Raw genomic sequence first — 126,261 nt, 5'->3', positions numbered from 1 at the left:
AATTAGGTAACAGCTATGTTACACACTTTTTATTTTTATTTTTTTTTTGTTAAAAAATGGGTTGGAGTTATTTGAACTTCCGACCTCAAAAAAAATGAGTACATGTCACGAGATATACTCATGTAGGTTAGGGTCATTTCTGTTCTCGTTTTCTCAACAACTTATTAGTCATCAAAAGACTATTTAGATAATAGTATTGTTCACTCTTTTTTTTTTAAATTTTTTTTTTATTTTGTTAAAAAATGGGTTGACCTCAAAAAAAAAAAAAAATGAGTACATGTCACGAGATATACTCATGTAGGCTAGATGTATTTCTCTTCTAGTGTTCTCACCAACTCATTAGTCATCAACACAAAAGATTAGCTACCTAATTAGCAAACAAATATGGCTTGTTACGTACTCCTTTCTTTTTTTGGTTAAAACTTTTCAAAAAGACCGTCACAATGTGGTTAATAATTCTATCCGGTTGAATATACGAGAGAGAAAAACGGTAAAAATACCTCAAATTTATACTCTTCCGTTCCAAAAGAGCATGCAAATTCATGTTGGGTAGCAATATTTTAGAGTTATTTAAAATGGGTTAGAGTTATTTGAACAATTAAGAGATGGTCTCATGATTTGAACTTGAAAGTAAAATTCTAAAATTTTTGCCTTACGGTACGTAAAAAGTTATATGGTAAAATTTGATCGATGATGCAGGTGGGAGGGATGATAAAGGAGAGAGTGAGGCATCCAAAGAAATGGTTGATGAGAATGAGCCTATGGATGTTATCAACATGGTATGGTACATACATTTTATGTGGGAATGGAAGCCTTTCAAATCATTTCCCATACTTTCAAAGGTTTTCAAAGGTTTCTCAGAAGAAAAGGGAACAAGTTGTGGTCTCATGGTCTCTCAGCTATTTCTTGCTACTCAGAATGTTCTTCAGAACTATTAAGATCCTTAGCCACCTTGCTTTCTTCACGCAGGTCAGTTTATTTATTTATTTATTTATTTATTTTTATGTTAACATTAATTGTTATTAACTAAGGTCAGTCCACTTGTACCCTCCCTTTCTACACGTTTTAAAAATATATATTATTATAAATGTGGGTTAGGAGTGTTGGATTCAAACCTTCCTCTTAAATTCAATTCAGAAGGTTGTTTATGTCTTTTTAACTCCAAAATAGTTAAGGATTTTTTAATAACATAATAATAGGAAGATTTGAATTTATGAATTTATGATTTTTTTTTTTTTTTTTTTATGATATGGTACCCGAGTAAAGGAGGGATATGAATGAGCTAAGATCATGTTCAAATGAGAGCGATTTTAAGAATAAGATGGCTAAGAAAGAATTATAGGAAATTAACATTACTAAAGTATATTCATTTTCAGTAGCTCAATGTTAGATGAACTTCTAAAAAAAATTTTAAGATACATGTGAGTGTGAATAAACATACTACAACACAAGTTATAAGTAACGTGGAAATGATGAGACCTACACTTTTTTTAAATAAAAACAAATAAATTATAATAGACCTTAATTGCATCGCTATTAAAATATAATAGAGTATAAGGTGTACCTGAGATTTAAATAATATTGCTATGAATTTCTATAAAATGAACGTTATGTCCATTTTTTACCTACGAGACCTATCCGGAATGAAGATTCTGTTTAGAGGGGAAATAAATGAGAGTGAAGTGTTGGATGATGAAAGTCCCACATCGGCTAATTTAGGGAATGATCATGAGTTTATAAGTGAAGAATACTAACTCCATTGGTATGAGACATTTTGGGAAGCCCAAAGCAAAGTCATGAGAGCTTATGCTCAAAGTGGACAATATCATACTATTGTGGAGAGTCGTATTCATCTAACATGAAGAAAACTTTTGACTCGGAAGAAAAATCAAGAACATAGATAGATAAATAATAAATTTTAAATAGGTAGGGATGATGGTGACCGAAAAACAGTCGGCTCCGTGGACAATGTACATGCAAGTTTTTGCATATAATGGTCTGCTTTTCTTTATCACTGACAATCTGACACAAATAAATGCTCCAATACTCTCAGACCGAGTATTTAAGGTTTCTCACCAAGATTTGTCACTTTCAACTCTCTTCCTTTAATTATATTAAACTCACATCCACTAGGTTGACTTTTTATAATAAATTCTTTCTTTTCTTAAAAAAAAAAAATATATAAAAAAATACTAACGATTTTTTTATATTATTTTTTCCAAACTAAAGTTATCATTTTTGCATGCTCTTTAAATTTTCAATTAAGTAAATGAATTCAAAAAAAAAATTTCATTTCCTGATGTTTCTAAAAATCATATTTGAAGATTGTAACTCATGAAAAACCTATCATACATATTTTCTTTTCTTACTTAGGGTGCTTCAAGTGGGTCTTTTTATGGGATAACTCCGTCCTCCAGCTCAAGATTTTGGGACCCTATTCATCTCTTTGATCTTCTATTGAATCGAGAAATAAGTTTGATTGTCAATTCATCCTTTCTCCCTAAACAGAGATTTTAGCAAATAACCAAATATAACACTTGAGCTAAGGGTAAGTTGATAATTTTACTTACATCTCTCCCCGGAGCCTTGAGTATATATACGCCCCCAAAATAAAGGTTACTATAAGAAAAGCACCTATACCTAACAAAATTATATATATATTAAACTAGCATGTAAACAAATTACCTGCTAAGAAAAATTCTTGCTCTGTTGCTGGGTTAGGTTGATGAGGAGATGAACAACATATCATGGAAAGCAATTGACTACCCGGGAAGCGACCCCCAATTCAAAGCTAAAGCCAGGCAGTCAGAAGAGTGGAACCTGAAAGAAAAAGTCAGATCAAGAGAAATTGAGGAAGAAGAAGAGGAGCTTTACGGACCTCTTTTCAAAGGCATTGTCAATCTAGAACACCAAGTAGTAGCTGTAGGAGCACTTAGAAAGTTTGGATTTCCAGTCACTCTTCTTTCCCCAAGCACCAAATCTCCCAGCCCTTCAATGATTATCAAGTGCGACGCGGTGGTGGTCGGGTCTGGGTCCGGCGGCGGAGTGGTGGGTGGTGTGCTAGCTAGTGCAGGGTACAAAGTGGTTGTATTAGAGAAAGGAAGCTATTGTGCTAGAACAAACCTGTCACTCCTTGAAGGACCAGCCATGGAAGAAATGTACCTATCAAGTGGGTTAGTGGCAACTGATAACATGAATGTGCTTATACTTGCAGGCTCTACTGTTGGTGGAGGTTCAACAGTCAATTGGTCAGCTTCAATTCAGACACCAAGCCATGTAACCAGAGAATGGTCAGATGAGTATGAATTGGAGCTGTTCAGAAGCAATTTGTATAAAGAAGCATTGGAAGTAGTCTGTAAGAGAATGGGAGTTCAGTCAGAAATTGATAATGAAGGCTTTAACAATGCAATTTTAAGAAAAGGGTGTGAGGAATTGGGTTGTAAAGCTATCAATATTCCTAGGAATTCAGCTTCTGATCATTACTGTGGATGGTGCTGTCTAGGCTGCAAGAATGGGAGAAAGAAGGGCACTGCAGAGACATGGCTTGTGGACTTGGTAAGGTCGGGAAATGGCGCTATTCTACCGGGCTGCGAAGCCATTAGAATAACGCAGGAGAAGGACGGGCGCGAACGCAACAGAGCAAAAGGCGTTGCCTTTGAATTTGAGTGTGGATCAGAAGCCAAACAGATGTGCTTGGTTGAGTCCAAGGTGACTATTGTAGCATGTGGGGCGCTCTGTACTCCTCCATTGTTGAAAAGAAGCGGCTTGAGAAACCCCAATATTGGTAAAAACTTGCATCTTCATCCTGTAGCAATGGCGTGGGGTTATTTCCCTGCAGAAACAGGTATGTGATAACTGATAATATCATATTTCTACCAGAAAGGTAACATAGCACAAGTATTGCAGTATCATGTTACACTTATCAGATGCTTCCTCCAAAAGCACTTTTAAGTAGTTTTTAACTATTTTTAGCATTCTTCGACGCTTTTAGTCATCCTTACCATATGCATTTAGAAGGCAAGCAAAAGCTAAACACTCGAATTCTGTAAAATACATCTGTTAGGGAGAGATTTTCACACCCTTAAAATGAATGTTTCGTTTCCCTCTCCAATCGATGTGGGATCTTACAATCCACCCCTTGAGAGCCAGTGTCTTTGCTGGCATATCGCTCAGTGTCTGACTCGCTCTGATACCATTTGTTACAGCCCAAGTCCACCGTTAGCAGATATTGTCCTCTTTGGGCTTTTCCTTCCGAGCTTTCCCTCAAGGTTTTAAAACGCGTATATTAGGGAGAGGTTTCCACACCCTTAAAAGAAATGTTTCGTTCCTCTCTCCAACTGATGTGGGATCTCACAATCCACCCCCTTTGGTGGGCCCAGCGTCTTCACTGGCCTAGCACCTGATGTCTGGTTCTGAAATCATTTGTAACCACCCAACCCCACCACTAGCATATTGTCTTATTTGAGTTTTTCCTTTCGAGTTTTCCCTCAAGGTTTTAAAACGCGTCTATTAAGAAGAGATTTCCACACCCTTAAAAGTAATGATTCGTTCCCTTCTCCAACCGATGTGGGATCTCACAATCCACCCCCCTTCGGGGCCTAGCTTTCTCGCTGGCACATTGCCCGGTGCCTGACTCTGATACCATTTGTAGCAGCCTAAGCTCACCGCTAGTAAATATTGTTCTCTTTTGGCTTTCCGGCCTTTCCCTCGTGTGTCAGTTAGGGAAAGGTTTCCACACCCTTAAAAGAAATGCTTCGTTCCTCTCTCCAACTGACGTGGGATCTCACAAATTCATTAACATTCTTCCTTTACAGATGAATCATGGCCAGAGAAAGACAAGAAAAGCTATGAAGGAGGAATAATGACAGCCATGTGTAACATAGGGTCATCGCCTGATCAAGAACCTGGATATGGAGGAGCTGTAATCCAGACACCAGCATTGCACCCAGGTCTCTTCTCAATCTTAATGCCATGGGTATCTGGAACAAACATCAAACAAAGAATGTGCAAATTTTCCAGGACAGCTCATGTATTTGCATTGGCAAGAGACAAAGGTTCAGGAACAGTAGAATCTTCAAGCTCATTAAGCTACATAATGGATGATGGTGACGAAAAGAATCTACAGAAAGGACTGGAGAAGGCTTTAAAGATTTTGGGAGCAGCTGGGGCAGAGGAAATAGGAACACACCATAACAAGGGAAGAAGCATAAATGTGAAGAAAGTGAGTTACAGAGAGTACGAAAGGTTTGTGAAAGAGGAAAGTTCAAGGCCATTGAAGGATTTGTTGACGCCAATCTGTTCAGCTCATCAAATGGGAAGCTGCAGAATGGGAATTGGAGCAAAGGATTCTGTGGTGAATCAGAGAGGGGAGACATGGGAGGTGGAAGGGCTCTTCGTTGCTGATTCCAGTGTCTTTCCAACTGCTTTGGGAGTGAATCCTATGGTTACTGTTCAGGCTATTGCTTATTGCACTGCACAATCTGTCCTTGAAACTCTTAAAAGGAAGAGAAATTGATGGAAACTTCAGGATAACGTAACAAAGTTTGGTGCTCATTTCTTTTCTGAAAATAACATAAAGAGTTCTGTACTTCATAAAACAAATCATCAAAGAAATCAAAAGACTAACTAATTGTACAGATCACCGTTTCAAAATATAATCTACTTTATATTTTATAAATATTTCACATACTTTTTTGAGAATCAGAACAAAATGAAAATTGAAATCACACTTATCAGGATATGAAGGAATAGAATCACAAATCACTCTCATTTATTTTATTTTATTTTATTTATTTATTGGATAAGAAACCAAATACTGAGAAAAAAAAGGCTTCAATGATAAAAAGAACACAAAAAGATAACATTTTTTCTAATAAGAAAACCAATTTTCTTCAGAAAAAGATGAAAGAGAACTGAATGCAAAGGGGATTAACAAAATGCAGTCAGTCATTCCATGTTCTTAATGGAAGTGGAAAGAGAGGAGGGTGAGGCTTCTTTCAAGAACTTTCTAAAAAGAGACATTTGAAGTTGAAGCTTTGAGCATCTGATGTTAAAGGCGTTCATTTATTCCATTAGCCAAAGAAAACCCATTTATTTGAAGTCGTCAATTAGCAAAGGTCAACTCTCTCTCTCTCTCTATCCCACCTACTTTTCTATTGGCTTTCCATATGGTGGGACTTCAATCCTTTTCCAGTGTTTGATAAGTTTCGGATAAACCGGTATATGGGGAAGGGTGCACCTTCAAAGTCAGAAAAAAAAAAAAGAATAAATTACTGCAAAATATTCGGAGTCCAACATACAATTTGTGAACCTAAACATTGTTTAATTGGTTGAGGAAAAGATATTCAAATTTTCGTCCAATTGAGATTTTATTATCTTCTTCAAATTTTTTGTTGGAAAATTCTCTCTTTCTCTCTCTCTCCCCCTTCCCTCGTATTTGACCAGTGATGAAGATGAAAAACGAGAGATTTGATTCGAGAAAAGTCTCGACTTTCATAAGTCAAGAGAGAAAATGATGAATTTTCCACCACTAACCTCCAAGGGTCTTTTCCCGTGATTTAAACTCCCACTGCTTCTTCGATCTTCTGGCCGCCATGGAAAATCCTCCTTCCAGTTTCGTGATAAGCTTTTCCATTGTCGCCGTCCTCACCCTCGCCTCCTTCGCATCATGTATGGCTGCTGAATTCAACAGAACAAAAGTAAGTTTCTTTCAATTTCTTTCCCATTTACAATATTAATTCTTCGTACAAATTAAAGCTTCCTCGAACATCATAATCGAAATCTATTGTAGAAAAAGGACCTGAAGTTGAACGGCAGATTCTGCTTCCTGCCTGAAAGTGAAGCATTCAAATTGGGAGTCGCAGGTATAGTCTGTTTAATAATGGCTCATATCATCGGAAACACCATAATCTGCCACACCTATTGGCCAAAAGAGCACAGAAAGAGTTGCAGTGTCAAAAGGCCTCTGCTTACCACCCTTCTCATTTCTTGGTAAGTAATTGTTTCTTCATAATAATCTTCTTCTTTCTTTCCTTTTTTTTTTTTTCTGTATTTCTCAGTTCATTTGGGGAAATTTTGGTAGTAAAAGTAACCCTTTTTGGTATTTATTGTTACTGTGCTTAAATTTTTAGACAACTTTCAGAAAAAAAAAAAGTTAGAGAAATTCAATTAATGAATTATAAAAGGAATAGCAGAGCTGGTCACCGGAGGGAGAGAGGAAACTAAAAAGATAATATGCTAAAGGAACGTGGCCAGCTTTGAGGTGTTTCGGATTCCTATACATGGGATCCATGATCTAATTAATTACTAGACAACAATATTATTATCAATAAAGCAATTATAGTACGAGAGAATTATTTCAAGAATTAAGTAATATTTTCAAAAAGGAAAGACAGAGTAATTTTAAAACTTATCTTACAACCATAACTATTCTTTAAACGGCGATAAAAGTAAAACAAAATTAATTAATGATAAGTTTATACGAAAAAGATTCTTAGCAAGTTGCATAGATATGAATTAAAGCACTTAAGAATCTTAGAAAAAGGGATTATAAATTTTCTTCTCTTAGCTAGTATAATTTTTCTATTTTTCTAATAATTCTTTCAAACTCAATCAATCTTATATAAGTTTATAATCAACCAATTTCAACTATCTAACTGAAAACTGAAAAATGCAACGAACATTGAAGAATAAATTAAAAAACGTTTTAATAATGGAATAAATTGAAAACGCCCTTCAATATTAAAGCATATATTTAGGTAAAAAAATTAATAAACAGAGGCTAAAATGGTAAATAAAATGAAATACCAGGGTTAGCTTCGGAATTGCGGTGGCGATGATTATGGGAGCAACCAGCATGAGCAGGAGACAAGAGTATGGGAAGGGGTGGGTAGAAGGAGAATGCTATTTGGTCAAAGACGGGGTATTTGTTGGCGCGGCCCTCTTGGTTCTCATTAATGGAGGGTCCACCATAGGCTCGGCTGCCATTGGAAGGAGGCGGCGCGCTAAAGGGCCCAATCAAGTACATGCACAAATTAGATAACAAGACTGGTTATACATCATCAAAATATTTCCCTTCTTTTTTCTTTCTGCATTTATTATGATGAATAATGAAAATGCCTCATATTCCCACTTATAGTTCTAAATTTATTTTTCTTGTCCTAATTTGTATAGTACCCCCAGAAACAAATAATTCATGGCTTGCAATCTCCATGTACCATTATCTATGTATTAATATCCTTTCATAATAGTTTCAGTGTTAGTACTAATATAAGCAAAACAAATAAAATAATATAAATTTAGTTCCTTTCATTTAAGCCTAGCTTTAATTTGATCTCTAAACTTTACTATTCATCTTCCCTAAACGTTTTTATTTGCTTGAAAAACCTACCTATTTTCCTTCTCCCTTTTACTCGAGCTTTAATACAATGCTATCAGCTAGCACAACTAAAAAAAAAAAAAAAAAACTCAAATTATAAATAACCATCGTTCACTGGAACCAAATTACACGGACAAAATTGACATTGAAGCAAAGTCCAAATTAAAAGTTTTAAAACCATAAAAAAAAAATAGAATTATATCCAAATTGTGAGGCCAAACCAATTTCAAAACACATCACCAAAAACAAACACAACAATCAATTTTTATATTTAAGATGATAATATTGTGGAATAAAACATTTTTGTCCTTGATGAAAGAGAAGAGAGTGATTGATAAAGTATAGGCTGCACCAGTTGAAAATTCTCTCGAGAGTTACTGGCAAGTTGGACGTAGATATTAAGGAATGATCCCAAACTTGCTGGCCTGCCATTACCAGTATCATATTCAAACACACAAAGATAAAATACAATTTCTGTATTTTAATAAGCAGGCATGCTCACACCACAGGAAAGAAAAGAAAGTGGATTCAACCTGGAAAGTTATCTAGTCAGAAAATTTGGTCACACCAGGAGTCATAAACAATTGGTAAGAAAAAGGTTTGTTGTTCATAAACTCTACTTAAAAAATTAAACTATGTCCATTTTAGGTCACTTTTTAAAAAATGCATTTTTAAAATCTTGATCAAATTTAAAAAATAAAAACACAACTATGAATTCTTGAAAACTTAACATTTGAAGATAAATTATAAAAACAAATATCAGAGGCCAGACCCCAAATTATGAAAATTTAGTAAAGAGTTAACCAAACCTTCAAAAAGAAATTAAAAAAAAAAAAAAAAAAAAAAAAAAAAAAAAAAAAAAAAAAAAAAAAAAAAAAAAAAAAAAAAAAAAAAAAAAAAAAAAAAAAAAAAAAAAAAAACAAACAAACAAACACAAACGAACAAAGAAAACGCAAGCATTATTTTTTCAAAATAGAAATCCGGAAGCAATTTTTCATCAAATCGGATACCAATAATTTTTCTTCAGTCTCAAGAACTTCGAAATAAAAAGGTTGTGTTCATGACAGAAGGTTGTTCATGGATTAACCACGCAAACAGAAAAATATTCAGACAAATCATGCATGCAACAGGTGAAGGTGGTGAAAGAAAATAATTACAAGGAGATACGTGCATATGTAAATCATATCCTTAGAGCCACACACAAATGACTAGAAAGAGTAATACTTACCTACTACCGAGGTCCAGCAATTTGTTTAGCCCAATCTAGTACAACAGGAAAAAAAACTTGTGAGTCCAGCTAGCAGTGAAGTATTATTACTCGGCTAAGAGCCTTCTCCCACCATAATTGTATCCCCGTCCCAAGTTATTTGAGACCCAGAAAATTCTCACCACTTCTAATGCCATAGCCAACGTTGCCGCGCATTTGTGGAATGTCGCCGCTTGTCTGCATAAAGCCGTTTTATTCTAAAGAATCACTTTAAGTTACCTGCCATCAGAGCAGAAATATACCAGATAAACAAAATAAGACAAAACCTCAGCGCCAAATTTCATTGGCCTAGATAACCGGTTGTGTCTATTCCTTGATCCGCGTTCAAGAGAATTGGAAATTGCATCGAAGAATACATTCTTGTTATATGCAGGCAGCACAGAGAAACCCAACAGAAGAGGAACGCAAACCATGAAATGTATGATATTATTCCAAGCCATACCTTAGCACCAGGTAGCGTCCAATGTCTTTCTCCCCCATGATAAAAATAATCGCATTGTTCACTGTAAACTCTGAAAGTTCCCTTTGCTTTGCTTTGCTTTTCCAAGACAATCCCACGTCCTTCTTGAACTCCTCATTGGTGGCTTGAAAATCAAATTATTCAGTGAACTACAATTTGAAGATCATGGAGACCATGTCAATAAACTACTGGTGATGGTGAGCACAACAATTTAGAATTTACAGTGTTTTCAAAACGTAAATGATGTTGAGGATTATTTGGGAGTGAGTGTCACATTGGTTAATTTAGTGGAAGATCATGGGTTTATAAGTGAGGAATACTAACTCTATTGGTTGAGGCCTTTTGGGCTTTTTAGTGGAAGATCATGGGTTTATAAGTGTAGAATACTAACTCTATTGGTTGAGGCCTTTTGGTAAAGCCCAAAGCAAAATCATGAGAGCTTATACTCAAAGTGGACAATATGGAGAGTCGTGTTCGTCTAACAAATGATACATAAATTAACGTACTCGGTGGCAAACAATAGTCTATATTAAAAGATACAAGATACAAGGATTTTCAGTTATATCCATGGAACAACATTGTATCAGTTCCACATTATATATGTGTGTGTGTGAAGTAGCTTTTAGGTTATAACAAAAAATACCACCAACTGCTGTTTAAATAAGGTGTAGACTTCAAATCTACTTGTTCGAGAAGAATAAAAAAATATCAATATTTAGCTCAAATAGACCAAATGATGTGGTTTAACTATAAGAAACTAGAAAGTCGTTATATGAAAATAATTTTGAAAACTGTATAAAGCACCAAACCTGTTGAGCAGGTGTCTCTCTCGGAGATAGTAACGAGGGTGCTTAATGTTCTAAAGCAGCAATTGATACCAAAGAATTACAAGGAAAATGTGTGGAAGCACCCAAGTTTCTTGCACCAACACAGTCTTTTTGTGGAGGAAAGTACGTCTGCCACAGACTGATAATTGAAAAGGAGTTAATGAGGATGCTGACAATGCAAGCAATGGACCTGAACCCGAAAAAGAAGGTTATTCAGAACAGACTGCCAGGAAAGAGTTGATGGTGAGTAGAATATAGGTTTATCCGAAATTTAAGCTTTGGATTTGCCAATCTCTTGCCAAATTGGAGGAAAGGAACAAGTAGATGTCATTGCTGTTGAATGGGATGGTGAACAAACATCATGAAAAGCAAAGCATGGTTGTTAACTATCAATTAGCTGATAAAAAAAAACTAGACATGATACAGGATCAACACATGCACAATCTGAGTTTTTGGCAAATCCTAAGTCAATATTTAAATGATTTTGAAGAGCCTGTTACTTCTGTTGCCAGTTAAAATGATAAAGTACTTCGAAGACTGAAATATAAAGTGATTTTCCGTTGTTTTCCTTTTTTCTCCGATGCAGAAAATGACAGAAACCAGTGTTTTCCAAGGACAATGAATAAACTATGTATATTGTTACAGCATACCTGCAGCTACAGATATGCAGACAATCTGCTAGGATGCTGTCCATTATTAAAAGCCAGAGTATTCTGGCACTGTTTTGAGACCATCAATGTTTCACGTCCAACTGAAGCAGACAGAGGTGAAGTCGAGACCCCAGCATGATTTGACTGCATTGGAAAAGCTGAATGAGATTTCCTTTTTCATGTTATACTGTGCTAATTCTTTACGTAATAGACAAACAAGAGTATCTGGACCACAGCAGAACCATCATGAATCTGCTGGTCTGTGTTAGCAAATGAGGGGGACCAGAATTGCAGATTCTTGTATAATAGTAACACTTTCTAAAATATATTCAGACTATATCAAATAGTATTAGTTTAAACAATGTCCATCGAAAACTGGCGCAATAGTGTGCGCATACCCTATAAAAATGCAGTTCTAACGTTGATTTCTTGTTTTTGCAACAGCATAGCCTTATATCTAATCATCCTATTAGACGTATAAGGCATTGAAGGATGGAAAGGTAATCTATGCCGGAACAAGGCAACCTTATATTTCATATTTTAAAGCTCTAAGCCAATCTGATCGTACATTGACCTGACGATAAGTGACGAGAAGGAAATATGATTTAATACATCTCTGTTACCTTGATGTCACTGCTCCGAAACAGAATACATTCATACACCTTATCACTTGGAAGGATCTGCGGGAGATCGATCTTTCATCCTTCTTAATATTTAAGACGTATTGATTACTGTTCAAACATTGGTACTAGTGCATGATACTGACCATACAAATCAATGACCTACAATTGTCAATTGCGACATATTATTTATATGAATTCGAACATGATAACGCCAGCGTTCATATTACGATGAGACGAAACAGAGCGATAACACAGAGAAACAGCGCTGACAGAGAGCACGACTGTTGGATGATGAAAGTCCCACATCGGTTAATTTAGGAAATGGTCATGGGTTTATAATCTAAGAATACACTCTTCATTGGTATGAGGCCTTTTGGGAAGCCCAAAGCAAAGCCATGAGAGTTTATGCTCAAAGTGGACAATATCATACCATTGTGGAGAGTCGTGTTCGTCTAACATGGTATCAGAGCCATGCCCTAAACTTAGCCGTGTCAATAGATTGAAAAATCCTTAAATGTCGAACAAAGGATTCCAAAAGGAGTCAAGCCTCCTCGAAGGTACGAAGGCAGTCAAAAATGACTAAAACTCCAAAGGAGTCGAGCCTCGATTAAGGGGAGGCGTGCTTTGTTCGAGGGGAGGTGTTGGATGATGAAAGTCCCACATCCATTAATTTAGGAAATGGTCATGGGTTTATAATCTAAGAATACACTCTCCATTGGTATGAGGCCTTTTGGGAAAGCCCAAAGCAAAGCCATGAGAGTTTATGCACTATCATACGGAGAGTCGTGTTCGTCTAACAACGACTTCATACGTACCATTCTTCAGGCCGATGGTAGACTCGTGGATGCTGAGGTGGTAGAGAATTCCTTCATAACGAATCTCACATTTGGGAATAAAACTCATCGAGCTCCCATTGTATGATCCCACGGAATAGGAAGAAGCTTCAAAGCCAGATTCGGTCGCCATCGATCAAGAAAACTCCAAAACCTCGAAATGGATATTAAATAACAGATTGAAATGTGAAGCTGAAGTTTGAAGAAACGAACTGGTAGCTTGCTGCGATCCGGACGATTAGGGCTTTCTCCTCCGGCCAAGCTTGGTTTGATGCAACGTCTTTCTCCCCATTCATCAAACAGCAGTAAGCGAATTTGGTTGACACTGGCGTGAACTTGCAATTTACGGTATTTATATGATCGCTTGACCGGGCGCCAAAACTTTTGGGACGTAAATTATTTTTTTTTATAGAGTTTTTTAAATATCTTGAATTTTTTAAATAACGAATTTGTTTATTTTTATTAACCACAAATATACTTTTATTAATTACAATACATTTTAATAAATTTTGATTAATCATTTAAACTAATTTTTAGATAATTCATCTAGTATTCTTACAAAATTCACTAATTCATATTTTTAATTTGTTAAATTTTAAAAATATTTATCGTAAATTGATTTTGTTTAAAAATATACTTTCTCCGATTATTTCTTCTTGTTATGAGTTATTTTTTACTTCGTAAAAATTATTTTTGTCGTGTTTCATGTATTTATCATTCAAAATTAACTTTGATGATATATAAATATAAAATCAATAACTAAATTAATTTAAAATGATTGCTTAATTATCGAGTTAGCCAAAAAAATTTAATTTATTTACTCATAGATTTTAAATTTATACAATTAATTATTAAATATAAATTTTTTTCCATAAAAATTATATAATATATTGTTAGTTTTCAATTTTATATTTTATAAATTAAAAAAAAAATTGTAAAAGTATTTATAATCTTTAATAATTTTTTTTAATACCCACATCAAAAAATTATGTAATATTATATAAGTTTCAATTACGTAGCTTTTATGGTGATTATAATAATTACATTAATTAAACTTTAATTATAAGTTTCAATTATGTAACTTTAATTATCACTTCTAAAAGGAAATTAATTTTTTTTAAAATATTTATATTTATCAGTTAATTTCTTATGTAATTGGAACATTAAAAAAATATGGATTGGAAATTAAAAAAATAGTTAAATAAGAATTTAGTTGTTTTTAAAGATTAAAAGTATAATTTAAAAGTTAATTATACAAATATTTTTTAAGAAATTATACATATTTATGTTTATGATCGGTAATTCCTTTATTTTTCTTAAAAGTTAAGATTAAATCTGTTCTTCGACGAAAAACTTTCACGGAGCTGTGAAGAATTTCGATCTCAATCGACGAAAAACTCGAGCAACCGTAGAAGAAGACGAATTAGGAAGAAGAAATCTGTCTTTCACGGAGCTGTGAAGAACCACCTCCCTCTACTTCTCCGACATTCGGCGACCGCCGGCGAATGTATGTGTTAATTCATACCGAAAATTTCAATTTCAGGTTGAACTGCTCATTTCAGAAGTATTGATAAGTTTGGTATTCTGCGGATTTCTCTGGATCATAAACCCTAGAAGTTTTATGTTAATTTCTGTGGATTTCTGTGAAACGGAGGCTGTTGATTGAAATTAGAAAGTTTGAAGATGGAACAGTTGAAGACGATCGGCAGAGAGCTAGCCATGGGTTCTCAGGGAGGGTTTGGGCAGTCGAAGGAGTTTCTGGATCTGATTAAATCGATCGGCGAAGCGAGATCCAAGGCTGAAGAGGAGCGAATTATCATCCAGGAGATGGAAAATTTGAAACGCCGTCTCACCGATCCCGACATTTCCAAGCGCAAGATGAAGGAGTATATTATTCGTCTCGTTTATGTCGAGATGCTCGGTCACGATGCCTCATTCGGCTACATTCATGCCGTCAAGATGACTCATGACGATAATCTTCTGCTGAAGCGCACTGGCTATTTGGCCGTCACCCTCTTTCTCAACGAGGACCACGACCTCATAATCCTCATTGTTAATACCATCCAGAAAGACCTCAAGTCTGACAATTATCTCATCGTCTGTGCGGCTCTCAATGCGGTGTGTAGGCTTATTAACGAGGAGACTATACCTGCAGTGTTACCGCAGGTTGTCGAGTTGTTGGGACACTCAAAGGAGGCCGTTAGAAAGAAGGCCATCATGGCTCTACATCGCTTCCATCAGAAATCGCCCTCTTCCATATCGCATCTTCTCTCCAATTTCCGTAAGGTGGGTTTCAGATTTCGATACTTGGTTGTTGCTTTTTTTTCCCTTCAGTGCCGTGAGAAGTTCGCTTGTTTGTTTATTTTTTTGGTTGTAGAGGTTGTGTGACAACGATCCTGGAGTCATGGGAGCTACACTTTGCCCTCTTTTTGATCTCATTACCACGGATGTACATTCCTATAATGATTTAGTTGTAAGTTTTGTAAGCATTCTTAAACAAGTAGCTGAGCGCAGATTGCCGAAGAGTTATGATTACCACCAGATGCCGGCTCCATTCATACAGGTCCGATAATCTCTGCAACATAGGTTTCTATATGCATTCTGATTGATAAGGTTACTTAGCTGCTAATGTGCCTTCTGCAATGACCTTTTTCGTTTCCTTTCAATTGAAGCGAACTTAATTGTACAGATCAAATTATTGAAAATTCTTGCATTACTGGGTGCTGGCGACAGGCAAGCAAGCGAACACATGTATACTGTTGTTGGGGATTTATTTAAGAAGTATGATCCTTTGAGTAATATAGGAAATGCTGTACTTTACCAAAGTATATGTTGCGTTGCTTCTATTTTCCCGAATCCTAAGTTGCTGGAAGCTGCTGCTGACGCAATCTCTAGATTTTTGAAGGTTTGGTTGTACTGCCCCGTGTACGGTGTGCTATGTTAGTGACATTAATCTATTTTGGCTTTGACCTATATTTACTTTACACACTTTTGTGGCCAGAGTGATAGTCATAATCTAAAATACATGGGCATTGATGCACTTGGTCGACTTATAAAGCTAAGTCCAGATATTGCAGAACAACATCAGCTAGCTGTGATTGATTGTATGGAGGTGAGTGATATTTTTCTCTCTGCCAGGCAGCTAGCCTTGATAAAAATGTGTTTTACATGTATGCAGATAGGGCCGTTGCGTTTATATTTTTTTGTTCTTTTTTGTTTCTGTGGATGTAAATAGACTAAGCTGCATTCCAATTTTATTTTATCCTTGGATTTATAAAAATGCAAGTTGTGAGAGGACAAGCATTATTGTCTCCTTGAGCAACTAATTATATACTTATTTAAGTGGCAGTGGCTTACAATTGTATTATTTAGAATAATATATAATTTATCCCATTTCAATTACAAATATGTTGACTACAACTCTATATTCAAGGTTGATTTATATGCATGCTACTATGAGTTATATTTGATCCATGTTTTGGTGTTTGTTCCTCAGGATCCTGATGATACCTTAAAGAGAAAAACATTTGAATTATTGTATACTATGACCAGGCCCACCAATGTGGAAGTGATTGTCAATCGCATGATTGAATATATGATAAGCATTACTGACCATCATTATAAGACCTATATTGCATCGAGATGTGTTAAACTAGCCGAGGAATTTGCACCTAATAACCATTGGTTCATTCAGGTATTTGGACCTTATCTCCTTCTTGTTTGTTTGTTGAGTGATTATTATTACTGTTCGAGTATCAGCCAGATCCTTTAATCCTCTTCAGACCATTAATAAAGTTTTTGAACACGCTGGAGATTTGGTGAATATTAAAGTTGCACATGATTTGATGCGGTTGATTGCGGAAGGATTCAGAGAGGATGGTGATACAGTAGATAACCAGCTGAGATCATCTGCTGTATGTAACTTCATTAGCACTCTATTATTGTGTTTGCTAAAATTTTATCATAGGCACGATGTAATAGTATTATGATGCACTTTTGGATATCATATGATAGCCTCATGCTTCATAGTACTGCGTATCTTTTAAAAAAGTCATAGCGTGTGCCTATTGGAAGTTTTTCAACGTACACCCAAGATTCGAAAATCTGTTGTGCCTCAGTGCTCTTCACGCTGTTAAAAATCTGTGACTTTATTAATTGTGTTTAAGTTACAACTATTTTTTAGCACCTCTTAGCATCAGTTTAGGAGCCTTTATGATACCAGAAGTTTCTTTGTTGCCTCTCATTGATGTCCAAACTTATATTTATATCTATTGACTATTGATTTTGTTTCCCATGACAACACACTTATATTTGTTTTAAAAGTGTTTATAAAATTGTATCATTATGTATTAGCAACTATGGGCTGACCCAGTGTTACCAAGGGTCAATGGAAATAGTAAAGGACATTAGAGGAAATGGTAGAAGTCAGGGTGGTCAGCTACCTTATATTTAAAATTTTACTAGTTATCTTGCCAACCAATTATAGTAGGGTCTAAGATTGTCTCATAAGAACAGCGGAGGTGTGCGTAAGTTGGCATTTTATCCTCCATGTTTTATTTGGAATGTGTTGACCATAGGCGAAACCCCAAAGATCGTATTTTTGGGATTGAATGTCAATGAATTATTTCTTAAAACTTCCGTCCTTTTTCTGCAGTAGTTTCCTTATTAAATTAAACTATTTCATGCATAGGTGGAGTCATATTTGCGCATTATTGGGAACCCGAAGCTTCCATCTGCATTTCTTCAGGTACAATTCTCCAATCTCTAACAAACTGCAAAAATTACACTCCTTTTTAATATCTTGAGTTAGTTCTAATTTCAGGTCATCTGTTGGGTTCTGGGAGAGTATGGGACTGCTGATGGAAAGTACTCTGCTTCATACATTGCTGGAAAGCTTTGTGACATAGCTGAAGCATATTCAAACGATGCAAGTGTCAAGGTATGTCTATAATCTTGAATACCTTGATGGTCTAGGGAGGTTAAGGTGTTTAACCTTCCTGTTCGTTCTCTCTGTGTTGCCTGATTCTATTTTCTTCCTCTAGACATGTTGAATATAATGGTTGGTGTTTTAATTTGTTTACAGAACTTTGGAAATTACTCTGGTACAATTTATTTTTTTTTCACGATAAAATACACAGCAATTTCAATGATTTAGGACTTAGAAGAAATATATTTAATTTTTCATACAACGCTTTAAAAATGTGGATGACCAAAAAAAAAAAAAAAGAAAAAAAAGAACTGTGGTTGCCAACATCGTTAGTTAACAGTTAATGTCAAATTGCAATGAAATTACATGAACATTCGCTGAATGTACAATGAACAGCTTACTAAAAAAGACCACCAGTTTAGATTTTTTATTTTTTTTTGTATCTAAATTGGTTACCAGCTGACTACCGTTCCGAGTTCAGAATGTTCTTTAAAAAGTAGTGCTATAGATTTAATAAGGGAATGCAATTCTTATCTTTCTGACAACGTATAAGTACAAGAGCGGGATTTATTATTTTTTTCAATAACAACCTGGACTTGCATAGGCAAATGAGAAATTACTGTAGCTGTAGTCTGTAGTCTGTAGACTATCATCACCACTTGTTTAATTTGTAAAGAGAACCCTTGTTAAACGGAAGATGTTGGGAGTGTGCTACATTGTGACAAATGTTGTTCTTTGGAGGTTAAGCAGTTACCGCCTTGTTTCCGATTTACCAGTTATCTAATTTTCGAACATAGAGCTTTGCCATGATTTTTTAGGAGTTAATGTATATTGCCGACTCTCAAGTGATGTGTGGTTCACTGGTTCTCTTTGAAGGCTTATGCAGTGACAGCTCTCATGAAAGTCTATGCATTTGAGAAGATGTCCGGGAGAACAGTGGATATGCTACCTGAGGTAAATTTAAGACGTTTATGCTTGCTGTTCTTTATTTTTTCTGAAAAGAATGGTTACATTGGAAAAATTACAACTTCGTCTGGTTGTTGAATTCAGCTTGTGGAACATGGAAGGGTTAATTGGTTTGCTGATTAATAGCATCGTTGCTTCTCCCCTTCCACTTTCTCGACTTCCTTTTTTCTTTTAAATTCAAATCTTGTGGTACCAAGCATCTGATGTGTATCTCTAGTATTTCACTGAACTTCCCTGTCTTCTCTATGTTTGATATAGTATTGGGTGTTCATTCTTTTCTTACTGCGTTCATCTCCTTGTTTCTTTTTTCCTCTTCTTCTTTTTTTTTTTTTTTTTTTTTTTTTTTTTTTTTTTTTTTTTTTTTTTTTTTTTTTTTTTTTTTTTTTTTTTTTTTTTTACTTATTCTCGTAATAAAATCATCATTTGTCGAGAGTGACCCAAAGAACCAAGAAAAAGATGAAGGTCAGGGAATATGAAATACCGGTCTCTCCCTATGCCTAAGAAGCTAGACCCAATAATCAGCCCTTAGATGCATCTCTTTCTTTGTAGATGTAGATTTCCTTAGTTGACCTATCTCTTTCTTTGTAGATGTAGATTTCCTTAGTTGACCTATCTCTTTCTTTGTAGATGTAGATTTCCTTAGTTGACCTACCACTCTACGCTTCTTTCACTTGGTCTAACATGAGGAAAGGGAAGGAAATGGAAATCCGATGCAGACTGGATCTTTTCCTAATCGACTCGGATTGGGAAGACCTTCTGCAGGACACTATTCAAAAAGTGGGGACCACATTCGCTTACGTTCATGACCTCATTCTTCTTTTCTATTTCGAACAAACTTTCTTATAGTTGTTCATCTCTTTATCAGACTATCAAAATTTGTCATTTTTTTTTTACAAAAAGTAGAAGTATCTTCTACGAATTGATGGATCTCAAACTTCATCTTCTTTTGTTGCAGTGTCAATCTTTGATTGAAGAATTATCAGCATCCCACTCAACAGATTTGCAGCAACGTGCGTATGAATTGCAGGCCACCATAGGTTTAGATGCTCAAGCTATTGAGAATATAATGCCAGCTGATGCAAGCTGTGAAGATATTGAGGTGACATTTTTCACTGCAAGACTATTTTTTAAGTAAAGTTCGTAGGCCAACTTCTCTTTTTAGTGTACATATGCTATTCTTTTCTATATGATTTCCATTTGTAAGGTCATAATCAAATGAAATATAGACTTAAGAGTGTGTTTGATATAACATTTTAAAATGCTTAGGAAGGACTAGAAGTGTTTTATATAAAAAAAAATGATTGCGTTTGGTTATAATTCTAAAGAGCCCTAAAAAGTGAATACTTCATAAAATTTCTGATGATGAAAAGTAGTAGAAGATTTCTAAAAACAAATAAAAATTACTTAAAATACTTCTAATGAAACATTTAATTGATTTTCTTCAAAAAAAAAAAAAGCATTTATAAGAGAAGTGTTTCACATAAAAATACTTCTGAAATAGGCACCCCAAACTTACCTTTAATCACAAATTTTCGACACTATGCTTTGTTGGTAACATATTTCAATTTTTCTTGCAGATTGATAACGATCTTTCATTCCTCAACAATTATGTGCAAGAATCACTAGAAAATGGTGCACAGCCTTATGTTCCTGAGAGTCAGCGATCTAGGATGTTTGACGTTAGCGCCACCAAAAGTCTTGACCAACGTGAAACTGTGTTACACAGCCTGAGGTTCGAGGCTTACGAGCTTCCGAGGCCTCCAGTGCCATCAAGTATTCCTCCTATGTCACCTGCAATCTCAGCTGAACTGGTTCCTGTTTCCGAACCGTATCATCCTAGGGAGATGCACCAATCTACATCAGATCCCTCTGTATCAGATGATGGTTCATCTCAAGTCAAGTTACGACTTGACGGTGTTCAGAAAAAATGGGGCAGGCCGACGTATTCTTCTCCTGGTTCATCTGTGTCAACTTCTAGTCCTCCTCAGAAAGCAGTAAATGGGGTTTCGCAAGTAGATGGTACCAGTACTGTAAGCTCAAAACCCACGACTTATACCCCAAGGACTGCAGAACCTGAGATTCCTGCAGAGAAACAAAAGCTTGCTGCTTCCTTATTTGGAGGTTCATCCAAAATTGAAACAAGGGCACCTTCTGCTGCCCATAAAGTTACAAAGACACACCATGGTGCCAATAAGGTTCAGGCAGCTAAGACGACCGTTGTGCCTGCAGAAGTCCCTCCTCCTGACCTCCTCGACTTTGGTGAACCGACTGTCACCAGTAGTGCACCATCTATTGATCCATTTAAGCAGTTGGAAGGGCTTATTGATGAAAGCCAGGCTTCTTCTACCGAGAATCCTAAAGCTGTTGGAATCAATAAACAACCAGAACTTATGGCATTATATTCCGGGACAACCATGAGTGGACAAGGAAGCAACTTTGTGAATCTCATTTCCTCCAACAAGGATGGTTCAGATTTGACTTCTGGATTGTCGAAAGTGACCGCAAAGACGGTTCACGGACAAACTATCGTTTCAAATATGGCACAATTTAGCAAGGGTCCCAATGTGAAGGCATCATTGGAAAAGGATGCAGTCGTTAGGCAGATGGGTGTGACCCCTACCAGTCAGAATCCAAACTTGTTTAAAGACTTACTTGGCTAAGAAATTTCAATGGATACCCAAGCGAGACATATTTATGATTTGTGCACATTATCATCCTCTAGCAGATTGACTATGTGATCATAAGCTACAATTATCTGAATGACAGACGCAATTGACACAACACACGCACGTGGAACGAACTGCAAAAAAACCTTGAAGGCTGTTAAAAAAATTCTGGTGCAGGTATGTACTCATTGCCAAATTAGTTTACTTTTTGCACTAGTAGAGACTATGTTGAGTTTTTGTAGAGTAGAAACTTTTCGGATTTCGATACTTACACGAATTTACGACGAGTGAGAAACGTGGCAAAAAAAATTTCCAGCATGCATGAGGTTTTGGAAAACTGGAGAGGCAACCAGAAAATGCTGTGATGTTTGATTTGTTTTGTTCTTTGTTTTCTCTGCCCTCCCCAGAAGTGAGAGTACATTCTGTTATATATTTGATTACAGTGCTGAATAAGGGAAGATTCTTTATCTTCTGTCTTCTTTTTCATTGTCTCTTGCTGAGTCATTCCTCGTTCAAGTTTTAGCTTTTGGTGGACCATGAGAAGCCTCTCTTCATGTCAAAATTGGCTTCAATTTTTCCCCTTCTTTCTTCCTTTGTTTTCAAGTTCAACCCCGGGGGTAGGATGAACGGATTTCGAACCTCTAATCTCTTGCTCGAGGATATATACTTTAATGAAATTGAACTGTGCTCATGTTGGTCTAAGCGGATGAACGGATTTTGAACCTCTAACTTTTTGGTCAAGAGGATATATACGTTAATGAAGTTGAATTGTGTTTACGTTGGTCTAAGCGATGAATGAATTTTGAACTTCTAACCTTTTAGTTGAGGATATATACCTTCATGAAGTTGAAGTGTGCTTACGTTGGCCTAAGCGGATGAACGAATTTTGAACCTCTAACCTTTTGGTCGAGGATATATACCTTAATAACTATGTGGGGAAGTTGGCCCAAGTCGTCTGTTAGTCGGACCACAAACATTAGTTTCTAGTATTTCTACCCATTCGATGATTTTATTTATTTATTCGATGATTTTATTTATTTATTGAGTATTGTGTGCGATAATTAAAACAAAATATATTGATTTTATGTTTAATTTTTGTTTATTGATAATAGAAGAAAATATATTTTATGACATGAATAAAAGATCAAAAAGTCATATGGAAAAAGAAAATAATTGATAGAAGATATGCATGTCACGTTTTAGAAGACTAAACAAATAAATTTCTTTTTAGATTAATTAAACAAAGAAAATATTACATTTTTTATATAAAATTTAAGATTGCATTATCTATAGATATCTAAAATTTATAATATATAAAAAATAAATTTTTATTTTTATTTGTTTTTTCTTCATATAAAATTTTCGTAATCACACCTTTTAAATTTTAATTCGATAAATCAGTTATTTAAATTTATAAAATTATCATTCTAGGAGAAAAATACATATTAATTTGACTTAATTATAAATTTTTTGTAATTAAACTTTTTAATATTATAAAATATATAAACCAATTTTAAACTATAAAATCAAACTCAATTTTTTTTTTTCAAGAAAAATCGATTTTTTTTATAGTTAATGTTACCTGGTTCAAAATTTTAGTAGTTAAAAATATTTATAGTTTATGAATTATTTATATATATATATATATATATTGTGGATTTAGGGAGTAAATCAAATTAAAAGTTTGAAGCATTTATTTTTAATTTTAATTCGGGTTTGGCCCAGTTTAAATATGGGTGGATCCGACTTGTTATTTATTTATTTATTTTTATTTCTGTTTACATTCGGGTTTTTGGATTCTCGTCTATCTGGAACTCCTTTGGAAGAGCGAAAAAGAAAAGAAAAAGACCCGAAATAACCGCCATTCGGATCTTTATGCATAAGAAAAAACCCTAGGAAGCTTACTTGGACCCCTGCGTGTGCCATACGCTTGATCGTATCTCTCCGTGGTGTTCTTCGATTACCTCCTTGTTTTCCTATCTGTTAATCTTCCGCCACTGTGATTTCCTCATTTCTGGTGAGTTTTTATTTTGGTTTTTTTAATGTTTGCTCCATCCCAGTAATTTTGGATACTTTGGTTTTGATTTGCGCCTCTGCTCCTCTTGCTTTTGGAATATTGTTGTTGGATTGTATGCATCTTAATTGTTCTGTAATTCTCGTCAGTGATTAGATGGCGGATCGATTGACGCGTATAGCTATAGTGAGTTCGGATAGGTGTAAACCTAAAAAGTGCCGTCAAGAATGCAAGAAGAGCTGTCCCGTTGTTAAGACTGGTATTTTATGTTCTTTTTCTGCTTATTCGTTTGGAATTGAGAATTAAATTGTGATGGATTGTAGATTTTGATGTCGTTGATCTGATCTTTTGTCGGATACGAATAGGAAATAGTATTTCAGCTCGACGGATACCGGTTTTGTTGTTCTTGTGGGGTTGATGATTTTTAAGGTTTTCACCGAGGTAGAGAGTTCTAATCAACTAGTTTGTTATCTGGAGTCATCCGGATGATATAAATTTATTCTGGAACCTATTTTCGTTTGTCAAAAGATGTAGAATTACGTTTCAAGACAGTCGCCAACCATCCAGCGATTTAGACTTGAAATTTTTATTCATTTCGATTGTAATTCTACATCCACAAGAGTTTGATTGCGAAAAATTTCATATAACTATCTTCGTGCATGATTTGCAGATTTGTTTGCTACAGTAATTGACTTTCAAATGGCTCACAATGCGTCTCTATTTTTATAAGTATTTAATAATTTGGCGGCACTGTCATTATTGGTTTGTTGCTCACCCTTTTTTTTCATGGGCGGATTATAATGTTTATCGGGTTGATTTTCTTAGTCTTTTTGGAAGATTTCAATTTTTTTTTAATGTCACGATAAATAAAGTTTGTCATTTGGATGTTTTTCTTTATTTGAATTACGAACAACTCTGTATATTACGATTATTATTATTTTATCTTTTTTCTCAGCTTGTAAACATTGACTCGAGCAAAATTTTTCTTGATTAGGAGTGTTATTGCTACTTCATTAATTTTAATCTCTCTGCAGGTAAACTATGTATTGAGGTTACCCCAGCCGCTAAGATTGCTTTTATCTCAGAAGAACTATGTATTGGATGTGGTATATGTGTCAAGGTTTGTGCAAGTTGTGGTTTATGTGTGTCTGTATGAATAAACTGTTTTAGAATTATTGTGATGTGTAAATGGGTAATTATAATTGACTAATGATCCAAATTGTTCTGGCCAATGATACAGAAATGCCCATTTGAAGCAATTCAAATCATCAATCTGCCAAAGGATTTGGATAAAGATACAACACATCGATATGGCCCCAACACCTTCAAATTGCACAGGTTCATTCTTTACCAACTTGTAAATTTATGAATTTGTTTCATCTGGTTTGAAATTGAAGGATAATGTGGCTGCAGGTTGCCAGTTCCTCGGCCTGGGCAAGTTCTTGGTTTGGTTGGAACCAATGGTATTGGGAAGTCCACTGCACTGAAAGTCTTGGCTGGAAAGCTGAAACCAAATCTTGGCCGTTTCAATGTAACATTCTCAATTACTTTTTCTTCTTTACTTTGTCGTGTAATATAGCTCACCTTTTTCATGGACATTTGCAGAACCCACCAGATTGGCAGGAGATATTGACTTACTTTCGAGGATCTGAGTTGCAGAATTATTTTACACGTATCCTTGAAGATAATCTAAAGGTAATGTTAAATGCTCTACTACCGTATAGTTTCCCTCCATCTTTTCCATGCTTTCAAAATATATTGAATTTCTTGTTGTAGACTTAGTATTATGGTATATTGTTACTTTTAAACATTAATAAGGAATAGACATGCCTGGAGAGCTACTTCGTGAAGTTTTGGTGATTTTTTCCTCGTGCCAATGAAGATTTGGTATGCAGTTTAGCATCTCTTTAGTCCGTGATTACCTCAGTTACTTTGGATCCCCTACAGTTTCTGAATTAATTGCAGACAAGTAGTAACATGCTTGACCAAACTAGGACTGGAGTGGTTTCATGTTCTAGGTCTTGACATCAAAGTCACTCATTTTGGTACAGATAAAACTTTTCTGAACTGATGCAAATGTACTAGACAAGGGTGACAAAATCCTAAGGGGGTTACAAGACCTTCCCCAATCTTTGCAGCGTGTGTTAGCCTATGCATGGAATGGGCGGCCTAGTTTGTTTTACCCTTGAATCTACTATGTTAAGTTTATTGTTAACTTATACTGGCCATTAATAATGACCCATTTTTTACTTCTATGTCAGGCGATCATAAAGCCCCAGTATGTTGATCACATTCCGAAAGCAGTTCAAGGGAATGTTGGTCAGGTGCTAGAGCAAAAAGATGAGAGGGATATGAAGCAAGAATTATGTCGTGATCTTGAACTTAATCAGGTTATAGATAGGAATGTTGGTGACCTGTCTGGTGGAGAACTTCAAAGATTTGCCATTGCTGTTGTTGCCATACAGAATGCAGAGATTTATATGTTTGATGAACCCTCAAGTTACCTTGATGTGAAACAGAGACTTAAAGCTGCTCAAGTGGTTCGATCTTTGCTCAGGCCCAATAGGTACGTTTTGTCTCTTTTTATTATATTCCTAGCATTTTCATCTCTCCTATGTTAGTTTGACGTGGTTCATGCATCCTTTTGCAGCTATGTAATTGTTGTGGAGCATGATCTTAGTGTCTTGGATTATTTGTCTGATTTCATTTGTTGTCTTTATGGGAAACCGGGTGCATATGGAGTCGTTACCCTTCCTTTTTCGGTTAGAGAAGGAATCAACATCTTCTTGGCTGGGTTTGTTCCCACAGAAAATCTACGATTTAGAGATGAATCTCTTACATTCAAGGTGGTGTATCTGCTGACTTTTTACACCAGAATGGAACATTTATATCATCACAATATGTTCTTACTTTTTTATTCTTCTAGGTTGCTGAGACTCCTCAAGAAAGTGCGGAGGAAATAGAAACATATGCACGGTATAAATACCCAACCATGAGTAAAACTCAGGGAAATTTCAAGCTTCGTGTGGTAGAGGGTGAATTTACTGATTCACAGATTATTGTGATGCTCGGTGAAAATGGTACAGGGAAGACAACATTTATTCGTATGCTGGTATTTTGACTTTCCATTTCTTATTTACTAGTTTTTTTCTTTTTTATTTTTAATAGTAGTAAATAGTGAATGTCAAAGGATTAAGTCTCTCTCTCTTCCTAAGCATATACCACCATTGACTACATTTGCAGGCGGGTTTGTTGAAACCTGATTCTGTCGAAAACTCTGATGTTGAGATTCCTGAGTTTAACGTTTCCTACAAGCCCCAGAAGATTAGTCCTAAGTTTCAATCCACTGTCAGGCATTTGTTACATCAGAAAATAAGGGAGTCCTACATGCATCCGCAATTTGTTTCAGATGTAATGAAACCCTTGCTTATCGAACAATTAATGGACCAAGAAGTTGTGAATCTTTCTGGAGGAGAGTTGCAAAGGGTTGCGTTGTGCCTCTGCCTTGGAAAGGTACAATTACTTTAGTATTCCTGTCAAATATCATCGGCAAGTTGTATTAGCAGTTAAGTTGCACCTATGCTTTTGTGGTTAGGGTCCAAAAAAATCTGTTTGCCTGGACACGTTTATATTGGTAGTAATATATGCATGAGACTTGAGAGTAAATATTATTCTCTGTGCCAATTTTTTTTTTTTTTTTTTTTTAATATGATAGTCAGGAATACTTACAGGGAAATGATAGTTATTTGTTTTATTGTAATGCTTGCAGCCTGCGGATATCTATCTGATAGATGAACCGAGTGCTTACCTTGACTCTGAGCAGCGTATTGTTGCATCCAAAGTCATCAAGAGATTTATTCTTCATGCAAAAAAGACGGCTTTTGTGGTTGAACACGATTTTATTATGGCAACTTATCTAGCAGATCGAGTTATTGTTTACGAGGGTCAGCCATCAGTTGATTGTACTGCTAATTGTCCTCAGTCATTGTTGACTGGAATGAATCTCTTCTTATCTGTAAGACACGCTTCTTCTAATCCCCGAATCACATTCGTTCCTTTTTTAGTATTATACCATATCTAGGGATGGCCATTGACGTGTCTTCTTTTGATTGATCGCAGCATCTCGATATTACATTTAGAAGAGATCCAACAAATTTCAGGCCAAGAATTAACAAGGTCGACTCCGCAAAGGATCGGGAGCAAAAGTCAGCAGGCTCATATTATTATTTGGATGATTAAGAGTTTTCTTGATGTAATTCTTCATACCTCCTCCACAAAATCTCTCAACTTACCTTACCTTCTTACTTCTTTCCATACTAAAATGTAGTTTTCTTATGTTTACTTGCAGATATAGATGCTGGTTTTTTAACCTATAGAGGGCACTTCTGGAGCCAAATCATGGAATCTTAATCTTTGGAAGAGGTGCAGAAGGGGAGAGGATGCTTTCATTTTGTAGAATCTGTGCTTTTGGCTTATTTTGCTTTAATTCAAAGCACAGGGTATGCACCTTCTTGATTCTTGCCGTGCAGTATATTTCTTTTACAATTCTACGGTTTTCTTAGTCATCATCATAAGGCAAGTCTGAATGTCATTCACTTGTTTGTCCTCCTGCTCCTGAAATTGTGTATTTGATTAGATTTGCTAACATTTTGAGGAACAAATTGTATTTTCCACATTTTAGATTTTGTAATCTGCCAATTTCTTTCACTCAATGTTTTAGAGGAATGAGTGGATTTTATTGTGTGTTCTTTTTTTTGTTTCTCCATCTCAATCTTCTTTTTCATATCATCTGAGTTTGTGATGTTCTACAAAATTAGTGCAAAAACATTTTATCTGTAATAAGACATGTTTTTTCTAGCTACTCGAGCATTACCTCAACTGATTAGGATATTATAATATTGATTTAAAAGTTAGAACTCCGAGAAATATACCTCTTTATTTAAGTGTATAAAGTCTAAACTTCCCCTCATTCAGAGAGCACAGATCGTTCTTCTTTGTGAGTTAACAAATGGAAAAAGTGGGGAACTAAATTAAACCTTTCTGTATTCTTTTAACTCTATGGCTATCCACGAGAACATGAGGTAAAAATGTAGCCTCAAGTTCGACCTCCAATAATACCTGTACTTGATTTCGACTCTCATTAAAATCCCAAGTAAGCCTCTGCGTTGAATCCTCACAGGGTAATAAACAAAATATCCTTGAGAATTTGTCTTCTTTGCCTCTAGATTCAAGTAAAATCTCACAGTTGCCCTTATAAAGGAGGTCGATCTTCCTCGGGCGTTCGAGGCGGGTGCGGTTTCCAATCAGGTTTCTCATCCCAGTACATGTCATAAAATACGTGGCCTGGTGCAGCATTCTCCACACAACACCATATGCCAACGTAACGCTTGACACGGTTCCTGAACTTCTCTTCTCTTTTCTGATGATCAAATTAGTTTGTGTGTATTAAGACTTGATAGTTAGTCAAAGGAATCAAAGAGGTAAGGTATTGTTACCTTATCAGAGAAACCAGGGAAGGCATCTTGCATTGTGGAAAACTGGATGACTTTGACATCCTTGAATTTGGAAAATATTGCCTTGAACTATACAAGAAAAACATCAAATATAAAGTCCAATGGAGAGATGGAATTCTTATTACAGGTTTATAACTAACTTACAAGTAAAAGGGGATTCCTAGAACGCATAAACAGATGTCTAAAGCAAAACGAGAACCTCGATTTTAACAGCCAAACGTTCCATAAAATAGCACGTCGATTAGACCTCACAACAATGTTAACAAACAAGTTCTTGTTTTCTTTTGGTTATTGTCTCCAAAAAAATTTCAAAAGATATTCTTTTGGTCACAAACAAACGGTAAAGTTCACTACTAGCAGATATTGTTCTCTTTGGGCTTCCCCTCAAGGTTTTTAAAATGTGTCTGCTAATGAGAGGTTTTCACATCCTTATAAAGAATGTTTCGTTCTCCTCCCCAACTGATGTGGGATTTCACAATCCACCCCCCTTTGGGGCCCAGCGTTCTCGCCAACACTCGTTCCTTTCTCCAACTCCCCCCCCCCCCCCCCCCCCCCCCCCCCNCCCCCCCCCCCCCCTCCCCAATCCACCCCTTTTAGGGCCCAGCGTCCTTGCTGGCACACTGCCTCATGTCACTCCCTTCGGTGCTTAGCCTTCTCGCTGGCACATCGCTCGGTGCCTGACTCTGATATTAGACTTTCCTTTCGAGCTTCCCCTCAGGGGTTTTAAAATACGTATGCTTGGGAAAGGTTTCTAAAGAATGTTTCGTTCTCCTCTCCAACCAATGTGGGATCTCACACAAACTATTCTAAGGCTGCAGCAGTAAAAATTGTACCTATTATATTCCTCTAGAACTACAAACCAGTCAAAAGTTATAGCAATCTAACTTTGAGCATTAAAAAAGTTATATTTATCCAAGTTACGTACTACATCTTCATGTTACGACCACAGAAATTTTTTTGACTAGGGTAAACTTTGAGCAGTAAAAAAGTTCATATTGTCAAAACTGCCACTTACCGTGTCTTCATTGCTGTCCTTAGGAAATTTAAGCACACCTGGTAGTACCGTATCATTTGATGCATGACAACCTTCACTTTCTTGTTTACAAAGCTGAACATCAAGCCATGATTCTTTCACCTAAACACATATTAACAGTTCCTCACCAAATGCTATCAATCAGTTCCTATGACAAGCACAGATGATACTAACCTGTTTGGGGAGCAACGGATTGTCCAAGAAAGAATACTCTCTAAAGTTAATTCCTGGGCCAAACTCCTCCATTGATAATTCTTTTAACATCACATTGATCTGCTTGGCATAAACAAAAAACGAGCAAGAACATCAGTGCATCGGTTTTTAAATTATCACGTCTTTAATCCATACGTTATAGAATACGTAGGCCTCGACATTATAAATGAATCCCTCCCCACTTCAGTTCGAAGATTTTTTTTTTAGCACATACTAGACACATTGGTCATGTTTATGCATGAATTGTTATGACACCGAGTGCGACCCGGGACACATCTAGGTAGAGTTTCGTTCTGGTCAGCGCCTTATGGTGAAAAGCTCATCAAGACAATATTAACTGTTATTCAAAATTTTGGAGGTTACCTCAAAAACGTGGTCCAACGGGCAAATAAAAGGCTGTCGAGTCACAGAACCCTGAAGAACTCCAGGATGTCCATACCATAGCTTGTCTAACCGGCACCACAGTGGAGGCATTATCTATAGTTCACAAGTGAGAAACAATGAACAAATTATAGACCGAAATTTCTTAAGTAGCTGCTAAGGACAAGAACATCCAGAAATGTGATTTTTAAATGTCGGCTAGGGAGAGGTTTCCTCACCCTATAAGGAATGCTTCATTATGCTCTCCAACCGATGTGGGATCTCACAATCCACTAGTCCGGTGTCTGGCACACCGCTCGGTGTCTAGTTGTATACCATTTGTAACAACCTAAGCCTACCGCGAGCAAACATTGTCCACTTAAGCTCGTTACATATCGTCGTTAGCATCACGATTTTAAAGCACGTCTAATAGGGAGAAGTTTCCACACCCTTATAAGGAATGCTTCGTTCTCCTCTCCAACCGATATGGAATCTCACAATCCACCCCCCTTGAGAGCCCAACGTCCTCGCTGGTACACCGCTCAATGTCTAGCTCTAATATCATTTACAACAACTCAAGCCCACCGCTAACAAATATAGCCCGCTTTAACCCGTTACATATCGCCGTCATCCTCAAGATTTTAAAATACGTCTAATAGGGAGAAGTTTCCACACCCTTATAAGAAATGTTTCGTTCCCCTCTCCAACTGATATGAGATCTCACAAAAAGAGATACTCAATCTCTTTTCTTCTTTTCTATCAGTTTCCCTCAAACGTGTTACCCTTTTCTCTATCCGACATAATACAATATTTTCTCTCGAGCATGAATGTGTGACCTCAGATTCGAGCGTTCTTACCAGGACACGATTCAATAGTGAAGCAATAGCAAGTGCAGTCCTGATTTGTTTCAACTAAACAAAAAAAAAAAACAACTAAAAACTCAGAACTGGAACATTTCATGATATCATATGAGAAAAAAACTTAGTTTTATTGTTAGAACACACAACCTGGTAGTTCATAAGCCTAAAATGTGTATCAAGGTCATGCTCTCCGTCAAGTAATAGAGACTTCGGAATCGATGGCTTAAACGATAGGTAACCTCCTGCAGAATTCCCGAAAAAACGAAGCATTAAACATGAACAATCACAAAAGCGTGATTTAAATTCTTCAATCTCATAAAAAATTTACCTGGTGCATCAAAGTACTCCGGAGGATCATCGAAAGCCATGGCCTCACGCAGTCTATGGCGCTTTCCTTTGGTACCCGCGTACTGGAATGTAGTATGAACAGCATATGGCTCCAATCTAAATTGTTGATACATTGCCTGCCATTGTAGTTCAATCAATGGGATACATTTACATGGCTCGTATTATGATTAATACGACGTCGAGATCTAAGCAGGCTACACAAAATAGTACCTGAACAAAGAAGGTGTGTCCACTACAGAAAATACTTGCAGGTAAAATTCCTAGCTTGAGATTACCATCATAAGCATATACGAGTCCACTGTCTTCATCGACCGATGGTCCATATTTCTTACGAACAAGTTCGTTGAAACCATTTTGGTCCCAAATCTTGTCATCAGCTAGGAGCATTTCCTTCCACTCCTTAGCCAGTTTTTTTGATGCTCGTGTAGGCCGCCAGTGGAAGATTCCAATATTCAAGGCACCCGTAACTGTTCGAAAGCATTAACACCTTTAATCTTGATATTCATGGAAGAATTGAGAATATTTAATACTTTACCTTCGTTCCAAATATCCAACTTGTCATCGACCACGGTTGGTATAACCTGATCACTTGAAGATAAGACATCTGCTTCGGGGTAACGAGCGAGATATGGGAGCGGATTCTGTCACATAAAACAACTTATGTGGTTACTATGTTTCAAATAGTAGCATTAAAAGAATTCTGAAACGAACGAACGATAGATTTTGATGAATAAACCGAAGAATCCAAGATTCTCGATAATTTTTCTTGTGACTGTCATGGGGCTTAAAACGTTCATAGCTGGGTGAATATCATAAAATTCTTGAACTCATGAAAAGACTAAAGAAAATGTCCCTCCTTCCCTAAGATCTCCCAACCCACCTTATAATAATAAAACGACATAAGATGGTTCGATATGAAGGAATATGATACTAATAGAACATTCTTTAATAAGAGATCCTACATCGGTTGGAGAGGGAAACGAGATATTCTTTATAAGGGTGTGGAAACCTCTTCCTAGCAGACGCGTTTTAAAAACCTTGAGGGGAAGCTCAAAAGGGAAAGCCCAAAGAGGACAATATCTACTAGCGGTAGGCTTGAGTCATTACAAATGATATCAGGGTTAGACACTGGGCAATGTGCCAACAAGGAGGCTGAGCCCTGAAGAGGAGTGGACACGAGGCGGTGTGCCAACAAGGACGCTAGGCTCCGAAGGGGGGGTTGGATTGGGTGGGGGGTCCCACATAGATTGGAGAAGGGAACAAGTGGACTCCGAAGGAGGGTGGATTGTGAGATACCACCTCAGTTGGAGAAGAGAACGAAACATTCTTTATAAGAGTGTGGAAATCTCTCCCAAACAGACACATTTTAAAAACCTTGAGCGAAATCCCGAAAGGGAAAGCTCAAAAAGAACAATATCTGCTAGTGGTAGACTTGACCAGTTACATAAACAAAATCCAAAAGGTTTTAACACATCGAATATGTCGTTATCGTTATAGTATTGAAATATGAAAGTTTCTATCGGTAAGTGACATCTAGGCACATCCAAATAACAATTCAAAAATGTACCTTTAACCACACCATGTCGGTATCACACATCAACAACTCGAACCCATAAGGGAGGATCGAATCGATGAGTATCACTTTTTCTCTTCCCATCTTATGAAACGTCGACGATCCCCAACCAACATCCACCGTGCTCATATGACTTCCCATGTCAAAAACAGGAATACCTTTCCAATACAAAGCTTCCAACAATTTGGTGTCCATTGCACCTGAAATAATCACCCAAAGGAAGGAAAACTAAGTAGTTGTATAGCAGGTTGTGACTAAAAATGATATCAACAAACATTCAGTAGCTTACCAACAAGAAGATTAGAAAGATCAAGATCTGTCAAATGCTTAACCCAATTGAGAATGAAGTCTAAAAATGCATAGTTACCAAACGTAACTACTATTACGTTATCTTTTACGTGTCGTTGAACTAGCTCCTTGCTTAGCCGAAAGGTCGATGGAGATGGCATGTTTTTGGTGTCTGGAGCTTCCCAAATTGGTCTTTCCCCTTTGTTGTGAACATCTGGTTGTGATACATTTGGTGTTTGATCCTTGATGAGAGTTGAATTGGAATCTAGAAAGAGAGGGATAAGTCACAAATTAACGCAGACAATGCTAGTTTATGATGAACATTAAGAACATGATATGAACAGCCAAGAAAAAAAACTTGCATTAAGACCCTATACCATGTTTGCTGCTTTGTTATGAACAGCCAACAGCTAGGTTTGGTGTGAGATCCCTCGAGGAGATCGAAGCATTCTTTATAAGGGTGTGGAAACCTCTCCCTAGCAGATACGTTTTAAAAACCTTAAGGGGAAGTCTGAAAAGGAAAGTCAAAAGAGAACAATATTTGCTAGCGGTGGATTTGGACTATTACAAATGGTATCAGAGCCATACACCGGTGATGTGCCAGTAAGGAGGCTAAGTCCCAAAGGGGGTGGACACGAGACAGTATGCCAACAAGGACGTTGGGCTCCAAAGGGGTGGATTGGAGGGATCTCACATCGATTGGAGAAGGGAACAAGTAGACCCCAAAGGGGGGCGGATTGTGAGATCCCATATCGGTTGGGGAAGAGAACGAAACCCTTTAAGGGTGTGGAAATATTTCCCTAACAGACACGTTTTTAAAACTTTGAGGGGAAGTTTGAAAGGGAAGGTTTGAAGAGAACAATATCTACTAGAGGTGGGCTTGGACCGTTACAAATGGTATTAGAACCAGACACGAGGAAGCTGGACAGTGTGTTAGCAAGAACGCTAGGCTCCGCACATTGATTAGAGAAGGGAATGAGTGTGCGCGAGGACGCTGGACCCTGAGGGGGGTGGATTGTGAGATCCCCATCGGTTGGGGAAAAGAACGAAGCATTTTTTATAAGGGCATGAAAACCTCTCCCTAGCCGACGTGTTTTAAAAGTCTTGAGGAGAAGCCCAGAAGGGAAAACCAAAAAGGACAATATCTTCTAGTGGTAGGCTTGGGCCGTTACAAATGGTATCAGAGCCAGACACCGGGAGATGTGCCAATGAGGAGGCTAAGCCCCCGGACACGAGACATTGTGCCAACAAAGACGCTGGGCTCCAAAGGGAGGTGGATTGTGAGATTCCACATCGGTTGGGGAAGAGAACGAAGCATTCTTTACAAGGGTGTGAAAACTTCTCCCTAGCAGACACGTTTTAAAAACCTTGACTGGGAGCTCGAAAGGAAAAACCCAAAGAGGACAATATCTGCTAGGGGTGGACTTGAGCCGTTACACTCAGGCCAATCTAAAACCGAACTTCAGCTCATACACTATGGGATGCAACTAACCAGCCAATGCCATAATTCAATGAGGAACAAATGAAGCATTCAAGGGTCAAAGAACAGATCACAAACAAAAACTGAACAAAATCATCACTGAATCAAGAGTAATAAGAACAGAATAAGAACACGTACTGTTAAATTCACCAGAAGTAGACGAAAACCAGGAGGAGCTGAAACCAGAGACAAAATTGGAAGAGGAGTAAACAGCCGAAAAAACATAGAGCGACGAGAACACGATGCCGGCAGCGACGGTCGCATAGAACACCAAGAACAGAGGCCTTGTGTAGACTCCATCTTGGCACCCATTTCCCCACACCATTTTTTCCAGAGCTTTCAAATCTTCGATTTCTGTAACTCTTCAATCCCCGACAAGAAATTGGTCAACCCATTTCGCCTAAATCTAGGAAAAGTCAACTCTCCCTGTTTATCCCTTACAGAGCAGAGGTTGCCGTTGAATAAGCCCACGACGGGGACAGCTGATCCACGCCTTTCCGATCCCGGCGAGAGAAAGAAAGCGGGCAGATCGTCGGAAAATCGATGAATTCTACTAACGAGCTGCCACCCTTGACTGAACACTCTCGACTTAGCCACCATTTTAATCTCTGCTTACATTTTATTATTCATTTGGAAAATCATAGTTAAGTTGTGCTGTGTTATTAAAAAATAATAATAATAAATAATAATTTATAAAATGAATTATTGTGTAAATGTAAGTGTCTTGGTAGCAGATATTGTTCTTTTATGCTTTCTGTTTTTGGCTTCTCCTAAAGTCTTTCTTAGGGAAGGTTTACACATTTTTATAAATTGTGGTTCGTTCTCCTCCCTAACCAATGTGAAACATCACAATTCACCCCCTTCGAGGTTCAGCGTCTTCGCTGGCACTCTTTCGTTCCTCTAATCGATGTGGGACCACCTCCAAATTCACCCCCTATGGGGCAAGTATCCTTACTGGCACACCAACTCGTGTCTATCCCCTTCGGAGAACAGCGAGAAGGTTGGCACATCGTTCAGTGTCTGGCTTTAATACCATTTGTAACGCCCCAAATCCACCGTTATTAGATATTGTGCTCTTTGAGCTTTCCCTTTCCAGCTCCCTCTCAATGATTTCTAAAACGCTTATGCTAGAGGAAGATTTCTACACCCCTGAGTTTGTTATTCTCCCCAATAAATATGGGACATCACAGTAAATTATATTTTTATTAAAATAAATACAAATTTTATATGTTAAATTAAGTGAATTTATCGATATGCTAGAGATAAAATCAAATCAAGTCAAATTTATTATTAATTATAAAAAATATATTTTTACTTACTATATATTTTATATATAATTATCGGATTGTTTTGTTATATTTATTTTGCAACTACTTTTAAAAATTTTTAAAATTGGAGATAAATATTAATTTTAGGCTTGAAAACAAATATATTAATATATTTTTTTATTAAAAATAATAATTTAAATGAATAATCCGAATAAAACGAACCAATAGGTTGTTGAATTAAAAAAAAAAATTCGACCCAGCCTCTCCCATATATATATATAATTATTAATTTTTTTAATAATAATTAGTACCTTGAATTAAATTTTTTTATTATATTATTCAATTCAAAGCAATATTTAATTAAAATATATTTAAAGCAATATTTTCTTTTTAGACAAAAAGCTTTCTAAAGTCTGGGCCGATGTCTGGGCCATCGGCCCAATTAAAAGAGTCTGGCCGCAGGATGCATGTGTGTGTGCAGTTGTGGTGAGTCCTCACCTACCATGGTTCCTGTGATTTCGGGCGAGTTACTGGGGGTCGATCGTCATTCTAAAGGCCGGGACTGCCGGCTGCCAGCTCCGGTCACTGGCCGACAGAGGTTATTCATCGGTCTATTCACAGTCCGATCGCTGCAGGAGTTCGAATTTCCCATCGCTTAATGTGAAATGGCAATTTCAGATGAAGAAGACGAGTTGTTGGCACAATTTCTTGAAACGGAGGTTCTCTCGGAGGTCTCCGACAAGGTTTCTACCTCTTTCCTTTCTCTATTTCTCCGATATTCTTTGTGGAGTTGGAGCGGTTGGTATTTAGGAGAATTAAGGCGTATCGTTAAAACATGTTCGTTTGTTTCTTCAAATCTTATCATGTTCATGCCGATTTAGGGTGAACTACGTCGGATGGTGATGAATTTGACTGCGGATATTTGTAGGATTAGGGGAACGCACAGGAGGAACCACAACCTAAGAGAGCTCGATTCGAACAGATTAACCCTAACGAACAAAGAGAGGTAGCTTCCGTTACTACTTCGTCCTCTCAATTCAGTGGCATCGTTCCCGGGAGAATTGATACCGGAATTTTCAGTCAAATTCCTTCGGAGATCTTCCGCCATATCCTCAAGTTTTTCTCATCAGAGGTATTGTCAAGAGGAGCTGTTTTTTTCCTACTTCGTATTCTCCTCCCCATTTTTGTTCTCACTTTAACTGTTTGTTTCGATGCAGGATCTGATTTCTTGTTCACTGGTTTGTCGGTTTTTAAATTCTGTAGCGTCTGATGAATCATTATGGCGAAGATTGTAAGTAATTGCTTCTGATATTTCTCTATCTATTTGTGTTTGATCTGTACGCTACTCTATGACGAGCGTTAATTGGTTTTCCATTTTCTACGAACACTTAAGCCTGCAATTCGTGTACAGATATTGTCTGGGTTGGGGTCTGGTTCCCAAGACCAAGAAATTGCGCCAGTGTCCTTGGAAAAACCTATATATTCAGGTTCTTCTTTTACCCTTTGTTAAGAAATGATCTTAAATCCTGTTATCTGAAATAGAAGAAATGGTTCTAAATTCATTATCCTGTTTGAAACGGAATTTTTTTGAAGAAATGAGAGTAATTACATTCTTTTTGTTAGGAAAACAAAATAAGAACTTCACTACTTCACTAATATAGGCTTCTAAACTAGCTCTATTGAAAGAAAATAAAATTAGCACCACCGAAAACATTGTTAAAATACTTTTACGAGAAGGTTTTATTGAAAACATAAGGAAACTTAGGGAAAACAACAAGGATTTTTGGGTTTTAACCCTACGACATAGAAGAAATAGGAAAGGACCATATAAAACGATTTTAAATTTAAAACCGACCAGACCTAGTCTCCGAATCTTTTTTAACTATAAACAAATTCCTCGAATTTTAGGCGGAATGGGCATTCTAATTCTTTCTACTTCTCAGGGTATAATGATAGATCGAGAAGCTCAACTTTAGGCAATCGGTGGAGAAATTTTCTGTCTGTTGAAAGAAAATTACGATATGATAAGTTTAAATGAATGATTTACTCAAAATTATATGAAATCGAACACACAACAAAATTTGTTAATATTTAAGAGCTTTATACATCATTCTATGGATCTGACAGTACTCTGGGGGGTTCCTGCCTGCGGCTGTATATTCATTTTTTGTTAAGGGCTATGCCTGTTTTGTTAGTTGAATCTATACCCATCTTAGTGATGAACACTCATCACCCATTTTGCTATCATCTCAGCGTGACGAAGAGGATATGACTCAACTGGTTCGAGATTGTTCTTCCGAGTTTAAAGAGTACTACATCCAAATGCAAGCAGCAAAAAGAAGTCAAGCTCCTCTTCCTTCTCAGGTGTCTGATTTTCTCACAAGCTTTTAACGCTGCAAAAGAATTGCCCATATAGTTTCGGTTTTTATATTCTCGTGTTTAGAGATAGGGTTGAATGATGGTTCATGCAAGGTTTTCTTGGAACCCAACATATAGTTTCTTGTATAGTTTTGTTTTCTGGTTTTGCCCTAGGCTATCTCCCTCCTTAGTCTTTACTAATTCTATTTTTCTGGTAACTAAAGAAAAAAAACTATTGAGCGTTTGCAGGTGTAGGACGACCAAATAATTCTCGGCAGGACTGTGGCCGATCAAGTATCTACATGGAAAAGCAGCAGGGGGTTGACTGACAAGATAGTCATAGATCATACTTGTTCTGGAGAAACATGTACATATTACCAAGTTGGTGATGCATTTGTATGTGAAAAGACTGGACTTGTTCATGGTAAGATATTCTTCTATCTTTTATATCCATTTTTTTTGTTGTAGATTGCCCTGTGACTTCAGTACCTGTGTAATTGATGAGTTGCACGTTTTTTTCCCCTAGTATGTGATGACACTTGCCGAGAAGTCGTTATGGATCCGAACGATGAACAACTTGTCTGCAGAATATCTGGACACTGCTTTGATACTCTACTTTTTCCAGACTCTATGGAACTGGATACTGTGAGTACAACCCTTGACTAGTCTGCGCTTCCTTCTGCTATCTAACACTCTTAACTTCCTACCCGATGGCTCCCAACCCACTACTGAAAATAGAGCGAGACTAGAAATGGGCTCTTTTAATATCAATACTAATACTAATACTGTAACAGCCCAAGTCCACCGCTAGCTGATATTGTCCGCTTTGGCCCGTTACATATCCCTGTTAGCCTCACGATTTTAAAATGCGTCTACTATGGAGAGAATCTAGCTCTACTCCAACCAGTGTCTTGCACTGTTCGGTGACTGACTTTGATACCATTTATAACAGTCCAAGCTCATCGTTAGTAAATATTGTCCGCTTTGGCCTGTTGTGTGTCACCGTTAGCTTTACGGTTTTAAAACGCGTCAACTAGGGAGAGGTTTTCAGATCCTTATAAAGAAGTTTTGTTTCCCTCTCCAACCGATGCGGGATCTCACGATCCACTCTTTTTTGGGCCTAGCGTCCTTGTTGGCACATCGCTTGATGTCTGGCTCTGATACCATTTGTAACAGCCCAAGCTCACCGTTAGTAGATATTGTTTGCTTTGGCCCGTTAAGTGTCGCCGTCAGCTTCACAGTTTTAAAACGCGTTAACTTGGGAGAGGTTTTCACACCCTTATAAAGAAGTTTTGTTTCACTCTCCAACCGATGTGGTATCTCACAAATTATGTAATAAATGGAGTTTTTATTTTTACAAATGGTACTTCTATACGGTCTATTGTACAAAGGTTCTTATCTGACACCTTCATGCATTTTTATGTCTTAATAGATTTTTGTTCACCTCATTTGATGCACATCGAACTTGTAGGAACTGCAACAAGCGGGTGTAATCGACGAGGCGGAGGCGGAACCATTCATGGGTTCGGGTCGTTTTGGTATAAAATCACGATCTATCCTTTGTTTATATTTTAGTGAACACATGTTTTTTTGTTTTCCAGTAGAACAATTGAACTATGTTCATGTCGTCGGAGAAGGCATGTTTTTAACTCATCTTAATATACGACAGCTCGAGCTTACTTGCAGGGGTACAATTGTGCCGACGAGGCCGAGCTAGAAGCTACTTTGAGGTTCTGCTGATTCAAAACTCGAACAATTCGGTCAGGCCTATGCTTGATCGAACACTCCTGTGGCATCCAATTTTTGAGACAAGACTGCTGTGGATTATATTCGTGAATTTCATCATGTGCAGAAGTTTTTTAATTAGGTAATATATTTCTTATATATATATATATCTTTTTGTCAGCTTTCTTCCCTTCCAAAGCTCTCTTTCTCTCTCTCTTATCATTCGAAAGAGTTATGTTAGTGATGAAAATAGATAACATGGCTATGTTTAGTGAATAAAGACACAAATTATAGTCTCGAACTCGAACGCCTTACATAAGTAATTTTCATCGTCACGACTATTTTCTTGTTTTTTTTTTTTTTTTTTGTTGTTTGTGTCGGGCGTTAATTAAAAGAAGAGCGATTATTTAGAGGTTGTTGTTCATAGGGATCCAGTTCCTCTTCTTTATTGTCTTCCTAATCTCACATCAATATCAACTCCTGAGATCTTCCTCGGGTTTCAAAAAATTGGTAAGGTTACCCTTAATTCACCTTTTGAGATAAAAGATGAGTATGTTTTGGATTTTCATTTATTATTATAATAATAATTCGCGGAATTAAAATTAACTTGAACATAAAGAAATAAATCATTTTATACGAATATTAATTTTTTTTTAGTTCCACATTTTCTAAAATATAAAATATAAAATTTAATTAATTAAATTATATTTAAGTTGGAATATTAACTTGTAATTCCAAATACCTAAAAAAAAACATAGAAAAAGACATTATTTAATTAAATATTTCTTTTTAAAATGGAAAGTAATTTTCTAGTTTTGGCAACGTCAACACAAAAAACGCCATTCTCCATTGCCAAGAAAGAGGAACTTCTAAATTCCAATAAATAAATAAATAATTTACACATAATTAATTAATTAAATCAAGGAGATTAATTTGCCTTAAACTCCAAGAGATGATGTTCTTCAGATTTGATGCACAGCCAAACACCATCGACCAAACAATGACAGTCAACAACTGAACGCTACCGCCTCTTCCTCCAGCCCCCTTTCTTTTTTTTTTTTTTCTTTCTGTTTCACAGCTCGATCCCATCTGTCTCTATACGGATTTGGCAGGGATTTGAGCCTATCGACGGCCGGCGGCGAGAGGTATGGCGGCAGCGCTCGGTGGAGGTAGTGGTACCGGAGGCGGATTGATATTCGGCAGTGGGGATGTGTCGAAGGCGCACGCGGCTATGGCTTTGGTGCAATTAATCAATGGAGGTTATCATGTTATCACCAAAGTCGCCCTTAATGTTGGGATGAATCAACTCGTCTTTTGTTTGTTCCGCGACTTGTTGGCTCTCACGATTCTTGCCCCTGTTGCTTATGTTCGGGAGAAGTATAGTTAACATTTCTCTCTATTTCTTCTCTTGTTTGTTTCTTGTTTTTGTTCTTTGTTGAAATTGGTTGTTTTGGGTTTTTCTGATCATCGTTTTGATCCCATTTAGTTTGTTGTATAGCGTTTTTATGGCGTCCTTTGATTCTCAGGGCCATGCCTGTTTGTGTGCTTGTTGAATGTGATCATTGATTTCCTCTGCTTCTTCTGACATTTGATGGAAGATGAAATTTAGGGATCGTGCAAGTTTGATTATGTTGATCAAACTATTGAATAGGCCTATTCCTGGAATAGTTTACTGCTTCTGGTTGTATTTAGGACTTCTTTTTAATTGCTTCTGGCCACGATTGGTTTTGTTCTTCAATTTCATGTTGACTCTTGAGTTAGCATCTTCTTTTCCTGTAAAGTATAAGAATCAGGTTCTTTATCTTCTGTCTGACATAAACAGAGCGGTCAATTCAAATCTTTAGAACTTGTAGAATTGCCATAGATTCGGATCTTTATGATTCAAGTATTGGTGGATAACAAATGATTGTAGATCATTGTCCAAGCCCACCGCTTGTAGATATTGTCCGCTTTGGCCCGTCATGTATCGCTGTTATCCTCACAGTTTTAAAACGCGTCTATAGGAAAAGGTTTCCACACCCTTGTAACGAATGTTTTGTTCCCATCTCCAACCGATGTGAGATCTCACAGATTAATATGCAAGATTGCAATGTTTGATATATGGATATTTGGCAATCATGGATTGCTTCTTAAAAGCATGTATTTAACAATTTTAACTAATTATGACTTAGCAATTAGGACACTTATTCATAGTTCAAATCTTCATCTCACATTTGTTTTATAAAAATCCCAACCATTTGTCTTCGCATAGCTTACGATCACTCATATATTTCATTAATGTTTGCCTTCTAGTATCGTGAAGGTATGGACCTTTTAACATCCTAAGTTTAATTTTGTTTTCCTTCTGTCTACAGGCGAGTTCGTTTGCCCATGACTCGAGAACTCTTCATATCGTTTTTCATTCTTGGTTTAACTGGGTGAGGCCATATACCGTTTATCGTATTCTGATTTTGTTCTGTTCATTATCATCGATGAAGTAGTAATTGCTACTGGTAAAAGAAAAAGAAGTTTCTATGGATCTGGTGAAACATTCTATTTATTACACCTATCTTCCTGTGGTTAGGATTTTTGGTAACCAGCTTCTCTTTCTTGTTGGACTTGGCTACACTAATCCAACTTATGCTGCTGCCATACAGCCTTCCATTCCAGTTTTTACATTCCTTTTGGCTGTTATGATGGGGTTAGTTTGACCTATTATCGTTCAATTTCATCATTTTACTGAAAGTTTTAGTTTGTGTTTTAAGAAGTGAGATGGATGTAAGTTCCTTGTTGTATATTGTATCTTGACTTATTATGCAGCACAGAGTCTGTGAACTTACTCAAAGTGGAAGGACAGGCAAAGGTTGGTGGTACACTCGTTTGTGTCTGTGGTGCCATATTGATGGTTTTATTCCGTGGTCCAGCTTTGTTTGGAAACCCTGAATCTGATTTCATGTCGCATAACGAAATAAGTGCAAGGGGTCAACCAGAGCCTGCCGGATGGCTATTGTCTAACCTTCTGGAGTATGGATTGGATCATTTTCATATTGGGGTATTATGCTTGATAGGGAACTGTATGTGCATGGCTTGTTTCTTGGCTATCCAGGTATTTCACTGATATTACACCTTTTCTGATTGTTACTACAGCATTTGATGAAAATATCCAGGTTTCTTTTGTTTGATTCTTGCAAAAAAATGTTTGATTTGGATTGTTGGAAGCTCATTAAAAATGGGCTTTTGGAAGTAGAATCTAGGAGTGGAAGGAGAGATGGATTCCGGGTAGATTTTGCCGAACTGTAACAGAAGAATCAGTTAATGATGGATGTGCAGTGTGCAACAAATCTTGAGCGAAGGTATATAGAAGCAGTACACGAAAACAATAAAAGACAAGGGATTAAAATGTTATATGGCGAGGAAAAAGTAGTTTCATGCCGGAAAATAGCAATTGAAATTCAGTACTATCGTAGATATAAATTCTGAAGCTATTAAATGAATATATATATATATATATATATATATTGATGTAGAGGTTGCTTCCTTGATGGTTTCAGAGATCTATGGTATCCTATTGTCTCATCGTAGGTGGGCGGGGAAGATGCATAGTGTCGTATTCTGAAATTTTTCGAGCATTGTATGATACTGCTATATAATTTTCTTCATTTTATAGTCAGCAACGTTTAAGAGATCTCTTGTGCATTTTAGGCACGGGTGTTAAAGAAGTATCCTGCCAACTTATCGGTCACGGCATATTCTTATTTATTTGGTGCTACATTGATGGTGATCACATCTTTCTTCATGACCAATGAATCCACAGACTGGAATTTGACGCAATCAGAGTTTTTCGCTGTCCTTTATGCTGTAAGTTTGATCACACTTTATACTGCACCCCTCCTTTGGAACATTGTTGATTATGTATAGTTTACGGGATTGAATTCCTTTGAAAATTTTGAAAGCCTCTTCTCCTCTCCCATCAGTTCACTTTTGAATGATGACATCAGTATGCTTGTACTTGTGTGAGATCCTACCTCGGTTGAAGAAGGGAACAAAACACTCTTTATAAGGGTGTGGAAACCTCTCCCTAGTATACGCGTTTTAAAACCTTGAAGGGAAGCTCAGAAGGGAAAGCCCAAAGAGGACAATATCTGCTAACAATGGGCTTGAATTGTTATAAATGGTATCAGAACCAGGCTACCGGGAGATGTGCCAGTGAGGAGGCTGACACCAAAGGGGGGTAGACACTATGCGGTGTGCCAGCGAGGACGCTGGGCCTCAAAGGGGGTGAATTTTGAGATCCCACATTGGATGGAGAGGGGAACAAAACACTCTTTATAAGGGTGTGGAAACCTCTTCCTAGTAGACATGTTTTAAAACCTTGAGTGGAAGGCCGGAAGGAAAAGTCCAAAGAGGATAATATTTTTTTTGCTAGTAGTGGGCGTTGAATGTTACCACTTCTCACCTTCACACTTCAAGATAACACATTATATTCCTATGATCCATCTCCATAAACTATTTGAAGTTTTACTTGGCTTAGAAATTTTATCAAGATAATATAGAGAAAGCGTTACGAAAATCAATTTTCATTTATAGGGAATTTTTGCATCTGCCATCAATTATGGACTCTTGACATGGTGCAATAAGATATTGGGGCCTGCATTGGTCGCTCTTTACAACCCACTTCAACCTGCAGCATCTGCGCTGCTATCAAGAGTTTTCATAGGAAGCCCTATTTATCTTGGAAGGTATTCCTCAATCTTAGTTACATTTTATGCCTTTTTCTTAACAAGATTGATATCAATGTGTTCCACGCTATCTCCTTTTACCTCAACTAAAAGGCAATTGGTATTATTTTCTGCTTGTTGACAGTGTTTTGGGGGGCTCTCTTATAATTGCTGGTCTTTATTTGGTTACTTGGGCGTCACATAGGGAACGACAAACAACTCCAATTTTGCTTCCACATTCAACCAGGTCCTCTGAACCACTTATTCATAAAGATGCATTGACTAACAAGATTGCATATCAGATAGGACAGATTTTCTCAGGCTCTACATCTTCACCCAAATCTGTAGATTAGACCAAACTCTCTGATGGGATTTTTGATTGAAAGTTCTCACAGTTCAACCTTTTCAAAAGGGTGATTTTGATTGAAAACCTTCATCATATTGTAATGTTTTCAATGGGATTAGATGATTCATTATTCTGCCTGCTCCATGTATTGCTTGTATATTTTTGCTGAATAAGCTGTCTATCTCAGAGCTCCAAATGGATCCATTAGCTGCCCTACGTTCCTTTTTCAAGCTTTTTCCTATAGTTGAAAGACTGCACTGGCCATCTTGTGATGGGATTTTTGTCAAATTTAATACGCTATAAGATATTGTGAGTGGTTAGATTGGTTTTGTTGCTATGATCTACCCCCTCCAATTTGTATTATAAATAAAGGTTGAAAGTTAGAACAGGGAAAGGAAGATTACTCTGGAGTAGTTTAGACCAAAAGTTATAAGTCTTGTCTAGAGATATCTACGGGGTTGTGAAAGGTATAGGTCTCGTCTAGAGATGTTCATAAGAGAAGAAGAGATGAAAGGTTTATGTGAGATTCTACATCGGTTGAGGAGAGAACGAAACACCTTTTATAAGAGTGTGGAAACCTCTCCCAAACATACGTGTTTTAAAAACCTTGAGGGGAATCTCGGAAGGGAAAGCCTAAAGAGGACAATATCTACTAGCGGTGGGTTTGAAACGTTAGGGGTTGTAAAAGGTCTCGTCTAGGGATGTCCATGGGGTTGTGAAAGGTATATGTCTTATCTAGAGATGTCCACGGGGGAAGAGATGAAAGGTATATGTCTTGTCTATAAATGTCTAAGGGGCTGAGAAAGGTATAGGTCTCGTCTAGAAATGTCCACGAGGCTAAGAAAGGTATAGGTCTCGTCTAGAGATGTACTCAGGAGAAGAAGAGATGAAAGATATAGGTCTTATCTAGAGATGTCCACGAGGTTGTGAAAAGTATATATCTCGTCTTGAAATGTCCATAGGGTTGTGGATGGGGAAGGCCTCCGATCTCTATCTCTATCATTTATTTCAATATTTATTCCTATGAAAGTTTTAATTAATTTTTGTAGGGTTCGAGTTTTCCTCTCTACGAGGTTGTGAAAGGTATAGATCTTGTCAAGAGAAGATGTCCACGGGGTTGTGGAAGAAGGCTTCCTATCTCTATCTCTATCATTTATTTCAATCCTTATTCCTATGAAACTTTTAAATAATTTTGTAGGGATCGAGATTCCGTCCGAGAATTTTTTTCCTTTTTTCTTTTTTTACTTTTATTGTCAACCATAATTACTCTGAATAAACAAACGCCACTATTTTATTCTTCAGGCTCGTGTTTCTAGCATATACTTTAAGATGGTTAAACAAACACATTTTGAATGGTTAAATCTCATAGTTAAAGGATTAATACTATTTTATAACATTTATTATTTTTAAGTATAAAATTAAAGTGTGGTTGTTTGTCTAATGGAAATTCAAAATATTAAATTACTAACTTATTTAAATTCATAATTTTTTTGTTTTTATTTAAAATATTTTTTAAATTATTAAATCCTTGTCTCTAGAACAAATATGAAAGATCGGATATTAAAATATATGAATATTCACAATTCTTTTTCAATTAATTATGTTCTTGGAATTATTTTACAACAATCAATAAGTATATCATTACCTGGCTGTCACCTAGCTTCCAGCTTATTAGAATAATGATATGAACAATGAGTATCCACTCGAGAGCGGCGGTTCCAAAAGACATCATCGATGCCTTTCGACCCTTTTCTGTGCTTTATCCATCCGCTGAGCAGTAACCCATTTGCCAATTTGCGAGCCCTTCAATGGTAACTATCTGTTTCTTTCCCTCTTTTTTTTCCCTTTTGGATTCACCCTTTAATGGGGTTTTGAGCTCTTTCTGTATTGTAACCTTGATTAAAGTGTTCATGGGGTTTTCTTTTCAGCCCACGAATCTATAAAGCCCTGTGTGTCTTTATTGCCTTTTGTTCTTCTTGTTCTTCAGGATTGTGAAGAACTGGATGGTTTCTGGGTCTCTGGCTTGAGGGTATGTGCTAATTGTTCTCGTTCTGGTTCGTTGTTTCTGATAGATTCATAGTGTTTTTATGATTGTTATAGAATAGGTGTTGGAATCTGATTATGGAGATGTTCTTATCTGGGTCTTGATTTGGTTGATTTTGGAGTGTTTTCTGAAATTTGTTTGTGATGTTCTTCTGTAACTTTTCGTTTTGGCATGCGTTTTGGAGCTTTTGTTGTTGAAAATTGTGTACAATTCTGTGATGGCTTGAAATGCTATGTAATGGAAGCTTAGCTTGGTGCTTATGACGTGCTACGGAACCTCCACAGTGTTGGGGGACCAAGTAGCTAGCGGCATAGGAGCCGACTCGGCGTCAGCGGCTTCGTGCCGCACTGGAGTAATCCAATACCACTTCTCTGTTCATTTCCAATACTCTTCCTCGTTTTGAGACATTATCACTTTGGAGTGGTTTATCCGTGGATACCCCTAGGCTCTGCTTTCGCTTGCTGACATACTCTGCTTTCTATGTCATGCTTCCTCCAATACTAGAATAGGGTCTTTCCTTTACTTTAAGTTTAGGCTGACCTTAGCGAGAAAATCCGGCATCGCCAAATGAGTGGCAGATTTTCACCTATGTGAATGAATAAAATGTGACCCAATTCCATTTGACCGGTTGTTTTTTGAGCAGTATGTTTAGTCAAAATTAGAGGAGTGAGTCACAAAGGAGTGACACGTCGGTTGGGGAGGAGAACGAAGCATTCTTTATAAGGGTGTGGAAACCTCTCGTGGCAGATGCGTTTTAAAAAATCTTTATTTAGGAGAACCCCAAAAGGGAAAGCTCAAAGAAGATAATATTTGTTAACGGTTTGAGTTTTCATACTTGCTTTGGCAAAGTAAGGCAAAAGTAAGTAGGATTCTATTTTGATAGGAACTCGGCCTTCCACAAGATAGTTTTGACTATAAAATGGTTGTTTATGTTCACCTTATGCAATTAAAACTAGAAGAATATGATGTTATTCTTATTGAAGAGTTTTGGTTTTGTATATTTTTAAAATTTGACATCTCGGGACATGTCGAGTCGCTTCCCTTTTGGCCTTTTGCTTAGACATTGTGGAGGTTAAGCTGGATTGGCTCGGGTTTTTCTTGCTTCTCAGTGTATCAGTGTGAGATCTCACATCAGCTGGAGAGGAGAATGAAACATTCCTTATAAGGGTGTGGAAATCTTTCCCTAGTAGACGCGTTTTATATTCGTGAGGCTGATAACGATACGTAACGGGCCAAAACGGACGATGTCTACGAGCGGTGGGCTTGGGTTGTTACAAATAGTATTAGAGCCAGACACCCGGCGGTGTGCTATTGAGGATGTTGGGCTCCCAAAAGGGGTGGATTATGAGATTCCACATCGGTTGGAGAGGGGAACTAAACTGTAACAACTCAAGCCCACCGCTAACAGATATTGTCCGCTTTTGTCCATTACGTATCGTCGTCAGCCTCACAATTTTAAAACGTGTCTACTAGGAAGAGATTTTCACACTCTTATAAGAAATGTTTCGTTCCCCTCTCCAATCGATGAGGGATCTCACAGAAACATTTCTTATAAGGGTATGGAAACTCTCCCTAGTAGACATGTTTTAAACCCGTGAGGCTGACGGCGATGCGTAAAGGGCCAAAACAGACAATATCTGCTAGCGATGGGTTTTGGCTGTTACAATCAGTTTCCTTTTTGCATATGGATTGAAGCTTCATTGATCTATGACTCCATGAATTCCTCGTCTGATATTCATCGTTTGTCTTTTTTCGAGAAATCGAGTTGTGTTTTGGAAAAAACACGAGTAATCGTGGTTGATACCGCTCGTTTTCTGTTACGGTCATTGCAGGCTTATCGCTTAATCGTTTCCTGCAGATCCGACGTGATTTCATAAGTGATAAACCAAGAGGCAATACCGAAGTACACTCGATATTCACAACTAAAGCTGATGTTAGTAACTAAGCAATGCAGCTATATCATCATCCGTTCTCTTTGAACAGCCAGAAGGTGAGACTCGCCTTGGAAGAGCAAGGCATCGATTACACGTCGTTTCATGTCAATCCTATCACGGCGAAGAACATGGACGCCTCGTTCTTCAAGATGAACTCAAATGCAAAACTTCCCGTCTTTCAAAATGGTTCCCATGTCATTTTCGACACCATCGAGATAATTCAGTACGTCTTGCTTCTTAATCCTTTGTTCTTACCCTTTTATCATGCAATTTTCGTATGCTTCATTCGATTGTATCGACACTCTTGGGAGTAGTTTTGTTTCTTAAAGCTAAACTTTTTGTCTTTTACGGAGTCGAAAACTCGGTTGTATAGCTCTAATGTACTGATATCGAACTCTGTTCAGGTATATAGAAAGAATTGCCATTGTCTCCTCGGGGACCGATGACGTAATGCCGAGTAGTCGAGAAGTTGTTGAATGGATGCATAAGATACAAGAATGGAATCCAAAATTTTTCACTCTTGCCCACATCCCTGAGAAGTACCGTCTCGCTGTTACCAAATTTAGAAGGCAGGTAGTGATCGCTCGGATGGCCGAAACTCCCGAAATGGCTGCTACTTACCATCATAAGCTCCGAGAAGCATACGAGACCGAAGACGAATTGAAAAAAAAAACCGCTGTCAAACAAAGCACCGAATATCTAGTTACACTTCTTGATGAAATCGAGTTGAAACTAGGCCAAACTTCTTACTTGGCAGGGGAAGAGTTTACCATGGCCGATGCCGTGTTCATACCTGTGCTGGCTCGGCTCGTTCTGTTGAAGCTGGCCGACGAGTACATCGGTAGCAGACCGAACATTGCAGAGTATTGGATGTTGGTGCAGCAGAGACCAAGCTACAAGAAGGTGATTGGGAAGTACTTTAATGGATGGAGAAAGCATAAAACACTTCTGAAAACTTGGTGTTTTGTTCATATTAGAACCTTGCTGAGGAGATATTGATGGCAAAAGACTAAAAAGTCATGAAAATGTGTATATTTTGTACATTGAGGGAGGGATTATAGGGGTAAAATGGTAAAATTGTATGTATTTATTGCCTTTTTTTTTTTTTTTTTTTTTTCTTTTACCTCCCTTTTTGTTATGTTTCATCAAGTGTGTTGTGTGTTTGTTTCATTTTGAATTTTGATTTGGATTTCTTAATAAAATGGTATTGAACAAGTGGAATGATATTACATTAATGAAAATTACCTCTTTGCCCTTTTCGGTCGTTTGGGTATATTGAGTTTCTCTCAATAGCTTCAAGTCGATTCATGCCAACACGAGAAACTGTGTTGGTAGGACTTTTATCAACAAATTTATAACTTCTCTATCGTTCGAGTTGAGAGAGTTTTCTCAACGGCTCTAGGTCAATATTTATGTTGACCCCAAGAAACTATCGGAAAAATTTTTGTCTAAAAATTTAAAACTTTTCTCGATACTTTCAGTATTACAATTTTTTTAAAAAAAAAGAAACAAGATTCATTTTCTTTAGTTCGGGTTGAGAGAGTTTCTCCCAGGTTCTAGATCAACGCTCACACCCCCACGCAAAAACAGTGTCAGTCAAACGTTTTCTAACGATTTAAAAACTTCTCCTCGTCAATTTCTTGTGCCACCCAAAGTCACAATTCTTATAGTATTATAAATTTTGGTTGTCTTCCCTATAATCATTTTAAAATAATGGTGAATTTCAATTTAATTATTTTTTCAAACAAAATACACTAAGAATGTTGAGCATAATATATAATAATAATAATAATATTATGCTTACCATAACATTATTTAAAGTTCAGATCATAACATAAAATTTAACCCAAAGTTTTACATATAATTAAAATCCAAGACTTCATAAAGAGTTTAGACTCCAAAAGCATATAATATAATATAACATATGATATATATATGATATAAAACATGATTAATTGTTCCTTTCTTGTAGATTTGGCTGAATGGGCTGCACTCTGAACGCAAAAGGCATTTGAGAATTGAAATCTCTCATCCTTTGATTATTATATCCATTATCCATTTCTCTCACACTATCTCCCATTGCTACCATCTCCTTTTGGTACTGCACTTTTAACACCATCCAATCAACACAATTATTCAAAAATTAGAAATAAATCCGTTTATTTATAACCACCCGTGTTCCAGATTCAAAATTTAGATTCGACACCTTATGGTCCCGACATTCTCTTGCATCTCTCTCGACAGGGTTTCGTTATTTACTTCACCCTGATTCAGAGTTCTTATTTAAATCTCAGACATGGGTCGTTACAATTTTCATCACTGTCCTTTTTAACCTAAATTTTATAACTAAAAACCCTTCTATAGCTACGTTTTAACAAGTTTAATGAATGAAATGTCGTACGAAAACTTTGATTGAACGGAATTAAAAATATTAAAGGGTTAAAATGGTCAATTTTTAAAAGTACAAAAACGAAGACGGATGTTTGTAAGTATAACGATTAAAATTAACTAAAATTTAAAATATAAATCCTACCCGACTTAAAATCATAATATTATTAAATGTTTTTAAATTTTTATACATAATTAGTTAAAAAAAATTAAAGAATTTAAATAAAAAAATTTTAAATCTTTATAATTTATAATTTTTTTAATACAATTTTGAAATATAACAGTCATATATAATATTAAATAGCTTTAAAAAATATATATATATATAATATAATCAAATGGGAATATTAGAAATTAAATAAATAAATTTACCAGCTCATAATTGAGGCGCTTGGTTTCTTCTTCCATCATTCTTTCCTATAAAACATTCAAACAAGAATATTAATATAATTTATACATCACAAAATATTAATATTTAAATACATTTAATTTAATTTTTAATAATAATTTTGTCAGAAAAAATTCAATTATATTTGAATTATTTCTTCTTTATATGAAAACTAGTTTTTGAAATTAAATATCTAAAATTGTAAATATTTTTTATTTTAATATGTATTTTATAAGCAAAAATGATAATTAGTGTTTTTATTTATATAATATATCTAAAGCAAATTTAAGTAACAAATTGATTTTTTTTTTTTATAAAAAAAAAACAAATAAAACCTTAATATTTTAAAAATCATAAAAGAATATCAAAATTAAATAAAAATAAAATAAAATAAATATATATATACGTACATTTGTCCTCATCATTTTCATGAGCTCCGACTGTATAATTACCAAACGAAAAAAAAATTAATAATCAAATTTAAATTTTAAAAAAATAAAATTAAAAATTAAAAAAAAAAAAAAAAAAAAAAAAAAAAAAACCTGCTTCTCACGAACGCCAGTAAGGCCATTTTCAAGGGCTTCTTCAAGAGCCATTAGCTCCTTGTAGTTCAAAGACGTTATATCTTCTCCTCTCAGACGCCTATTTTTTAATAAATTATAAAATATTATTTATCAAAATTATAATTCTAAAATAAATAATTAAATAAATAAAATCATATATTTATAATATTACCTGAGCTCAATCTGCATGTTGTCATTTTCTTTCTTAACCCTATCCATTTCATTGCTTAAATTCTGTAATTTTTTCAAACATAGAACACAATTAAACATTTTTATTTAAATTTACGATGGTTTAATACAATACCCTAACACGAGGCTCCACTACTTTTTTTTCTTTTGGAGTCTTTGCACTACTTTAGTCACTTTTGACTATGCCTTCGAGAGCATGACTCTGATATCATGTTGGTTGAACATGACTCTCCACAATGATATGATATGGTTGACTCTGACCATAAGCTCTTATGGCTTTATTTTGGACTTCCCAAAAGACTTCCAGCCAATAGAGATAGTATTCATTGATTATAAACTCATGATCATTCTCTAAATTAGCCAACGTATGACTTTTATCCAACAAACTCAAATTACAATACTCGATCGAAAAGAAGAAGACTCAAGATATCTCGATCTATCAGCTTAAGCTTCTGGGTTTATTCGGGTTCGTTCAGGTTTTGGGACAGTAGATCTCTATGACGATGTTTTTTTTTTTTTTTTTTTTTTGGTCTTTTCAGCTGAAAAATACTTCTCTTAGTTTCAACTTTCCTTTTCTATGCAATATATTCACATAAATCATGAAGAAAGAAAATAACCCATTTGTAGATCAGTTCATAGATTTCAAATCCAAGATTTTCTAACATGATTTTGGCAAAATAAAATGAAACCCACCAATGATTTATGAATATAAACAAAACCCATGTTCCAAATTTTCTTCTAGGGTTTGATTTCCCTATCAAAAAGCTTAGATCTTGAAGTTCATGAGGAGAGAGAAAGCTAGAGAGAGAGAGAAGAAAAAAAAAACCTCATGCTTAGCATCCCACAGCCTCTTCCCCGATTGCTTATGATACTTATCCAAGATATCAATCAACCTTGTCAACAAAAAAAAACACACAAAAACATGAGATTATTTGATGCAAAATCAAGAAATATGAACAAAAATTCAATGATTTGAGTATGTTTTTGATATCACTTACGGCGTAGAAGGGCTACAATACTCATGCATTTTGCCAGAGCTAGCAAACACCACAAGAGATACTTGAGCATCACAAAGAACAGTGATCTCTTTGGCCTTCTTGATGATACCATTTCTTCTCTTTGAATAGGTCACTTGCCTGTTGCTTGAGTTCTCAATCCTCTTGATTTCAATCTTTCCCCTTCCCATTTGTTCTATGTTCTTGTGTTGTTGAGCTAAGGAGGTGGAAATGGGAGTGGGAAAAGGTAGCCATTGAAAGAGGGTTTAATAAAAGGGGTATTCTATATTGGGTTTGGAAGCTTAAGAACTTTCTAAATCATACAGAACATGAGTGCTTGTTTATGGGTTTGTGACAACCCCAAGCCAACTGCCAAGATTGTAAGGGATTATTGATTTTTGGGTCATGTTTGTTGGCTTTAATCTTCATTTAATTCCTCTTGTTGCATGTTATTGACCATTGGGTTTCATCTATTTCTTTCACTTTTGTTACTTTTCATCAAGAACTTGGCTAATCCTTTCTTTCAAATCTATTCAAGCTTTGATTATATGGGTTGCTTGCTTTATTGTGTTAGATGTCGGAGATTGGATTGATATCGCTGTGACTCGAGAGGATTGATATGTGTGAGATCTCACATCGGTTTGAGAAGGGAACGAAGCATTCCTTATAAGGGTGTGAAAACTTCTCCCTACCATACGCGTTTTAAAACCGTGAGGCTAATGGTGATATGTAATGGGTCAAAGCGGACAATATATGCTAGTGGTGGGCTTGGGCTATTACAAATGGTATCAAGCCAGACACTGAGTCGTGTGTCGATGCTAGGCCTCTAAGGGGGAGGGATTGTAAGATCCCACATCGGTTGGCGAGGAAAACGAACAATCCCTATAATGGTGTGGAAACTTCTCCATAGTAGACATGTTTTAAAACTGTGAGGCTGACGACGATATGTAACGGGTCAAACCGAACAATATCATCTAACAGTGGGTTTGGACTGTTACAATATGTCCCTATGAGTAACTACACCAATCCTTGCATGTTTTGGCCAAATATTTTTTTGATGCAATAAAATACGAGATTAGAGATCAACCAATCTTCGATCTTAGGGAAAGGCAACGAACGAGTATCTCATCCATTAAGCTATAGATGTTCAGACTAACAAACTTTTTGTTCTAATTAGGGCTATATTGTCTTAACTAATTGAGCTATGTTCGTGATAGTAACTCGAAGAACTAGATTACTATTGACGTCGACCGTGTGAACATACACCTAACCTAGGGTTAGAATTAGGGAAGTATTTGGAAAGAAAACAAAAGGGTTTAAAGGGGATGCCCTAAAAGAACAGGTGTCAAGCTCACAGCATAGGATAAGTGATGAGAACAAATCTTAACCATCAAATCAAAGGATCAAAAGGGGTTTGGGTGAAGAAAGAGATAGGGAAAGAACATGAGCCAAAATGGCAAAGGGGACAAAGCATTTTCTAAGTCACTTTTTAACATAAAAAAGAGAAAGAAACAATGAATTCACAGTCAAAACTGGGTTTTTGAAAGCTCTTCAAACCCTAACCCTAACCCTAACCCTTCCTTCTTCCATTCTTTTAACCAACAAATCACAGTCAATCTAATCAACACCTTCAACATTCAAAATGGGTTTGGTTTATTTATATATTTATTTATTTATTGTTTTTAATTAAAAAATTAAAATTAGGGTTTGCTTTAGATACCCTTTTCCCCTGGCATTTTGGTGAAATGAGGCCGCAATTTGTACATTTTGGTAATTTCATTACCTTTTTGAAATTAGGGTTTTGCTTTAGAAAGATGCTTATATTCTTGAATTCAGATTTTAGAGATGGAATATAATGGAGAATTTATTGTTTTTCTCGTGCTTTCCAAAAGCCGAGTAGATTATGATCTCGAGATTGTCTTTTAGAGTGACAATTAGTATCTTATCCATTATGTTAATGCTCGAATTTACTTAAATAGAGTAGGGGTGGTTATATGGCTTTGGATCAACTTGAACTATTCGAACTAATACCATAAAGAAATTAGATTTTGTTTTTAATTTGGGTTGGTTTGGTTCGTGGGTTGACATTTTTTTGGTTGGGTCAACCTAACCAACTCGTAAATAGGGTTAAACCTAAGTCAACTAGACCTTACTTTTGAAAATATTTAGAATATTTTAACATTTGGTAACCTAGGTAGTGACTTGTAAATGTTTGATATTTTAATTTAATATTAATATAATATGTATTGTTGATCGGTAAAAAAAATAAATTAAATATATATATTTTTAAAAGAACGACGCTATTTTGGTTGCTCGGGTCACCAAGCTAATTACTCGAAATTTTGAGTTGTCTCAAAAGATTTTTTCAATAAACCCGTGATTTTGGTTAAATTATATGTTTGGCCTATGAAATTCATATTTTGCATTTGGGTCCTCAACATATTAATATATATATATATTTTTTTTGTATATAATATAACATTAATTTTCGATAAGTTAATAAATTTTTTTAAAAAAATTAAATAGATTAATAATTTATAAATTTATGACTAATTAAATATAAAATAAAAAAATTTATAAACTTGTATATATTAAACCTAAAAGGGTAGACGTCATTAGATGCCTTTTAAAATTAAATTATCCATTTAACTTAAATTAAAAAATTTATGGATTTGACGTGTAATTTAAATTTACCCGGGTGAACTTGATATTTTTACCGCAAACAAGTGTTTTTGCTAGAACGTTAATACATAACTATTGGAATTCTTCAATATACCAATTGTTCGAAAAACCGATCTTGTTAATATCAGTATAAATGATTTTTCTCCAATGCTCGGTTATAGCGACAACCCCCTGAATCCCGAACCACCTAATGTTCCAACCAAATTCCAATAATGCACTTTTTAAATCGAGAAAGTGCTTACGAAAATAAATTTGTACACAAAATACTTTTTAAAGTAATTAAAAAATAAATTCAATCTTAAATTTATGTATTTATTATTTTTGGTTCAACAGTGACCTCACAAGGCCAATTGAAGCTAGGTCGTACCTTGGTCAGTTGGTCTATTGGCGTCATCACTAATTGTTTGTGTTTCAAATTAAACAAAATAAACGAGCTTTTATTAGACTTCATAAATGTGTCTAAAAAATCATAAATTTCATTATTGAACGACTTTCTTCAACCCCTCATTCAAAATGGTAACTTCTAAAAACGAAAACCGACGCGTTTTCGTACCATAAAATTGATCTTGAATCATTGAAAGTAGAAAGACAATACTCCTTCCTCGAGGTTCAAACTGCTAATATTTGACTAAGGTTCTATCTTAAGAAACCCGAACGCTAAGGTTGTAACAACCAAAACTCACTGCTAACGGATATTGTCATCTAGCTTTCCCTTCAAGGGCTTCACCTCGAGGTTTTAAAACGCACTTGATATGGAGATGTTTTCATACACTTATAAGAAATGTTTTGTTTCCCTCTCTAACCCTTCTTGGGGTCTAGCATCCTCACTAGCACACCGTCTCTGATGTCTGACTCTAATACCATTTATAACAGTCCAAGCTCACCACTCGCGAGGTTTCCACACCCTTATAAGAAATGCTTTGTTTTCCTCTCAAACCGATGTGGGATCTCACAATCTACTCTCTTGGGGTCTAGCGTCCTCTCTAGTATACCGTCCAGTGTCTGACTCTAATATCATTTATAACCGTCCAAGCTCACTACTAACAAATATTGTCCTTTTTAGGCTTTTCTTTCAAGAGCTTCCTCTCAAGATTTTAAATCGCGTCTATTAGAGAGAAGTTTCCACACCCTTAGAAGGAATATTTCACTCCTCTCTCTAACCGACGTGGAATCTAATGGAAAAGTACCATCACTCCCTGCCTGCTATAAACCATTGGACAGTTTTGTCTGGTTTCTTTGCTGCTTCAAATTGCATCAGTTCACAGCAATTCTAACCTCATATAACACAAGAATTCAAAATTTTCTTACAATGGTTAATCAAAACAGAACCAACAACGGCAGCAAACAGCCAAAAGATGCAACTATTTTTGCTTTTCTAAGCATTACAAATCTACAAAATGCTAGCTTTCCTAGATCAACGATGACGAAGAACGAAAGTGAATAGAACGAACCCGAAAGAACAATCATTGCAAGTGTAAGTAACTAGCCGTAACCGAAAACATTACCTATCACGAGGGCATGGAGCAGGAGATCTGTCGAGAACTCGCATGAGAGAAATGTCGTGACAGGTAATCTGGATGTCTCGTTCATGTCAACGCTTAAAACTTCAAAACCATAACTTTTGCATGGTTGTTTAAAACCAATTTGAAATGCTGAAGTCCCTTAGCTTTCTAAGATGTCTCTCCATATCTTGTCTAGTTTTCGTCCACTCTTCCTTCTCTATCACCGTGGTCGGATCATCTCGTTCGCTCTATATTGCATCAGAAGTACAGGGGATTAGACAATAAACAGAGCAGAGAATGCTATAGAAACCAGGTAGATAAGAAACCGATACCGAATGGATAATCTTGAAAGAGTTCCCATTATCCCGAACGACAAGTAAGTCGCTTCTCCTGTCCCTAGCTCGTCCTCCTGGAACTGTGACCTACATGAGATCAAAGGGAAGTATTTTAAGCTACTTTAACAGATAGGAAGCAGCCTGAAAACTACTCTTCGAGTTTAGAACTTATCGTCGAGAAAGTGCAGAACCCAAGAACAAAGAGTCTTACCAAGACTTTAGCCCTGGTGATTGACTTGGTTTTTGAATCGATCACATATATTTCCTCAAAGTCTAGGACGAATTCTGGATCACCCAGCCTTCGGTTTCTGAAGTGCTTCGTCAAGAATACCTACAAAAGAGAAACGAATTGCTCACACAAAAGTCCTTATATCCATCACATTCCCATCCCTGACAGATAACATGAGGATAATCACGAGCATAATAAACTTGACTTTCGTTTGTTATTGTATCCGCCCAAGCCCACTGCTAGTAGATAGTCCTCTTTGAGATTTCCCTCAAAGTTTTTAAAACGCATTTGCTAGGAAGAGGTTTCCACACTCTTATAAAGAATGTTTTGTCCTCCTCTCCAACCGATGTGGGAAAACGAAGCATTCTTGATAAGAGCGTGGAAACCTCTCCCTCGCAGATGCGTTTTAAAAACCTTAAGGGAAAACCCGGAAGGAAAGGTCCAAAGAGGACAATATCTGCTAGCGGTGGGCTTGGGCTATTACCGTTACTAAGTCTACGAGCAGCATTTCTCATGTCCTACCGACTACTTCTATTCTAATATTCTATCGCAAACCTCATATTCCGATTTACAAAGAAATGTCAGCTGTTGGAAGTTGCTAACTGATTCCTATAATCTTCAATATACATAGGCAGGGAGAAGAATCCATGAACTCCTAACTTTGAGAAAATGAAATAATGAAGAAAAGAGTGAACAAATACCAAAGCCCTGAGTGTACCCTTACCTTAAGAACCTCCTTCTCAGACTTGTATAATGGATCTCTAGGTGCATCAATGGGTGGTTCTGTGACATTGTAGCATCCATAATCACTCTGAGCACATCTAATATACTGCAGTTGTGAAGAAAAGTAAGACCATAAACAGATAAAAGCAATCCTTAGCATCAAAATTTCTTGAAATCCTATTTTGATCCTTGAACTATGATGTTTGTTCCATAATGATCTCTGAACTTTTCAAAGTTGTGTTTGGGTCCCTTAACCTACAATAAGTCCGTTTTAGTCACAAATCTTTCCAAGAAATTAACTGTCAATCATTTAACAAAAACATAAACGGTGAGATTCCACATCAGTTGGGGAAGGGAACGAAATATTCTTTATAAGGGTGTGTAAACCTCTCCTAAACAGACGCGTTTTGAAACCTTGAGGGAAAGCCCGGAAGGAAAAGTTCGAGGAGGACAATATTTGCTCGCGGTGGGATTGGGCCTTTACAAATGGTATCAAAGTCAGACACTAGGTGATGTGCCAGCGAGGAGGCTGAACCCCGAAGGGAGGTAGACACGAGACGGTGTGCCAACAAGGATGCACAAGGCGAGGGGGGTGCACACGAGGCGGCATGCCAGCAAGGACACTGGGCCCTAAAGGGGGGTGGGTTGGGAGTCCCACGTCGATTGGAAAAGGGAACGAGTGTCAGTGAAGACACTGGGCTCTGAAAGGGAGTGGATTGTGATATCTCACGTCAATTGGGGAAGAGAATGAAACATTCTTCACAAGGGTGTGGAAACCACTAGCAGACGCGTTTTAAAAACTTGAGGGAAAGCTCAAAGAGGACAATATCGCTAGCGGTGAGCTTGGGCCGTTACAAATGGTATCAGAGCCAAGCACCTGGCATATTGCCAGCGTGGAGGCTGAGCCCCGAAGGAGGTGAACACGAGGCGGTGTGCTAACAAGGACACACGAGACGAGGGGGTGGACACAAGGCAGTATGCCAGCAAGGACACTAGACCCCAAAGGGAGGTGGATTGGGGGGTCCCACATCGATTGGAGAAGAAAACGGGCGTTAACGAGGATGCTGAGCCCTGAATGAGGTGGATTGTGGGATCCTACATCTGTTTGGGAGGAAAACGAAACATTCTTCTTAAGGGTGTGGAAACCACTCCCTAGCAGACACGTTTTAAAACCTTGAGAGAAATCCCGAAAGGGAAAGCCCAAACAAGACAATATGCACTAGCGGTGGGCTTAAGCCGTTACGATTGTTAGTAAACATTTGTTGACTGGCTAAATGAACATCCCAAGTTTCTGATGAATAATTTGCTAATCAGTAATGAAACTGGTTCAAATAGTCTTCAAATCCAAAATTCAGGACCAAAATAGACAGTTTACATGTTCTTGATGTATATAAACGCAAAAAATGGTACCTTCTGAGGCATTGGAGCAAGAACTTTGGGGATAGCATAAACATCAGTGTCAGGAGGAGTAACATACATCTACAGCCACAATACACATCAACGAATAATTCTTTCAACTATCACATGAATCTGTGAAAGAGAAAATTGAAATGAATAACGTAAAACGGCCACTAACCTCTCTGAAATCATAAACATCATTGTCAGGATCCGGCGGCTTCCTAATGAAGAAATCACAGTGCAACAAACTAATCTTATGAAACTCCTCTTCATTTATCCTATAATCCACAATCATCTCCGAATCCCATCCCTGCGTCGATACGAAGCTTTTGCTCTGCACAATCGAGATATTCTCGTCGCCGACGCCTTCAGAACCCGCAGCCGCAGCCGCAGCCGCCGCCGCCGCGGCTAGAGTATCGTACTCGATGTCGAAATCTTTCTTGTTGTCGACTTCTTCCATTTCGTCGTCGTACATATCGTAGTCGTCGGGGCCGCCACTATCTCCGTCGCCGTCATCGGAGAAGACGCGGAAAGGGTTTCTTCTAGGGACGAAGAGAGGGGATGCAGAGGGAGTAGATTTTCGGTAGGGCAAACTAGGGAGGTGGGGAAGAGAACTTGCGGCGGAAATGGAAGGAGGTCGTAGCCGGTGGATTGTGGCCGGCGGCAGCGGCAACGGCGACGAGAGGAGAAAAACCGTGGAGTTCATGGCGGGATTGGAGTTTGTAGATGGATATTGTCGGATGGATAATTTTTTTTAAAGGTAGTAAAATAATATTATATATAATATTTATTAAAAAACATAAAATCCTAATTAGTTTTCCGTGTTTTTNTTTTTCTAAAAAGAAAAAATAAAATTATTGTCTTGCACTTTGATTTTTTTTTTTTTTAATTTCTTGGAAAAAAAACAAATTTAAATAAAATACTAATTATTATATTCGAGGATCTATGTAAGATCTGATAACCCAATAACTTAATCCGAATTATAAAGATTAGATTGAGTTAATGTTGTTTTTTTTTTAATGACAGGATCTAGTTCAGGTTGAATAAAGGTTTATTGTGGAAAGAACTAGGTCAATCCGACTCAACCCGGTTAAGTAAAAAAAAACTGTAGTGGGAGAGGTCAACCCCAATTTCATGCCCCAAACATATTTTTCCATGACTGTACACATACGCTCACCACTCGTTGCAGTGGCCTAGTACACGATTCACTATACACGTACAATTAGTCATATCACCACTCAACTCCCTCCCATTGCCCATTGCCTCGAGGCTTCGACATCCATGTTTAACATCGATGTCCTCATCTCCCATTCTCTTAAAGTCTTTAGTTTTCACAGACTTTAAGAGAATGTTTTAGTGTAACAACTCGTCTTTCTTCTTCACCCCATTTCTACAACTAAAAGTTAATTTTTTTTTTTAACTCGATAATTCGAATAAAAAATAGAGGGTTAGGTTGGGTTACCAATCTAACAAACCTTAATTATATTTTCGAATTAAAAATTTTAAATTTCGTTCTCACATTGTCCTACCCTAAATGGTAAATAATTATTTACTTTTTCAACTAAATTTATAATTTATCTAAACTAATAAAAATACTAAATATTTTTAAAATTTAAAGGTATTAATGAATTTTTTTAAATATATATTTTAAATTTTTTTCCAAAATGCTAAAGACGTTATTTAAAAAAGAAAATGGAGGTAAAATATAAAGATTTGGTATTTTTATTAATTTATTAAAACAAATTATATTGAAATTGTTTTACAATAAAATCTACTGGTTGACTAGTCAACGAAGTATAAATAATTATGGATTGGATACAGCGTCATCTAAGAAACCCTTCCCGCCATTTACACTTCCCCATTTCCTTCGTTTGATTTCTCAATTCACAGTTCCACAGCGAGTGTCAGTGACCGTCCAAAATCCGTTCTCTCGTCGGAGTTCGATCGAGAGAGGAAGTAGGCGAGGCAACGGCCGAGATGTTGAAGCCGAAGCCGTTCGCTGGAGCCAATGTGTTCGTGTCCCGCAATCTTGTCGCTCCGGAGATATTCGACGCTCTTCACGACGCTTTGAAGCAGAATGGGGCTGAGGTTTTCCTCTGTTGTGATCCTGCTCGAAACGGCCCTAAAGATTATCATGTTATCTCATCAGCCGATCACGTAGGAAGATTTCATGTTCAATTTACGACCTTATTTCGGATTGGCTATGTGTTTATTGGTCTGTTATTCTGTCTTCCAGGAAAAGTTTGAGGATCTTCGTTCGAAGGGATGCAATTTGTTAGGTATGGTTGTTGCCGGTTAGGTTAATTTATAGTTCTGACATTTTTTTTGGAGTGCAATTTTCGAATTGGGAGTGAAATTAGTAGGAAATTGAAGGTCTCGATTATTACCATTATAAATTTCTCAGCACATACACAGTAGCCCAGTGACCGTGTAATATACACTTCATTGTTGTCTTGCTTTTCGAATAGGCAAACATAGTTGTTTGAAATTCTCATTTCAGTCGGACGCCAGGTACTTGGTGCTCATATCGCATTGCAATTTATTGTTAGAGATGGGTTGCTGACAAATTGAATTTCTGTTATTGGGAAGGTCCTCAGTGCGTGATGTCATGTGCAAAAGAGAACAGACCCCTTCCTCAGCAGGGTTTTACTTGCTGCCTTGCTATGGATGGTGTGAAAATTCTTGCATCTGGTTTTCAGGCAGATGAAAAGGTACGTTGCCTAATGTTCCATTTCCTCCTCTTTTGTACGGAAGTTTATTTCTAAATGATCACACAAAATTGCAGGTTGAGATAGGGAAGTTAGTTAATGCAATGGGAGGAGTATTGCAGACGAGAGCATCTGCAGATGTCAGCTTTGTCATCGCGAAGAATGCTTTGGCTGCAAAATACAAGGTTGTGTTGCTTGAATTATCGCATTGCAATTTATTGTTAGAGGATGGTTTAGGCGTGGGGAGTGGGGAGTGGGGTTGGAAAGGAAAGGATTTGTGATAGTTGAAACATCAATTTTGTTTCATATCGAAAGATAACTCCTTGAAATATTTGCACATCTGAAAAGATGATATTCATGATTATTTGAAACACTATTGTAATTTTTTACCAAGAATTCTAGCGATGATATGAGAAATACAAAAAATGTCATAGCCGTAACTAAACTACTAGAAGGAATCATGAGGAAAGACAAAAAACAGTTTAACAATCATCATTATCTTAACACAAAGCAATTGTGAATATAGAGTTCAAAATCTTCTGCCTGCTACATAATTGGAGTCATCAAGTAAGGCATAACTAATGCTCAACGTCGTTCTTATTCAAAAGAAAAAGGGCAACAAAGAGCTACTGAATGAAATCACTTTTCTGAACTTGAAATATTTATCCTATGTATCATAATGAAGTCAAGGATGCTACTTCACCGAACTTCTAAATTAATGTAGGAACACTCTTTTTCTTTGATTTAAGAAATTGGTTAATTTTTTTGTACTGAATGAATAAGGTGAGTTGCTGGCTATACGGTAACAGTAGGTGATGGATGATTTAACTGACCAAAGCTTATGTGTTTTTGAATCTGCATTCCCTGTTTCTTCAATTGTTCTCTACCCTGAAATCCATGCTAGGTTATATTGAGATACCTTACACACTTGTTCTATTAAGTAAAGGAAGGTTTCAGTTTGATACATTTATAATTCAGTCTTTTATGATGCGTATCCTATATGTTAACTTTTGGAAGAAGCTGAATTTTTCTGGTTGATGGTAGAATGATTGTCTTGAACTGAAGGTGGTGGATCAGTTAGGCATGCTTGGACATTGGGTGGTTAGCATGATTTAATCTAATAGTTATATGTGCAATAGATATAATGATGGATTTTAATTTTATTCTACCTGAAATGTTATTGCAAAGATTTTGACAGACACTATTCTGTTATTATTTCTGTTTGCAGTGGGCACTTAACATTTCAAAGAAACCTATTGTCTCAATTGCTTGGTTACAGCAGTGCTGGATTGAACATCGTGTAGTGCCACAGGATGGATATCGAGTCCTTCCATTTTCTGGATTGAATATTTCGGTATCTAGAATTCCCGCAGGTTGAGTTTTGCAATATTTTATTCCTTCTCAGAGAAAATTGTTTTCCTGTATTTTTTAAAGAACATTTCTGGTCCTTCTAGGACGTTCTATAAAATTGCTTTTTTCAACATTTCTGGGTCTCAGATGAGCGCAAGGAGATCGAAAAGCTTATCTTGCAAAATGGAGGAAGATATTCTGCCGATCTTACAAGAAAGTGTACACATTTGATATGTAGTATATCCTTTTTGCATTTTTTTCTTGACATCACTTTTGATTTTGCACTCTCTTTTTCATTTGAGTCGGTCAAATTTATATACTGAAAAATATCTGACTTCAGCATAAGTTACAGAATAAAGGGATATGGATATAATTAGTAATAAACACAATTAACTTTGAACAATATGTCTTTGGATCAGCACTCCGCAAAATAGTTGTACTGATATATGAGTATTGACTTGATCATTCATGATCCTTTCCCATCTGGTAGTAATGACCCAACCCAATGTCGGTCAACTCACTTATGACGATAACTATGCTTGTAGTGATCTTTTATGGCTGTAGTTTCTTTTTCACATCTCTTAGAACAATCTTAAGAGAACGTGAGATTGACGTGAGTGGTGAATGAGATACTGGCTTATTCCAAGAACAAGATTGTTCACATTTTTGTATTTCTCGACAATCTCTCTAGTTTCTATGTCAAGTTGAGAGATGGGAATGACTAACCACTCACGAACGTTTATTTGTATGGTTATTGTAAGCATGCCGCTTGCATTGTCAATCCATTTCTAAGTGGAAGCAATAGCATGTTCACTTCCCGGCTTTAGATATTTTTGTTTGAATAAAAAGTTCTCCTTAATGGTTAAGTAAGCTCCTGAAGGTGACAAGTACAAGGTTGCACGAACATGGGGTCATATCAATATTGTTACTCGGAAATGGTTTGATCAGTCCATAGTTAGAAGAGGTAGTAATTCGGGTTGTATATTTGAAAACCCATAATGATTTTTGAATAGTTGATAGTTAGTTGTCAAACAATTTTGTTAATTTTCTAACTTATTTTCAATTCCATTTGTGCTCCTTTTAATCGATAGCATGTCTTAATGAGGAGTTGTACCCTGTTGGTAGCGTTTCTGCAACTTCAAATAAAATGGCTAGGGGTTGCTTGACTGCTCACAATAGCCAAGAAAAGGTTAATGGGAACGTGCAAGCTGTACAGTCCTCATTTATTGCTGATTCAAATTTCTCAGCTGTTTCTGGCCCTGGGTTTTCAGATATGGATTTAGAAGCTACTCTTTCACAGAGCACGTCTATGTTTTCAGATGCTTCTCATTTTATAAATGAGGTTGATGTTGAAGTGCCTGTTACAATGGCAAAGAACGAAGAAAACACTGAAAATTGCATTGCAAATGACTTCCAATCTGAAGACAACGACCTATATTTGTCAGCATGTAGAATAAAAGTTGTTGGGTTTGAAGCTTCTGAGATGCGGAAGATTGTGAATATGATTCTCAGAGGTGGAGGCTCCCGGTACATGCTGTTCAACGACAAGTTAACACACATAATTGTTGGAAATCCATCAGAAATGTAATTTTACTTGTATGCTTTTTATTATTGTGGCTCATGGTCACGTGTAATTGAAGCATAATTTTGTGAACTGTATTTCTTTAATTTATAAGCTTGGCTGTGCAGTGACCTTTTTAATTTCATTCGAATGATCTATCCTAACAATTTGAAATTGGTCTTGGTACGTCAAATTGCAGGGAGAAAAAAGAGGTTAGAGACATTGCAGCTTCAGGTGTCATCCATGTGGTTAGAACCACCTGGCTTGAGGATTGTGATCGTCAGAAGAAGGAGATCCCCGTTCTTGGCAGACACATGGCCTATGATGAACTTATCCCTAAAGGTTTGATATGTATGGCTCATATTCTCAGATATCTATCTTTTTGAATGGCAATCTTAAACCTTCCTTCATTCAGAATACTGCATGTTTGCATCCAGATGCATGACCAGAATTTGTTTGGAGATCCCTAGCCTGTTTGTCTTGTTCTATTTTTTCAAGTTGGTTACCTTTTTTTCTTTCTGCAGCATCCTGTAAAACAAGCACCATTGTTATGGATCGGAATAAAGTTCCTAATGTTCATCCAATCATGCCATTGAATGGGTTAGAAGGAAATATTCATGCTAAAATTGGAAAGACATCAATGATAGAGGAAAAAATTCTAGAAAAAAGTGAAGCAAATGTGGGTGGAGACAAGACCACAAAATTGTCTCAGAAAAGCCAACATTCTGTACCAAATGGTATGAACAAGAGTCAAGAAAAGTTGCGGTGCGATGTCGTGGTTCCAAATGGGAAGTCATCATGTGTGTATAAGGGGAAAATATTTTGCTTTTCTAGTTCCTTTCCAGAAGATCGGGTATGTTGTGAAGATTCCTTCCTCTTATTATAAGCAACATTATCTAAAACGTTCAATATGCACCTTAGGATTTTGATACATTATTGTGGTAAATAGCATCCATTTTAGAAAAAAAGCAGAGTAGGAGCCTTGTATTCAATATCAGATGAGTTGAGTAAAAAGTAGTTCATTAGTGCAGCTCTGAAAGCTATATCTAGTTCAACAGTTCCAGCTACAACTCCATGATTTTGAAAGCAAGTCAATGGAGTGCTGTATACTATTTTGCATCTCAATTCTCCAGTACACTGCCATCTCGTTTAAAGAATGATCTCGAAAAATTTGTCATAATGCCAAATGTCATTTTGCCCTTGAAAATAATACCATTTCCATTTAGCATATTAAGATTATGCCTTTGAAAATTTTGTCCATTTTATTTGTGATATATATTCTGATGATCATATTTGAATTCTCTCCTACTAGAGAGCTGAAATTGTTGAATGGATAAATCAAGGGGGAGGGGAAGTGGTTGAGGATCATACGAAACAGAAAGTGCACTTCACAGTTGGATGTCATGGTGTGATACCAAGGAGTACAGATGTTCATACTACATACGTGTCAAGTCATTGGGTCCGATCATGTTTAGAGGTACATTTGATTGATTTATTTGTGATTTCTAGTTTATGGCTCTACTATTGGGCTTTGTTTCTGTTTCTCTTCTTGGACATAAAACTCGTTCAAAGCTGTACAACACATTTTATTTTAGCCACTGCAAGTTTGGATTATTGCATGGGTTGAGTTAGGATTGGAACTTTGAATTTTAAGGGACATTGGCTTGGTGTTAGGCCAGGCTCACATAATATAAAGGACAGATACTATTAAATTGAAAAATGGAGATATAATAGGTTACATCATTGTTAACATTTTAATGTTTAGGGAAGGTGGTTACAATATCCCATAGTGGGTGGTCTATTGTGGAAAACATGCTTTGTCACTGTCTTTTTCTTCACTTTGTCTACATTTAGAAATGTGAGTTGTTCTATCAGTTTGCGAGAGGTTTCTTTATGGACAAAATTAATAGGAGTCTGACATTTGAAGAAGTCTTTCCATGACCTTCCCTTGAACTCCAAAAGGTTTTGACTACATCCCTGTGGGAACAAATAAATAGGGACTGCTATTGATGCTTCTCAAATATTTTTCTATTAAACTTTTCCCTTTTATTTATTGGAGGACTTGAAAAAGTATTGATACTTTATTGATGCTTCGGTTAAATGTGTTTGTTTAATTACAGCTTTGAAGCTAATTCTTAATTGATAGCTTGAGTTGAAGATGCTACTTATTTGATGAAATTTTATAATGCTGATGATTTAAATTTTTACTTTTTTTTAATTGTTAACCTAATTATGTTAAAAATTATAAACTGATATTTGAAATGACTGTTGAACATTCATCTTGTTTTTGTTTTTGTTTGTTTATACTGACTATTCAAATAAATCCGTTATGAAGGATGGATGTTTGTCGGATACCAATGAGCACATTCTCTATTCTCCACTTCCTTGTTGTGTTCCTTTGCCTGGGTTTGAAAGAATACGTTTCTGTGTTTCACAATATGAAGACAAAGATAGAGTCTTGTTAAGAAATCTGTGTTTTGTACTTGGGGCCAAGTTCGTGGAGAAGTTGACAAAGAAGGTAACCCATCTAATATGCAAGTTTTCCGATGGGCCAAAGTATGAGGCTGCTTGTAAATGGGGAATACATTCAATTACAGCTGAATGGATCTATGAGTGTGTCAGACAGGTAGCTTCATTATTTCTGTTTCTCTTCATTATATATGTTTACGTTCATGCGTGTCCTGATAGAACTACAGAATCCATTGCGTTTTTCTCTTCTCTTAGATATGGAATGATAATTTTCTATTCAAAAATTTCAGAGTAAGCTTGTTTCTCTTGATTTGTATCGTCCAAAAGAAGTTACAGCTCAAGATAGAGAGGCAGGCTTATGTACTGTCAGTCAGTTTCCTACACAAGCTGGCCAAATGATAGCCGGTGAAGGTGAATCCCAGTTCCCTACCCATTCTGCTATCTTGAGAGATCAATCAGCTGGAACTAACAGTAGCTCTATGGGAGAAGTTGAACAAATAAGTTTTACTAACAAAAAGCGGAAATTCCTTGACGAACCTATACAAAAACGTCCTATATTTGTTGGAAACAGTCTCACTCATTTTGACTGCAATTTGAACTCCACAAGAGAAACTACATCAAAATCTTCTGTAGTAACTTCACACGTTCCTGATGTTGCTGCCGCGATTGAGGACTTGTTGGAGCAGACGAGTAAGGTAAAATATGGATAGAGCTTTAATTCCATTACTTAATTCCAATTTTTGTTTTTTCAAATCCTTTTGTTCCATTTTCTTTTTTGAAGATTCATGATCAGAAGTCACCTGGAAAGACTGGCTGCGACAAAAGTGTATCCTTCTTTTGGGATCGATGCTTATTATGTATGAACTTTTGATTTATTTTGCATTTAGTTTAATCCTTAATGGAACCAGATTTTCCTGCCCGACTGTTCCGTCATTGGTCAAGACCATTCAGAAGCTCCTCCAGTTGGTGGTTCATCTAACCAGTGGTTAAAAAGGTAAAATTTGACCCCTTCTTCTCGATCTTCTCGATCTTCTCTTGGAAAGACCATGCCGAATGGAAATTTTGTGGGATCATCCAACAAAGTCGTTATGAATTGTTTTTTTTTTTTTTTTTCTTCACTGATGAATTGTTTCATATAAATATACAGGTTACACTTCGTTTCAAAATAAGTTATTTTGAGTAGTAATTTTAATTGCTCTCAAATCATCCCGAATGCTATCTTAAAACCAGCATACGGAAATAAATACCATTCTTGAATAGTAATTTTCTTTCTTATGGAAAAAACAGTTCTTGAAACAAAGGCAATAAGTTACTCTTTAAACTAGCAAAACAACCCCTGTATTTCTAAGGTGATTTTGGCACAACGAAAACTTGAGTGTGTTATTCACCTGAAAATATTGATTAGAAGAGCATTTCACCTCCCTTTGTAACTAAGTTACTGAGAATTTTGACATGCATGTTTTTAGAGCTGAAAGAAAAGAAGACGTCAGCGATCCTACTACTGGAGATGGGTGTGCAGGGGCATATGATGGTTTTAGTGAAACGCAAACCGAATCTCAGGTGTGTGGGCATGTGTGTTTTTGTGTGTTTGTCATTTATAACTTGCTATCGTAGTGATGGATTTTTGAAAATTTTCACCTTTTCTGTTGACTTGATTTCAGGAAAACTAAATAAACTACAACTCACAAGATTTCATACTAATCATTGAAGTTGAAATTGATACTAGGAACGAACTCATTATTTGGTTATTAGTTCCATCCTGTTAACAGCTCAATACTTGTAGGTTGTGGGTTATGAAGAGGATTTGTCGGGAAGGCAAATGCTCATAGACAGAGTACGAACCCGGAGTAGCATGATTTGAAACTACGTCTGCCCTTATTTACTCAAAGCTTTAAAGATGGTGGTAGGACTAAGGGCTGCGCTGTGAAGGTTTGATTCGAGCTTTTCCTTTTCCTTTTGAGTTTTATGTTATTCAAACATTATTTTCATTTAGGAGTTGTAGAAGATGTTGGACCTTGATTGGTTGTATAGTAAAAAACAATGTGGCAAAAAAAAAAAAAAAAAAAAAAAAAAAAAACGAAAGAAGGGGGATTTAAGATGAGGGTTGCATGGGGCTTTATCCATTGTCTAATGAGTCAATGACATCCTCGCACTTGTAAGCTGGAAAATTGAGCTATATTAAGCCGATTTGCAAGTAACAGAAGATTTGTGACTAGCTGATGGATGATTCTTATACTGCCCACTCACTACAAGGTAATCCCTCCTCATTTACTTGAATTTGGCATTTCCCAATTAGGATACGCGTGGGAAATTTTTATTGAGTTCTTTACTAGAAATTCAAGTTTTTAAACCCTTCACTATAAATTCAAGTCTCGAGGCACAAGTAAAAGTGAAAGATGGAGAGCATGACGTTGATAATTTGATTTTTGTCTGTTTATCATTACTCAATATTCTCTTTTAGTCATTTGTGGTATAAATTTGATGAGAGGATTGATTGCATATACACTTTGGTCTCGAACTTTTAAAGACAACATTTGGAAGATTTCTAATTTTTTTTTAATATTTTTATGGGAATGACAAGTAAATGTCTCAAGGCTATTTAGATTGCATGCTTTATATGGACATAGATCATGAATATTTATTTGGAATCTAAATATAAGATTTAATTGTGCTTGCTGGATGTGCAAGAGAATTAAATGTCAAGCAAATAAGTTTAATTAACTCACAAATAACAAAAATTATTCAATCTTAAAATATAATAGTGAAAAGCAATACTAAATATTGGTCCTTCGGACACATTCCATACCTTACAACAATAAATGGAAAAACAACAGTAAATTACTAAAGCAAACACACACAATCCCCAAAGGGAGAGTGGTTCTTTTTTTCTTTTTGTGAGGGGGGAGGGGGTGTGGAAAGAAAAAGTTGCATTATTCAAATTTTGTCACTACTGCATGAAAACCCTTGAATGAAAGGCCATCACACTGCCCTGACAGCTTGAAACCTTGGTTCCTTTGGGAGGAACTTCTGCTCAGCATAAACCGACATGTAGTCTCCAAACACAAACTTAGGATATCCTTCTTCCACCTCCTGGTTTGCTTTATCCACCAACTGTGCTGCAGGGGCTATGGTGGCTTCCAGTGATGGGTTGTAGAACGAAGCTATTGATCTCCTGTTCCCATTTGGGGTGGCCAAAATCCGGTGCCACACACTCTTGTATTTCCCATTGCTCAGGACCTCAATCTGATCACCTGTGTTAATGACTATGGAGTTGTGTAATGGCTGAACATCTATCCACTGCCCGTCTTTCAGGATTTGAAGGCCTCCCACCTGGTCATCTTGGAAGAGCAAGATGACACCGCCAGCATCGGTGTGGGCACGAAGGCCATTCACCAGCTCTGGGTGTGGGCATGGTGGGTAGTGGCTGACTTTGGTGCCAAAGAAGGCCTTTTCCAGCCCTTCGCCACCATTGAAGGCAGCCTTAATGTATCCTTCAGGTAAACCTAAGTTCTCATCCATCAATGCCATCACCTTTTCAGCTAGCTTCTTCAGCTCCGATCTGTATTCTGCCATGGTTTCCCTGCCACAATTGGATTCATAAACATAAATTCATTCCTGTTCTTGAGAAAAGATGATTTCATGGTATATTTTCACTGAATTTACATGAAATAACAGAAAGTTTGTAGTGTAGATGTATGCTTACTTGAATCCAGGAATGTTGGAGGGCCATTCGTTGTTATCATGGAGAAGGAAGACATCTTCCCAATCAAGATTTTCCAGCTTCTCACCGCTCTTGTTTTCCAGCAAATCATTCAGGAGCTTTACAGGTTTTGAACTCATGAAACTTTCTTCTCTTTCCAGCTTGTAACACTCTGAACAAACCCTCTTTACCCTCTCTAGGAGCTCTTCAGGAATCCCATGGTTCACCAGCTGAAATTCAAGTAACACATTTATTCAATCAACCATCATAAAAACATTTAATTACTGCTTTTGCATGAAAACATTACTCGAGTTAATTAGGATATCTAGAAAAGAGACCCCACTCTAGAAACAAAGAATGATTGCTCTTGCACTCAAACATTACTCGTGGAAATAGGATGTCTAGAAACACCACTCCCAAAAGTACTTTTGATTATATTTTGGGTATGTTTGGGAATGATTTTGAAATGGTTAAAATCACTTCAAACGTGTATTTAACCATTCAAAAGATTTTACACCTTCTAACTGCAAAATTACTTCCAAACATTGAATAGTATAACTAATTAGTCGGGAAGTACCTGAAAGAATCCCCATTCTTCACAGCCATTAGCTATCTGATTCAAGGTCTTGGCCCTTTCTTCTCCATCAAGCTTTGAGAAATCAATGACTGGAATTGCCATTAGAAGAGAGAGAGAGAGAGAGAGAGAGAGAGAGATGGCTTAAGGTAATGGAGTTGATCAGAGAGTAGTAAGTTTATGCTGATGGGTTTAGAAAGGAAAGGGCTGCCCCTATTTATAAGTGTTCCCTTCCAACTTGGATGTTAAACCCTTTAGAAATTAACTCCCCTTTCTTTTAAAACAAGTCCCCCCCTTTGAAATGGGACGGCGACTTTTTTAGTAAAATATTGTTCGAAAAGTCAATGGCCTCTCAAATTCTACCTTTGTTTGCAACACATTACAGATGCACTCACCTCATAAACTAATTAATTAATTGGTTTTCCGTTGAGTGTTCATTCATTAATCGTTAGTTTTTATTGGCTGTTATCTCTTAAACTTCCAGGCTACCTATTATGGAGTTACATACCTATTCATACCTTAGGTTTGTAATCATGTTATAATGATCTGATGGTTAGATTATATCTCTCCTATTTATATTTATAATTACTTTAATATATATCTGTTATTATGGTCGTGTATTTTTTTTTTTTTTTCAATTTTAAAAATGACTGTTTGTGTTTAGATTGACAGATGATAAAGGTATAACATTGTTAGTCGAGTATTCTTTATAGTTTATTGTCAACCAAAGTAAGGGTGTGGTTGTAAAAAATTAACTGTAAGGGACTTAATTGAAACTCTTCCCCTAAACCCTAGACCTAAAATTAAGGAGCAAAATATGTGCTTAGTCCCCTCTCTCACCTCTCCCAAAAAAACTGAAAAATAAAAGCAAAATAAATTTAATATCTAAAATTTGAAGTTTATTACTATTAGATAACACAATTTTCAATATTTGAATTTTAAAATATCTATTTTGTACTTGTTAACAATTAATATTTTAAAATTTTGAATATGCACGAGAAATAAACATAAATTTTGAAGATAGATCAAACGTTGATAAATGTAGCCTTAATCTATGTCACAGGTGTCAAAATTATATTTATGTAGCGTCGGTTTTGCAAATATATAAAGCCGACGTGCATGATATTAAGCTTACTCAAAACATAAATGTAAGGCTTAATCATTGATAATGTTGACTTTTAATATTCCCGGTCCTGCCTTTGACTCTCTCACATGGGTATGCTTTCGGTGATCAACGGTTTACACCAACATATTAATTAATAATTGTACTCTAATTTGAAGGCATGGTTTGTGGGTTAAGGAAGAGGCTGCATGGTATCATGGCTTTTAAGTTTTAATGCACTTTTAATAGTCTTAATATTTTCAATAAATCTGTAAGAATTAAATAAACCTTATACGTTACATTGATTAATTTAATGAATCAATAGATTTCTATAAATAATGTAATATAATATAATATAATATATTACAAATTGAACGAGAAATAAAATAAAAACAAATTTCAATACCTATATCAATAGAGTCAAAAGGCTAGGATAGGAAAAAGCCATATAAATGCAGCTAAATGCAAACCGTAAATTAATGAATCAAATGCATATAAACACCTAATGTGCTAGGTTGGATAATTTAAACCCTAAATTAAAAAAATATATAAATAAATAAATAAGCCTATTCGAGTTCTAGCCTATTTTGCTGAAGTTTCAGGTTCATCATTGAAGATTTAAAAGCAATAGCAATCAAAAAATGAAATATTCACTAGATTTTTTTCTTCATTTTATCAGACTTATGACTTCTAAGCAAAATGATACCAAAATATATGTTGCTAATTAGATTAGATTTGTAATTAATGCTAAAAGAAGAAAGCACAAGAACAATAAATAAATAAAAATAAAGAATCTTTTCTAGGTCAGATTACTCCACCATAAAAGTTTCCCAAGTATTTTTTGAATTGAACATGGGTTCATGTATATGTTTTCATGCCAAAATGTCAAGTCAGCAGCAAATTATTGAAGGAATTAAATAATTCCCAATTTACAACTTTAAAAAAGAAATTCTAACCCCTTTTCTCTGATCATTAATTATGGACTAACTGAGTATTGAATGTAAAAATTAAACTTGAACGATTGAAAGTAAGTAGACCCAAAGAAAAGAAAAACCAAATGAACATTAATATTTTTGGTAAATTAAAGTAAATATAAACGAAGGTATTTAATACATACTCAAGTCCCTTATTCTAAGGAGAAAAACAACTTCAAAAATCTTAATCAAAGTCGTATTTTAAAGAACGAATTACCTTCTTCTTTCTTTGTCCCGCCTCGAGATCCAATCTAAATAAAAAACATGAGCCTCTCATGGCATTATGATTGGAAAAGAATTTTAATTTTGAGATTGGTGCAGCTTGAACTGTGTAAGTTCATGCATGCCATATTCATCATCTAATTAAAGGTCAAACACATGGAGCTGAGTAATGGTTCTCTTACAAGGCACTCCATTTGGGTGACAAACAACTTGTCTAGGTTGCCTGCACCCACATAGATTTCTTGTCTTTTTTATTTTTTTAATTCGTTTATGTTTTCTATTTGTAGCTTTAGCTTTCATATTTATTAGGTTCTTACTGTTTTAGACTTTAAATTTTGTAGTTTTATTTTTTGGTTGAACTTTATTATAATTATTTAATAACAGTTAAAGTCAGATTAAAGAAAAGAGAAAAAATTATATAAAACAGTTGCATGTTATGAGTTCAAATAATTGAAGAACTATTTATGAAGAGCGTACCTTATAAGAAAGTGTTGATGATGATGATGAGAGGGAATATTCTTGGCTGGAAACCTATATTAAAACTTATCTTTGACAAACAAATTATATTTATTATTCATCAAAACGCACTAAAATAGCAGCTAAATCCAAACACTGCCTATGATTATGATAATAATTATGATTAATCCGCTAACTACTAACTAATTAAAGAGCAATTATAGTTCGCCAAGTTCTTGATACTACCCTGCCTTCGAGTGCATGAACAAATGCAAAAATTATTAAGATTACCAAACCTCTTTAGAGAGTGGCTTAAACCTGAACTTTTGCAGGCGTCGATGCACGGGAGCTCTACAATCCTGCGAGATGGAAAAAAACACTGAGATGGATAATAGACCATCGAGAAATTATGAACGCTAAAGAAACCAGTTTCCAGTATTCAAACAATTCAAATGATTCAAATGAAAACCATATAAAATGCTCTGCACAAATAGATTATCATTTTGTCATTGAACAAATATTGCAAAAATACATGCCGCCATAAAAACAAAACATAAGATTGAGAATGTCAAAACTTGATTTAATGTTATTTACTCATACTAAGAGATGTAAGAAGAGATTGTCCACGGAATGGGCAAAGATAAAATTTATCTTTTTTTATGAGATATTGTCTATAGGGATCAGAATTTCCGTAGGACTTTTTTTTTTTCTTTCCATTTTTTAATATACACTTTAAAACACCTTTCATTTTTCAATATAAAACATTCTAATAAATTCAATAATATTTCGTAAATAAAAATATAATATAATATTCTACAATCATTACTAAAAACCCAAATTTCAAATCACAAAATAGTCCACACTTAAAAAATATATGTATATATTTATTTACTGAGTTAATGTATGTAATATGTTAGGGTAGGATAAGGGTAGGGATGAAGATGGAGAATATAATCTCCGTCTCTATATGAAAATTCTATCCGCTCCCTTCCCATTGTTATTAAAATTAGACTCCTATATGCTTGAATTGAACTTTGAAGACAATTATATTCAAATCTAGTTAAAAGCTATTATGATTTTAACATTAGTAAATTACCACCAAGTCTCCCATGCTCTTTATATTTGGCTTTAACATCTTATGAGCTATGGTTGTTAATTACTCCATAAGAGGTTGAAGACGGTCAAAAATATCAAAAGCGCAAATCCAAAAACAGAATCAACAGCAATAAATTGGAGACTGCCAACATCAAAAACAAAATTACAAAAATTTAGATAGAAAACTCTACAAAAATAAAGAGAGATTTTGAAACAATAAGAAGGAAGTTAGGCTTTACCTGCTGATATAGTTGCATATAAGAAAGAATCATGTCACTTTGGAGTATGCTTCCATGGGATGCCTCAGGGCATTCTACATAATGTTCAATATTAGGAAAAGTGAAAAAAAAAAAAACAAAAAAAAAAAAACTAAACTCATAGTAAACTATAATACAGTAAATATAGACTGTGATCACACCTGAGAATCTTCAGTCATTGAATCAGCCTCATCCAGAATTATTATCTTGAATGGTTGACAAGGATAACCCCTAAATTCTTTTTCCTTTTCTAAAATGTGTGAAGTTCATAACAGGAATGTTATGAAAATGTTATAGCTAAGATTAAGAAAATTACCCATGGCATTGACCACTGCTTGCTGCAACACAAGCAAAATCTTTAATCCTAGTCCGAACAACATTGATCCCACGGTCACCACTTGCATTCAACTCCAAAACTCTTAACTTGTATGAGTTCAGGACTAAATAATGTTTCCTATATCAGATATATTTTATATCAAATAAAAACTAATAAGATATTCAAATAGTCATATTCAAATAGTGAATTTCATGTTTTATAAAAGCATGATTGCATTAACGTTTGAATTAATCCAAGCAGATTGAAGGATTTTGTTATCAAATAAGCAAATCACGAATGCCATGAGCAAAAACATCCCAAAATCAATGACTTGCATTTAACCATGATGATAGTGAGGCCATGATTTATTTATAACGTCACGTTTCAACTTCAATTTATTGCTAAATCTCATAGATAGACAATTCAGACAACACCTTAACCAAAAAATTACAAACGAGCAGAAGAAACCCAACTCCCCAGCCGCAAAGAATCAAAGTCATCTCTTACAACGGATTCAAAAATTATCATCCTAAACTACCGGTTAGTTCTGCATAGAATCAAACAACTTCATCCTGATGCATCAAATCTTTCACTACCTTCGGCCGACTGTCAATCTAAAAAATGGACGACGGTTGAGATTACGCAACACATTCTGAGAAACAAGTGAAACAAAAGAACGTAAAACAGAAACGTACTACATCTCCGCCCATGGTTGAGAGCTCAGCAACAATGGCGCTCCATTTCTTCTTCCCCCAACGCACTGATCCACCTCCCCGGCATTGCAAATAGGGTCTTTTGATTTTCCCGCGTTTAGTCGGATTTTTGTTCCTTTTCTAATTCCTTCACAGATTATGCTTTGTGGGCTGGGCTTTTGGCCCTTTTCTTATTGGGCCCAATTCCTCCTTACATTTTATGGTTGCTTCCTTCCTACAATTTCTTTCGCTTTTTTTTTTCTCAATTATTAAAAAAAATTTAAATCTTTCATTTATAATATTTTTAAAATAATACTAATAATTTAACCTCATTTTTATATTTATTTTTTTTCAAACATTCAATTAAAATTTATAATTCAATTTCAATATATAACTTACCATTATAAAATAAATAAATATATATATATATATAAAATGTAAGTAAAAAAAATCTTATTGAAAAAAATTTAGAGAATTCATGAACCAATCTAATCCATAAAATTTTTATTTATTTGAACCGAATCCAACCTAAATAAATTCACGATCCAACTCAAACGGTACGAATTGGGTTTGGTTGTTCAATTTTTTTTTAAGACCTCTACTTCTGATAACTAAGATTCAAACCCTTCTGTAAATATCGTATTCACGAGATTTTTGTCAATCTTAAGAAGACCGATCTCGACTCTTTTCTTCTTCTTTTTTAGGTTAATAACATTGGGTACGATAACTCAAACACCTCACCTATTTCTCGAGTTATATGCTCGGGTTGACAAATTAATACCGATTCAAATACGATAAACGAAGTAACTATAGTGTCTTTTTCTTCAACCAATTAAGGTTTATAGGCATTTGGGAGTTTGATGGGTTGAGATAACCATTCATATGATAGGTCACGAGTTAGGTTCTTTCCCTATTTGCACAAATTTCAAATTCTAACCCAACGTTGTCACGTGGGAATAGTCTAATCGATACAAATTTGTATAAAGAACTCCCCGAGAGATCAACTTGAATTGTCTAGCTTTGATAAATTGTATCGCTCGAGTTCTATAATAACGAAAAAAAGAGCTTTTTCGATATATTAGTTGTGACTCTTAATAACAACAGTCGGATCGAAGGAAAACACAGTCTATTATTGTGAGATCCCACATCAGTTGGAGAGGAGAACGAAGCATTTCTTATAAGGGTGTGAAAATCTCTCTCTAGTACACGCGTTTTAAGCTGACGGCGATACGTAATAGGTCAAAGTAGACAATATCTGTTAGTAGTGAGCATGGACTGTTACAAATAGTATTATAGCCAGACACCAAACATCATGCCAGCTAGGACCCTAGGTCCCTTAGGGAGATGAATAATGAGATCTCACATCAGTTAGAGAGGGGAACAAAGCATTTCTTATAAGGGTGTAAGAAACTCTCTCTATAAGATGCATTTTAAAACCATGAGGCTAACGGCGGTATGTAACAGGTTAGAGCAGACAATACATGTTAGTAGTGGGCTTAGCTATTATAAATGGTATTATAAATGGTATTAGAGCCAAACACCTGACAGTATACCAGGTAGGACCCTATAAGGGTGTGAAAACCTCTCTCTAGTAGACGTGTTTTAAAACCATGAAGCTGACGGCGATACGTAACAAGTCAAAGCAGACAATATATGTTAGCGGTGGGCTTAGCTATTACAAACGGTATTAGAGCCAAACACCCGACGGTATACCAGCTAGGATCCTATAAGGGTGTGAAAACCTCTCTCTAGTAGACACGTTTTAAAACCATGAAGCTGACCGTGATACGCAACAAGTCAAAGCAGACAATATATGTTAGCGGTGAGCTTAGCTATTACCAATGGTATTAGAGCTAGACACCAGACCGTGTGCTGACTAGGACCCTAAAGGGTGTGGAAACCTCTCTCTATAAGATGCATTTTAAAATCGTAAGGCTAACGACGGTACATAACAGGTCAAAGCAGACAATATATGTTAGCAGTGGGCTTAGCTATTACAAACGGTATTAGAGCCAAACACCAGACGGTATACCAGCTAGGAACCTATAAGGGTGTGAAAACCTCTCTCTAGTAGACACGTTTTAAAACCATGAAGCTGATCGCGATACGCAACAAGTCAAAGCAGACAATATATGTTAGCGGTGAGCTTAGCTATTACCAATGGTATTAAAGCTAGACACCAGACAGTGTGCCGACTAGGACCCTAAAAGGGTGTGGAAACCTCTCTCTATAAGATGCATTTTAAAACCGTAAGGCTAACGACAGTACATAACAGGTCAAAGCAGACAATATATGTTAGCGGTGGACTTAGCTATTACAAATGGTATTAGAGCCAGACACCAGACACGAGACAGTGTGCTAGCTAGGACCCTATAAGGGTGTGGAAACCTCTCTCTAGTAGACGCGTTTGAAACCCGTGAGACTAACGACGATACGTAACAAGTCAAAGCGGACAATATATGTTAAAAATAGGAACTAAGAATCATTTTCAACTCACAAATCAAACCTAAATTATTTGATTGACGGGCTTTCACTGTTTCTCACTGTTCTTTCCGATCTTTTCACTCTAAATTAAAAACTCGGAGAAAATTTCAAAGAAAACGAGTAGGACGTGTCGATGTTCCATTTCGCAAAGAAAGAGGAAGAGAAATAGATTGAGAAGAATAGAAGCATCTTGAAGTTCCAAGTTGGGTTTGTAGAAATAAAAGAGAATTTGGTGTGAAATTTCATAAGTAGGTAATGATAAAAGAAGAATTTTATGCTTAGAATAGTACCCTATGTTCTTATCTTAATAGCCCACATGGAATTATGGCTGCCCAATACATTCCCAAAGGCCAATGGTCAATTATTTGGACAACACTTATTTGAATATTACACCTTCATTTTGATTATTCATACAAAGAATATTTAACTTTTTCGTAAAGACTTTCAACCGACTCGATCACTTAAACAATTTAATCGTAAGAATGGAACGAGACTTTCCCGATAGAAATTTTGTCCGTTAATTTTTTTTAATATAATTTATATTAAAATGTAAAATATTCTAATAAATCTATAAGAAAAAAGTATAATATAATATTCTACCAAAAATTTTAATATCACAACGTAGTTTGTACTAATTCAAATAAATAGAATATATATATTGTATCAAGCTGGTGAGGACGATTAAATTATATCCGTCTCCAACCCTAATAGGGAAAAATTTATCGTGTTCACCTCCCATTTCCCGCAAGTTAAATGAACATATCTAATCGTAAAGTTTTGAATGGATTATCAAGTTAGTTGAGTTTAGTTTGTTTGTTTCTTTTGGTTCAGTTCATGGATTCCCTCAAAATTAGTTTAGATTGAGCTGACCAAACTAAAAATACAATTATTTGTATGTATAATTATTATAACTTATTTAACTTCATAATATTTTCTAATAACTTTTTAAAACGTTTCAATCTTACCCAATCCATCACATAACGTCTGTACGCCTATTTTTTTGAACAATAAAATAATCATATTCTCGATGACCTAAGATACATTTGACATTTACGATAATAATGATAGTATTTTCATTTGAATCGCTTATAATTATTACTTAATTAAAGTTAGATTAAGTAACGGATTAGGTTGAATAATCCTTATCTCATATTAATGCTTCATGTAATGTGATCGATTAAATTATCGCTAAAAAATTTCTAGATTTTTTTTTTAATTTAATCTTAAGCAACTAGACAACTACATTATTATAGCAAATATTTGGGTTGTGTATTAAATTTGTAATTTTTTAAAAAAAAAAAATTAATCCCATAATTGGTTCAAATTCGAATTAGAATTTTGACCAAATGTCAACGACAAAGATCCCCACTTTCGGAGTGGGATTGTAGCGAAACAAAACGACGTCGGATTAGGATGGGTTTTTCTGCTAACGTGGAAAAATACGCGACGCGAAAAAACGGAACCAAACAATTAAAAAAATTATAAAAAAAAAAAAGGTATAATAATTGAACAAGCAGCCAGCGAGGACCATAAGTCCTTGTGGTGGGGCCCACCCGACCCCACTCGATGTTGTTTGACTTATCGTTACCATCCAATCCAACCAGACTCCCGGGGACCACAAAACAAAAAATGCTCTTTTTTTTTTTTAATTTAAATTTAATTATTATTATTCGATTGGTGTTTTTTCATCTTCGTTCCATAAATTTAAAAAATATTATTTTCGAAAAATATAAATTTGGTCGTATTGTTAAAGTTTTAGTCACTTTTGAGTTCCAAAGCTAAAAAAGAAAACTGTATTTTATTAATTTTTTTTTATTTTATTAGTTTTGGTTTTAATTTAAATAAAATAAAAATATGTAATTATAGAATAAAAATACACATTTAAATTAAAATATTATTAAAAAAATACAAAAACTCACCATCCACGATCTCCATCTTGGATGCTTACATAAACGGGCATGGACAGGGACAATATTCTCGACTCCATCCATCGACTAATCCTTACAAATGCTGAATATTGAAATATAATTAGAGACAATTTGGATTGACTTTTTAACTGTTTGACTTATGTTCAAAGCGACGTGTTTTTTATTATTATTATTATTTATAGCAAATAATAAAGTATAAGAAATTGAATATATTTTTCTTTTAAATTATTATTTTTAATCAATAAAAAAATGTAAACTTATAATTTCTGAATCGATTAAATTAATATATTATAAACACGTTTGAAAATAAAATGAAAAATAAATTAAAAAGAATGTTTGGGATAAAGTGTACGGCATTGACGTTTACGGGATTTGAAGAAATTGAATTGCGTCTTTAAACACTGATTTGACCAGAAAAGTCAACGCATCCCCTTCTTTCACTCTCTTAATTTAAGCCTTCAAGTCAAACAAATTCCACTTTTTGTTTACTTTTTTTGACATTTATTATCCTAATTTCCAACTTTTATTTTCTTTCTTTATTAATATTTTAAAAGATTAAATTATTACTTTTTTATACCAATTTCTTTAAGTTAGATACGAAAGTCTTCCCGACTTTTGAAAAAAACAATCGAAATTACGTGGAAGAATTTGGGGAAGGTCGGATTTTCAGTAAAAATTTGAAATATATTTACTAACACTCGTACTTATCCTTATTTAACTAATAGAAAAATAATCTTTACCGGCTTTTTTTTACCATTGTTCCAGTGATTTTATACCTTGAATATTAAATATTAAAATAAAATAAATTAATTTTAATAAATAAACGATTTATTTTATTAAAAAAATAATGGATAGGGGCATGTGAAGGGACATGGCCTGCTAGATTCCTTACACATTGGGTCATGATAAAAAGACATATTTTACTAATAATTTAAATGCTAATTGGATTTAATAAATCCAATTAATATTTATAATAATAATATAATAATAATATTGATTTCTCCCGAGTCAAAAAGTAACAACGATTAAATGATTATTTAAAAATAGCTGATAAATACAAAATATATTTTTGGAATTTAATGGGATTTTCAAACACAATATTTTATATACCTTTATTTTATTTTATTTATCACGATTAAATTTTATATTACATGACATTATATGTTTTTTTCCCTTTCAAAGATTGCATGAATTAAAAAATGTAAAAAAAAAATATATATATATATATTAATGGTTATTTTTATTTTTATTTTTTTGTTAAAATAGTATAAATAAATAATAATTTAGTATTTGAATTGTAGGGATTACAATTAATTTTAAAAAATTATAACAATTTAAAAAAATATAATCTAAATTAAGTGTCCGTTTTTATTATATAATGATTTAATTTTTATAATATTGAATTAAAAATTCTAAAATCCAAAATCAATAGAGAAAATAATATATATTAATATAGTTTAATTAAAAATTAATTTAATTATTTAGACTAAGTATGATAACCACTTATTTTTTATTTTATTTTATTTTATAAATATATTTACTTTTTAATAATTCACGTATATAAAAAAATTGATTAAATTATTTTTTTAAATGATTTTATTCCGTTTAAAATTATTATTCTTACGACAGATAAGACCTTTAACTTTATATTATGGAATTTTTCTCTATCAAAATTAGCACAGCATATACGTATATATTTTTTCTGCCATTCTTTTCCATGTCCTCTATTACCGTTTATTAATTTTTAAAATAAATTATTTTTTTAGAATTAATAAAATTTATATTATCCTATATATATCAACAATTTTAATATTTATTATCGAATATAAACTAAATTATAAAAATTAAACGCTGACACGATGAAAATGTTCTATATTGTTATATAATAAAAATATAGGGGTCAAATTGTTATAAATTAAAATTTGAGGACTAAATTGCTATTTGTATAAAATATTTAGAAACCGAAAATATTTTTTAATAAATAAAATCGGAAAAAAATATATTCCACTAAAAGTATGCTTTTAATTGTGGGCGTGTAGGAAAGACGATCCAACTTAATCCAACCATCATTAGATTCTCTACTAAGTGTCCTCAATGTTCTATTTGTGGGAGTCTCAAAGGACTGTCCTAAAGAATTTTCAATGTCACGTTATCTTTCACTTCGTTACTAACGTGTCACGAAATGACCAACTTTGTTGTTTATTCTTCGTACCTTCTCGAACCCTTTAAAAAGCACACTCATAAATGTCGTGTAAATGTTTCAAAACTACACTTGTAATAGTAATCCAACGGAGGTTTTTTCTTCATTTTGGATCGGAAGATAGAAGAGCTGCGTGAATAAAAAATACAACGGAGGTTTATGGCCAAGGGTAAAGATGCCCGAGTAACAATTATTTTGGAATGTATTTTACTCGAAGGGTTTGAATTAGCCCAGATCGTATTTCTCCCGAGATTAAAGAAAAGATGGGCAATTTGTCTTTTCAAAGCTATCGTCCCACTAAAAAATATTCTTGTGATAGGACCCGTTCCTAGTTAGAAATATAGTGAAATCACATTTCCTCTTCTTTCCCCGGACCCAACAAAGTTCAATTAAGTTCAAATAAAATATAAATTTGCGTGTCTGATTATATATACATTATATATATATATATATTCTACTTCTTAGGGTTAGACATATTCTCGCCGAAGCCAAGGCAGCATCCTCGCTTTGCGACGGTCCCTTTACAGTTTTTTATGGACAAGAAAATGTTTCTCTACGCTTCCTCCAAACCAGGTTGTTGACATCTTTACGAAAAATGTTTCTTAACCTCTCTTTGAATTTTTCAGATCCAATCTTTATGTTCGTTCAAATTCGACGCTCAGCTTGCGATGGAGTGTTAAAAATATTTAGTACTAAATCATAGTTTACTATATATATATCATATTTGATGTATTATTATAAGGTAAATATATATATTATATATATATCGATCTAAATACATTTTAGCTCACGAGAAACTGCCACGTGGTCGGTTGAGGATGTCGTTTTTTCACCTACAACATTGGACGGGTACAATTATTCATTTAAAATATTTATTTCCTAAAAAGAATAATGAAAAGCACTTACCTAATTGTGCTAATTTATTTATGCATATGCTAAAAATGAGGGAATTATATAATTGGATACATTTTTTTTTTCTTCCAATTTGTATTTAAAGATAAATGATATAATTATGGTTAGATGGATATTTTATTTTGTTTTGGTTCTTAGTGCCCAAAGGCATGCCATTTCTAGTACATCATGTTTGACTACATCCACACCAAATATTCTATTTCTTCCGCTTAATAATTAGCGTGGTTGATCGTTATCTCTAGATAAGATATCAATCAATGTCTTGAAAAATCGATGGATCGGTTTTCTTCATCCACCATTGTTGAGCTGGAAAAACACAAAAAACTTAAAAGATCAGTGAATTTCGAGATCTATGTCTATTAGACGTAAAATTGAAAGTTTAGAGATTAAATAAGCACAAATCTTAAAGTTCTAGGACTCGACATGTAATTTAACCAAAATATATTTGTAGGGGCATACACGGGTTGGGTTGGGTTAGAGAAATTTTTTGAACTAACCCGAAATTTCGAGTTAATTGGGTTAGTGATCCGTGTTAGACGAACACGACTCTCCACAATGGTATGATATTGTCCACTTTGAGCATAAGCTCTCATGGCTTTGCTTTGGGCTTCCCAAAAGGCCTCATATCAATGGAGTTAGTATTTCTCACTTATAAACCCATGATCATTCCCTAAATTAGCCGATGTGGGACTTTCATCATCCAACACCTCCCCTCGAACAAAGCACGCCTCCCCTTAATGGAGGCTCGACTCCTTTGAAGTCTTAGTCATTTTTGACCTAATCAACCCTTTATTTTCGTGTTGGGTTAGGTTGAGTTATTGGGTTTTTTTTTTTTTTAATTATTTTTAAAAAAAATCATATTTATGGTAGGTTAGATTAATAATTAAAATCTCATAACACTCAAATATCAAACACTTATAAGTCGCAACGTATCACTAATATTAGTTACAAACGTCAAATATCTTTAATCTTAGTAATAGTCTTAAAAGTAAGGTAGGGTTGCATTGTAATGCTATTCTCAAGTTAATCGAGTTGACCTAATCAAAAAATTATTAATTCACGAACCGACCCAAATTTTTTTGTTTTTAGAAAATTCAACTCAACATCTCAAACCGAAAAGAAAAAAAAAAAATCAACGTAACCCAACCGAATCCAACCTTTATGATTTGGATTGAACAATCTAGATTAGTCAGGTTCTCGAGTCATATGAATACTTCTATATATTGATATTGGTTACGAGAGAAAAGTGCCTTAAAATCAGTTATTAGGTGACAATCGGAATATTTTATTGCTCATAATGGAATTTAAAATTAATGACATAATCATTTTTTAATAAAATGATGAAGTTTGACTTTTTTTTTTTTTTTCTTTCTTTTCCAACAATAATCCAAAAGTTTGACAATTTAATTTGTGGTTAATATATTTTATTGAAAAAGAATCAAAATGTCTAGTCTTTAACTTCCACGTTGAAATAGATGTCTCATAAAGTAAATTACGTCAAGAATTCGTGCATTTTTTTTTTTTTACAATTAATTTAATTTTTTTCCTTAATTTAATTTATTTTCACAAAATTTCATAAAGATCAATTTTTTTTTTTCAAAATTTTATAATAAATCAATTATTTTTATATTTCTAAATTTTCAATTAACAATATACGTGTATGACTTGATTAGGTCATCCAACCATCCAAACTCTTAGTTAATATAATAGAGCGTTGAATGATTTGTAACGATAACGGGTCAAACCATATCTAACTGAACGAGGAAGAGCTCGTAATCTTATCTTACATTACTTTACCATTGTTTGAAAGACATGAATCTTCCATTCTCGGAAAGGTCAGCTAAAAAGAGGGAATCATAGTTTCACGTCCAGCTACCTTTCATCAGCCAAAAAATCCCAATAACTTCATCAGCTCGACATCAAAAAAGTCATTCTTCATAGAGACCGCCACGCCCGAGAACATCCCAGACTAAGAAGAGATCAGCTCGTACTTGTTCCAGTATCTGCCCTTCAATCCCACCAGCATCAAACAGAGAATCATTTATTCCTCGGTTATTCCCGATACACCCTAAATCACAATACGACCTCGACTTATTCAAATGTGTAACTATGAATTTATAGGGAAATGGATTACGTCCACTCTTTCATGTACTTTTAAAACCCACTTTATAAAATTGGCTTAGGTTTGGTAGGTTTGGAATGGACAAAAAAAGCTCGCCACGTGTCCCAATTAACAACTAGAATCAATTTGACCTAATAGCATATTAAATGTAAATTAAACTAAGTTTGGTATCTTGTTTAAAAATGTGCCACGTGTTTTAAATTATAAAATATAATTAATAATTTTCAATAATTAATCCACCAAAAATAAATAAATAAATAAAAGAAATTAGGTCCAATAATTGCCAAATTAAATGGGTATTTTTTTTAAATAAAAAAATATTATTTTTATTGGTTTTGGTCAAATCAATAAAATTAATTCAAAGATACCCTAAGGATTGGACTAATTTCTTTTGGTATTCAAAGATTCCTATATAAAGAATAATTTTAAATTAGGAAAATTATTATATTTATTTAAATAAATAAATATTAAAAATAAAACATAATATTTATTTCAATTCTAAATATAATAAATATTTTTATAATAATTGATGCAAATTTATGAATTTTTAAAAATATAATAAGTAAAAAAATTAAATGGTATAAAAATTATTATACGAAGTAGAAAGACGATAAAACACGATATAGTAAGGGGACCGACATAAACGTCTTTATTTATTCGAATTAATATTAATATATATTTAATTTATTTTTCTCATGGAACCATACAATATGAATGAAAGAGGCAAATAGAGACGTGGAGAATGAGATCATTTGAATAAACGAGAGAATCATATTCTCATAGGATCATGCCAATCAATTTGCGTTGGAATATTTTTATTAATTATTATTATTTTATTAGGAAGACCTAACCATATTTTTTTTGTTTTTTATTTTATTAAATTTGAATAATTTTTTTTGTAATAAAAAATATTTTTAAATTTGTTTTATCGAGAATAAAAAAAATGAAATAAAGTAGTATTAAAATTAATATATATATATATATATATATTAATAATTAACACGATAATTTAGTTTTAGAGGAACTCGTGAACCAACCAAATTCATGCGATCTGGGTTGGTTGATTGGATTATCGGGTTTTTTGAACACATATATTCGTGTCAACTTTTATTACAATTCACGGTATACCATTTTCAAATCTTAATTGTTGTCCAACATTCTCGTAATTTTTAGTCGTTTTTTAAATATTTTTTATTATTTAATTATAAAATTTTATTAAATATATCTGATACGAGGTCTCACTCATATTAAAAAAATAAAAAATATATGTAAATATGGGTATTAATTTTTACTACTTTTTTAATTATTAAAAAAATAAAAAAGGGAAAATAACTGAACGTTTAAAAGGGCAGTAAATGTCATTAAAGATGTTGTTAATTTAGACATGAGGCAGCGATGAAAACTGGAACTTGCACTTCGTTTTTTCTCTGCCGATTTTGCCCTTTTCATTTTTATTAAAAAATTTAAACAAATTTATTAAACTTTTATATATATATTTTTTAAATTTTATAAACCAAATTATTAATTTAACAGAAACGACGTTAAAGTATACATTGGATTTTAATTTAATTCAGTATAAATTCATGGGTTACTTTGACCCACTTTATTAAATTTTAAACTTTTATTTAGGTTGAAAAACAAAATTGATAATTTTATATTTATTTATTTTTTAAATTTAGGGTGTTTCATTTAAGTTTCAAAAGATAAAATATTAATTTTCATTTAAATAAAAATTAAAAAGAAAAAGAAAAGTAAAATAAAATTTGAAAAATCATTCCTTGCCTCACTAGAAACAAAAATTAATTTTTAAAATTATGACTATTTAATTTAAAAAATGAGTAATTTTTTAATTTTTTTTTTTTTTTGAAGATATATATATGTATGGATAAGTGCAAATTTTTATTTTTATTTTTATTTTGGTGAGAATAAGAAGTGAAATTCAGAATTAATAATAATAATAATAATAATAATAATAATAATAATAATAATAATAATAATAATAATAATAATAATAATAATAATAATTCTGAAATTAAAAACGCATCTCGAGAGGTGTCTTTATCCTTCTGCTTCTGCAGTTAATGGACAAGAATTGCTCTAACTGGATAAAGCCGAGCGTGTGGGGTAGAAAATAAAAAAATAAATAAATGAACGAATTAAATATATATAAAAAATATATGCAATTTTTTTAATTTTTTTAATTTTTTTTTTATAAATACTCTAAAAATAATAATTATATCTCAATTTTCGTCTAATATTTTACCTGGTTTTATATATATATATATATATATATATATATATATATAACAATATTTTTAAATTTTTTTTAAAATACACTTAAAAAATTAACTATTTATAATGTTAGATCTCAATTTTCGTCTAACATTTTACAGCAGGACCCATGGTCCCGATAGATAGATATATATATATATATATATATATAATATTTTTCATTTTTTTAAAAAAATACTATAAAAAATAACTATTTTTTATAGTGAAACTAGGTGTATATATATATATTCAAATTTTCGTTTAACATTTTACAGCGGGACCCATGGACCCGATGTATATATATATTTACAATATTTTTAAAAAATATTAAAAAAAATAATTATTTAAAATTTGAGATCTCAATTTTTGTCTAACATTTTAGGGCGGAGACGGTGGGTCCCACTAGACACGTGATTTATACACCTTGTTGCACCACTAATATATATATGTACCCACTGGGATTCATGTTCTTCACCATTCTAAGAAAATCTCCATTGTTCATTACAAATTAAGCTTCCTTCTTCTTCTTCTTCTTTTTTCTGCTACTCTTTGAAGCTCGTGTCGGTGGCGCAGTTTCAGTGTGTCAGTGCATTCAACGTCCTGTGACTTCGGCGCAGAGTAGAATAAAACATTTAATTTAACAACATTTTGAGTAATTACGGTTTCGAACCGCTCACATCCTCATTTTCCTTGCTTGCTCTCTGTTTTTAATGGCTACCAACCACCACCATCAACCACTCAACGTCTCAGCTCCGCCGTCTGGCGGCGGAGCCAACGGTGGGTATGATGACGACGGCCGCCTTAAGCGAACTGGTGAGTGGTGGCGGAATTGGGATTTTGGTAAAACTGGGATTTGAGGTCGGGATTTTTAATGTCTTTTTTTTGTTTGTTTTGGGTATAGGGACGGTTTGGACGGCGAGTGCTCATATTATCACGGCGGTTATTGGGTCGGGGGTTTTGTCGTTGGCTTGGGCGACGGCGCAGCTCGGTTGGGTGGCCGGACCTATAGCGATGTTGCTGTTTTCGTTTGTGACTTATTATACTTCCACTCTTCTTGCTGCTTGTTACCGCTCCGGCGACTCTGTCAACGGCAAGCGGAACTATACTTACATGGATGCCGTCCGGAACAACCTCGGTAAGAACAGCCACCGTCTCCGCGGCGGAGCTACCAAATTTTCAGGGGAAAAAAAGGCAAATCTTCTGTGTTTGGTTAATTTTTTTGAAATTTTTTTACGTTTCTCAGGTGGGTTTAAGGTGAAGTTATGTGGGCTGGTTCAGTATGTGAATCTGTTTGGAGTAGCCATTGGATACACCATAGCTTCATCCATAAGCATGATGTGAGTATCAAATTCTGGAGTTTGGGGGGGTTTTTTTGTTGAAATTTTGTTTGAATTTTTGGTTTGGGTTTGAACAGGGCAATCAAGAGATCGAACTGCTTCCATAAAAGTGGAGGGAAGAATCCTTGCCATATGAACAGCAATCCTTATATGATTTCATTTGGAATTGTGGAGATTTTTCTGTCACAAATTCCAGATTTTGATCAGTTATGGTGGCTCTCCATTGTAGCAGCTGTTATGTCTTTTACTTACTCCATTATTGGACTGATTCTTGGAATCATTCAAGTTGCAGGTCACTTATTTCTTCTTGTTCTTGTTGTTCTTGTTGTTCTTCTTCTTCTTTGAAGATTTAACAATGGCTCCTTTTTGCTCCATGTTTTCAGATAATGGAAGATTCAAGGGCTCTCTTACAGGAGTTAGCGTTGGCACTGTCACTGAATCCCAAAAGATATGGAGGAGCTTCCAAGCTCTTGGGGACATAGCTTTTGCCTACTCTTTCTCCATTATCCTCATTGAAATTCAGGTAAAAGTAAATTTTGATATCCCGAGTGGGAGATTTGAACCTGTGATCTCTAAGACGGCCACGTTTAATAACGTGTCCTTGTTTCAGTTTCCTGTTTGCCAAATATGTTTCTAAAACGAAATGAGCAAATAACGATGGGGAGAAACAAGAAACTCATTGATAATCGAGATTGGTCTCGAGTGGTGAATTTGAACTTGTGATCTTTACCAAACATGTTTCTAAAATGAAAAGAGCGAAAAACAGGAAACAATCGAGACCAATCTCGAGAAACAAGAAACGTTATCAGCATGTCTTTAGGAACTAATTTTGATGGTTTATGAGTTGAAAATTTGGTGTTTTGTTTGTAAATAGGACACAATCAAAGCTCCTCCATCAGAAGCCAAGACAATGAAGAAGGCTACTCTTCTTAGTGTAATAGTGACATCAGTTTTCTACATCCTGTGTGGGTGTATGGGGTATGCAGCCTTTGGAGACTTTGCTCCTGGCAATCTCCTCACTGGTTTCGGTTTCTACAACCCGTTTTGGCTTCTCGACATAGCGAACGTAGCCATTGTTGTCCATCTTGTCGGTGCGTACCAAGTTTTTTGCCAACCGCTCTTTGCTTTCATCGAGAAATTCGCATCAAACCGATTCCCAGATAGCCAATTCATCAACGAAGACATCAGTATCCCAATCCCAGGCTTTCGACCCTTGAAACTCAACCTCTTCAGGTTGGTTTGGAGGACAATCTTCGTGATCATCACCACTCTCATCTCGATGCTCCTCCCGTTCTTCAACGACATCGTTGGACTTCTCGGAGCCTTGGGATTTTGGCCTCTCACTGTCTACTTCCCTGTTGAAATGTACATTGCACAAATGAAGATCCCAAAATGGAGCACAAGATGGGTCAGCCTCCAAATTCTCAGCTTGGCTTGCCTCATAATCACTATTGCAGCAGCATCTGGATCTGTAGCTGGAGTTATTCAAGATTCCAAGTCAATTAAGCCTTTTCAAACCATCTACTAATTCAATTCAAAATTTACCTTCGTCATTAAATTATTACTACGCTGCTGAGCAAGAACGACCACAAAACAACACCCATAAATGCAATCGCTACTGCACTTCTCTCTTGTAGCTTCAGTAACTTTTGTAATGGTTAAATTTCTCTCTTTTTTTAACTGTTGAGTAAGTAGTAAAGTAAGGACCCCATGAAGGAGAGTCTGTAAATGGTGAATCTAACAGATTCACACGTTTCAATCCGAAGACTGTAACTTTTCCTATTTCCTTAAGGAAATTAGAGTATTCACATGGAAAGTTTCATCTATTTGAAATTTATTACTTTCCCCACCTTTTTTCCCTTTTAGTCCCTTCATTCTATTCTTTAATGGAAGAAACTATTGGGGGTATATCAGTCAAATTACAAGAGTAGATGTATGATTCTAAAGTTGAGAAGTTATAGAAAGTAATTTACACCAAATGAAATCTCCTTCAATAGAGGAAAAGTTCTCCTCTTTTCTGTCTCTTCTATATCCTATTCCATCAATGTCCATTGGAACTAAAAAAATGCACAATAATAATCATTTCATGGAAAATATGGAACTACTTTATGAGCACCATTGGAAGTGCGCATGGGAAATTCTATGCATCCATTTTATGGGAACTTAGTACCTTTTATGGGCACCATTGAAAGTGCACATTTGCCCCATTTTGCCTTGCTCAAATGGGAAAATGTTCTTCTGGACCATCCAATCCTTGCAAATGGAACCATATGATTCAGTTGACTAAAATAGTGGATGAGATTATGTGAGATCCCACCTTGGTTAGAGAGGGAAACGGAGCATTCCTTATAAGGGTGTGGAAACCTCTCCCTAACAAACGCGTGTTAAAAATAATGAGACTAATGGCGATATGTAACGGGTCAAAACGGACAATATCTGCTAGCAGTGGGTTTGGGGTGTCACAAAATGGTATCATAGCCAAACACCGAGCGGTGTGCCAGCAAGAACGCTGGGTGGACTGTGAGATCCCACACCGGTTGGAGAGGAGAACAAAACATTCTTTATAAGGATGTGGAAACTTTTCCCTAGCAAACACGTTTTAAAAACTGTGAGACTGATGGCAATACACAACGAGTAAAAGCGGACAATATCTACTAACGATAGGTTTGAGCTGTTTAAGATCAATAAATATAATATATATAATTGCCAAGTGCCAAGTTTAAGAAGATCTTAGATAAAGATTAATGCAAAAACAAAACATTAGGGGTAAAAGTAAAATTTTACCTGAGCAAGTAGACATACATTTATGCTTAACAGTTTGATTGTGTAGTGATGAGAAATGACAAACAACTTGGGAACAATTCAATTGAAAAAAGCAACTCCTACATAATATTTTAAGCGGAAAAAGCTCTTGCTGTCTTTGCCAAGAGAAGGAAGGAAAGAAAGAAAAGGCTCTTGCTCGTGACTCTTTTTTGTTTGTTTGTTTGATATTTTGTTTTCCTTCCCAACTTTTTTGACTTTTATGGTTACATGATTGCTACCACTCTTAGAATAGCGACCACAAACTTTTTGTGACATGTTTCCAACATTGCTTACACTGAGGCAAGTTTTTGAGAGTTCATATTTAATTCATGGATGTTTACGTGTTAAAAACCTAGATAAACTATGGAATTTTATTATTTTCTTATAGTTTGTTTGGATCACGAATATTATATGATGAGTTATCTGAATGTTACAAATCTTGGACTTAAAACGTTTAGGAGAGGAAGTTTTAGGCGTTTAAGACAACTATAGGTTGCTTGTGGGATCCGTCCAGTGATCTTTTGGATTCTCTTGGCATTAAGCATTAGCAAAATGGAGGAAGATCAGTCCAGTAAGCAGCTTGGAAAACTCAAGCTAACTGAAGAGGAAGAAGGAAAGATGGTTGATGTTGAAGATAATGATATAGATGGAGAATCTGATAAAGTCCTAGAGAACGCTTTAGCTTGTAAGATCTAGGTCGTTAAAACGCTAATGCCGAAAATATGTAACTTGTGGAAAGAAATCTCTACCTTTGTAAATTCAGAAATAAAAAGGGAAAAACAGAATTATGGAATTTCATGAATCTCTAATTGTTTTGGATCCGATAGCGTATAGCCGTTTGGCCTCGCTCGAATTTAGGTACACTTCATTTTGGATTTATTTCCATTAGCTTCCAATGGTTTGTTTTTCGAGGAAAATGATATTGGGTAATTCAGTAGGCAGTGTCAAAAAAGTTGATACTGATAATTATTGGAAAATGTTGGGGAAGGACTTCAAGGGTCAGAGTGGCGAGAAGTGAGCCCGGTAAACAGGATTTAAAAGATCTCTGCACTGCTGAGGAAAATAATGGCAGAGAAAAAGAAGTGGTTTCTGCAAGTAACAAAACAACTGTGCTTTGAAATTCATTTTGACCGAAGGAGCTCGCCAAACGCCATGAAAATCCTCGAACCAATCTTAGCCACCAGGTTCATGGGCATAAACCCCTTCTGGCATTCATATCTAAGACTCGTATACAAGAGAATTCGATTGACAAACTAAAAAGTGACATTGGTTTTGAGTGTTGTTTTTGTGTTGATAGCAAGGGTTTAAGTGGTGGGGTTATGCACTTTTGGAACCAGGAAACTGAGGCCTTGGTATGCTCTTTCTCAAAAGGGTCATATTGATGTGGTGATTAAGGATAAAGGATGGGTGGTGGCGGTTTACGAGATTCTATGGAAACCTAAAGACGAATCAATGGCAGAGTTTTGTGGCATCTCCTACAACTTTTAAATGATTTATCTAACCTTCCTTGGGCTATGCTGAACTACAAGATAAGCTGTTCTCGCCTCCCAAACAGCTTGTGTGAGGATATAAATCGTTTATGAACCAGATTTTTGGTGGGATTTCTGTTGGTTCAAAGAAAGCTCATTTGTTGAGCTGGAAAAAGCTCTGTACTTGCAAGGAGTGTGAGGGGATGGGGTTCAGGGATTTAAAATCTTCTAATCAAGCTATGTTTCCCAAGAGCCCCCTGAAAGCCTGCCTGCTAGGTACCTTAAAGACTGAAACTTCTTAATAGCCCCCTATAACCCATCTTGTACCTAGAGAAGTGTTGTGAGATTCCACATTGATTAGAGAGGAGAACGAACCATCCTTATAAGGGTGTGGAAACCTCTCCCTAGCAAAAGCGTTTTAAAACCTTGAGGGAAAACCTAAAGAGAACAATATCTTCTAGCAGTGGGATTGGACAGTTACAAATGATATCAAAACCAGGCACCAGGCGGTGTACCAAGGAGGACGCTGGGCCCCAAGGGGGTGGATTGTGAGATCCCACATTGGTTAGAGAGGAGAACAAATCATTCTTTATAAGGGCGTGGAAACCTCTCCCTAGCAGACACATTTTAAAACCTTGAGGGGAAGCCAAGAAAGGAAAGCCCAAAGAAAACAATATCTGCTAGCAGTGGGCTTGGGCTTGGGCTTGGGCTTGGGCTGTTACAAGTATATTGTGGGTCGAGATCTTTTTCTAATAAGCTATCGTTGGAAAGTTGGAAATGGGAGGTATTATTGACATTGTCAATGCTTCGTGGATTGACAGAACAGGTTCCTGTAAACCAATGGGAAAAACTCTCTAAACAAAAAAAGGTGCTGCAACTTTTGGATGATAGAAACAACAGGAACGAGTCACTTTGTCGCTCAATATTTGATTCCACACAATCAGAAAGGGTGGCCAGAAAGATGAAGTTATTTAGAGCCTTGACAAGAAGGGTGTCCTCTCGATCAAAAGAACTAATCACCTTGCACGTTTTCAGATGATATTCCAACTCTTTTTCCATCCTTTTCCATTCGGAAAATACTTAAAGGCTCAGTATCTCTATGTGCAGGAAAAAGCAGGAAGATGCTCCTCATGTTACTTGGAATTGTAGCAACTCCAAACCAATTTGGTTTGCATTCCTTCCACAATCATACAATTTGTTTGGTTTTTGTGGGGATCTTGGCGTTAAAGACTATCAGAATCGGTTTCAAGCTAATTCAAGCATTTCAAATTTGAAATTACCACAACAAGATTAATTCAATTGGTTTCCCTCCAGTTTTTCATCATTTGTTCCTAGTTATTGATAAATCTTCGACAAATTCAATTAGAAGCTGAGATTCTTACCTGAAGTCAGTTTCGAGAGAGATCCCACCGAGTCTGTTCGTAGGTCTCCTCCGCCAGAAAACGTCTGGAAATAGATGCTTCTTGGAACGTTTCGCTCGATCGTGGTTCATTACTCCGCTGGTTCATCGATCTGCGGTGCCTCAAAAGAGCTCAAGAAAGCTTGGTCGATTCATGCTCTTGAAGCTGCTTGGATTCTTGAGAGGTTATCCTCCATTGTTGATAATTTCAACGCTCACAGGATACCTATTGTGATTGAATCGGATTCCTCAAAGATTTTTAATCTCCTGAATGAGGTTGAGGTTGATTTAACTGAGACAAAAACAAAAAGAAAAAACCTCATCAATGAGATCTCAGCGTCGGTCGGCTCTTTTTAGCTCTATTGCTTCTGTGTTCTTGTGCAGGGATTGCCAGTTGGAGACTTCGTAGCAGTGGTCGGTTACCAGTTCGAGGTCGATTCCGCCGTTCTGAAATTCTGTTTCGCCGTCGCCACCATCGTTATCGTCCTACCAGTGATACCGAGCGGGCCGGGTTTGGGCTATTTTATTGGGCCCAAAAGACCATGGGCTTTAAGAGAAAGTGGGCTGAAGTAGAGGCCTATATGTTGCGTGGGCTTGATTTTGGGCTTTTTTGTTTAACCCATTTGAAGCATAGAGATAATGGGCTTTAGAGTTGGTGGGCTGGATGTAGCTAATTTAAGTTTTTGTCTCCTTGTGGGATTTTATTTACATTTATTAAAACATATAAATTTCATAAAATTTATGGGTAACTAAAATTTTGAGTAAACTTTAGGACGGAGAAAAATGGGAAATGTCATACCTTTCAGTGCGGCTTGAACTAATTGGAAGTAACCAATTATATTTACGATCAAACCTAGAAATCGATCACTGATCCAAGTAGTTCCCCATATGAAATTATTGACCCTCAAGATATAGTAACATGAAGAAGACTAAATTGTTTCAAGCACCGACAGAACCAGAAGCGTCTCTTGTTTCAAGGAGAGGATGGGATATTCACATTTCAAAGGCAAATTGAAAGCTAAGCAATGGTAGTTCTAAGGATGTCCAAGAAAAAAATAGAGATGTCATAAGATCCCACATCGGTTAGAGAGAGGAATGAGTGCAACAAGAACACTGGGCCTCAAATAGGGTGAATTGTGAGATCTCACGTCGGATGAAGAAGAGAACGAAACATTCTTATAAAGGTATAGAAACCTCTCACTAAAACCTTGAGGGAAAGCTCATAAGTAAAAACCCAAAGAAACAATATCTACTAAAGGTGAGTTTGGACCGTTACAAATGTCTTCTACATTACTCGTAATTTTATAGAGGGTGAATGAACAGAGGTAAAAAGGGTAAAAGAGAAGCAAATTCACCACAATTAATTCTTTTAACCATCTTGCTCTTCCTGAAATCTAATAGCAACATCAAGGGAAAGCACATCCAGGGGGTAAAAAACAGAAGAAGAAGAAGAAAAATGGAAGCACTTCCATCAGTAACTTTCTCCCCTTTTCTTCTTCTGTTCTTTTAAGCCCTTTTTACATCTAATTCAATGAAACTACAATCCCTACTACTATTGCCTCAGGTTAATTTCCCTTCTTTTTGCTCCCAAAAAAGGAAAAGGGTTAAAGAAAAGAACAACTCTTTCTCATGGAATATGATTATTTTTCATTTACCTGCCCCTTCTTCTTTTCATGGCTGCACAAATCATCAATTAGTTCAAGTAATCTTCTACCAAACTCAGCCTAATCCAGTGCTGGATCCAGTAACTGGCCTCATCATTGGGTGACTGAGAGAAGGTTGTCCATTGGTTGGACCATTGAACATGGCATTAGAAGAAGTCGTGGCGGGCTGCTGCTGCTGCTGAATTGCCGATAAGGGTAGCCTTTGCCCTAAACCGAACATCGACTGTCGGGGCATGTACGACATGTGGGGGTGAAGTGGTTGGTTGTTGTTATACCCCGAAATGCTCGGCTGTGAAGCTGGAGGTGAGATCATATTCTGCCTACTGTTTGTGTTATTGTTGTTGACCATGGAAGGGATAACGCCAGGTAAACTTGCAGGTGACGAAACTCCAGCAGCAGTTCCGAATTGGATACCTAACATTCTTGCTCGCTCTGCAACAAGCCTCTGCCTTGTCCTCTCAACTTGTTCGCATTCCTTCATTAAGAAGGTTTCTACTTCTGCAAACTGCTTCAGCTTCAGCTCCAGTCTTCTTAACTGTTGCATAAATTTAGATAAAACAAAGAACATTACTCAAGTTTCAACCTTTCCAACAAACAACAGACAGTCGTTCTATCCAAATTAGAAAAATATACCAAGCAAAACGTTCGTTATTCGATTTTACTTCAAAAAAAATTATGGCCTAAACTTATGAACAGGCATTTAACCGATAAAACACTGCCACGTTTAGTTGTAGAAGTAAGAACAGGATAATTTTGGTAAAAATGGTCAAATATAATGCACGCATGTTCAAAAACCCTTTGTCAGTCATTTCTTAAATGCATCATGACTAACCAATTGAAGTCAATAGGTAGTAGTTTTGTGAGATCCCACATCAGTTGGGGAGGAGAACGAAACATTCTTTATAAGGGTGTGGAAACCTCTCCCTACTAGACACGCTTTAAAAACTTTGGGGGAAAGCCTAAAAAGAACAATATCTGCTAGCAATGGTCTTAGGCTATTACAAATGTCATCAGAGTTGGGCACCGAACGATGTGCCAGCGAGGAGGCTGAAGCCCCGAAGGGGGGTGGACACGAAGCAAAGGAAGGATGTTGAGCCCCGAATGGGGGGTGGATTGGGGGGTTCCACATCGATTGAAGAAAGGAACGAGTGCCAGCAAGGACATTGAGCCCTGAAAGGAAGTGGATTGTGAGATCCCACATTGGTTGAGGAGAAGAACGAAACATTGTTTATAAGGGTGTGACAACATCTCCCTAGCAGACGCGTTTTAAAAATCTTGAGGAAAAGCCCAGAAGGGAAAGCCCGAAGAGAACAATATATGCTATCTGCTAGCTGTGGGCTTCGGCTATTACAATTTTTTTTCAAAATTATGCAAGAGTCAATGTGTAGAGTTCGAGCAGAACATATAGTGCTGAATGATTAAGCGTAGAGTGCACTAAGTTTCTGACAAATTCAAAAAATTATAACAGTGATACCTGGTGATTTATAATATTGGCAGACAAACGTTGGATTTCTCGTTCTTCATGATCAGCAAACAATTTTGCCTTTGTTGCAGCGGCAGCCAGGCCTGCTTTTGCTGCAACTTTAACTCGTTCAGAAGATAATTGTGTTGCCTCAGGCTCTGCCTTGTTCTCATCTGAATTTGACCACATGTATTGCATAAATTTCCGAGTAACATAAAACATTCGTCAAGAAAGAGAACAAGAATAAGTAAAAGTCATTCTCAAACCAAACCTTTTTGCTCAACTGAATTTGGAAGTTCTCCATAAGAGCCACTGTCTCTGCCATGTGTGAAGTCAACGTTCGTCCTTAATATTGAAAAGGAAATTTCAATTTTGAAATAAATCGTGATTTTAAGAAAAAACTGATGCAACTGCATTATAATAGATAATGACGTCAACAAGATTTAACTCTGGGAAATTGGAACCTGCTTCGTCCTCTAAAACACTAAAACAAGGTTTCCCATGTAAAACAGCTCTTACCAACAGTCTTAGCATCAGATATTACAAGATCAGAAAAGAGTTCAAACCAATCAACGAGTTTTTTAACCCTTGCAGTTGCAGATAGGAAATTGGTCATTGAACGTTAAATGGAAGAGAGGCATCTCTTGGATAAATAAAACTAAAACAACATAGACGATTACAGTAGAATATGCACCAATTCTGTAACAGCCCAAGCCTACCTCTAACAGATATTGTCTTCTTTGGGCTTTCCCTTCTAGGTTTTCCCTCAAGATCTTAAAACGTATCTACTAGGGAGAGGTTTCCACATCTTTATAATATATGTTTCATTCCCCTCTCCAACCGATCTGGGATCTCACAATCCACCCCCCTTGGGAGCCCAGCGTCCCCACTGGCACACCATTCGGTGATTGGCTCTAATACCATTTGTACGGCCCAAGCCCACCGCTAACCGATATTGTCCTCTTTGAATTTTCTCTTCTGGGTTTTCCCTCAAGGTTTTAAAACGTGTTTGCTAGGTAGAGGTTTCCACACCCTTATAAGAAATGTTTCATTCCCCTCTCCAACCGATGTGGAATCTAACAAGTTCTATCATCTAAATGGATAGAATGTTGTAATATTTTGCAGTTACTGAAAAAACAATGTTGAGATTAAATATTAACATCATTTGTTGAAGAAAAGTTTCCAAGAAAGAAAATACCTATTGGCGTTTAGAGAACCCTCCCTTTGAAAGATGCTCCCGGAAGAAGCTAAACTGTCCTCAGATAAAGCAGCTAAGGATGCATGAGCACATGATGCAGCAACTCTTGGTCCAACAGCAGATGCGAGAAAAGCAACCTTGTAAATGTCCAAAAGTTAAATCAATTCCAACGCTATTTACAAAATGAACTACTCATTTAAGAAACTCAAGCCCTATATCTAAAGAGAAGCTCATAGTCAGATTTCTTTCCGTTAGATATAAAGCAATATGAAATGGAAATGAAGAGCCAAAATCTCAATGGAAGTGGCTCCTTAGCAGTATAATAAGTTAATTGGAAATTAAAGAGGTTGGGAATATAGGCAATGCTATCAAGGGACAGCAGATAAGCCATCTATGGTGGTGGAAACAGCAGCATTTTAAGATATTACCCAGTCTATTATTTACTGAGAAAAGATTGGACTCAATAGTAAAATTTTGTATTCTAGTTGAAGGTAAGAAATAAGATAGGAAGAAGGAATAGAGATCAACGTCCACTTTCCGTTTTCTTCATTTCTTTTCAATGATCATAGTGAGAGTCGAGCCAATTCAAAGGCACCATGCTCAACTAATCTTCTAGACAACCTCCTTACCCTATTCTATATCGACACGTAACTACCATATTTTAAACTATAACATCAGAGAATCTGACTTGCCTACACCTGCCCATTTGAAACAATCCCTCGGTGTTTGTATTCCGATATCTTGTGTGCATTCTTATTACTCACAAGCTACTAATACTAGTACTACAACTAATCCACTCCAGGTCTCAAACAGCTTCAAACAGGGCTAGCCTCCTCACCGCTGTTCCCTGCTTAATTGTCTTATACTCATTATTCCAAATCATCAACCAGGACATCCCTTGATAAAGGAACATAGGATGCTTTGGAGTTCGGCAAAAATATGAAATATTATAGATTTGCAATGGTTTTTTTTTTTTTTTTTTAACATGGTTTCTTTTCAAGTTCAATGGAAAGTAGTTCTGAAACAATTCAATTCTTCAATTTTACTTGATGAACTGAAAGACATATAAAGCATCAAATAAACGGACACGTACCAACGCCATGACTGGGTTCTGAGAATTAGCAAACGGGAGCCTATCACGCATCTCTTTATTATCTTGAGAGGAAGAACCTAAAGAAATAAACAAATATTTAGAGAGAAAATGTCAAAAAGTCACCAACAGTCAGTTAAAAGTTAAAAAAATACCTGCTACATTTCCATTCATATTTGAATGCGACTTCTCATTATCTTCTCCATGTGAAGAATTGGACGAGAGAGAAACACCAGGCACGTCAACGTTTTCTAGAAGGCCATCCTCCACTGATAGACGAAGAAAATGTATAATGCATTGAGCTTTAGACTTGGACCCAACATGTTCTGTAATTTCGTTCCAGTTATCATTATACAATTCTATTGCCTCTAAAAGCAATAGAGTTTCTTGATCAGTCCAATTTTCACTATCTAGTTCATCATAATCTTTCGTCATGTCTACCCTCAGAAAATCAATACTTGCATGACCAGCAACATATTTGCCTTCATAGAAGCAGTCGGAGCAAAGTAAAACATCAACCTGTAGCATGGATGCCAATAAGTCGTTAACGAAAAAAGATCCATAAGAATTCAAGGGATTTCTAAAAGTTATGCATCAGAAGCAATTCTCTTGCATGGTATAGGCTCACTATAAAGAGTTAAAAGAAGTCCTATTGCCTCAAGATCAAGACTTTGATGTTTCTCCTCGTGGCAAGCAAAGACACCTTTTCCAAGATTCCCAAAACAGAAATCCTCTAAGTCACCTACGACGACAAAAGTACAGGTACGGATATGCTTGAGGAGAAACTGGCTAGTCATACAGATCTCTACTACTTCCTCTCATTTCTCCCCGTGCAAAATTGAACAGCCTAGACCCCAAGGTCTCTAGAATTTACCATATAGGACAACCATAAGGATTCAATAATTTTAAACACTGTCGTCTTTTTTCTACTCTCAATAGGAAAAGGTTTCATGACATATCACTATCACGGCATTGTTTTCTAATTTACATTGTATTTATTGTCTCTAACTGTGTTTGCCGTTGCCCTGACAATCATCCTTCTTTCAGGCATATATACAAGCGTCATATGCTGACCCCGAGGAACTCTGAGACAGACAAACAATGGAGTACAATATGGTGATAGATACTAACCTCCTTCTGTGATTGGTAGTATGCAATGGGAACAGGCCGAGAACAAGAGCTACAATAATTTTCAGCTAGACGCTCACGAATTTTGTTATCCAAATCACACAAATCATCATTATCATCATGGCAAGGAAGTATTGAATAGACCTCATTTGCCTTGAGCCTACATTTTGGTTTGTCAAATTTGATCAAGCTATCAATAGGCTTCAAAGCAGCTGATGGCACATGAATCTCACCGTTCATATCTTCTCTCAAGTATGAACTACTATTCCATGGTTCACAGCTAGGTGCAGGAGCACAATAATTAATAATACCCCAATGATCAAGAAATCGAACAATTCGAGTTAAATCTTCATTACTGACACCATCAATCAATCCTTGGAAGTCTGAAACTGTGACCCTTTTCTGAGGATTCTCCATGTATTTTGCAACAACAAAATTTCGAATTTCCATATACTTCTCAGGAGTGCGGTCAGGAAATTTTCCAGAGAAAAAATGTGGAACAACTTGTCTCTCAAGTCGATGCACCGTGGCAGGTGAAAACCAATCTGTTTCCAAAAAATCGACTGTCACATGTTAGATAATATTCCTCTTCTCCCTATATTCAATTAAGTATATGTTATCCTGAGGCACAAATTGAGTGCAAACGCATCGAACTTGCTACTTATACTAAAACAAATAAAGTTCATATAAGTTTTCTACCCACTCAAATCCTGAATTAAATATGATCACACTAACAACTACAGAACTTAGCAAGTAAAATTATTAATGAATTCAAGCTATTCAACCATATATCTTACATTTTGGAGCTGATGTTTCATTGGGAAAGAAAAACATTGCAATTCCCTAAATAGTTGTTCACAATAATGCTAGACAAAACCCATGAACTTATCCCACAACAAATGTAAGGTACAGATGGCAATGCAAATTGTTTACCCTCAAAATATATGTGCAAGAATTAATTAACTTGAGGAGGACGAGAGGATCGAACCTGAGTGCATAGGGACAACATGTACCCTACTCCCAAACCTCTTAACCACGCCACGCCCTTCCATAATCGGTGGAGGCGTTATTACATAGGCGGCGTTGCCAGCCTCCACCCTCTCCTGATCCAGCAACGCCGGACTATCCGCAGGCATAGCAGACAGGGCTTGGAGCTGCCCATAAGACACATTCTCCAAAATCAATGAATTTCCAGGCAGCCCCTTACTTTCTCCGAACTGATTTGCCCTCTCCATTGCCACAACAGCCAACACAGAAGAGTGAGGCCGAGTGACAGCCCGCTTAACGACCTGAGGAAACTCGGAGACTCGCACTTTATCATCCGACAGGAGTTCAGGCTCCTGTAGGCTCGAATTGGGCGCGGATTGAAGGTTAATCTGAGGATCCTCAGAATCATCGTTGTTATCGCGTTCCATTTCTTCATTTTCAGCCGCGGCAAGGTCTTCATCTTCATCGTCCTCCTCATGCTTGTTGCTGCCGTTGTTATTGCTATTAGGGAAGTTGTTTCTGCGGCCAATTTGCGAATCCCTCTTCTTCTTCCGCCATTTTCCACGAGACCCTGGTAAGGGTTTTGTCAAAACAAAAAATTAGACACCATAAACAGAATTAAAGATGAGAAATGATGAAATTTCACAGAGAGAAGAAGAAGAGAAGAGAAATTTAGGGCAGATGAATTTACCAGATGGGAATGAAGGAGAAGCTGGCATTGTTGAAGAAAATCAGAGAGGGGGAAAGAGAAATTTGTGGGGTCGTTGATTGTTGTTATGCTACGAAATTGAAAGCATGGGGAAGAGGAAGATTCTCTCTCTAACTTCCTCTCTTGCCTTCGCTTTGCTTTGCGCTTCCTCACAGAGAGAAAGAGAGAGAGAGAGAGCTTTGATTTTTGTTTGCTTCGCTTCTGTGCCTCTCTCTCTACTCTTTGCCCAAACGAAAATGTCAAAGACCATTTCTTTTTCTTTTTTTTTTCCTTTTTTCTTATGTCTTCCCAATTCACTCCATATGCTCGTGTATATATTCTCGATCGAGATGTTACTGGTCCACGTGTATACTACGTGCTCGTGTACATGTTTTCGGTCGAGAAATTATGTGAAATTCTAGACTGGATCGAGAGAGGGAACGAAATATTCTTTAAAGGCGTAAACACGTTTTAAAGACAATATTTGCTAGTGGTGGGGTTGAGTTGTTACGAGTTACTAGTCCACGTGTATACTACATGCTCATGTACATATTTTTGGTTGAGAAATGATGTGAGATCCTAGACTGGATCGAGAGAGAGAACGAAATATTATGTATAAATGTACGAAAATCTCTCTATAACAGACACGTTTTAAAATCTCGAGATAAAATCCTTGAATGGAATGCACAAAAATGACAATATATGCTAGTGGTGGGTTTGGGTTGTTACGAGTTACTGGTACACGTGTATACTACGTGCTCGTGTACATGTTTTTAGTTGAGAAATGCTGTGAAATCCTAGAATGGATCGAGAGAGGGAACAAAATATTCTTCATAAGGGTGTAGAAATCTCTCCCTACCAAACACGTTTCAAAACCTTGAGATGAAACCCTTGAAGGGAAGGACAATATTTGCTAGCATAACAGTGGGTTTGGATTGTTACGAGTTACTAATCCACGTATATACTACGTGCTCGTGTACATATTCTCGATCAATAAGTTATTATTCCCGTGGGTATGCGTTCTAGATCAATAGTTTGTTACTCTATATGCTCATATATGTATCCTCGACCGAAAAGTTAGTCTCATAGCTAATTGACTAAGGATTTCTCAAACTATTTCTCTTTTATTTCTTAGAAACTTTCATTAATCTCCCATATTAGTTATAAATTTAATAAGAATTAACTCGATATTCTAACCAACCTCGTTTAGTGAGTAAACAGTTTCATCTTTACTATCCACTATATAAAAGGTGTTCATATGACTCGATTAGCCGAACAATCCAAATTACCTAAGCAAAGCTAGATTAGATGTTCGGTTCAAGTACTGTACATTTTTTGGTCAAGTAAACTCACCCAACTCGGAAATATAAGTCACAACCCCACCCTAATTGTAAGATTGTTACGAAGATTAAAAAAAAGATATTTTGAATGTTGATATCCGAATTTTATGATATCTTAATTATTAGTAAATATAATTTTTTTAAATAATTAAAAAAGGAACACACCGACCACCCATCCTACGGTTCGGTTGTGAACCTTATTCAAGTCATTCGAGTAACTAACTTAACCAATTTGCAATTTCCGGTTGGTCTATAATATGTATATATATATATATATATATATATATATAAATTTGAATATTTGATTTGAGTTGTTTATTTAAAAAAATATAAAAAAATTATTGTCCACTAATTTACAATACTCAAATTCATGCAAGACGTTAGAAGAAATTATTATTATTATTATTATTATTATTATTATTATTTTGAGTTCGAAGAAAATAGAAATTATAAATTGGGCCGTCAAATTCATTCGTTATTATTTTTTTAGTTTAAAATTTCCCGCTAAAAAATTGGGTTTTCTTAATTGGGCTTTTATCGTAGAAAAAACAAAGCCCATTCACAAAATGGGCCGCATGTCCAAATCTTCCAAACTCGTCTGAAGCGCTCAACAACCGCTGCTCTGGCCAAAATCCGGCACGGTGGAAATGAGACACCCTCCGCCCTCCATTCTTCTTCCATCTGCTGTTCTTTAAGCATTCTAATCGATGTAACTGTTTCATTTTAAATTTCTCTCTTTCTGCGTATGTTCTCCGAAATCGATTATCCGATCACGCTCTGGCGTGCAAATCTCATCTGTGAGTGAAAAATACTGATGATTCATACTCCTTTCTACGATCGTCTCTTCTAGTTATGATTGATATTGTTTCCATTAAGGTCTTGGTTGTTTTCTTTGTCATCTTATTTCGCAGGAGATTTTTGTTTTTGTTATGATTCATTAGTTTTTAGTGAGTGCTGAATCTATACGACGTTATAGGTAATGTAGCCAGCTCATTGGCCTCTGGTTTTTCTCGGCCATTGGCGAAGCATTTGGATCCTCACTTGATTTTCTCTCTGGAAGGACCTGCAGGTTGGTGCATTTTTTTTCTGTTTCTTTTGATTTTCACATCATGTGGCCTCTAACCGTAAACTTAATCATCTACCTGATTTTGTCAGGTTCTTTGCTTTTCTTTATTGAATATTGTTACCTGATTTTGTCACTGCTCGCACATGTTCCCATTTCAGTTTGTGGATCAACAAGGGATTTCATAGAAAATTTCTGCGTTGCCGATTTGCTAAAGATGGGCATGATCTTGATTCTTTCATACTTTGGTGAGTGAAACAATTAAGTTTTTATGTCAGTCCCTTGGTATTTGTAATATGCTGGAATTTCTCTGTTTTCCATGGTTGGGAGAAAACAGCCTTGCAGCTTAAAATCTTGCATATTTCAAGCACTCTTAGTTTACATCTGGATCATATTTTATTACAACCAAAGATATAAAACCCAAGCTATGGGGTTTATCGATTGATCCTTGATGTTGATGTCGAACCCTTCGATTTCTGGATATATCGACGGATATTTAATCATTGATTACAACTATTGACTATTAACTTCCTAATGTACCAGACCCGCTTTTTTGTAGAACATTTCTAGTTCAATAGTTGAAGCTAATTTGATATGGTATGGAAGCATGCAATTGTTTCTTCTACGTTTTGAATTGTATAGTTTCATTTCTCTCAACATTTATCTGTCAAATTAAAGTTGCTAGCATCAATAACTTACTGGTTTAACGATAATGGCAATTAAGTTCATTTGTGAGTTGTAACGAAGAATAGGTTCGTGCATCTCCTATGCATGTATTGCCATTTATTTGGTTCATCTCTCATTTATTTGGCTCATCTCTCATTTATTTGGCTCATAACTCTTTTGGTTATCTTCCTTTGCGAGAATCATCTTGATTCATGTATAACATTAATATTACAATGCCTGTATAAAGGTTTGTCTAGCATTGTTTTCAGGCGTGGAGTTATTGTTATTTTGTATTTGCTTAGAAGCAATTGGGAGGAACTTTGTAAGAGAGACTTTGTAGTGTGAGAGTGATAGAGATACACTTGTTAACACTTTGGTTATAGTGATTAGCTACCACCCATGGATGCAAGGGAATTTCTTCTCTCCGAACCACATAAATCTTTGTCTTTTTGTTTAATTTCTGTTTGTGGGTGTGTGAGTATAATCGATCTTGCTTCCACTTCCGCTACAACAATAATGATAATGGCAACTAAGTTCATATGGTATGGGATGATGCAGCTATTTTCCCTGTGTTATGGAATGTGGTAACATCTAGTTATCAGATCGAAGTTGGTTATCAGCTTATGACTTACTGATGTAATTGTAATGGGATTTGGGAATACAATCTACTGTTTGTCCCCTAATAATGCCTTTTACTTCTTTACCTGGTATGACTCTAAATCGTAGGCTCACAAGATCAAAGGAAACTTCTTCGGAAAGGGATCCAAATCCAGTTTAGATGTTTTAGTTACAAGTGATGGTGAGAATTTATGTGCATTTGTGTTTGTTGATTATTACATAGAACATTAGTTCAGTGCTTGAATTTGCTCTTTCTTTTGGGGATTGTATGCAGGTCTTTTACTCCTATGTTTATTACATAAAGTTGGCGTCTTCGGCGAAAGTGAAGAAGGAAAACGTCGGCATGGGTCAACAAGCGATTCGAGCAATGTCCCCAAACATGTCGAGTCGAGAACTAGCAGACGGGTGTCTTGTAGATGGATGAGGAACCACAGAGGTTTTCAAGTTAGAACGTCATTGTGGCCAAAAAGTCATGGAATTCGCGTAAGGAGCAGTTGAGTGTTGGTCTATGGTAAGCACAGAAGAAAATCTGTTGAGGTTGGGACTCATTTGAATGAGATTCATAGCTTGGGGATGTCTGGATCATCCAAATTTGTGCATAGAGAAAGACAATATAGAAGAGGAAGGCAAAGATGTTAGCAGCTGGCTGGGATTTGTTCAAGGTATACTAACTGTAATAGTATTTTTTAATTTTTTTTTAAATAGAATATTAATTAAATTTTTTAAATTCGAAATTATATTTTTTAATCACTATTAAAAGGTATTTTTAAATTAAAATACTAACATTTTACTAATTTTGAGATATTTTTTAAATAATTGCCAAATATTACTTTCAGGATATTTTTATTAATTTAATATATATTATTTAATCGCTTACATGATTTTGATATATTTGGAATCTTTTAGATAAGTTGATATAAAATATATATATTTTTTTTCTATTATGAATATTCTCTCAATAAAAAATTTCTATAAAAAAAATTAATTAATAAATTCTCGAATTTTCTAACCAATAATAAATTTATTTGACGTAATTAATTAAGCTAATGTCCAATTAATTTACTAATATTATTATTATTTAAAATTTTCGAACTCTATTCCTGAACAACGACGGCTCATTTTTTTCTAAGTCCATTTTCCCGGCACTTTCTTTTTATGATGAAGCACCTTAATTCAGCAGCCTTCCCAAACATTAGTGATGCCTAAGTATGGTCCCAACACTTAGACTTGGAAGTAGACACGAAATTTCCTCCTAATTTTCATTACAATAAAAAAAAAAACATTTAAAATTACATATTCATTTTAAATATTTATCTAAAATTCTAACTTATATTATGTCTCAAATTGGTCAAAGTCTTTTGCTTGGTGGATTCAATGAACTTCCCCAATTATTATTATTTTTCATGCCTAGTTGATTATTAAAATATATTTTTTAAATTATTTATTATTAATATGCGGTTTCAAGTTTTCGTTTTGCATTGAAAAAATATGTATTTTTGTATTAATATTTTATTTAATTAACGAAAGTGGTTTGATTACATCATGATATGGGAATTAAAATAATTGCAATTTGATTATTAGTAAAAAAAAATAAATAAATAATAATAATAGAATTAGCTGTTAAAATTTTTTTATGCCATATTGCATTAAAAAAAAATTGGGAATTATTATTATTATAATTTAATTAGTCGAGATTATATAACTTTCGAGTATTAGAGATAAATATTAATTTTGTTTGTAACGGTCTAAGCCTCTTGTAGCTATCAGATATTGTTATTTTTTATTTTTCCTTTTGGTTTTCCCTCAAACTTTTAAAAAAGAAGAGGTTTCCACACCCTTATAAATGAAGTGTAACCACTCCCTTCGAGAATTAGTGTCTTCGTTAGCACACCACCCGATATGTGGCTCTGATATTATTTATAACATCTCAAGCCCACCGTTAGCAGATATTGACCTCTTCTGGACATCCCCTTAAGGTTATTATTACTTCATTTCCTTTTTCAGCTGAGGTAAGATCTCACCGTTTTATTTTTCATGATGTTTTTTTTTTTACATTTTTTAAACTAAGATAAACACTCCAACACTTGATTAAATTTACAGCTTAATTTAATAAAAGTTAAAATGTTATTTTCGAGCCACGATGAGATCAAGGTCAAATCTCATTGATTCGAGTTTTAACTTTTAATATTATTTTTTTATTAAATTCCAATTTCATTACCTAATTTGATTTGATTGGCTCATCGAATTTATTATTATTATTTATTTTGTTTTATAAAGAAAAAAAAAAGTGGAATAACGTGTTTTTTTCCTTAAATAAAACAAAGTTGCAAATTATTAAAACTCACTGTAATTAGTCAAACTCAGCTTAACATAGTCAACAACTTTATTACTTTAATTTCAAAATTAATTTTAATTTTTACTTTTAATAAAAATGACAAAAACGATATTCTCATAATTATTAATTACTCGACTTAATAAAATATCATATAATATCCTAAAATATAATATAATCACATGGTTGGGTGCGTCATCACTCATTTATAAATTAAAAATTAATTTAATAAGCTCCAAGTGATATCAACGTGCACCTACCTACTGTGACAAGTCATTTCAGCTTGTACGGTTTGTCAGTCCTTCCTATTTATTTTAATGTCACAGACCAATGAGATCCTGCCACGATTGCGGCAGAATTGCAGTTCAAGAGACGGGTGTTGGTATTTGAATCACTGTCACGGCAAATTATGCAGGTCACCGTCATCCTCGTCATAGGCCACGTGTCGATCACGTGGAAGTGAATAAAGAGATTCGCATTATCTCGTCGTTGATATAACATTCGTGACCACCACTTGGTAATCTTCGTAAAAAGTAGATGACGTGTCGTTATTTCATTGGTCTGTGTTCATAATTCATCTAACGGCCACCGAAAGCGCTCTGAATTTCACGCGTTTTTTTAAATTTTGTTTCTATTTTTAGTATTTACTTCCAAAAGGTTTTTGTCGTGTGTAATTAAAAAAAAAAAAAATATATATATATATATATATAAATTATTAATAAACATTTAATATTTTCAAATAAACTTCACAAAAACCATATATTCTATTCTTTCTATATTTATATATTAAAATTTAGTTACTATATTTTCAATAAATCCTACTTTATTTTAAGAAAATAAATAATATAGTATTTTTTTAAAATTTGTAAAAATTATTCATGATATATTTATTCAATAAAAAAAATTATCATTTTTTAATAAATTTATATAGAATTAAAGTTGAATATTTTCATTAAATATTTAATGAAATTATATGTATTAAAATATAATCATATTTAATGTACAACGATGGATTTAACATTTTTTTAAAATATTTTAATCCATTTTTTCTTTAAATAAAGAAAAATAATGCTTTAAAAATTGAAATGTGGTAATATATTTAGGTATATCATAAATTTTGAAGTAAGTTGACACCTACCCAAAATGAATAAATTAAAATGGTTTGGATAAATCTTATCCGACTGAAATTCAACACGTGGAAATCAAGGCTGGCGTGTCGTCTCTATCTACCGTTAAAACAATCGGCCGACTTAACTCGTGATCTTTTCGTAATCGTGCCGAACTCACAAAAGCGGTCCCAAAAAGACCCGATCCGGATGACGTAACAATCACTACAGTCCAAAACACATGTCGTAAGTAATGACCAAATCATCCCCCCCAACACCACTGCCACGCACGCGCTCCACTTTTTAATTTGCCACGTGTCGCGCATTGGACCACGGGAGGTTTTTACCGCCCACGTGTCTTCTAGAAACTCCGTCCTGAATAGTCCACGTGTCCCTTTTTTAGTCTATAAAACTCGCCTGTTTCTCCTGCGTTGCGAGTTTCAAGCGTCGGAGAGGAAATAGCTCTGAGAGAAATCGAAGAAGAGAGAAGAAATCATGGCCGTTGATTTGCAGTTGCCGCCGGGGTTTAGGTTTCATCCAACGGACGACGAGCTTGTGACGCATTACTTGTGCCGTAAATGTGCGTCGCAGCCGATTTCTGTGCCGATTATTGCTGAAATTGATCTTTATAAATACAATCCGTGGGACTTGCCTGGTAAATTTTTTAATTTAAATGAAATTAGTTCAAATTCATCGTCTTCGAGATCGGAATTCATCGGCGATTATTATTATTACAGGAAAAGCTTTGCACGGAGAGAAGGAGTGGTATTTCTTTTCGCCAAGGGACCGGAAGTATCCGAACGGTTCAAGGCCGAACCGGTCGGCTGGGAGTGGATACTGGAAGGCGACCGGAGCTGATAAACCGATAGGCCGGCCGAAGACAATCGGGATTAAGAAGGCTTTGGTGTTTTACGCTGGGAAAGCTCCCAAGGGTGAGAAAACCAATTGGATCATGCACGAGTACCGGCTCGCTCACGTGGACCGGTCGGCTCGCAAGAAGAATAGTCTAAGGGTATTTTTACATGACTTTTTTTAATTAATAATTATAAGAAATAGATATTTAATTACAAAATAATTTAAAGAAAATAATTAATTATTTTATTCTGATTTTGCAGCTTGACGATTGGGTACTCTGCCGCATATACAACAAAAAAGGCTTGATCGAGAAGCAGCCGCCGCCACCGCCGCCGCCGCCGCCGCAGCAGCACCACGTTTCTATTAATCGGCCGGAAATGAACACGATCGGATATATAGAAAACGAGGATCAGGAGGAAAAGCCTGAAATTCTGAACGACGGAGCAGTTTCCGGCCGAATTCTGTCTCCATCGCCGTCGCAGGCTCCGCCATCGTCCGGCGTAGTGAACGATTTTATGTATTTCGACGCGTCCGATTCGATTCCTCGTCTTCACGCGGACTCGAGCTGTTCGGAACAAGTGGTGTCGTCGGAGTTCACGTGCGAGGTTCAGAGCCAGCCGAGATTGAAAGACGAGTACTCTGGATTTCCGTACAATTACATGGACGCTTCGATGGAGAGCGCTTTCTGTGCTCAATTTCCGACATTAAATCAGATGTCGCCATTGCAGGATATGTTCATGTACCTTCAGAAGCCGTTTTGAATTCGACATGTCGAATTGAATTTGATTAAACGTCGGATTCCGGCTTCGAAAGCTTATCATCGGTCGATGACAGAGCCGCCGTCGAATGATTGCATACAGAGTGTCACCGTGACGATGAGATCTAAATCCGCTTACTCGGCGGCAGAAGCGGCGGCACTGGCGACGGCGCCGGACTTTTGAGCCGAGTTGTAACGAAGCGACGAGCGAGTTTAGCACGTGTGTTATCAATGTACATATTTGCTTACAATATTTATGTTTTTATTCTCGAAATTAAAAAATAATAATATTCTAATTTGTATGTGAATTTACATAAAAGGACAATCTTGTAGCTATACAAATTCCAGAAAAATTAATTATTTTCTTAAAATGTTAAATTATATATTTAGTTTTTAAAAAAATTTAGCTTTGAAATAATTTTAAATATAAAGGCTCATTTCATGCATTGCATTACGGTGCGAATAGGCCCATAAGGCCCAATACGTTATAGGCCCAAAAGGCCCAATATGTTGTATGACGACGACACAAGGTTTTGCTCCTATATTCCCATGTCCCTTTGTTTGAGGAACACGTTTATTTTCGGATATTTTAATCCTCGAACTTTTAAAATGTCCATTTTATATGGTAGTGGTTAAGAAGAAGACGAGGCCGATAAACTAAAAGACTGAAGTAAGTGAAAGCCGAGCGATTCTCACAAATGTAGACTGAAAGATATTGTCTTATACTGGACAAGACGTGGCGGTCTTCGACCGAGGAAGGAGTTTCATGCTACGTATTAAGAGAGCTCCCCTCAGACAGTCTCTTACAAGTTAGGTTATTATCAGTACTGTATTAAAAGTTAAATATTAAGTGATAAAATTAAAATTATTATTTTTTAAAAAATTTAGATATTTTGGAAGTTAAAATATTAAACAGATTTAAACCCAAATTTAAATATTATATGAATTATTAATGCTTATCTTGTTATTTTTCTATTTAAAAAAAACAAAAAAAAAAAAACAAAAAGGAAAACATGGAAAGATGTATGGTTCAGGGAATTCGGAATTGTCGCAATTGAGAGAGAAACGATGCCGTTTTGTATGACATGGGCCCCACAATGTTTTCAAACACTCGACAGGACATCCCTTCTGAAAAAAGAAAGGGCCCTTCTTCCCTCCTGTGTTTGGTTTCTTCTCATTATTTTTCTCCATTTTGCTTCATTCCCTTTTGTTTCGGATGAAATTTCCTCTATCTGCTAATTTAGGGAATGATCATGAGTTTATAATCAAGGAATACTCTTCCCATTAGTACAAGAAATTTTAGGAAAGCCCAAAGCAAACCGATAACAGCTTATGTTCAACAATATTATATTATTGTGAAAAGTCGTGTTCATCTAACATGATATCAGAGTCATGCCTTAAACATAACCAAATGTCGAACAAAGAACTCAAAAAGAAAAGAGACGTACTTTGTTCGAGGGGAGGTGTTTGATGAAAGTTCGTATGAGGAGTCATGGTTCCTAATATGTTATCAGAATTATGCCCTAAACTGAATCCTCAAATGATATCAAATCTTACTTTATTCGAGAGGAGGTGTTGGAGATCATGCCCAAAGCAAATCCATTGTTTATCTAACATTTCAATTTTATTAAAAAATTTAAAAACCCGAGAATAGATGAATGGATTGGATCAGGTTGTAAATTCTGTATTTCGGATCAGTCTGACTCGAAAAAACTAAAAAAATAAATAAAAAAATAAATAAGAAAATGTTGGAAGGAGGGGTATTTATATTTATTTTATTATTTATTAATTTAATATTTAGAGAATAAATTTATTAAGGTGGATGAATGTCCAACATTGACACGTGCTATGGGATTCTCAAAGATTCAGAATGTTAATTCAGTTTCCGTGATCCAAAAAATAAAAGAAAATAACGGTTATATTTGTTCATTCACATCTTTAACTTATGTCTCATTATTAATTATTTAATTATTAATATTTTTTTTAGGAAATATTTATAAACAATATTGATTCAATTTATTGTAGATTGATTATGCTGCCTAACTATAATTAGATGGTAATTAAATTTCAATAAACCAAATAATCTCATTAATTTGTGCTAATTTTAATGTGGATTGATTTGTAGATAAATGATTATTGATTAAATTATAAGTTTAGTTATCGACTTTTAAATTTTGTGATCATTTGTCTAATTGGTCGTTTTATTAAATCTGATAGTATGCTGAATAATAGATCTTTGAATTTTTTTAATTGTGCCGGTGAGATATCATATTGGTTGGAGAGGGAAACAAAACGTTCATGATAAGGGTGTCAAACCTCTCTCTAAGATACACGTTTTAAAACTGTGAGACTGACTGTGATACGTAAGGGGTCAAAACATAGAATATGTGATGTCCCACATTGGTTGGGAGGAGAACAAACCACCATTTATAAGGGTGTGGAAACCTTCTCCTAGCAAACGCGTTTTAAAGCCTTGAGGGGAAGCTCAAAGAGGACAATATCTACTAGTGGTAGATTTGGGGCGTTACAAATGTTATCAGAGCTAGACACGAGACAGTGTGCTAGTAAGGACGCTGGCCCCAAATGGGGGTGGATTTGGGGGTGGTCCCATATCGATTGGAAGAAGGAAAGAGTGTCAGGGAGAACGCTGGGCCCTGAAGGGGGGTGAATTGTGATGTCCCACAATGGTTACAAATGATATTAGAGTCAGACATCAACAGAATAACTACTAACAGTGAGCTGAAATTGTTACAAATGATATTAGAGTTAGACATCGAGCGATGTGTCAACGATGGCACTGAGCCTCAAAAGGATGGATTACGAGTTACGTAACGGGCTACCAATAGGTTCAATCGAAGTCCGTGCAAATTCAAAAGTTTAATGGTTTTGGTTTACATTACGATGGTATCTGTTTAGGGTCCGCTAGATCTTGACCACATGGGTGGTTCATATCAATGATTTCCCCTCTTAATTCTTGATTTTATTGTCACCATTTAAGTCTTTGTTTGGCCATGAAATTATTATGGTTTCAAAAGTAATATCACCATTCTTTGGGGGTGTCAATGCAATATTAAAAGTCCCTTTAGTGAGGTAATAAAATAATAATATAGTGGTTAAATTAATTATCAAGCAAAGTGTTTTTTTTTTTTTTTAATTATTGGTGAAATGGAATAATTTATGTAATTAATTAATTGTCAATTGGGCAATTAATATGACATTATTACTTGCAAAGCTATCTTGTAATTATTCTTATTTTTATTATACTTCTTTATCCATTTTAAATTTTAAAATACCCAATTTTTTTTATTTAAAAATAAATTTATATTGACATCGTATNTAAAAAAAAAAAAAAAGCTGAATGAGGAAAAAAAAATATTTTTGTATTATTGAAATAAAAAAAAAAATTATGGAAACTTTGCCCATCCCTAATTATTTGTTGTTTATTTAAGTAATTAAAAAAAAAAGAAAAACGTGGTGAGCCCATTAATATTTTATAATTTCCACCCATTAATATTAATATATATTTTTTACCCTATAATAAAATTATTAGATATATTAAATTTAAGAATTAAAATTGTAATTTAACTAAATAAAATAAAAAAAAAAGAATAAAAAAAAGAGGGAAGTGGGGGCAGCTTTTCCACTCTTCCAACCGATTTCCAATCACCCGCGCTTTTATGACAATTCCATTTATTTATTTATTTATTTATTTATTTTTCCAAAAATTAAAAGAATAAAAGAAAGAAAGAGACACTGAAGAGGAAATAATTAAAATTAAAATTAAAATTAAAATTAAAATTAAAATTAGAATAAGAATTAAAAAAAAAAAAAAAAAAAACTGTACACATAAACACATGGAGGAGTGGAAGCGAAAGGACTGAGAGACTGTGAGGCTGCTTCTTTCTCTCTCTTTATTTCTCTCAGGCTGCCGTTTTTTTTTTTCCTTTTTGATTCGGGTCTTACTCAGAGAGCCAATTCCCAGTTCATCAGTAGCTCCAGATTGAGGTACATTTTCAATTTCCGAATTCTGTTTGCACTTCGAAAATGACGTTTTTCTTGCCCTAGATTCTGTGACGCTGCCTCTGATCCGATCTCCGTACTTTATTTTATTCATTTTTTGTTTTTTTAATCTTTAATTTGCTTAATTTCTTCTTCTTTTTGTTTTTTTTTAAGCAATTTTGTTACTGGAATTGGGAGATCTTTTACTGATTCGGCTTTGATCTGCTTGCTGTGGCTGCTGTTTTGCAGTGGGTTCACTGTGGTCTTGGTTTGTCGGTGAATTATTACATTCAAGTGAGGTTGCTGCTTTTTGGATTTTGGAGGACATTCTTTGGCTGTTTGGAGATGGATTTGAATTGAGTAATGTGATAATTGAGGTTTTGATGCTTCTGAGTCGGAAGAAGCGGCCGAGGACGTGTTGTGGAAGGGGGAGGTTTTTGGGCATCTGCTTATTCGACTACTTGGTTCGTGTTCGTTCATTTGGGTTTTCTTATTGTTTTGTTTGTTAAATCGTTCTGCAATTTTTTTTATTGCTATTGAGCTGAAGTTCTACTTGTAAGGTCGAGATGTCTATATGGCCTAATTATGGATCTGAACTTACTGACCTCCAAGATTGTTAAGCTTGGCTATCGAAGAGCAATTTTGGGAAGTGTGATGCAGCCTTCTGCATTAAGAAGATCAAACATTGAAAATCTTTTTACATTTCTGGATTTGGGATCTACAGAAGGGCAACATTTTTGATCTCTTACCCTGTGTGCATGTGCGTCTTATGATGTTTTGGGATTTGGATTTTGAGTTATTTCTGTTAGAGATTTGTAGTTAAACTCGTTGATGTGTTTATCACTGATTTGTATGAAATAAGTTGAGGAGTTTTGAGGTTTTATGCTTTCAACTTGCAGGTGAGCAGGGTGAAATCTGAGGCAGTGAATTCATGAAATGTCGAGGTCCCCTGTTACAGGAAAAATTGAGTCCCTATCACCGTCTACTTCTAGCCCTCGGTAGGTTTCGTTTTTTCCCTTATCCTCTATCCTTGTTTGTTACAGTTGGTTGGGCTTATTAATGAAAAATATGGAAATAGATTAACGCAATGTTCATAGTTCACTCGACTATAGGTTCGTGCTAATTATCAACTACTGGTAAAATGTATTTTGTTCTTGTTAGAAGGAGCCTTATGGTTCTTAGATACTGAACGTGGATGAATTCCAATTATCAGGGAAAATAATGGAGCAGCAAATATGGATGATCCAGAAACTACAATGGCTACTGTTGCTCAGCTCATTGAGCAACTTCATGCAAGTATGTCTTCATCAAATGAGAAAGAACTTATTACAGCACGCCTTCTTGGAATTGCTAGAACACAAAAGGATGCTAGAACACTTATTGGTTCTCATTCTCAAGCTATGCCTTTATTCATCAATGTCCTCAGAAGTGGGTCTTCTGTAGCGAAAGTTAATGTTGCTAGAACTTTGACCATTCTATGCAAAGATGACGAACTACGCTTGAAAGTGCTTCTTGGTGGATGCATCCCACCATTGCTCTCACTCTTGAAATCTGAATCGGTCGAGGCTAGCAAGGCCGCAGCTGAGGCAATCTATGAAGTTTCTTCAAGCGGGCTTTTGAATGATCGTGTTGGTATGAAGATATTTGTCACAGAAGGTGTGATACCCACATTATGGGACCAACTAAATCCAAACAATAGGCAGGACAAAGTTGTAGAGGGATTCGTTACTGGATCTTTGAGAAATCTTTGCGGAGACAAGGATGGTTATTGGAAAGCCACACTTGAGGCTGGGGGAGTGGACATCATTGTTGATCTTCTCTCTTCTGACAGTGCGGCAGTTCAGTCAAATGCAGCTTCTCTCCTAGCACGCCTAATCTTGGCTTTCAGTGATAGTGTAGATAAGGTTATAGAATCTGGTGCCGTGAAAGCTTTGCTTGGGCTTGTAAGTAAGAAAAATGATATTTCTGTCCGCGCAAGTGCTGCTGATGCACTGGAGGCTCTCTCATCAAAATCAACTGAGGCCAAAAAAGCAATTGTGGGTGAGGAAGGGATTCCAGTACTTATTAGGGCTATAGTTGCCCCTTCTAAAGAGTGTATGCAGGGTAAGCATGGTCAGTCTCTGCCAGAGCATGCAACACGAGCACTGGCTAATCTTTGTGGTGGGATGTCTGCATTAATACTTTATCTAGGAGAACTGTCACTGTCCCCTCGCCTTTATGCACCAATTGCTGATATAGTTGGAGCACTTGCATACACTCTAGTGGTTTTCGAGAAGTCCCGTGATGAGGAGCCCTTTAATGCTACCAAGATAGAAGATATTCTTGTAACGCTACTGAAGGCTCAGGATAATAAGTTAGTTCAGGAGCGTGTCCTTGAAGCTATGGCTAGTCTATACGGTAACATATATTTCTCAGAATGTCTAAATCATGCAGAAACCAAAAAGGTGCTTATTGGACTTGTAACCACCGCTGCTCCTGATGTACAAGAGTACCTAATACCCTCTCTGACTAGCTTATGCTGCAATGGGGTTGGCATCTGGGAAGCCATTGGTAAGAGAGAAGGAGTTCAGTTACTTATATCATTATTGGGGTTATCAAGTGAGCAACATCAGGAGTATGCTGTTCAGTTGCTGGAAATCTTGACTGACCAGGTAGATGACAGCAAGTGGGCTATCACTGCTGCTGGTGGAATTCCTCCATTGGTTCAATTATTAGAGACAGGTTCCCACAAGGCAAGGGAGGATGCAGCTCATATTCTGTGGAATTTGTGCTGTCACAGTGAAGATATTCGAGCCTGTGTTGAAAGTGCCGGTGCCATCCCAGCATTTTTGTGGCTCTTAAAAAGTGGTGGATCAAGGGGCCAGGAAGCGTCTGCTATGGCACTTTTAAAACTTGTCCAAACTGCTGATTCTGCTACTATAAATCAGCTACTAGCTATGCTCTTAGGAGATTCTCCAAAAGATAAGGCTAATATAATTCAAGTTTTAGGTCACGTGCTTACTATGGCATCATATGAAGATTTTTTTCACACAGGTTCTGCAGCTAATAAAGGATTGAGAACACTTGTTCAAGTTCTTAACTCTTCAAATGAAGAAACTCAAGCCCATGCTGCTTCTGTTCTAGCAGACTTATTTAGCACAAGGCCAGATATTTCCGATAGTCTTGCAACTGATGAGATTGTAAATCCTTGCATGAAGCTCTTGGCCAGCAATACTCAAGTTGCCACTCAATCAGCTCGGGCATTGGCTGCCCTCTCCAGGCCCAGCAAGACAAAAACAATGAATAAGATGTGCCATATTGCTGAAGGGGACGTCAAGCCCCTGATTAAGTTGGCTAAAACATCTTCTGTTGATGCTGCTGAAACTGCAGTTGCTGCCCTGGCCAATCTTCTGTCTGATCCTCAAATAGCTGCAGAAGCTCTAGCAGAAGATGTTGTCTCAGCTCTAACGAGAGTTCTGGGAGAAGGAACTCCAGTTGGTAAGAAGAGTGCAGCTCAAGCCCTTCATCAACTGTTGAGCCATTTTCCACCTGGTGAAGTGTTCGCAAGCGAAACCCAGTGTCGTTTCATTGTCCTTACTCTAGTTGATTACATAAGGTTTATGGATCTGGATGGGAATAATGTTGCAGATGCTTTAGAAGTCATTTCACTCTTAGTTAGGACCAAGCTAGGAGCTAGCTTGTCTTATGCACCCTGGTCTGCCCTTGCTGAGGATCCTTCCAGCTTGGAACCACTTGTGTACTGTCTTGCTGAGGGACCATCTTCACTGCAGGACAAGGTGATAGAAATTTTGTCAAGAATGTGTGGAGACCAACCTGTTATTTTAGGTGATATGTTAGTTGCTAGATTAAAATCACTGGACTCTCTTGCTAGTAAAATAATAACCTCTTCAAGTCCAGAAGTAAAGTCAGGAGGGGCTGCATTACTTATTTGTGCTATGAAGGAGCACAAACAGCAGTCAGTGGGAGCGCTTGACTCGTTTGGATGTCTGCAACTGCTTATACATGCCTTAGTGGATTTGATCAAGCAAAATTCTACTTATTCCTCTCCAGACGTTGAACTTAGGACCCCTAGAGGTTTCATGAAACGAAGTACTTTCCTAGATGGAGATAGGTTTGATGCTCCTGATCCAGCCACAGTCACGGGAGGAACTATTGCCCTCTGGTTGTTGTCAATAATTGCTTCTTTTAATGTGGAGAACAAGGTCGCTGTTATGGAAGCTGGAGGACTTGAGGCCCTGTCTGACAAACTTGGTACCTATACTTCAAATTCACAGGCAAGTAGTTTGTTAACTTTTCTTGTCCACTCCCCTTAGAATCATTATTTATTTCAATTACATCAAATCTAAACTTCTTTGTTCTTTCAAACCAAAAGAAAGTGGCAAAAACTATTTACAAGGAAATGTCTTTCCTCGTAAATAGTTTTTGCCACTTTCCGTTCCATCACCTCTTATGGAGTAAGAATAACAACTTAAAGTGAACATCTTTTGAACAAAATTAGCATTGCTAGGGTATGCAGTGAATATTGAAATCTGCTGGAGAATGGTGATGGGACGTCTGCTTTTATCAAAGCCTGAATGGTGCACGTACTTATCATGAAATGTCTTGCTGCTATGATTTTCCTTTTAAACTGAATTCTTATAGATTTGATATGTGGTGTCATTGTAACAGGCGGAATTGGAGGATATGGAGGGTATATGGATCAGTGCCCTGCTCCTCGCTATCTTGTTCCAAGATGCAAGTGTTGCCTCATCCCCTGCAACCATGAGTATCATACCTTCACTTGCCTTTCTAGTAAGATCTGAGGAGGTGAATGATAAATTCTTTGCTGCACAGGCAATAGCAAGTCTTGTTTGTAACGGTAGCAAAGGAGTAAATCTTGCCATTGCAAATTCTGGTGCAATTGTTGGGTTAATTTCTCTGATTGGGTTTGTGGAGTCGGATATGCCAAACCTTGTTGCTTTGGCAGATGAGTTTTCTTTGACACGGAAACCAGATCAAGTTGTTCTTGAACGTCTATTTGAAATTGAAGAAATTAGAATTGGGTCAACTGCACGCAAAACTATACCTCTTCTAGTTGATCTTTTGAGACCATTACCAGATAGACTCGGTGCTCCTCCTGTGGCTGTTCAGCTCTTGACGTGTATCGCCGATGGAAGTGATGCAAATAAATTAATGATGGCTGAAGCTGGAGCTGTAGATGCTTTGACAAAGTACCTGTCTTTGAGCCCTCAAGACTCAACAGAGGCCATAATATCTGATCTATTGAGAATTTTATTTAGCAACCCTGATCTTATTCGTTATGAGGCATCGGCAAGTTCCTTGAATCAACTTATAGCTGTCCTACGTCTGGGGTCAAGAGGTGCAAGATTCAGTGCTGCAAGGGCCCTTTTTGAACTTTTTGATTGTGAGAGTATTAGAGATTCCGAGCTAGCCAAGCAGGCTTTCCATCCATTAGTGGACATGCTCAATGCCACATCAGAAAGTGAGCAAGGTGCTGCTCTTGCTGCATTACTTAGATTGACATCTGGATATTCTTCAAAAGCAGATTTCTTGAATGATGTGGAAGGATCACCGCTCGACAGTTTATGCAAAATTTTAACATTGTCGTCATCCTTGGAGCTGAAGACAAATGCTGCAGAACTATGTTTTGTTTTGTTCGGTAACATTAAAGTAAGAACAAATCCAATCGTCTCTGAATGCATACAGCCACTCTTATTGCTGATGCAGTCAGATTCAAGTGCAGCAGTCGAGTCTGGGGTATGTGCACTTGAAAGATTGTTGGATGATGAACAACAAGTAGAGCTCACTTTACCCTATGATATTGTGGACCTCCTTGTTAGTTTGGTATCTGGAACAAATTATAGATTGGTTGAAGCTAGCATCTGCTGTCTCATAAAGTTGGGAAAAGATCGGACTCAACTCAAAATGGATATGGTTAAGGTTGGGGTCATCGATAATTGCCTCGAGTTACTTCCAGATGCACCTAGTTCATTATGCTCCTCAGTGGCTGAATTGTTTCGCATTTTAACAAATAGTAATGCAATTGCTAGGAGTTCAGATGCTGCAAAAATAGTGGAACCTCTATTTTTGGTTTTGCTTCGTCCAGACTTCAATTTGTGGGGGCAGCACAGTGCCTTACAAGCTCTCGTAAATATCTTGGAGAAGCCGCAGAGTCTTGTGACTCTAAAACTTACTCCTAGCCAAGTTATTGAGCCTCTGATTTCATTTCTTGAGTCACCATCTCGTGCCGTCCAGCAGCTTGGCACCGAGTTATTATCTCATCTTCTTGCACAAGAGCATTTCCAGCAAGATATTACGACTAAAACTGCAGTTGTGCCACTTGTACAGCTTGCTGGGATTGGAATATTGAATCTACAGCAAACAGCTATAAAGGCATTGGAAAAAATATCCACTAGCTGGCCCAAGTCTGTTGCCGATGCTGGAGGTATTTTCGAGCTTTCGAAAGTTATTATACAAGATGACCCTCAGCCTCCTCATGCTCTCTGGGAATCGGCAGCCATGGTTTTGTCAAACATATTACGATTCAACGCTAAATATTATTATAAAGTTCCTGTGGTTGTTCTTGTGAAAATGTTGCATTCAACTGTAGAGAGCACAATCACGGTCGCTCTCAGTGCTTTAGTTAATCATGAAGGTAATGATACGTTAAGCGCTGAACAGATGGCGGAAGCTGGTGCTATAGATGCCTTGGTGGACCTTCTAAGATCTCACCAATGTGAAGAAGCATCTGGAAGGTTACTTGAAACTCTATTTAATAATGTCAGGGTGCGAGAGATGAAGGTTTCCAAGTATGCAATAGCACCATTATCACAGTATTTATTAGATCCACTGACCCGATCGCAGCCTGGTAAGCTTCTCGCAACGTTAGCTCTGGGAGATCTGTCACAGCATGCAGGACATGCAAGAGCCAGTGATTCGGTTTCTGCCTGTCGTGCATTGATAAGTTTGCTTGAAGATGAAGCAACAGAAGAAATGAAAATGGTGGCTATTTGTGCTTTGCAAAATTTTGTCATGCACAGTAGAACAAATAGGCGAGCAGTCGCTGAAGCGGGCGGAATATTGGTTGTTCAGGAGCTTCTTTTGTCTCCAAGTCCAGAAATCTCTGGTCAGGCAGCATTGTTGATAAAGTTCTTGTTTTCTAATCACACATTACAGGAATATGTATCAAATGAGCTCATCAGGTCTTTGACAGGTAGTTTATGCATGGAAGTGTAGAATCTCTCTATTTTTTTTATGCTCACATTTGGCTTCTAAATATGAAAATGAGTTGTGCATTGAATGTTTTATTATGCAGCTGCGCTAGAGAGGGAATTGTGGTCTACTGCAACTATCAATGAAGAGGTTTTAAGAACCTTGAATGTGATATTCACCAACTTTCCTAAACTCCATACTTCTGAAGCTGCTACTCTTTCCATACCTCATCTGATCGGAGCTCTAAAATCCGGTAACGAGGCAGCTCAGGAAACCGTGTTGGATGCCTTATGTTTGCTAAAGCATTCCTGGTCGACCATGCCAATCGACATTGCGAAGTCTCAAGCTATGATTGCAGCTGAGGCCATTCCCATACTGCAAATGCTGATGAAAACCTGCCCTCCTAGTTTTCATGACAGAGCAGATAGCCTTTTACATTGCTTACCAGGTTGTCTGACTGTTATTATTAAACGAGGGAACAACCTAAAACAGACGATGGGAAGTACAAATGCATTCTGTCGATTGTCTATTGGGAACGGTCCTCCTCGACAAACAAAGGTAAGTAAACTAGAATTTACATAATTTTCTGTTGTGATTTGTGGCGTTTAGCTAAAGTTGATTTCTGGGCCATGGCCAGGTTGTTAGCCATAGTAC

The 126,261-nt window shown here is 35.9% G+C and overlaps 16 protein-coding genes, 3 long non-coding RNA genes and 1 pseudogene across 35 annotated transcripts in view; 12 read left to right on the top strand and 8 right to left on the bottom strand.

Annotated features, from left to right (window-relative positions):
• The window catches only part of LOC111477017 (long-chain-alcohol oxidase FAO4A), a 6,124-nt gene extending 574 nt beyond the window's left edge, over positions 1–5,550 (top strand). Inside the window, exons 2-4 of the mRNA XM_023120941.1 lie at positions 700–969; positions 2,722–3,844; positions 4,815–5,550. Of these exons, the coding sequence (XP_022976709.1) occupies positions 700–969; positions 2,722–3,844; positions 4,815–5,515 (2,094 nt within the window). The 3' untranslated portion in view covers positions 5,516–5,550. The remainder of the gene's footprint in view (positions 1–699; positions 970–2,721; positions 3,845–4,814) is intronic.
• Positions 3,733–6,914, bottom strand: LOC111477129. 3 transcript variants are annotated; one of them, XR_002717223.1, is made up of 3 exons: positions 6,800–6,914; positions 6,535–6,675; positions 3,733–3,805 (listed from the first exon to the last, which is right to left on the bottom strand). It is a non-coding gene; the product is annotated as an uncharacterized LOC111477129 (long non-coding RNA). The 3 variants fall into 3 exon arrangements; XR_002717222.1 differs by having other exon boundaries at positions 3,767–3,832; XR_002717224.1 differs by lacking the exon at positions 3,733–3,805 and adding an exon at positions 5,507–5,561.
• On the top strand, positions 6,575–8,148 carry LOC111477105. The gene is made up of 3 exons (XM_023121093.1): positions 6,575–6,698; positions 6,791–6,990; positions 7,810–8,148. Exons 1-3 carry the CDS (start codon positions 6,594–6,596, stop codon positions 8,039–8,041), a joined length of 537 nt encoding a protein of 178 aa, XP_022976861.1. The 5' UTR covers positions 6,575–6,593; the 3' UTR covers positions 8,042–8,148.
• Positions 8,149–8,743: 595 nt separating this feature from the next.
• Positions 8,744–13,378, bottom strand: LOC111477127. 2 transcript variants are annotated; one of them, XR_002717220.1, is made up of 6 exons: positions 13,020–13,378; positions 11,582–11,725; positions 10,914–11,121; positions 9,767–10,253; positions 9,606–9,640; positions 8,759–8,802 (listed from the first exon to the last, which is right to left on the bottom strand). It is a non-coding gene; the product is annotated as an uncharacterized LOC111477127 (long non-coding RNA). The 2 variants fall into 2 exon arrangements; XR_002717219.1 differs by lacking the exon at positions 13,020–13,378 and adding an exon at positions 12,205–12,300 and having other exon boundaries at positions 8,744–8,802; positions 9,606–10,253.
• Positions 13,379–14,353: 975 nt separating this feature from the next.
• Positions 14,354–21,905, top strand: LOC111477009 (AP-4 complex subunit epsilon-like). The gene is made up of 11 exons (XM_023120926.1): positions 14,354–15,323; positions 15,415–15,600; positions 15,727–15,942; positions 16,039–16,149; positions 16,534–16,731; positions 16,820–16,951; positions 17,728–17,784; positions 17,860–17,976; positions 18,841–18,918; positions 19,886–20,029; positions 20,508–21,905. Exons 1-11 carry the CDS (start codon positions 14,721–14,723, stop codon positions 21,588–21,590), a joined length of 2,925 nt encoding a protein of 974 aa, XP_022976694.1. The 5' UTR covers positions 14,354–14,720; the 3' UTR covers positions 21,591–21,905.
• Positions 21,906–23,409: 1,504 nt separating this feature from the next.
• LOC111477027 (ABC transporter E family member 2) lies at positions 23,410–28,354 on the top strand. Of its 2 annotated transcripts, none has more exons than XM_023120961.1 (13): positions 23,410–23,613; positions 23,767–23,869; positions 24,645–24,730; positions 24,851–24,948; positions 25,024–25,141; positions 25,216–25,305; positions 25,872–26,176; positions 26,261–26,456; positions 26,537–26,722; positions 26,854–27,123; positions 27,380–27,625; positions 27,730–27,862; positions 27,959–28,354. In XM_023120961.1, the coding sequence occupies exons 2-12, from the start codon at positions 23,767–23,769 to the stop codon at positions 27,847–27,849; spliced, it is 1,818 nt and encodes a 605-aa protein (XP_022976729.1). In that variant the 5' UTR covers positions 23,410–23,613; the 3' UTR covers positions 27,850–27,862; positions 27,959–28,354. The 2 variants fall into 2 exon arrangements, with proteins under 2 accessions (XP_022976729.1, XP_022976728.1); XM_023120960.1 differs by having other exon boundaries at positions 23,760–23,869.
• Positions 28,355–28,527: 173 nt separating this feature from the next.
• LOC111477026 (arabinosyltransferase XEG113-like) lies at positions 28,528–35,901 on the bottom strand. Its single transcript, XM_023120958.1, has 13 exons — positions 35,417–35,901; positions 33,800–34,063; positions 33,505–33,710; positions 32,473–32,578; positions 32,148–32,404; positions 31,918–32,053; positions 31,737–31,831; positions 31,587–31,640; positions 30,733–30,846; positions 30,331–30,429; positions 30,139–30,258; positions 29,106–29,192; positions 28,528–29,029 (listed from the first exon to the last, which is right to left on the bottom strand). Exons 1-13 carry the CDS (start codon positions 35,601–35,603, stop codon positions 28,862–28,864), a joined length of 1,893 nt encoding a protein of 630 aa, XP_022976726.1. The 5' UTR covers positions 35,604–35,901; the 3' UTR covers positions 28,528–28,861.
• A 1,114-nt stretch (positions 35,902–37,015) lies between these two features.
• On the top strand, positions 37,016–40,930 carry LOC111477081 (annotated as a pseudogene).
• A 632-nt stretch (positions 40,931–41,562) lies between these two features.
• On the top strand, positions 41,563–45,888 carry LOC111477065 (WAT1-related protein At4g19185-like). 2 transcript variants are annotated; one of them, XM_023121021.1, is made up of 7 exons: positions 41,563–42,006; positions 42,984–43,046; positions 43,193–43,309; positions 43,429–43,714; positions 44,311–44,466; positions 45,196–45,347; positions 45,472–45,888. In XM_023121021.1, exons 1-7 carry the CDS (start codon positions 41,777–41,779, stop codon positions 45,677–45,679), a joined length of 1,212 nt encoding a protein of 403 aa, XP_022976789.1. In that variant the 5' UTR covers positions 41,563–41,776; the 3' UTR covers positions 45,680–45,888. The 2 variants fall into 2 exon arrangements, with proteins under 2 accessions (XP_022976789.1, XP_022976790.1); XM_023121022.1 differs by having other exon boundaries at positions 41,894–42,011.
• A 1,447-nt stretch (positions 45,889–47,335) lies between these two features.
• On the top strand, positions 47,336–50,879 carry LOC111477091 (glutathione S-transferase TCHQD-like). 5 transcript variants are annotated; one of them, XM_023121064.1, is made up of 4 exons: positions 47,336–47,483; positions 47,660–47,701; positions 49,575–49,873; positions 50,055–50,879. In XM_023121064.1, exons 3-4 carry the CDS (start codon positions 49,665–49,667, stop codon positions 50,647–50,649), a joined length of 804 nt encoding a protein of 267 aa, XP_022976832.1. In that variant the 5' UTR covers positions 47,336–47,483; positions 47,660–47,701; positions 49,575–49,664; the 3' UTR covers positions 50,650–50,879. The 5 variants fall into 5 exon arrangements, with proteins under 5 accessions (XP_022976832.1, XP_022976831.1, XP_022976829.1 ...); XM_023121063.1 differs by having other exon boundaries at positions 49,549–49,873; XM_023121061.1 differs by having other exon boundaries at positions 47,601–47,700.
• Positions 50,880–51,460: 581 nt separating this feature from the next.
• Positions 51,461–54,410, bottom strand: LOC111477100 (floral homeotic protein PMADS 2-like). Of its 2 annotated transcripts, none has more exons than XM_023121086.1 (7): positions 54,177–54,410; positions 54,005–54,071; positions 53,162–53,223; positions 52,969–53,068; positions 52,837–52,866; positions 52,411–52,455; positions 51,461–51,756 (listed from the first exon to the last, which is right to left on the bottom strand). In XM_023121086.1, the coding sequence occupies exons 1-7, from the start codon at positions 54,362–54,364 to the stop codon at positions 51,733–51,735; spliced, it is 516 nt and encodes a 171-aa protein (XP_022976854.1). In that variant the 5' UTR covers positions 54,365–54,410; the 3' UTR covers positions 51,461–51,732. The 2 variants fall into 2 exon arrangements, with proteins under 2 accessions (XP_022976854.1, XP_022976853.1); XM_023121085.1 differs by having other exon boundaries at positions 51,461–51,751.
• Positions 54,411–58,068: 3,658 nt separating this feature from the next.
• LOC111477076 lies at positions 58,069–61,789 on the bottom strand. Its single transcript, XM_023121044.1, has 6 exons — positions 61,221–61,789; positions 61,055–61,123; positions 59,646–59,750; positions 58,904–59,023; positions 58,690–58,779; positions 58,069–58,605 (listed from the first exon to the last, which is right to left on the bottom strand). Exons 1-6 carry the CDS (start codon positions 61,746–61,748, stop codon positions 58,489–58,491), a joined length of 1,029 nt encoding a protein of 342 aa, XP_022976812.1. The 5' UTR covers positions 61,749–61,789; the 3' UTR covers positions 58,069–58,488.
• Positions 61,790–62,885: 1,096 nt separating this feature from the next.
• On the top strand, positions 62,886–71,548 carry LOC111477010 (DNA topoisomerase 2-binding protein 1-A). Of its 2 annotated transcripts, none has more exons than XM_023120928.1 (17): positions 62,886–63,199; positions 63,279–63,321; positions 63,632–63,753; positions 63,828–63,935; positions 64,979–65,123; positions 65,248–65,339; positions 65,971–66,064; positions 66,192–66,684; positions 66,861–67,003; positions 67,186–67,514; positions 67,974–68,138; positions 68,997–69,287; positions 69,421–69,825; positions 69,912–69,956; positions 70,039–70,124; positions 70,597–70,690; positions 70,914–71,548. In XM_023120928.1, the coding sequence occupies exons 1-17, from the start codon at positions 63,020–63,022 to the stop codon at positions 70,989–70,991; spliced, it is 2,913 nt and encodes a 970-aa protein (XP_022976696.1). In that variant the 5' UTR covers positions 62,886–63,019; the 3' UTR covers positions 70,992–71,548. The 2 variants fall into 2 exon arrangements, with proteins under 2 accessions (XP_022976696.1, XP_022976695.1); XM_023120927.1 differs by having other exon boundaries at positions 66,861–67,012.
• A 467-nt stretch (positions 71,549–72,015) lies between these two features.
• Positions 72,016–73,591, bottom strand: LOC111477086 (1-aminocyclopropane-1-carboxylate oxidase 5-like). Its single transcript, XM_023121057.1, has 3 exons — positions 73,408–73,591; positions 72,834–73,060; positions 72,016–72,710 (listed from the first exon to the last, which is right to left on the bottom strand). The coding sequence occupies exons 1-3, from the start codon at positions 73,507–73,509 to the stop codon at positions 72,110–72,112; spliced, it is 930 nt and encodes a 309-aa protein (XP_022976825.1). The 5' UTR covers positions 73,510–73,591; the 3' UTR covers positions 72,016–72,109.
• A 2,020-nt stretch (positions 73,592–75,611) lies between these two features.
• On the bottom strand, positions 75,612–78,625 carry LOC111477122. The gene is made up of 4 exons (XR_002717213.1): positions 78,522–78,625; positions 77,827–77,964; positions 77,493–77,566; positions 75,612–76,517 (listed from the first exon to the last, which is right to left on the bottom strand). It is a non-coding gene; the product is annotated as an uncharacterized LOC111477122 (long non-coding RNA).
• Positions 78,626–90,903: 12,278 nt separating this feature from the next.
• On the top strand, positions 90,904–93,612 carry LOC111477053 (amino acid permease 3-like). The gene is made up of 6 exons (XM_023121003.1): positions 90,904–91,248; positions 91,337–91,570; positions 91,679–91,772; positions 91,850–92,064; positions 92,156–92,295; positions 92,647–93,612. Exons 1-6 carry the CDS (start codon positions 91,146–91,148, stop codon positions 93,298–93,300), a joined length of 1,440 nt encoding a protein of 479 aa, XP_022976771.1. The 5' UTR covers positions 90,904–91,145; the 3' UTR covers positions 93,301–93,612.
• Positions 93,613–98,710: 5,098 nt separating this feature from the next.
• On the bottom strand, positions 98,711–105,924 carry LOC111477016 (SWI/SNF complex subunit SWI3C-like). 2 transcript variants are annotated; one of them, XM_023120940.1, is made up of 9 exons: positions 105,663–105,924; positions 104,973–105,542; positions 103,988–104,529; positions 103,012–103,375; positions 102,860–102,936; positions 101,767–101,903; positions 100,840–100,886; positions 100,581–100,741; positions 98,711–99,641 (listed from the first exon to the last, which is right to left on the bottom strand). In XM_023120940.1, the coding sequence occupies exons 1-9, from the start codon at positions 105,688–105,690 to the stop codon at positions 99,162–99,164; spliced, it is 2,406 nt and encodes an 801-aa protein (XP_022976708.1). In that variant the 5' UTR covers positions 105,691–105,924; the 3' UTR covers positions 98,711–99,161. The 2 variants fall into 2 exon arrangements, with proteins under 2 accessions (XP_022976708.1, XP_022976707.1); XM_023120939.1 differs by having other exon boundaries at positions 100,840–100,913; positions 105,663–105,921.
• Positions 105,925–107,603: 1,679 nt separating this feature from the next.
• LOC111477113 lies at positions 107,604–110,042 on the top strand. Of its 4 annotated transcripts, none has more exons than XR_002717205.1 (5): positions 107,604–107,796; positions 107,911–108,068; positions 108,224–108,310; positions 109,455–109,527; positions 109,621–110,042. XR_002717205.1 is itself a non-coding variant. In XM_023121112.1 (5 exons), exons 1-4 carry the CDS (start codon positions 107,745–107,747, stop codon positions 109,523–109,525), a joined length of 303 nt encoding a protein of 100 aa, XP_022976880.1. In that variant the 5' UTR covers positions 107,604–107,744; the 3' UTR covers positions 109,526–109,527; positions 109,621–110,042. The 4 variants fall into 4 exon arrangements, 2 of the variants coding, with proteins under 2 accessions (XP_022976880.1, XP_022976879.1); XR_002717204.1 differs by having other exon boundaries at positions 107,604–107,875; positions 107,976–108,068; XM_023121112.1 differs by having other exon boundaries at positions 107,976–108,068.
• Positions 110,043–113,230: 3,188 nt separating this feature from the next.
• LOC111477085 (NAC domain-containing protein 2-like) lies at positions 113,231–114,715 on the top strand. The gene is made up of 3 exons (XM_023121056.1): positions 113,231–113,439; positions 113,522–113,796; positions 113,900–114,715. The coding sequence occupies exons 1-3, from the start codon at positions 113,280–113,282 to the stop codon at positions 114,398–114,400; spliced, it is 936 nt and encodes a 311-aa protein (XP_022976824.1). The 5' UTR covers positions 113,231–113,279; the 3' UTR covers positions 114,401–114,715.
• A 3,535-nt stretch (positions 114,716–118,250) lies between these two features.
• Positions 118,251–126,261, top strand: part of LOC111477002 (protein CELLULOSE SYNTHASE INTERACTIVE 3-like) — an 8,800-nt gene continuing 789 nt past the window's right edge. Inside the window, exons 1-7 of one of the 2 annotated variants that reach the window (XM_023120901.1) lie at positions 118,251–118,401; positions 118,645–118,859; positions 119,295–119,393; positions 119,609–122,669; positions 123,064–125,608; positions 125,711–126,165; positions 126,245–126,261. The exon at positions 126,245–126,261 is cut by the window's right edge and continues 100 nt beyond it. In XM_023120901.1, the coding sequence (XP_022976669.1) occupies positions 119,332–119,393; positions 119,609–122,669; positions 123,064–125,608; positions 125,711–126,165; positions 126,245–126,261 (6,140 nt within the window). In that variant the 5' untranslated portion in view covers positions 118,251–118,401; positions 118,645–118,859; positions 119,295–119,331. Of the gene's footprint in view, positions 118,402–118,644; positions 118,866–119,294; positions 119,394–119,608; positions 122,670–123,063; positions 125,609–125,710; positions 126,166–126,244 lie in introns of both variants that reach the window. The other variant, XM_023120902.1, reaches the window with a different exon arrangement.

Source organism: Cucurbita maxima, unplaced genomic scaffold (genome assembly GCF_002738345.1).
Source record: "Cucurbita maxima cultivar Rimu unplaced genomic scaffold, Cmax_1.0 Cma_Scf00003, whole genome shotgun sequence".
In the NCBI taxonomy this organism is placed as follows: Eukaryota; Viridiplantae; Streptophyta; class Magnoliopsida; order Cucurbitales; family Cucurbitaceae; genus Cucurbita; species Cucurbita maxima.
The sequence above is the reverse complement of the archived record's forward strand: the minus strand, read 5'-3'. Positions and strand labels throughout refer to the sequence as shown.

Coding starts and splice junctions, on each gene's coding strand:
- LOC111477105 (XM_023121093.1), top strand. CDS start 6,594: ATGGAAAATCCTCCTTCCAGTTTCGTGATAAGCTTTTCCATTGTCGCC. Junction 6,699..6,790: donor CTGAATTCAACAGAACAAAA/GTAAGTTTCTTT, acceptor AATCTATTGTAG/AAAAAGGACCTGAAGTTGAA. Junction 6,991..7,809: donor ACCACCCTTCTCATTTCTTG/GTAAGTAATTGT, acceptor ATGAAATACCAG/GGTTAGCTTCGGAATTGCGG.
- LOC111477009 (XM_023120926.1), top strand. CDS start 14,721: ATGGAACAGTTGAAGACGATCGGCAGAGAGCTAGCCATGGGTTCTCAG. Junction 15,324..15,414: donor TTCTCTCCAATTTCCGTAAG/GTGGGTTTCAGA, acceptor TTTTGGTTGTAG/AGGTTGTGTGACAACGATCC. Junction 20,030..20,507: donor CAAGCTGTGAAGATATTGAG/GTGACATTTTTC, acceptor TTTTTCTTGCAG/ATTGATAACGATCTTTCATT.
- LOC111477027 (XM_023120961.1), top strand. CDS start 23,767: ATGGCGGATCGATTGACGCGTATAGCTATAGTGAGTTCGGATAGGTGT. Junction 25,306..25,871: donor TCCTTGAAGATAATCTAAAG/GTAATGTTAAAT, acceptor CTTCTATGTCAG/GCGATCATAAAGCCCCAGTA. Junction 26,457..26,536: donor ATGAATCTCTTACATTCAAG/GTGGTGTATCTG, acceptor TTATTCTTCTAG/GTTGCTGAGACTCCTCAAGA.
- LOC111477026 (XM_023120958.1), bottom strand. CDS start 35,603: ATGGTGTGGGGAAATGGGTGCCAAGATGGAGTCTACACAAGGCCTCTG. Junction 32,405..32,472: donor GTTGGATATTTGGAACGAAG/GTAAAGTATTAA, acceptor GCTTTCGAACAG/TTACGGGTGCCTTGAATATT. Junction 29,193..30,138: donor AGGACAGCAATGAAGACACG/GTAAGTGGCAGT, acceptor TTTCTTGTATAG/TTCAAGGCAATATTTTCCAA.
- LOC111477065 (XM_023121021.1), top strand. CDS start 41,777: ATGGCGGCAGCGCTCGGTGGAGGTAGTGGTACCGGAGGCGGATTGATA. Junction 43,715..44,310: donor CTTGTTTCTTGGCTATCCAG/GTATTTCACTGA, acceptor TGTGCATTTTAG/GCACGGGTGTTAAAGAAGTA. Junction 44,467..45,195: donor TTTTCGCTGTCCTTTATGCT/GTAAGTTTGATC, acceptor TTTCATTTATAG/GGAATTTTTGCATCTGCCAT.
- LOC111477091 (XM_023121066.1), top strand. CDS start 49,665: ATGCAGCTATATCATCATCCGTTCTCTTTGAACAGCCAGAAGGTGAGA. Junction 49,874..50,054: donor GACACCATCGAGATAATTCA/GTACGTCTTGCT, acceptor AACTCTGTTCAG/GTATATAGAAAGAATTGCCA.
- LOC111477100 (XM_023121085.1), bottom strand. CDS start 54,364: ATGGGAAGGGGAAAGATTGAAATCAAGAGGATTGAGAACTCAAGCAAC. Junction 54,072..54,176: donor TATTGTAGCCCTTCTACGCC/GTAAGTGATATC, acceptor TTTGTTGACAAG/GTTGATTGATATCTTGGATA. Junction 53,224..54,004: donor TGTGGGATGCTAAGCATGAG/GTTTTTTTTTTC, acceptor AAAAAATTACAG/AATTTAAGCAATGAAATGGA.
- LOC111477076 (XM_023121044.1), bottom strand. CDS start 61,748: ATGAACTCCACGGTTTTTCTCCTCTCGTCGCCGTTGCCGCTGCCGCCG. Junction 61,124..61,220: donor ATGTTTATGATTTCAGAGAG/GTTAGTGGCCGT, acceptor TTGTGGCTGTAG/ATGTATGTTACTCCTCCTGA. Junction 59,024..59,645: donor CTGAGAAGGAGGTTCTTAAG/GTAAGGGTACAC, acceptor TCTCTTTTGTAG/GTATTCTTGACGAAGCACTT.
- LOC111477010 (XM_023120927.1), top strand. CDS start 63,020: ATGTTGAAGCCGAAGCCGTTCGCTGGAGCCAATGTGTTCGTGTCCCGC. Junction 66,065..66,191: donor TCAGTCCATAGTTAGAAGAG/GTAGTAATTCGG, acceptor TTTAATCGATAG/CATGTCTTAATGAGGAGTTG. Junction 69,288..69,420: donor TCTATGAGTGTGTCAGACAG/GTAGCTTCATTA, acceptor CAAAAATTTCAG/AGTAAGCTTGTTTCTCTTGA.
- LOC111477086 (XM_023121057.1), bottom strand. CDS start 73,509: ATGGCAATTCCAGTCATTGATTTCTCAAAGCTTGATGGAGAAGAAAGG. Junction 73,061..73,407: donor AAGAATGGGGATTCTTTCAG/GTACTTCCCGAC, acceptor CTTGAATTTCAG/CTGGTGAACCATGGGATTCC. Junction 72,711..72,833: donor TCCAACATTCCTGGATTCAA/GTAAGCATACAT, acceptor CAATTGTGGCAG/GGAAACCATGGCAGAATACA.
- LOC111477053 (XM_023121003.1), top strand. CDS start 91,146: ATGGCTACCAACCACCACCATCAACCACTCAACGTCTCAGCTCCGCCG. Junction 91,571..91,678: donor TGCCGTCCGGAACAACCTCG/GTAAGAACAGCC, acceptor TACGTTTCTCAG/GTGGGTTTAAGGTGAAGTTA. Junction 92,296..92,646: donor TTATCCTCATTGAAATTCAG/GTAAAAGTAAAT, acceptor GTTTGTAAATAG/GACACAATCAAAGCTCCTCC.
- LOC111477016 (XM_023120939.1), bottom strand. CDS start 105,690: ATGCCAGCTTCTCCTTCATTCCCATCTG. Junction 103,376..103,987: donor ACTACCAATCACAGAAGGAG/GTTAGTATCTAT, acceptor TCCATGCTACAG/GTTGATGTTTTACTTTGCTC. Junction 101,904..102,859: donor AGAACCCAGTCATGGCGTTG/GTACGTGTCCGT, acceptor GACATTTACAAG/GTTGCTTTTCTCGCATCTGC.
- LOC111477113 (XM_023121111.1), top strand. CDS start 107,745: ATGTTCTCCGAAATCGATTATCCGATCACGCTCTGGCGTGCAAATCTC. Junction 107,797..107,975: donor CTGGCGTGCAAATCTCATCT/GTGAGTGAAAAA, acceptor ACGACGTTATAG/GTAATGTAGCCAGCTCATTG. Junction 108,069..108,223: donor CTCTCTGGAAGGACCTGCAG/GTTGGTGCATTT, acceptor TTCCCATTTCAG/TTTGTGGATCAACAAGGGAT.
- LOC111477085 (XM_023121056.1), top strand. CDS start 113,280: ATGGCCGTTGATTTGCAGTTGCCGCCGGGGTTTAGGTTTCATCCAACG. Junction 113,440..113,521: donor CAATCCGTGGGACTTGCCTG/GTAAATTTTTTA, acceptor TTATTATTACAG/GAAAAGCTTTGCACGGAGAG. Junction 113,797..113,899: donor GCAAGAAGAATAGTCTAAGG/GTATTTTTACAT, acceptor CTGATTTTGCAG/CTTGACGATTGGGTACTCTG.